The sequence below is a fragment of the Capra hircus genome (assembly GCF_001704415.2).
Source record: "Capra hircus breed San Clemente chromosome X unlocalized genomic scaffold, ASM170441v1, whole genome shotgun sequence".
Lineage (NCBI taxonomy): Eukaryota > Metazoa > Chordata > Mammalia > Artiodactyla > Bovidae > Capra > Capra hircus.
Genome location: NW_017189516.1, coordinates 22,980,718 through 23,083,091, shown reverse-complemented (window position 1 = coordinate 23,083,091; position 102,374 = coordinate 22,980,718). Strand labels below are relative to the sequence as shown.

Below are 102,374 nucleotides of genomic sequence, written 5' to 3'. Positions count from 1 at the left end.
GAGTAAGCTTAATAAATTTCAAAGTGCTGAAATATCTCAGAGCATATCCTCTCATAATAGTAGAAATATGTGGTATTGGGACTTCCCTGGTGGTCCAGTGGTTATGACTCTGTGTTCCCAATCCAGAGGGCCCAGGTTTGACCCCTGGTCAGCCAGGAGTTGGTGATGGACAGGGAGGCCTGGCATGCTGCAATTCATCGGGTCGCAAAGAGTTGGACACGCCTGAGCGACTGAACTGAACTGAGGGAACTAGATCTCACATGCAGCAACTAAAGATCCCACCTGCCACAATTAAGAGTTCACATGCCATGGAAGGTTAAGGCCAGAGGAAATAAGAAATGTATACAAAATAAAACTGTGCATGTTAACAATTAAAAAAAAAAATTCACATGCCACAACTAAAAGACCCCACGTGCCACAATGAAGACATGGACCAGCCAAATAAAGAAACAAGTAGGGACTTCCCTGGTGACTCAGTGGTAAAGAATCTGCCTGCCAACACAGGAGACATGGGTTCAATTTCTGATCCAGGAAGATCCCACATGCCATGGATCAATTGAGCCTGTGCTCTAGAACCCGGGAGCAGCAACTACTGAGCCCACATGCCCTAGAGCCTGTGCTCAGTAAGAGAAGCCATCACAATGAGAAGCCTTTCCACAAGTAAAGGGGAGCCCCTGCTCACTGCAACTAGAGAAAAGCCAGCACCGCAGTGAAAACCCACCACGTCCAAAAATAAATAAATAAAACTATTTTTAAAATGAAATACATATTAAAAAAGAAATATATGATATCATAACTAACAATATGATGACAAACATCTAGAACTTCTGGGAAATTAAATAGTACATCACTAAATAACAGATAGGTCAATGTAGAAATCAAGATAGAAATTAGAAAACTGAATGATAATGAGCATAGAGTATATCAAAACCAGGAGATACAGCCAAAGCTGTACTTTTATAAGCCTGGGTGCATATGTAGGGAAAAGAAAACCTTGAAGTTAAATAACCTCAGATATCATCTTAAGGAACTAAAAAATGAGGAATAAATAAAACCCAAGGCAGGACTTCCCTGGTGGCACAATGAATAAGAACTGGCCTGCCAATGCAGGGGACATGGGTTTGATCCCTGGTCAGTAGCCCCTGCTTGCCACAGCTAGAGAAAGCCTGCACACAGCAACAAAGACCCAGCACAGCCAAAAATAAATAAATTTAAAAATTTAAAAACATTTAAAAAATTAAAACTTAAAAAAATTGTCTATCTACTATTACTATTTTTGGCCATACCACAAGGCATGCAGGATCTCAGTTCCCTATCTAGGGATCAAACTCATGCCCCTGCACTGGAAGCATGTAATCTTAACCGGTGGACTGCCAGGGAAGTCCCGTGTAGTGATGTCTATTTTATTCCTGATATTTGTTATTAGTATATTCTCTCTTTATTCTTGATTAGTTCTTCTAGGTGTTTATCAATTTTTAAATAAGTTTTCTAATAACCAACTCTTGGTTATTAATATATATTTTTTATATATTTGTTTCCTATGTGTTTGTTTTCTGTACTTCCTTTTTTTCCCTTTTGCTATTGCTTTGGGTTTTTTTAAATTTTTATGTATTTATTTATTCATATTTTTTTATTTTTGGCCATGCTGGGTCTTTGTTGCTGCCCTCAAACTTTCTCTAGTTGTGGCAAGTGGGAGCTACTCTTCATTGCAGTGCATGGGCTTCTTAGCATGGTGGCTTCTCTTGTGGAGCACAGGCTCTAGGGGCGTGAGCTTCAGTAGTTCTGGCACATGGGCTCAGTGGTTGTGGTGCATGGGCTTAGCTGCTCCTTGGCATGTGAAATCTTACTGGACCAGGGATCAAACCCATGTTCCCTACATTGAAAGGCAGATTCTTAACCACTGGACCACCAGGGAAGTCCTAAGATATATATATATATATTATATGAACCATTTTTAAAGTCTTTATTGAATGTATTACAATACTGTTTCTGCTTTTTACGATTTGGTCTTTTGGCTGCAGGGCACATAGGACCTTAGCTCTCCAACCATGGATTGAACCCACACCCCCTGTGTTGGAAGGCAAAGTCTTAACCACTGAACCACCAGGGAAGTCCCAAATAAATTTTTTTTTTAAACAAGGATATCACTACAAGTCTTATAGACATTGCAAGTATTAAAACATGGGAATTGCCAACATCTGTTGGCTCATAGAAAAAGCAAGGGAATTCCAGAAAAATATCTACTTCTACTTCATTGACTATGCTAAAGCCTTTGAGTGTGTTATTACACAGATCACAACAAACTGCAGAAAATTCTTAAAGAGATAGGAATAACACACCACCTTATTTGCCTCCTGAGAAACCTGTACGCAGGTCAAGAAGCAACAATTAGAACTGGACATGGAACAACAGACTGGTTGTTGAACAACAGAAAGGTCCAAATTGGGAAAGGAGTACATCAAGGCTGTATATTGTCATCCTGCTTATTTAACTCCTATGCAGAGTACATCATGTGAAATGCAGGGCTGGATGAAGCACACGTGGGAATCAAGATTGACAGGAGAAATATCAATAACCTAAGATATTCAGATGATACCACCCTAATGGCAGAAAGTCAAAAGGAACTAAAGATCCTCTTGATAAAGGTTAAAGAGGAGAGTGAAAAAGCTGGTTTAAAACTTAACATTCAGAAAACTAAGATCATGGCATCCAGTCTCATCACTTTTTGGCAAATAGATGGGGGGAAAATGGAAACGGTGATAGACTTTATTTTCTTGGGCTCCAAAATCAATGGGGATGGTGACTGCAGCCATGAAATTAAAAGACATTTGCTCCTTGGAAGAAAAGCTATGACAAACCTAGACAGCATATTCAAAAGTAAAGACATCACTTTGCCAACAAAGTTCTGTATAGTCAAAGCTATGGTTTTGCCAGTAGTCATGTATGGATGTGAGAGTTGGACCATAAAGAAAGTTGAGTGCCAAAGAATTGATGCGTTTGAACTGTGGTGCTGGAGAAGACTCTTGATAGTTCCTTGGACTGCAAGGAGATCAAACCAGTCAATTCTAAAGGAAACCAATCCTGAATATTCACTGGCAGGACTGATGCTGAAGCTGAAAATCCAATACTTTGGCCACCTGATGTGAAGAGCTGACTCACTGGAAAAGACCTTGGTGCTGGGAAAGACTGAGGGTGGGAGAAGAAAAGGGGGTGACAGAAGATGAGATGGTTGGATGACATCACCGACTCAATAGACATGAGTTTCAGCAAGCTCTGGGAGATTGTGAAGGACAGGGAAGCCAGTCTGTGGGGTCACAACAGTCAGACATGACTGAGGGACTGAACAACAATGCCCTCCTGCACTGTTGGTGGGAATGTAAACTGATACTATTATGGAAAACAGTATGGAGATTCCTTAAAAAACCAGGAATAAATCTACCATATGACCCAGCAATCCCACTACTGGGCACACACTCTGAGAAAACCACAATTCTAAAAGACACATGTGCCCCAATGTTCATTGCAGCAATATTTACAATAGCCAGGACATGGAAGCAACCTAGATGTCCATTAACAGATGAATGGATAAAGAAATGTGGTACATATATACATCAGAATATAACTCAGCCATAAAAAAGAATGAATTTAAATCAGTTCTAGTGAAGTAGATGAACCTAGAGCCTCTTATACAGAGTGAAGTAAGTCAGAAAGAGAAAAAAAAAGTATTGTATATTAATAACATATGTGGAAAATTGCACTGATATGTAGAAAAATGGTACTAATGAACCCAGTAGAGAACGAACTAGTGGACACAGTGGGGGAAGGTGAGGGTGGGACAAACTGAGAAAGTAGCATTGACATATATGCACTATCATGTGTAAAACAGTGAGTAGGAAGTTGCTATATAACACAGGGAGCCTGTCCTGGCACTCTGTGATGACTTAGAGGGGTGGGATTGGGGAGGGGAGGGAGGACCAAGAGGGAGGGGATTTGTATATAATTATGACTGATTTTTTGTTGTTGTATAGCAGAATCCAACACAACACTGTAAAGCAATTTTCTACCAACTAAAAAATTTAAAAAACAAAAAACAGAGCTATGAACAATTTTATGCAAATAAATTTCACAATTTAGATGAAAATATGCAAATTCCTTGAGAAACAAAGCTCTCCAAATGAATACGAGAAGATATAGACAGTCATGTTTTGATCATGGTAAGCTGAAATAAAATGAGATAAGAAATATCCCTTCATTCTCTATTTTCTGTAAATAAGCATGTAGAATTGATATTTCCTCCTTAGAGGTTAGATAGCACTCACTGGTGAAGTCATCTGGGCCTGGAGTTTTTTGTAGGGGAATGTTGTTGAATCCAATTTCTTTAACAGTTATGGAACAATTAAGAATATCTATTTCTTCTAATGTCATTCTTAGTCATTTTATTTTCAGAGAACTTGCCCATTTTATGTAAGATATCAAATTGTTCAACTTGTTTATTATATTTACTTATTATCCTTCATATGTAAGATATGTAGTGATGTCCTAATTTTTATTCCTGGTGTTAATAATTTGAATTTTCACTTTTTTTCTCTTGATCAGTCCTGCTAGAAAATTTTCAATTCTACTGACCTTTGAAATGATTAGTAAAACTTCATGAAAAGAATGCACCTACATACTGTCATGTACTTCAGGTAGGAATGCAAAATAATATAAGACCTATGGAGAACAATTTGGCAGTATTCATTGAAATTACAAATGCACATATACCCTTTGACCCAGTAATTACATTTCTGGAAATGTGCAAAACAATGCATATATGATTATTCATTACAGCATTTTCATAATTAGAAACTGAAGACAACCCAAGAATAAATACATTATGGTACATACACACAAACGAATGCTCAGGAAGTATAAAAAAATGAAGTTCTCTATGTATTGATTTGTAAAGATTCCCAGGATATATGGTTAATAAAGCAAGATGCAAAACAATGTATCTAGTTAGTATGCTACATTTTGTGTAAGAAAGGTGGGGGTGATATCTAGTCATAATTGCTTGTACATGCATAAAGATATTCTGGACAGATACACAGTAAACTAACAAAGATGGTTACTGAAGAAAACCCAAGTTCTTTGGCCTGGAATACAAGTCCTTCTAGGAAATGCTTTGAAGCCAGATTGCCTGACACTTTGGTATAAGACTTTGGTCAAATTACTGTTTCTTCACCTCAACACAAGATAACAGTACCTATCCTCATAGGGTTATGAGGATTAAATGGATTAATGGAGTGTCTGGCACATAGTTAACATTCAATAAATCTTAGCTCAGTTATCATGATAATTTGCCTGACTCTAGCCTACCTTCTCATTCACGTCCTCAACAACTTCCTTACAACTGTGGCTAAAGGAATATCTCCAACAGATATTTAGTCCCTGTGCTTTCAAGCCTAGCTGCAAATTAGGATCACCTGGGAGACTTTTTTTTTCAATACTGAGGCCTGGCCCCTACTCCCATATAAATCAGAGTCTCTAGGGAAGGGGGTTAGTGGAGCCCAGGCACTGACATTTTTAAACAGAACCCCAGATGATTTTGATCATGCCTACCAGATTACTGATTCCCTCAATGCAACTGACACATGTCAGGCTCATTCCTGCCTCTGCACTTTTGCCCACATTATTCCCCCTCCCACTCCCACTCTGATTTGGGAAGCCTTCTCCATCCCACATCCATTTCTACTCATCTTCCAAGACCTAGTTTAGATACCCTGTCCTCCATAAGGACTTTGCTGTTTTCCACACACTCCTCTTTGATGATTCCCTGCTGCCTACAGGGTAAAGTTCTTCTCCAACAGATATTTAGTCCCTGTGCTTGTATCATTCCAAACTACTTATTCTTCTGCAGCCACACTTATGCCTGAGCCTCTGCACATTCTCTTCCAAACCCCCAGCCTCAACCATACCCTTAACCAACTACTACTCATCCTTCAAGACCCAGCTCATACAGCACTCCTATGAAGCCTACTCTGAGCCCCTCTGCTAGTCCCCCTAAGGTAGAGTTAGGTATTCTCTGCCCTCTATTCCCTCGCACTTTGGACTTATTTCTAACACTTAGCACATGGTGTTGTCATATATTTGTCTGGGTTGCCAGTTAGTCTGAGCTTCTGGAAGGCAAGGATTGTGATTTTTCCATCTCTCTAACTTCCCTATAGCACAGAACCTGCACAAAGGAAGTACTTAGAGAATATTTGACAAATTCTATTGCTCTGTCAGGGTTTACTGGTATTCATTCTGAAAATTGCTAGTCTCCCCTTCAAGTTAAAGCCCTGATAACTGAACAAAATAGTTTAAGGTTAGTATGAACAGCACTGAGGAAACTGGATTACCACCTTTCATTTTAGCCCATTTTTGTCCATAGCCCTTAGATCTAGGGCTAAGATCTCAATACCTTATTTATAAGCCAGGCTTTAAGGTCTAAGATCTTATTCAGGTTAACAAGCCAGCGTTTGAGTACCGCCCCCTCAACCAATTCACTGCCTGACAAATAGCTCTGCTTAGTCAATGGTCCTCACCTAGGCTATACATTCAAAATTCAGCTGGGGAGCTTTTTAACATCCTGCTGCTCAGGAGGCCTGGCAGGTCGGTTACTTAGGAATCTCTGGGGGTGGGCCTCAGACATCAGCGCTTCTTGAAGTTACCCAGGTGATCCCAAAGAGCCGTCAAGCCTGACAGTCACTGGTAGATTTAAATCCATACGGATCCTGCCCCTGGCTCTGCTCTTATTTTTTCCTCCGGACTCTACCCTTTCTTCATAACCTGTCTCCATGCTCCTCTTCTCTCACTCCCACTGGCTTGTTCTCCAGTCATTCACATTTATTGCCTTGATATGACCTGAATGGAAACTGAGTAGTGGAAACAGCACCGAGCTGGGAAAGCCTGCCTCGAGCCTGGGTCTCTGCCCCTTTGTGGTCTTCGCCCTTCATTCTGGATGTTTGTTTCCTCTTGAGTTGAATGGGGGATCATGCCACTTTTTCTGCCTTCTTAAGAGGCTTGTGTGAGGAGCACAGGAAATAACAGACCCTTCTTCGGAAGGAATGATGTTAAAGCTGAAACTCCAGTACTTTGGCCAACTCATGCGAAGAGTTGACTCATTGGAAAAGACTCTGATGCTGGGAGGGATTGGGGGCAGGAGGAGAAGGGGACGACAGAGGATAAGATGGCTGGATGGCATCACCAACTCAATGGACATGAGTTTGAGTGAACTCCGGGAGTTGGTGATAGACAGGGAGGCCTGGCGTACTGCAATTCATGGGGTTGCAAAGAGTCAGACACGACTGAGCGACTGAACTGAACTGAACTGAACTGAACTGAAAGTTCTTTGGGTGCTGGAGAGCCTGTGGAGATGTAGGGAGTATCTAGAGCTGCACAACCAGCATAAGGGTCATACAGTGTTAATACCACTCATGCAATACAAGACCATATCAGGAATTCCCTGGCAATCCAGTGGTTAGGACTCTGTGCTTTCACTGCAGGGGGGCATGGGTTCAATCCCTGGTTGGGGAACTAAGATCCCACATGCCACAAGGTAACTAAGCCCACGCACCACAACTAGAGAAAGCCCTCCTACCACAACAAAGAGCCGGAGCACTGCAATGAAGACCCAGTGCAGCCAAATACACACACACACACAACCTGGGGAGATTCCTGGTGGTTCAGGGTTTAGGATTCGTGCTTTCACTGCAATGGTCTGGATTCCATTCCTGGTTGGGAAACTGAGATCGCACAACCTGCACAGTGTGGCCAAAATAAAAAATAATAAAATAAAAACCAAATTTGAAGGTTTGACAAAATGTGAAGCATTTTGTCAGCACTATGACAAAATGTGAAGGTTTGATAAAAGTAGCAGTGTTTTATATTATTCTCTACTTTTCTGTACACTTGAAAAGAAGATGATAAAATAACTATACAAGAGAAAGACATAAACTTTTTTTGGCTGCACTAAGTCCTCTTTGCAGTGCATGGGCTCTTTGTTGCTGTGCATGGGCTTTCTCTAGTTACAGCGAGCGGGGGCTACTCTCTAGTTGCGGGCTTCTCATTGCAACAGCTTCTCTTGTTGCAGAGTACAGGCTCTAGGTGCACAGGCTTCAGTAGTAGCAGCTCTTAGGCTGTAGAGTGCAGGCTCAGTACTTGTGGCACATGGGCTTAGTTGTCCCAGGCCACGTGCAATCTTGGTTCTAGAACCAGGGATAGAATCTATGTTCCTGCACTGCAAGAGGGATTCTTAACCACAGGACCACAAGTTCCAAGATACACACACTTTTAAAGCAAAATAAATCAAAGGGATTTTTTATCATCATCTTGTCCTAGCTTAATTTTTTTGCCCGCCCTGGTATAGTGTCAGGAAATGATATATCTTGGAATTGACAGCTGCTTCAAATCCTTTTTGTAAGATAGAGATGTATAAATCAATAACAATAATTTTTTTTTAATTTGTCTGTTTCCTCTACCTGATTTTGGACATGTTGCTGAGGACATTTTTGCATGCACTCCACCAAGTAATGAATGCTCAGTATGTTCCCTTGAAGAAAACAAAAGGAATGGGAGACCCAGGAAGAGCCTGAAGGGGGAGAGGGAATAGGGGTTCCTTCACTTGGATGAAGTCACCCTCAGGTGTCAGTGGCTACCCAACTATCATCCTCTCCCTTGTTCAGTTGCTGCTGCAGTTTCTTGCAGAGGGGTTGAACAATTCCACTGTGCAGCCGCTAGGGGCTCTGTAATAAGGTAACAAAGTCACAGTTCACGGTGCTCTTTTTTAAAAAATTATGTATTTATTTATTTGACTGTGCCAGGTCCTAGTCGCAGCACACAGATCTTCGATCCTCGTTACTTTTTTTTACTGCGGGATCTATAGTTGTGGCATGTGAGCTCTTAGCTGTGGCATGTGGGATCTAGTTCCCTGACCAGGGATGGAATCCGGGCCCCTTGCAATGGGAGTGCCACTGGACCACCAAGGAAGTCCCTATAATGCTTTTTAAGACAGTTGCTCAGCTTTTACAACAACCTAAGAACTGATCTGCTACTTGGAAAACACGGGCCTGGCAAACAAGCTACAGTTCGCCCGTGTAGCACTTTCATTTGATTCAGACACGGGTGCCCTCCTGGGCAGAGGCAGCTCTTCTGGGTTCAGTGTGGCTAGCCTGTGGATTCTAGAAAAAGGCCCCTGAAACTTCCCTGGTGGTCAAGACTCCACGCTTCCGGTGCAGGAGGCTAGGGTTCAATCCCTGGTGGGGGAACTAAGATCCCACATTCTGCAAGGCAAAAAAGCAAAGAAAAAGCCCCCCTCTCTCCTGGCTGGCACAGCCTTGCACCAAGATCCACAGCACAGCTAGGTGAACATAGAAACGATTGACTTTAGGATCCCTCATCCTGAGAAAACTGTCTCTTCAGCAAGTGGTGTTGGGAAGTTGGGTAGCTACATGTAAATCAATGAAGCTATAATACACCTTCACATTATACACAAAAATAAACTCAAAATGGCTTAAAGACTTAAATATAAGACAAGACACCACAAAACTCCTAGAAGAGAATATAGGCAAAACAGTCTCTGACATAAATTATACCAAGGTTTCCTTAGGTCAGTCTCCCAAGGCAATAGAAATAAAAGCAAAAACAAACAAATGAGACCTAATCAAACTTATAAGCTTTTGCACAGCAAAGAAAGTCATAAACAAAACAAAAAGACATTCTATGAACTTGGAGAAAATATTTGCAAATGATGAGACTGACAAGGGCTTAATTTCCAAAATACACAAATAACCCAGTTGAAAAATGGGCAGAAGACCTAAATAGACATTTCTCCAAATAAGACACACATATGGCCAATTCAGTTCAGTTAAGCCACGCAGTCGTGTCCGACTCTTTGCGACCCCATGGACTGCAGCATGCCAGGCTTCACTGTCTATCACCAACTCCTGGGGCCTGCTCAAACTCATGTCCATTGAACCAACCATCTCATCCTCAGTCGTCCACTTCTCCTCCTGCCTTCAATTTTTCCCAGCATCAGGGTCTTTTTCAATGAGTCAGTTCTTCACGTCAGGTGGCCAAAGTATTGGAGCTTCAGCTTCAGCATCAGTCCTTCCAATGAATATTCAGGACTGATTTCCTTTAGGATTGACTGGTTTGATCTCCTTGCTGTCCAAGGGGCTCTTAAGAGTCTTCTCCAACACTCAGTTCAAAAGCATCAATTCTTCAGTTGCTCAGCTTTCTTTATAGTCCAACTCTCACATGCATACATGACTACTGGAAAAACCATAGCTTTGACTATATGGACCTTTGTCAGTAATGTCTCTGCTTTTTAGGCACATGAAAAGATGTTCAATATCACTAATAATTAGAGAAATGCAAATCAAAAGTACAATAAAGTACCATCTCATACCAGCTAGAATGGCCATTATTAAAAAGTCTACAAATAACAAATGGTGTAGTGAAAAGGCAGCCCTCTTACACTGTTGGTAGGAATGTAAATTGGTACAGCCACTATGGAATACAGTATACACACACACATATACACAATACACACACACTGGAATATTACTCAGCCATAAAAAAGAATGAAATCATGCCATTTGCAGCAACATGGATGGACCTAGAGATTATCATACAAAGCAAAGTAAGTCAGAAGGGAAAGACAAATACTATATGATATCATTTATATGTGGAATCTAAAATATGATATAAATCAATATATTTATGAAACAAAAACAGACTCACAGATATAGAGAGCAGATTTGTGGTTGCCAAGGGGAAGGTGGGTAGGGGAGGGAAGGAATGGGAGTTTGGAATTAGCAGATGCAAACTATTATACATAGGATGGATAAAAAAACAAGGTCCTACTATATAGGATGATATTTAATATCCTGTGATAAACCATAATGGAAAAGAGTATGAAAAGTATATACATATATACATATATATATATATAACTGAGTCACTTTGCTGTACAACAGGAACTAAATACAATATTGTAAATCAACTACACTTCAATAAAATTTTAAAATAAATAAAATGAGACAGTTAAAAAAATGATCCTCCATCCTCATCCTCTCAGCACAAGATGTCCTCTGTACAGGGAAAACTTTCATGACTTTATAGGGCAGTACTGCTGACACATAAAATAAGTACTTGTGATTTGGCTTGTGAGTATCCCCAAGATCTCAGACTTCAATTGTCCCACCCTCCCCTGCTTTCATGCACTGCTTTCACTGCAGGTTATCTGCATTCCCAAGACACTGGCCTTTACTCTGACCCTGGCTGAGAGGAGCCTGGCCCTGCCTCAGGGCTTTTCACTTGCTCTCACTGCCTTGCTCCTCCCACTTCTTTCTTTACTTCCCAAACCTTTGCAGATCAGGGTTTTCAGTTCACCAATACAGCCAATCCTTTCTCCAAGTCTCCCAGGCCTTCAGTACCCTCACTACCCCCTGAAAGTCTTATTTACAAGTTTATTGTTGATTCCACCTCCCTAGAGAACTGTGAAATCTCTTTGCAGGGAACACTCCATTCAAACATCACCACCCCTTCCACCCAAACCCTGTACTAAGGGACTTGCCCAAATTTTAGCTTGACTTCTAACAGCCTTCCCTGGTGGTTCAGATGGTAAAGTGTCTGCCTACAATGCAGGAGACCTGGGTTCAATTCCTGGAAAGGGAAGATCTCCTGGAGAAGGAAATGGCAACCTACTCCAGTATTCTTGCCTGGAAAATCCCATGGATGGTGGAACCTGGTAGGCTACATTACAGTCCATGGGGTCACAAAGAGTTGGACATGACTGAGCAACTTCACTTTCATTTCACTTTCTAACAGCCTAAGGCTGGGTGCCTGGATAACATAGCCTCCTTTTGAGTTCCTGTCTGAAAAAGTTCAGGGTTGTCAAAACAAGCTACCATATGTTCTAGCCAACATCTGACGACAGGCCGCTGATCTCTCTTACGGCATTTACTAAAAAGGGCTTACAATTGTGAATTCCCCTGTCTCTTTGAGATGTACTCTTTGGGACCCTATGGACTGTAGCCTGCCAAGTTCCTCTGTCCATGGGATTCTCCAGACAAGAATACTGGAGTGGGTTGCCATGCCCGCCTCCAGGGGAATCTTCCTGACCCAGGGATAGAACCTGAGTCTCTTATGCCTCCTGCATTGGCAGGCAGGTTCTTTACTACTGAAGCCCATATATACATATACATATATCTCCTAGGACTCAGAAACATCTTTCTCAAGGTCCTGAGAGCCAGTCCTTTGAAATATAATCAAGGAAGGATAGGGCTTCCATTTCCTTCCCAGTAACTATGAGAGGACAGAATAATCCTAACTTCAATAATTGCCAGCTAACAGACACAGCTGGCCTAATTGTAAGCCAATAGGGTAGGGGGCCTCCCCAGAAGAAAAGAACCAGATACAGCTTTTTGACATAAGAGAAGCCATTTTATCACACCAGTCAGAATGGCCACTATTAAAAAGTCTACAAATAACAAATTCTGGAAAGGGTGTGGAGAAAAGGGAACTCTCCTACACTGTTGGTGGGAATGTAAATTTGTGCAGCCACTATGGAAAATAGTATGGAGTTTTTTTAAAAAACTAAAAAGGTCTCTAACCTTCTCAAATGGCCTACTCTGTCAATAGAGTATTTATCTCCCTGAATAAATCTGCTTTCAGTCTAAAAACTAAAAAGAGTTGTCATATGATCCAGTAATTCCACTCCCAGACATATATTCAGAGAAACCAGCACTATTTACAATAGCCAAGACATGGAAGCAATCTAAATGTCCATCGACAGATGAATGGACAAAGATGTAGTAAATGTATACAATGTAATATTATTCAGTCATAAAAAAGAATGAAATAATGCCACTTGCATCAACATGGATGGACCTAGAGATTATCATATTAAGTGAAGTATATCAAGAAAGAGAAAGAAGGGAATTCTCTGCTGGACCAGTGGTTAGGACTCAGCACTTTCACCGCTGGAGCCCAGTTACTTGGTCTGGGAATGAAGATCCCAAAAGCCGCAAGGCATGCCAAAAAAAAAAAAGAGAGAGAGAGAGAAAGAGAAAGACAAATACCATATGATATCACTTATATGTGGAATCTAAAATATGACACAAATGAGCTTATCTACGAAACAGAAACAGACTCATAGACTTAGAAAACAGACTTATGGTTGCCAAGCGGGAGGAGAGGTAGGGGAAAGAAGGACTAGGAGTTTGGGATTAGTGAAAGCAACCTATTATACATAGGATGGGTAAACAACAAGGTCCTACTGTATGGCACAGAGAGCTACAGTCAATATTCTGTAGTAAATCATAATAGAAAAGAATATGCCATATATATAAATATAAATATAAAACTGAATAACTTTGCTGTACACCAGAAACTAACACAACATTGTAAATCAAATATACTTCAATTTTAAAAAGAGAGAGAGAAGCCATTTTAGGCCTAAGCCATTTCGTAAGCTAAGCCTGGCCACAATGATTGCCCTTGAACACATCTTAAGGAAACAAAAGAACAAACAACTGTTGTCAGGAAAAAGAAGTAACAGCAAAGATAATGAATCAGCTGTAAAGACTCAGTTCTGTTTCAAAGGTAAAGATTAGCCTGAAGCACTTTCTGGAGCTGTTTTGCAGAATTCAAACCTACCTCCAGCACTCAACCACCAGATCAACTGGAACCTAAGGGATGATGATGTTGACCTTTGCTGACCATCATGGCTTCAACTATAGCTTGGACTCTGACAGCCTTTGCCCCAGTTCTATGCTGAATTTTCCACTGCTCAAGCTCCCCCCACCCCAACCCTGCCATGGATATATATATACCATGCAATCTCCTAATAGAATATTTATGTACCCTCAGCTTAAAACTTCCCCAATTTTGCTGTTCAGGGAGACACTGCTTTGGGAAAAATCCCCACTGTTCTCCTTACTTGCTTCAAGTAATAATAAATCCTTCTTTCTCCCACTCTTTGCCTTGGTTATATCTTTTGGCTCGACACCCACCAGGAAGCAAACCCAGTTTTTGAGTAACATAATCGCTCTTACACTGACCAACTGTCTTTTTAAAATTTTTCACTTCCCTCACTCTACTTGAGCCCCTGCTTCTTGTTCCTCTCCCTCTCTCATTCTCCCTTTAAAACACCCTGCACAAAAAAATAAATAAATAAAACACCCTGCACAAATCGGAATGGAGCCCAGCTTTTTCCCCTACTGTCAGTACTTACTGAACAAAATCTGTTTTCACTGCTCTAGAGTCTCAGTTCAGTTCAGTCACTCAGCCATGTCCAACTCTTTGCGACCCCATGGACTGCAGCACGCCAAGCTTCCCTGTCCATCACCAACTTCCGGAGCTTGCTCAAAACTCATGTCTATCGAGTCGGTGATGCCATCCAACCATCTCATCCTCTGTCTAGCTTTGTTGTCTAGCTTTAAAGTCTAGCTTTGTTGATATTTTACACTCTCTATCTTCACCCTCCCTCAGAGGGAAGGGACCATGTTTATTTTGTTCACTGCTGAATCCTAAGTGCCTCCAAGAATGACTGGCACAACAAACATTTGCTGAATGAACAAATAAATGTTTGTTAAAATGCATATAGTAGGGGACTTCCCTGGTGATCCTGTGGTTAAGAATCTGCCTGCCAATGCAGGGCACACAGGTTCAATCCCTGTTCTGAGAAGATTCCACATGCCATGGGGCAAATAATCCCATGCACCGCAACTACTGAGCCTGTGCATTCTAGAGCCCACAAACCACAACAAAAGGAGCCACTGCAATGAGAAGTCCACACATGGCAACTAGAGAGTAGCCCCCGCTTGATACAACTAGAGAAAGTGCATAGCAACAAAGACCCAGCACGGCCATAAATAGATAAAATAAAAATGTTTTTTAAAAATGTATGTAGTAAAACGGCCCTGTTGGGCTGCTACCCCGCAGGCCTAAAAGGCTTGTGCATGCCCAGCTTCAAGACCGAAGAAAGAGCCCAGAGCCCAAGACAGAGACATCAGTGATTTAATGGATGGGGGATCTTACATGTCTGAAGCAAGGTCCTGGAGCGACACCTCACTGTGTGTTGTGGATGGCGGGCAGGACATGGCCGCAGTCTTCGCTCTGGGGAAGGGGAGACTGCCAGTTATAGGGGGAACTGACGTCAGGTTGGCTCATTGGTTACCAGAAACTAGCAGAGGAGCACGCCCCTCACTGCCCCACTGATAAGAACATTCGTCAGTAGCTGGGGCCTGGGGCAAGTATGTGGGAAAGTCAGTCACGTGAGTAGGTTACAGGTGAAGCAGGCACTGGTTCAGCAGGGGATGTACACAGAGCAAGAGAACAGCCATCTTGAGTGGTCCTTGACCATACAGACCCCAAGACTGGGAGATAAGAGGCCTAGATTTTAGTCTCATCATTTGTCTTGGTTAACTTGTTATGTGAGTCAAGTTACTTCATCAATTTGGTTCAACTACTATCTGTGTAATCTGGGGCAGCATATGGAACATCTCTTTGTCTCCGTATCCAAGCAATTCCTTCTGCACAAGATTATTGGGAAGACTGAAATGGTGTATGAGAAACACAGCAGTGTGAGAGTAGGTGCTCAGGAAATAAGTTCCAAGTTTGACCTTTTAGTTGGTCTCCCTTATCTGGTCTCTTACCCAGAGCCTGTAGGTTGTGCTCTTAGAGGAGTACAGACTCTGGAGCCAGACTGCCTTGAATGTGAAGTCCTGCTTTCCTCCTTACTAGAGAAGCACTCACATGCTTATCTGTAAACTGAGGGTGATTGTAATCCCTACCTCATAGGGTTGTCCTGAGGCCTAACAAAGTAAATATACTCAAAACAGCACCTTATGTAACATATACATGTTACATAATATGATTGGGCCGTCTTCATTCAGAAGAAGCATCAAGCTTCAAGAGCCCCAGTGCCTCTGTGACTTCACACCTGTAGCTGGAGCAGCCAAAGGCTCCCTTCGCTGTCCTTACAGGGGCCTGGGGGTCAGAAGTCAGTTAGTAACCCAGTCTCAGATTGGGCCAATTAGCACCTAATTCCGTCTTCACTGGGCCAATTCGTACCTCATTCAGTCTACACTACCTGTTCTGTAGTCTGAAGTCACTCTTCTGTGCCCCGCGCCTGCTCCGCTCGGCTTATCTGTGGAAGCAGCTGTTTTCCCAGGCCAGAGACGGCTCCAGAGCAATTTTTTCAATTGCTGTAATCCCACCCTGCTCCACAGACCCCCTTTTCAACTCAGAGTCCCCTGGAGTGTGGGTGAGCCCTTTGGAACTGACTGAAAGACTGAGGGTGGGGTCTGGCGTGGTTACTGTGCAAATTTAGCTTTTCTTCAGGGGTATGATATGGGGTCCAATGGACCTAAGATTGAGTCCTCTCTAGGCCTTGGAGATGTGAGGAGGGGATCGAGAGGGGTTTCCTTTGGGTCTAACACAGCCACCCCGTTCCGTTCTCTGGTTTTCTACCTCCCGCGGGCACCACAAACGGCAATCCGGAAGAAAGGAGGACCCACAAGCGCTTGTCTACCGTCGAGGACTCTGCGCCTGCCTAAACTGCCCCGGGTAGCCGCACCCCTCCTCTTCTCTCTGTGACCTGTTGCTGTCGCACGCCGCTTTGTCCACATCCCCTTACAGTCACTTCCTATGGGTCGGGCCGCACTCTTCCCCTCAATCGCAGCGGCCAGCGCCACAACTGACTCTCCCACCCGACTGGCAGAACAGAGCGAGCAGGTCGCGCATGCGCGGACCCCACCTCCACAGAGCACAGGGCGACCCCCTCGGAGGGCCTGGTGGGGGCGGAAGGAGCATGCGCAGATGCCGCGAACTGCTCCGGAAGGGAAAATGGGCTGAGTGGGTGGGTATTGGCAAAGCCAGACCTGTTCCTCTCTGCGCCCCTGCTGCCCTCCTTCTCCCTGAGTCTTATCTTCCCACACTCGGTCAGGACTATAGGACAGCCGCGTATTGGAATCTTAGTGTGAATCCTTCCGTTTAGCTAGCAACCCCTCTAAAAAAAAAAAGAAGACTGAGTTAATAAAAATCATATTTAATCTGTTGACTTGCAGGGTGCAGCCTGTATATCACTGTCCAGTCCTTGGTTCCAGAGCAGGCGACTCTTCTTCCTCACCTGGGAGTGGCAGAAATAAAAGGGGAACTTGACCCCTGCTGACCCCCTTTGCTGAACTCTTTGGGTTCCCTCCTTCTGAGCCCCTTTGCCAGTCTCTTCGAGGGCCTGAGCCATCTTTGGGTTCCCTGTGATGATGGATCAAGGTCTCCTCACTGTGTCCCACATCCCCACCAATGGGACAGTTTCACATGGTGCAAGTGGCCTAGGGTGGAGGGCACAAGTGCTACGCATGACAGTTACTACTGACAGACCACCTTTTATACTAGATATGATGCACTAGGATAGAGTGAGTATTCGACCCACTTCACTGAGGAGGAAACTGAGGCCAGAAGAGGAAGACAACTCGACCCAGATCACACAGCCACCCCTTCAGTAGGTGCATGATCAAGACTTATCATAGACAGTGCCTCTAAATCCTCACACTTGGAATAGGAACCCCCGCCCTGTGGGCCTCCCACTTCTGGGTGTTGTCCAGTCACACTGGCAAGAGTTTCACTGCCACTTCTGCCTCGCCTGGGCTGACTCATCTCCCGCACCCATCTGTTCTGTTCAGTCTTTCCCAACTCAACCCCGGTGGGCATGGAGGGGATTTGAGAGCCAGGGCTCCCCTCATAGCCCAGTAGGTAAGAATCTGCCTGCAATGCAGGAGACCTGGGATCGATTCCTGGGTTGGGAAAATCCCCTGGAGAAGGAAATGGCAACCCACTCCAGTATTCTTGTCTGGAAAATCCCATGGACAGAGGAGCCTGGAGGGCTACAGTCCATGGGGTCACAAGAGTCAGACAAGACTTGGTGACTAAACCACCAAAATTGTTGGAGAATTGTTGGAGAATTCTCCACCAAAATCATTGGAGAAACTAGACTAGATCCAGGGCTGGAAAGCTGGGAGGCCCTGAGAGGGCCAGCCCTGGGTTGGCCTCTGGCCAGGCGCTGGGCGGGGGTGCTTTGCACCTCCTGGAGGAGGGGTGATGAGGAGCCCCAAGGGAGAAGCATGCTTCTACCCGCATTACCTCCCTCCTCCCAGGCTCCTGCCCCCTGAGGGCGCCGGCTGTCACTCCCAGCTTCTTCGGCGCCAGCTGGCTCCTTGTTCTCAGCCTTCGTGCCTGCCTGCTCGCTTTCCTGCTTTCCTACCAGCTTGCCTGCTGGGTCGATATGTCAATCATGTGAAGACAAGGTGGATACAAGTGGAACTGAGGCAGTGTAATGATCACAAGACATTGATTCCACCAAATGATGCAGGTTTATTGGGATATCACATATGCATTCATTCACTCAACAAACTGTGTTCTTTGCTAGGCCCTGAATGGCAAATGAAGGATTCAGAGATCAGAATACAGCCCTGAACTCTCAGGGATCAGGGTAGGTATTGGTGCAGAGGTGGGCATAGAGAGCCATGGGAGCCTGAGGAGGAATATTTCAACATCAGGGTGGTTATCCGTGCGGTAGTGTTGCCATATTTAGAAAATAAAAAATAGAGAGCCCCACTCTGATATGAATTTCAGTTAAATAACAAATACTTTTCATTAGTGATATTGGGGGAGTATATAATTTCCTCAGTTCTGTCTCACCGCAGCAAAAATTTGAATCGATGGAAGGATCAGTGTTATAGCTCAGTTTTATTTGGCAAGCAAACTAAAATACATCCTTGAGGCATGAGGGTGGGCCAACTCAAAAGACACAAAGAGAAGAGAAGCCAGAAGTTCAATTTGGGCTCCTCTTTTTATATGTTTTTTCTCCTCCCCTTGAGCCTGTCCTATGTAAATTGGGCTAGCCAGGAGGGCTGTTTGTTTCACCTGAGGTTCTCACTCCAGTCCTCCAAACTTCCTTTGTTCTATTTTCACAGGCTTTTTCCTTTCTTTGTCTTTTAGCCACAGCCATTATGGACTCCTTTTTCCTATTTTAACTACCTAACAGGAATAAATGAGTTAACAACTACATAAGGAAAAGAAAAATATACTTAAAACTGTACCTGGCCTTTAGGAAGAGCTATGTAAATATTAGCTACTGTTACTCTTCAGAGTAGTGTCTCTTAGCCTTTTTTTATGCTAAGGACACTTCTGGCAATCTGGTGAAATCTAAAGAAACCCTTCCCAGAATAATGCATGCCTAAGATAAATAAAGATTACAAAAGAAATACAAATACTAAAATAAGAAAGATATCTGTAACATAGTTATATAAGTACGTCTTTATTAATATATTAAATATCAAACTCTATCAACAGGTTTAGTGACTAACAAAATTTCTAAATAGTTGATGTAATTTGAGAGACCTGAAACAACTATGATGCGCTATGAAAATCTGATTCCTATTGGTGACAAAACCACAGGTACTGCTAATACTACTGTAGTTTGTTAACCACATTTCCTATAATGACATGCTACATATCTGTTAGTGATAGTGAAAATAAAGATGCAACCTTCCCCCCCAAATCCATGGGCTCCTTAAATTCTCTCTGCTGCTGCTGCTGCTGCTGCTGCGTCGCTTCAATCATGTCCAATTCTGTGCGACCCCAGAGACGGAAGCCCACCAGGCTCCCCCGTCCCTGGGATTCTCCAGGCAAGAACACTGGAGTGGGTTGCCATTTCCTTCTCCAATGCATGAAAGTGAAAAGTGAAAGTGAAGTCGCTCAGTCGTGTCCGACTCCTAGCGACCCCATGGACTGCAGCCTACCAGGCTCCTCCATCCATGGGATTTTCCAGGCAAGAGTACTGGAGTGGGGTGCCATTGCCTTCTTTAAATTCTCTCTAGAGACTCTGAAAGGACCCTGGACCCTGGGTTAAGAACTATTGCGTTTAAAGTAAATGGAGCCATTAGTTGAACACTTCCTTTCTTGTCACCTCCAACCTTGTCTCTGCCCCTACTGTCTTTCCTCAGGTCTCAGAGAAAAGAAGTCTTATCTGGGGCTTGCCCTTCGCACTGGGCTCTTGGTCTCGACCTCTCCCACTTCTTTGGGGAATTGTGCCATTGAGTATCTCCTCTCTTTATTGTTTGAACCTCTGTCTCAAGATAATTAGAAAATAGGGAACAGAGTGAACTCAACTTTTGCACACAACAGATACTCATCAGTTAGGGTGCATGAGGGCCAGAGGTGAGCCAGGAGGCATGTCAGGGACACCAGAACCGGCAACATCCGGCATTACCCAGAGTTAAGGTTAGGGTTAGCTCTACCAGGAGGTGAGAGAAGAGCAAAGGTTTTTCTTTACTCCTGGGAGATAAAAACCACAGGATAACCCATTTAACCCTTGTGGGTGCCTGAAGTTATCCTGGCAAAGGCACTAGCTCTGACTCTGAGATGACATTGACAAATACAAAGGACCCCAGCAGATGAGTGGGGAGAGCAACTGAACATGTGCCTATAATTTGAGTGAGTTGGGGCACAATTCAAATGAATGGTTTAAATTCTGAAGGAGTGTGTGGGTTGTGAGAATGACTGTAGCGAACATCTGAGAGCATGCTGAGGATGCATGCTAACCAAGTGTTTATCATTTTTATAAATGGAACTGATGTCTAAATGAGCCTGTGTGATGCCAGCCTAAGGTCATGATGACTTTACCTTTGCCCAAATCAATGGCCATTGTTCAGCCTTTGTGTAATCAGAACTTTCTGACTGCACTCGACATGGTTGACTAACTCTCCCTCCTAGAAACTACCCCTTAGCTTTCATGACACCTCTTTTTCCTGGTTCCCCCTGCTTAGCTGTTTCTTCTTGGCCTTCTCCCTGAGTTCCTTTTTGGGGAGCCCATCTATCTCCTGGTATCAGTAGTGCCTCTCTGCTGAGGACTTTCCACTCTCTAGGCTCATTTTTTCCACTGAATTTCAGAATGAGACAGCTAATCATTTTCTGTCCCTCTACACCAGATGTTCCTTGAGTGAGTGAGTGAGTGAAGTTGCTCAGTCGTGTCCGACTCTTTGAGACCCTGTGGACTGTAGCCCACCAGGCTCCTCCGTCCATGGGATTCTCCAGGCAAGAATACTGGAGAGGGTTGCCATTTCCTTCTCCAGGGGAATCTTCCCAACCCAGGGATCGAACCTAGGTCTCCCGCATTGCAGGCAGACGCTTTAACCTCTGCACTTAGGCACCTCCAACACATATCCTAAACTAAACTTAGTCATTACCTCCAACATCTGTTCTATCTCAGTTCAGTCCCTGTTGTCTCTCTTAAAAGAAGCCTCCAAGAAGCCAGAAGGAACCTCTTCCTAAAGCTAAAATTTTAATATGTTACCCCCTCCTTGCTTTAAACCCTTTGACTGGTTCTCTCTCACTTCTAGGCCTCTCCATAAGTTGCTGCATTATAATTGTCTGACTTCAGCCTGTACAACACTACTTTTCAGCAACAACATGTGACTTTATAACTCCCCACAGTAGTGCTACCAGGTGAGATAAAAGATGCTCAGTAATGAAATTTGAATTTCAGATAAACAACAAATAAATTTTAGTATAAATATCTCCCAGGCAGTATTGGGGACATACTGATACTAATATTGTGGTTTCCCTGATGCCTCAGATGGTAAAGAATCTGCCTGCAGTGCAGGAGACCCAGGTTTGACTCCTGGATTGTGAATCTCCCCTGAAGAAGGGAACTGCTACCCACTCCAGCATTCTTGCCCGGAGAATCCCATAGACAGGGGAGCCTAATGGGTTACAGTCCATGGAGTCACAGAGTCGGAAACGACTGAGCAAGTAACACTTTCACTTCTTTTCACACTAATATTATTTGTTACTGTCAGGAGAGTGTGTAATTTCCTCAGTTCTGTCCTGCTACAGCAAAACTTTGAAGTGATAGACAGATCAGTGTTACAGCTCAGTTTTATTTGGCAAGCAAACTAAAATACATCCTTGAGGCATGAGGGTGGGCCAACCCAAAAGACACAAAGAGAAGAGAAGCCAGAAGTTCAATTTGGGCTCCTCTTTTTATATGTTTTTTCTCCTCCCCTTGAGCCTGTCCTATGTAAATTGGGCTAGCCAGGAGGGCTGTTTGTTTCACCTGAGGTTCTCACTCCAGTCCTCCAAACTTCCTTTGTTCTATTTTCACAGGCTTTTTCCTTTCTTTGTCTTTTAGCCACAGCCATTATGGACTCCTTTTTCCTATTCTAACTACCTAACATTCCCCCTTCAAGAGATGGGAGGCTCAATTCTTTGGGAATGGGGCATCAAGGTCTCTCTGGCTACTTCCTGCTGAATTGGGACAGCGAGAGGCATTGGGCCTCCCTCTCTTGCTAGTCTCAAGTCTCAGAGTCCTTATAGCGGTGTCCATCTAAGGGTGAGTGATATTTTCCATGGTCAGCTGTAGTTTTATATATCCTTGTCCAACTGGCACTGCATGTTGTAGCTTGTTGACCTGGGCAGAGACAAAACGGGTTAGACAATCAATAATACATGGAGCAATCATAAGCAGCATCAATATGGTGATAACAAGGATTAGTAGAGGCATTAGCCAACGCCAAATTCCCTCCTGTCAGGAGAAGGATCCCCCAAAGAGATATTGTAGCCACCCCAAGAACTCTCCAGCTCATTCTTTGAGATCCTGTAGGATCTGAATGTTTTTCTTGTGGACTCTGAAACTTTCTGTAACTTAGCTGGTGGTATTTACCCAGAAACAACACATCTCATTCAAGATGGCTTGAGTTCCTCTTTGTTCAGGGATCAGGAGATCTATCTCCTGTCTGTTTTGGAGTACAACCCCTGCCAAGCTGTGTTGGCTTTTTAGAGCTATCCTGAGAAATCTTACCCTCAGAAACTTAATTTTGGGGGTGTTCATTAGAATGGCACTCATTTGTAGTCCTGAATAGGTATCTGAGATCTCCCAGGGGCTCATACGTGTATTGAGTGTCCTCTTCTGTTTTCTTCCATGGCTTGACATTGTTCTGTAATCCTGCTCTATAAGCTGCCTGATCGGCTGTTTGGTTTCCTTGTGCCACTTCTGTGCTTCCTTTTTGGTGTCCTTTATAATAGGAGACTGAAACCTCAGTAGACTGAAACCTCAGTGGGCAAATGGACTGCCTCCAAGAGCCTAAGGATTTGATCACCATATTTGATTGGGGACCCTTGGGTGGTCAAGTGGACTCTTTCTTTCCAAATAGCAGCATGTGCATGTAGCACCAGAAAGGCATGCTTGGAGTCAGTATAAATGGCTACTCTTTTTCCTTTTCCCAGCTCTAAAGCTCAAGTCAGGGCTATGAGCTCAGCTAATTGGGCTGAAGTACCTGGTGACAGAGGCTTAGCCTCTATGGTCTCAAAATTGGAGACTACTGCATATCCGGCTCTTCTTTTTCCATCAAAGACAAAGCTGCTTCCATTAGTGTACCAGATTTCCTCAGGATTGGCCAGAAGATCTGATAACCCCTCTCGGGGTTTTGTCCAGTGGTCCAAGGTTTCTAGGCAAGAGTGAAAGGGGTAGGCAGGAGGGTAGCTGGGTTAAGAACCTCACAAGGCGATATAGTCAGGCCTGGATTTTCCATCAGCACTACTTGATATCTGAGGATCCTTTGATCAGACATCCATAAATGGCCTCTCCCATTCAGGAGTTGTTTCACTTGGTGGCTGGTAAAAATAGTTAGTTTGCCCCCAAGAGATAGTTTTAAAGCATTTTCTATCAGGACTGCAATAGCTGCAAGATTTTGAAGGCAGGGAAAGATCTCTTCCCAATAAGGGAGTAGGATACTCAGGGACCACCAAAAACTGGTGGGAAAATATTTGTCCATCCCAACAGCCAAGTGCTCAGGTGAATCTTTTTGTAATTGCTTTCCCTATAGCACCCAAAATGGTATAGGTTTGGGAGAAGAAGGCTCAGGAGAAGGAGGTCAGGACAGAGTAGGTAGCCCCTGTATCAACCAAGAAATTCTCGGACCTACCTGCCACATCCAGTTGCACCCTTGGCTCCAGCCCCATAATGGTTACCTGTGACAGGCAGGCTGGCTGGAGTGGGCCGCTTCAGTCCTGTTGAACCATCATGAGGGAAGGCTTGGCACTTGACCTTGAGGCTCTTGGGTCCTGAGGGCAGAGTGCTGCCCAGTGTCCCAATTGATGGCATTTGTAGCAAGCTGTTTTAGGAGACCTGTCATGGTTTGGACACTCTTTGGCCCAATGTCCTGCCTGTCTACAGATTGGGCATTTGCCTCGTGCCTTGTCCTTTAAGGACTCAGGGTTTGCCACAGGGTTTCCCTGGAGGGCAGCCAGCATCTGGGCATGCCTTGTCTCTTTCCTTTTCTCCCTCTCCTGGGCCTTGGCCTCCCTCTCCTGTTCTCTGTTATGACAGGTATTGGTGGCTGTCTGGACCATCTCATATAAAGAGGCAGCAGGGTCCTGCTGCTGTAGCTGTTGTAACCTTATCCTGATGTCTGATGCATATTGGGACAGGAATTTGTCCTGTAAAATCACCTGTCCCTCGTAAGAATCTAAGTCCAGATTGGTAAACTTTTGGAGGGCCTCTTTTAGACTTTCCAGAAAGGCAAAGGGGTTCTTGTTGGACTCCTGAGTTATTGCTGAGACCAGGCACAGTCCCACAACTAATAGGATTCCTTCTATTTCCATGGGTGGACTTCCTCAGGGGTGAGTCTTTCTGAAGCTTATCCTACCCAGTACCATTGCAACCTGAGAGCTGGGTGTCCCCGGGTCAGGATGCAGATCTCCAGGCAGGCCAAGGCATGACAGCCTCCTGAAGATTGAATCCCCAGGCAGGTCGAGGCATGTCGGCCTCCCGAGAATTGGGTCCCTGGGCAAGTTAAGGCATGTCGATCTCCTGGGACCCCTGGACTGGCGGATCCCCGAGCAGGTTGGGGTGTGACAACCTTCCAAGGACCAGATCCCTAGGCAGGTCAACGTAGGTCGACCTCCTGGGACCCACGGACTGGAGTTGGGTGTCCCCAAGGTCTCCAGCGTGACCAGTGCTGGGTAGGATTAAGGGGTTGTAATCTTAACTCATTGCCGGTTTGTCCACTGAGAATGGGAATAGATATCATGATGTAAAGCAATCCAAGCCTGTGCCCTGAGACTGGGAACCTGGCAAAACAGCCACAGGCCCTATCCTCTTATTGCTCTGAGGGAATGTAAGTCACTGATTTCCTCCCCTAGTCCTCCAAAAGAGCAATTAGGGTGTTTCCAATGGTAAACATTTCATTGTCATAGACCCACTTCAGGCAATAACAGAAGTAATGACAAAGGAGTGGGCTATCTGGTCCTGTTAAGGGCATTAGAGTATTTTAATAATAAACGGGGTGGAGTGATGTTGCTTACAAGGGAGCAGGGTCCTGGTTGTAGGAGTTACTAAGTGGCTTAAGAACAAATTGATAAGAGGCAATAGACCAGATGTTCTATAAAAGTGGAGTGAAGATTTGATCCGGGTGTGTGTTTGTAACTTTAGGAGAACATGGTAAGAGTTTGGGCCCAAACAGCCCCCAGAGCTAACTCCCAAGGTGGCAAACATTATCCCTGGAAGCCCAATTGCCCTTGAAGGGATGCCACCAATAGACGGACTTCTAGCAGGCATTGTGTGCCTGTCACCTGCCCTCACGGGTTCACTGAGAAACGTTGTTGCACATGTTGTAGGAAACATGGAAGATGAAGGCCTGAATATCTAGAGAGATTGGATATTATACAGTATTTCTCTCCCAAGGGCCCGCTATTTTCTGGTTGTCCCTCCAGAAGACTGTAGGGCAACATTGTGGGCCCAGGAAAAGAGCATGAAACAGGAGGGAAGAGGGCAGGGCACAACTTTTGAAAGAATAACATAGCCCAAGGGCATAACATAAACCAATTAAAATCAAAATGGATCCAAGATGACTAAACCTTGATCCTCAACTTGCAAGCTAAATGACACACCTAGAGGTGACAGGACAGTTCCAAGGCACTGTCAAGAGACCCAGGAGTGGGTAGGCCTCCAATTGTTGGAATGACCCACTTATTAGCGTATGAAATCACCCAGCTCATGGCCACCACACTTGCCCTCTGTGATGGCCCACACTCTTGTAGAGTGCTTCTCTCTGAACCCATACAAATCTACCTCTTACCTATTGCTGTATCTCTCATTGATTTTTTTTTCAATGAGACATCAAGAACCTGAGGTTCATTAGGTCCTGAAACCAGGCACCATGGGTTTTAGCTGGGCTCAAGTCCCAGTTGGATGCGACTGAGTGACTAAGCATAGGACAGAGTCCCTGCCACGTGGGTTTGAGTCCCAAATCTTAGGTAAACAGTTTCAAGCACAACTTTCAGAAATGGAAAGATGATGACCTGCCTAATACTTTGTAAGCAGTGGCACAGATGGAGAGAGGAGCTGGAGGATGGGAGGAAAAAGCAGTGGGGAAAATGTGCCAAGGAATCCCCTTCATAATCTGCCAGAAAATCTGCTAAATACCTGACCTGTGCCCACAATTTTCATTGGCCTGATCCTTGGCACAAAGGAGATTAAGGACAGAAGAACCCTCACCCACTTGGGCACCCACTAGGGCATAGCAGATGGTGCAACCTTTGGGACACACTGGGGAGTAGAGGAGCCCTTGCCAGAGTCCCTCAGTTGCACCCATTGCTGCTCGCCTGTTTGTGGGGGTTGGGGGGGGGTGCGGGTGTAGAGGAAACAAGAAAGGAGAGACTGTAAAGGAATTAAGATTTTGTTAGCCATATGTCCTTCCAGCCATAGGAGCGAGGACCTCCTACCTTAATCGGAGGTCTTCTGGAACCTGAGCTGTGTGACATTTCTGCCGAATTTGCTTTTGTTGTCCCAGTTTCCAGCACACTGGGCTTCTTGTCACTTCCACTGCTCTGGGCTTTCTTGAGTTCAGCTTCCACCGTGGGAGCTTTCACTGAGTTGGGCTTCTGCTGTGCTTGGGCTCCGCCTCGTGGGGGCTGAGCCGAGGTTGTTTCAGCCAGGTTAAATCTGAGAAACGGCACCATATTCCTAACAACCTTACAAAGGAGGTACTTTGATTTTATCCATTTCATGGAAGAGGAAAAAGAGGCACATTCAAGTAGCTTTCCCAAGGTCATCCAGTTAGCAAATGATGAAGCTGAGATTCAAACCCAGACCTCTGGTATCAGAGTCTGTGCTGAAAATTCAAGGAGTTGAATTAGTAGGATGCCAAGGGATAATGGGTTGAGGACACTGGTGGGAATGGGTAAAGAGAGAGGAGGAATGAGAGAGTGTCTACACTGTCCAGAAGAAAAGTAGGAAGAAGCTGCTGGGCTGGAGAAAATAGACAGGCCCACAGATCAACAGGGTTCAAGGATATAAAAGAAGTGGTGGAGAGAAGACCTGAGATGATTGGGAGAACATGGTCAGAGTCAGAGGCGGTTTGTAGATGTGGGGGAATCTTTCCAGGACATGACAAGGTTAACAGTGTGGTTTAGACAGAGGTGGTTAAAGTAGAAAGGAGGTGAAGGTCCTTGGAGCTGAGCATAATTCTTCATGAAAGAATCATGAAGCTGGCCTGCAAATTCTCCCAAGATTGACTGGTTTATTCCTTAATTCATATTGATAGTGTGTAGTACATGTCAGGCAGTGTTCTTAGCATGAGGTAGCCAAGAGGTAAAGGACAAGATCCTGCTGCCATGGGGTTTACCTTCCAGCATACGTAGAACACACAAACACTCACACAAACAAGGCCAGGTTAGACAAAACTTAAAATCCTTAAGGCACAATTCCACAGTGCCAAAAGTTTTGGGAAGTATCAGGCTGTTTTTTCATATTTTGGAGCCCAAACTCATTAGGTGACAAAACCTGACCTGAAATAGCATAAGGCTATTTGTAGTCTTGATTCATTCAATGTAAATTTTCATATTTTTGCCTCTAGAACTACTAATGTTTAATAATTAGCAACACTCCAGACTTTTCTCGGTAGTTATGTATAGAGTATATGCAATATATAGAATTATGTAATATAGGGTATGTGTCTTCAGAATTGAAAAAATTTCAAATTCCAAAGCATATCTAGTCCCAAGTTTGGAAAAAGATGGTGGACCTGTAATTACTATGCAGAGAATTCAAATATGCAATGTGTTGATTCAAAAAACTGGCCCCTGCACAGAAAGGGCAGGGAGAGACTGAAGAAAGAGGCAGACCATTCCAGATTGGTAGGTGGCAGATTTAATGAGCAAGGGAACTTCTAAGGTTTGTTCTGGGTGACCAAAAGACTAGTAATCTCCACACCCATCTGCCAGAATCTTAAAAGTTTATATAGAGGGGCTCATGGGATTCAGTTAGGTGGTATTCAGTCCAGATGGTCCCAACACCTTACTCTCTCAAGGCTATGTCCTTGAAACAGCTCTAACTGTAGGAACAGTGAGCATATTCCAGGGACAGAGGCAGGGTATGGAGTGTCCCAATGCCTGGGTCCAGCTCTGTGGTCAACCTGAGGTTACGTCCTCTTGATGACATCCTCCAACACAATGGAATGGCAACTAAGTGGCTCACAGCTTGAGAGGTGAGGGAGAGGAGGTGACATTGAAGCTTAGTTCTGAATGACCAAACAATAGCAACAACAGCAGCAACAAATACAGTCATGCAAAGATCAGGAGAGCATTCCAGGCAGAGAGAATAGTTAATTCAAAGATGAACACAGCTGGGGTGGGAAGATAAATTGGGAGATTGGGATTAATATATAAAAACTACTATACATAAAATAGCTTCCTTGGTGGCTCAACGGTGAAGAATCCACAGGCCAAGCAGGAGATGCAGGTTCAATCCCTGGGTCATAGATGCTGGGAGAAGGAAATGGCAACCCACTCCAATACTTACTCTTGCCTGAGAAATCCCACCGACAGAGGAGCCTAGTGGGCTCCAGTCCACGGGGTCGCAAAAGAGTTGGTCAGACCGAGTGACTAAACAACATCATGTATAAAATAGATAACCAATAAGAAACTACAGTATAGCACAGGAAACTCAATACTCTGTAATGGCCTATATGGGAAAAGAATCTAAAAAAGAGTGGATATATGTTTATATATAACTGATTCACTTTGCTGTACACCCACAACTAACACAATATTGAAAATACACTACACTTGAATAAAAATTAAAAACAAAAGAAAGAACACAAACAGGGCACTGCGGTTGGACCATATTTGGCTCCATTAAGAGTGATATCACTGAGGGATGGGGGCGCTTCATGTTGTCTGAAAGATTGTGAATCTGGTACTAAATCCTTTCATGGATATGGTGTAGTGACCATGAGTGTGGTAGTAAGTCAACATTTAGGAGGCCCAGAGGGAAGTCTTCCTGGGTGGGAACCCAGATAGGGAGATACTGAAAATAAAGGAAACACACAGCTCAATGAGGCTGAAAATGTAGACTAAGGTTATGGTCTGAAGACCTTGGTTTGGGGAGAAGTATATAAAGAAGTCAGATAAGGTAGGCTCAGAATTATAATTAGGATACTGGTGAAAAGATGTTTTAGGGTGTTCTGGGTCTTAAATGACAATCTCTGGTTGAGGTCCAATGTGAAATGTGTGATCTAGGCTTTGGGGTTTAAAATAGGTGGTTAGACATAGAGGACAGTACCAAAGGCTCAAAGATGTTTTTTGCTTCTCTGCTTATGCCTCTTTGGGTTTGTGTTTCTCAGCAGCTGTCTCAGAATGTCGTTTTCCAGTTTCTCTTGTTATGGCTTTCCACACCCGTATCTCTGAGAACCTGTCGGTCACCTCAACATATTTCTCTGTATGTGGCTCTCACAATCACCATCTTTGTATATCCATGCCTGGGTTCTAGAATCTGGTTCTTTGTCCCTTCCTTTGTCTGTGTCTGTACTGAAATTATTTCTTTTTCCAACTGAACTTTCCAACTTCCCTCTCAGAAGGCATGAACCTTTTATTATTCCTCTGATTATTTTATCATTCCTCTATTATCCCTAGTGCCCCGCACAGAGACTGGCATATAGGAGTCTCTCCGATATGTTTATACTTGAACCGAGGCTTTTTCTGAGTAAGGAACACATTCTCAATCTCCTGTCCCCCTCCCCCCAGCAGAGCTGCAGGCCTGACCAAAGGCCCGGGGGTGTGGTAGTGTTGCAACGCGGCTATTCGTTGTTTTTCCCCGGGTGTAGTGACTCTTTGCCGGGACCTTGCCCCGGCCGGCCTTGCCCCTGCGGCGGGTGACGTGACAGGCTGGCGCCCACTTGTTTGGCTGAGCGGCGGACCGCCCACCTCGCCGGCCCCGCCCCGCGGCTCCACCCCGGCCAATTAGCGAATGCCCGACAGTCCAGCCCGGTAGAGAGGCCTGAGCAAGATGGCAGCTGCGTGTCGGAGCGTGAAGGTAAACGGGTTTTCGCCCTTCTGCACCCGCTGGGACGGCGCAGCCGTAGAACCAGCGGGGAGAGATCAGTGCTGGGAGAAAGCATCACTCTTATCTAGGCCTGTTATTGCGACGGTGGGGCTCGGGAGGTGAAGGTCAACTCTCCGGGGCACGTGCATGTGGGGTGACTGGATGGCTGTCTGAGAATGAGACACCCAGAGGGTCCCATCGTTAACATGAGGAGGCACATCTGGGTCAAGTCGCGGCGGTGACCGGGAGCCTCCCTCGCAGAAGCCTGGAGAATGGGTGGGGGTGGTCCGCACAGTGTAGTTGTTGACCGAGCTCCTCTTCACAGGGTTTGGTTGCCTTAATAACCGGCGGAGCCTCAGGCCTAGGCTTGGCCACAGCGGAGCGACTGGTGGGGCAGGGGGCCACTGCTGTACTTTTGGACCTGCCCAACTCAGATGGGGAGGCCCAGGCCAAGAAGTTAGGGAAGAGCTGCGCCTTTGCCCCAGCCGACGTAAGTGGGGTTACCTCACCTCTCCCATGGGGTTCCTTTTATAAGAGTGCCTGTCTATGTGGGCAATGGACCCATCTCCTTTTCCCTTTTGGTCTGAGCTGTTTTCATATGCCTCTGGATAAAAAATTTCTAAAGCTGTGATTCACAACAGGGAGGAGGGTGGGGAGGTAGGTTGGGGATTAGCCATATCAGAATCTCCTCAAGGAGATATGTAGAGTTATTGTGCCCTGTAATTTTAATATTTACAAAGTCAAAAAATTTATCCTGAAACAAACTACAGAAAGTAAAGCTGGACAAAATCATATTAGCAAGTAGGGGTACCAAAAAGCTAGTTTATCTTCATATCAATAATTCTCACAACTTATCTGATCCACAGCAGTTAGGAATCTCCAGGGGTATGTAACTTTATCAAAAGAGGGTATAGATTTTAAAGATGTTTTGAAACACTGCTCTGTAATACCTAACATTTTCACCTTTGTCTCACTCTAGAGTTTTCTTTCCTTGGTCCCTCCCTTGCTTACACAATTCTGTTGTCACTCGAAGACTGGATTTGCCCTGCGCCCCCCACCCCCCGCAAGATTTAGTGGTATGTGTGTGATGGTAGATGAATACCTTCTCCACTTTTCCCTTTGAAGGTGACCTCAGAGAAGGATGTGCAAGCAGCCCTGACTCTAGCAAGAGAAAAGTTTGGCCGTGTGGATGTGGCAGTCAACTGTGCAGGCATTGCAGTGGCCAGCAAGACATATAACTTAAAGAAAAGCCAGGCCCATTCCTTGGAGGACTTTCAGCGAGTTATCAATGTAAGGCCTTAGAGGTTCTCCAGGGGTAGTAGTAAGAAGTATCTGACTGTGAGTGTCCCCACACCCACAAAAGGCTACCTCTGCTTCAAGTCCTATATCACGTCTCTTCTGGTCCTCCAGGTGAATCTCATGGGCACCTTCAATGTGATCCGCCTGGTGGCTGGTGAGATGGGCCAGAACGAACCAGACCAGGGAGGCCAACGTGGGGTCATCATCAACACGGCCAGCGTAGCTGCCTTTGAGGGCCAGGTGTGTGAGTAGGGACAAGGCTTGTACCCTGGTGACTTGTTGGGGGCCCTGCCCCCTATGACCTCCACTCCCTCTCCAGGTTGGACAAGCTGCATACTCTGCTTCCAAGGGGGGCATAGTTGCCATGACACTGCCCATTGCTCGGGATCTGGCTCCCATGGGTATCCGGGTGATGACCATTGCTCCAGGTAGACATACCCCTCCCCGCCACACCTGGGATTGGGTGGGATCTGTGGGCAATTGAGCAGGGAAGGTATCTACCATCTAAACAGCAGCAGCCTTCTATCTCTGGACATAGGGAAGCACCACAAGTAAAGTTACGGTGAGGAGGGACCAGGTAAATATAAAAGTGAGGGTGGGTCTCTGATTTTGGCTGTCTTATCTAGGCCTATTTGGCACCCCGCTGTTGACCACCCTCCCAGATAAAGTGCGCAACTTCCTGGCCAGCCAGGTGCCCTTCCCCAACCGACTTGGTGACCCTGCCGAGTATGCTCATCTGATACAGGCCATCATCGAGAACTCATTCCTCAATGGAGAAGTCATCCGGCTGGATGGGGCCATCCGCATGCAGCCTTGAAGGGGGAAGACAGAGAGAACAAAGGTTCCTCTGTCCCTCCCCCTCCTGGAGTGCTCTTCTCCAGTTTGGAAGGAAGCCCAGTAGCCATTTTGTAAACTCTGCCTATCAGTCACCCTGTGTGCCTAATAAAGTCTCTGTTTCTCATGGAGGAGTGAGCAGCACTGTGTGCTGGGGGAGCTGGCATGGGGAAGAAATGTGAATGGGTGAAGACTGACAGGGTTGGATGCTCAGAACCCATGGTTGGGGTGGGAATGGCAGTACCTTACACTTTTTGTGTCCTATTACAACATGTAACCTTGATTTTAATGAATAACTTTATTACCCAGGGTCAGAGGTGGGGTACTGGCTCAGCTCTCTTCCACTGGGAAATGGATTGGGGAGGGGGGTGGTCTGCAGCATTTTTTTCTCTGACTGTTAGCTTCTGTGAGCTTGATGGTGAAGGTGGGAGAGGACAATCCTGAGCTCAGCGGCTGTTGGTATTAAATTGCAGATGATATTGGGCTGTAGGTTGATTGGTATAGATTAATGAATTCAGATAATTCTGCCTGTGAAAGAAATCCAGTGGCCTCAGCTAATGGGCTTTCCCTGGTCCTTGCCATCCCTCCCTACCCTCCCTTGGCATTCATCCTTGCTGCTACCCCCTAGAACTCACTGGGCTTTTTGCTCCTTAGCCAGCTGCTGGTTGAAGGAGCCCAGTCCCCTCCGAAATTCAGCACACAGCTCCTTTTCCTGCTCTTCTAGCTCCATTGCTGCCTGGGCCAAGTTTATGGCCTGGCTTTCCCATTTGGCATCCAGTGCTTGTTCAGCTTGGCGCTGTGCTTCCTTTTCATGGTGGTGTGTCTCCTGTACTTTCTTGATGGTGGCTCTCTGCTCTGGAGTCATGCCCTTCCAGCAATAGGGCAGGACCCTGTGGGGAGCCACGGGGTTTTGGGCAACCTGCGGGTTCTCAGCCAGTAGGTCACTTGTGATCTGGTTCTGGACCTCCACGAGGTTCGCCTCCTGTTGTCGCTGATGCTCACGGCGCTGCCGCTCAGCCAGCTTAGCTGCCTGGTGGGGCCCCCAAATGTGAGTGTTTGGATGCCCAACCTCAGGGAGCTCTCAGTCACAGGGGGAGGGGGAGACATGGCCCTACTCTCCCCGATCTAAGGGAGAGAAGGAAGAGATACTGCATGGCCTTTGAGTGACTTAAGGTGGAGGAAGGGGTGGAATGGGCAGGGAACTCCTCTGCCCTCTGGAAGCCCGTAGACTGAGACACTGGGGAAGGGAGGGCAGTGTTCTGTTTTCAGATCATCCTGAGCCTGGAGGTGGGGAAGGGGACCTCTTGCCCTAAGAGGGCCCTAGGGTGAAGAGGGAAGTCCGCAGGTAGATGAGAGGGCTGGTTTGATCGGTAGATTGGGGAAGCCTGATGCCCTGGATGGCTCTTATGCTGTACATACCTGAGCTTTGTTGGCATTGGCCGTGGCAGCCATCATGGCTATGCGGCAGGACTCCTCCAGCTTGGCCAGTTGGGCGGCCCGCATGTCCACAGCTAGGCGTAGCTGGTCATCGAGCATGTCTACACAAAGAAATATGGCCAGGGCACTGTCATTCAGCCATTTGTTCAGCAAGCTTTGTGAATGCATGTTTATGCATGTGCAAGCTATGTCGATGTATGGGAGTGGGGTAATGTCCTCATTATAGGGTTGTGTGGACACAGCTACTCTTTGGGGCTAGGGATAATAAAAGTGACAGCCACAAGGTTTTCTCAGGTGCCTCACTGAAAGATGCTTCTAATGGACCTGGGTCTCAATGCCAGCTCTGTTGCTTCGGAGCTGTGTGACCTGGGGAAATTATTTCATCTCTGAGCTTCAGACTAAGGGCTAGGCTGCAGGTACAGCATGAGCAAAAGTATTGAAAGTGCTTCAGTCCAGCTACAGTGGTCTCCGTGCTGTTACTAGAACATGCCAGACATTTCTGCCTTAGGGATTTGTAATAAATGATACTCTTGTCTCATGTTGTTTTCCTTCCTTAGGTCTTTGCTCACTTTGCTCCTCAGTGAGGCCTTCTGTCTTTCCTACCTAAAATTACCACCTGCCTGACCCCAACATTTATCCTCCACCTCTGATTTATTTTTCTCCCTAGCATTTATCACCATCCAATATACCTTACATTTTACTTAATTGTTTTTGTCTATTGCCTGTCTCTCTACTCACTACAAGGTAACCTTTGTAAAAGCAGGAACGTTTGTCTGTTTTATCCACTGCCATACACTAGCACCTATATCAGAGCCTGGTACATAGTGGGTCCTCAGTAAATATCAAATAAGGAAGTGAAGAAACAGCGTGATCTGTATCTTAAATTATAAGTAGTCTGCTCTTGCTGGAGCATAAAATGCAAGTGACTAGGGAGCTCTACAGGGGCCAGACTAAGGACTGGAAACTTGACCCTGAAGGTGATGGCGAATATGGAAGGATTTTAACTAAGGGGGTGACGTGGTTAGATTTGCATTTTAGAAGGCTCCTTTTGGTGCCAGTATAGAAGACAGTGAGGCTGGTGGGAGACAGTGGAGGTAGGGAAGCCATCTTGGAGGCTATGGCAGTAGGCCGGCTGAGAGGGCTGAAACCAGGCCAGTGATGGAAAGGATGCAGGGGAAATATATGGAGGTTTCATCAGCAGAATTTGATGGATTGGATTAGGGAGTAAGAGAGAGCAAAAGACTTGGATGCTTCCCAGGGTCCTGGCTGGGATGACTCCGTGCATGATGTGGCCACCTCTGGAACTAGAGGATACAGAATGCAGAGCAGGTTAGGGAGCACTGATGAATTCTCTTTAGGAAGCTGAATTGGAGGTGGTCAGCAGCCACCTGGATATCTGACTGCAGGAAAAGAGTCCTCAGCATAGAGATGGTGATGTGGTAGCCGAAACCAGAATGAGGGTCGAGGGCACCTGAGGCAAGTATGCAGGGTAAGGAGAGCGGTGTACCAAGGACAAAGTCTCTAGAAGGAAGAGGAATCCACAAAGTGTGGACAGAAGAGGAATGATCGGAGAGCTATAGCAGAATATGCTGTCACAGAAGCCAAGGAAGAGAGAGGTTTAAGAAGGAAGATGTGATAAGAGTCAAGTGTAGCAAGAAAGTCCAAGTAAAGGAGAAAAGACTGAACAGAGCCTCTTGTACCTGATAACACAAAGGGCATTGATGATTTTTGTAAGAGTAGTGTCAGTGCAGGTGTGTGGGGAGAAATAAGATCTCAGGAGTTGAAGTGTGACTGAAAAGTTAGGAAGGAATGACAGCTAGTAGAGACAGATTTTTCAAAAAGTATGGCTGTAAAGGAAAAGAGCTAGCTCATAACATCTAGAGGAATCAGAATGGAGAGAGGCTTTTGTTTTATTCTTAAGGAGGGTTATACAGAGACTTCCCTGTTGGTCCAGTGGTTAAGAATCCTGCCAGTTCAGGGGACACGGGTTCAATCCCTGGTCTGGGAAGATTCCACATGCCTCGGGGCAACTGGGCCCATGTGCCAAAACTACTGAAGCTGTGCACCCTAGAGCCCATGCTCCACAACAAAAAAAAAGTCCTTGTGCAGCAACAAAGACCCAGCACAGCCAAAAAGAAATAAAAATTTTAAAAAGTTTTTGTAAAAAAGGGTTAGACATAAACATGTTTATAGCCTTCACAGAATATGGCCAGTGGAAAGTGTTGAGAACCTCAGGGCCAGGGCGTACCTGAGGGAGCACAGCCTGCATGGGGGGCAGGGGGAATGGGGTCCAGAGCATAGGTTGAAGGCTTGGCTCTGGAGAGGCACAGGGACAGACTTCGGAGACTGGATGGCAGGGGAAGGGAGGATAGGGGTGCCGGGTTTCATTTTGGTCTTCATAGCAACTCAAAGAGGAAAGGTCACTCCATGTTTCCAGATGAGGTCCAGAGGTGAAGTAAAATGCCTAAGGTTACACAGCCAGTACTTAGTAAGTTAGAATCCAAATATCTCAAGGAATCAGCTCGTGCTCCTTTCATGACACTACACAGACTCTCCCCCAGCATTCTGCTGTTCTGTTGCCTAACGCTACCTTCTTGTACACCTGCCTGCTGTCACTAGGTAGCTGGCCCCTGGTGCCACTGCAGCTACTTTTTGGTGATTTGGTAATCACCAAATACTCCTAATTTCTCAATCTAATAGGTTTCTTTTCCTATCTGAACTTCTCTGAGGCCATTTGACATTATTGACGACTCCCTCTCTGAAACCTCCCTTGGCCTCTGAGTCCCCATTTTCTCAATGGTGACAGAGCAAGTATGGTGTAGCAATCAAGAGTGCGGGCTCTGGAGCCAACCTGCCACCTGAGTTCACTTCCCCCCTCCATGACCCACTAGCTCTATAACTTTGGGCAACTTACTTAATATCTCTGTTCTTCAGTTCTTTCAGTTTCCTCCACAGAAAATAGGGATATCACTAGTACTTGCCTCATAGGGTTGTTGAAGATGAAATAAGTTAATATATGGTAGAAAGCTTGGCACAGTACTTACTTAAGTACTCAATAAAGGTTAACTCTTCCTCTTGCTGCCCACTCTGCCTAGAATGGCCTTTTCTCATTCTCACTCTCTACCTTGCCAAAATTGTACCCAGCTTTCTAAAATTTGGTTCCTGACAGCTGGCCTGTGCCAACCCCCTACCATCCCTCCCTTCCCCTGTGAGAACTGACCCTCCCATCTTGATGTTCCCTCTGTGTCCTATGGGCTTCCCTCAAAGCTCAGTTGATAAAGAATCCGGCTACAATGCAGGAGACCCCGGTTCAATTCCTGGGTTGGGAAGATCCTCTGGAGAAGGGATAGACTACCCACTCCAGTATTCTTGGACTTCCTTTGTGGCTCAGCTGGTAAAGAATCTGCCTGCAATGTGGGAGACCTGGGTTCGATCCCTGGGTTGAGGAAGATCCCTGGACAAGGGAAAGGCTACCCACTCCAGTATTCTGGCTTGGAGAATTCCATGGACTGTATAGTCCATGAGGTTGCAAAGAGTCAGACATGACTGAGTGATATCCTGTATATATTTCTATCACAGTACCTATCATAGTACCTAACCCAGTGTTAAAGCATAGATATTTGCTGGCAAATAACTTGTGCATGTATTTTTTCCTTTTACTCTAAACTGATTTTCTGGAAGTCCTGGTTCTGTGGGTTTCTGGAGGGCAGGGTGCCTGTCTTGTTTATTTTGGTCTTCAGTTGTTCATTCAATGATGATTTTGTTGAACTCCTGACACTGGCAGGCAATGTACTAGGTACCTGGGATATAGAGGTGGAAACGAGAGATGTGGTTCATCTTCAGTGAGCTGACATTTGGGGGAGAAAGACATTCCACAAATACCTCTATGGTAAGTGGTATAACAAAACAGGGTGCTACAACAGGGGTGGTTTTAAACGTGAGTGGTGTGAGTAGGTAAGAGATGGTCCTTGCCCTTACTCTAATGGAAGAGGGGAACATGGCCACAGATGTCAGAGTAATAGTAGCTACTGGTTATTGTAGCTACTATCGTACTGATGCTTGTGCTTTATTACAGCATCTCATTTCATTCTCACATGAGCTGTGTGGTATGGATGATTTCCTCATTTTAAAGATAAGCAAACTGAAGCACAGAGAGGAGGGTTCATTTCCCCAAACTAGCTAGTAAGTGGCAGGACCATTAGGTTTGTCTCTACTCTGCTGTCTTCAGGTAATGGAGTGCCAGGCTGATCAGGGATCAATGGCTACACTGTCAGTTGATGAAGGAGATTGGGACCTTTCAGTATCAGCCCTTACATGAAACTGGACCTGCCCACACAGTTCTGGTCTTCAGCTCAGGATGGCTTTCCACCAGGCCTCAGGTCACAGCCTGGAGGGCCTCGCTGCTTACCTGTATAGTTCTCATCAACTCTGGCTTGCTGTTGCTCTTGTAGCTGCCTCTCCAGGCTGTATTGGAACTGCTCCTGCTGCATTCTCAGACATGCGGCCCTCTCCAGATCTTCCCCAGAGAAGCACTGCAGGCTGGCTTGGCCATAGTAGGGAGCATTGTCACCAAGATAAGCTGGAAACTCCCTCCAGAGTTGGTTTGAATCCCAGAAGTCAAATTCACGCCTGTTCCTGAGTTGCTGCCTCTGTTCTCTAAAGTTTTGGACTTTCTTGGCCAGCCGACGTGTCCGTTCTGCCTCTTCCTTCTCTAGCATCTGAGCCACCAGATCATATTGCACCTGGTTGGTACCTGGGGGTGGTGGATAGGGGTATGGAGAAGGCCCCACAGGAGAGACAGCCTACTCAGCACAGCCACTGCTCCCAAAGGCCCATCTGGTTTGTCTTACCACACCCCCCAGACTTCAGGCTGCACTCCAGAGCAGAACTGCCCTGCCTTAGCCCACTCAGATCCTTGCTTTTCCCCCTTGGCTGGCCTCCAGCCTTGGGCTTTTTACCATAAGCTGCCTTCTTGCTTCGTTCTGTTGCCTCCTGAAGTTTTCGTTCTTCCACCTGGTTGTTCAGGGCTTCAACATCCACCTGATCCCAAAGAAATAGGCTAAATCAAGGTAGGAGCCCAGCAGTGGGCCTCGAATGCTCTAACACAGACTGCTCAGAATTTATCTGCCTCAAAATCCTCCTATAGGATCCACAGTATCTACTGGATAATGTCCCACCATCTCACCATGGTTTGTAGGTCCCTCAGTGGTCTAGCCTCTGCCTCCAGCCTCTTCTCACCCTCTTCCCTTTTCCCACCCTGAGGAGCTCTGCTTACAGTTCTCTACATATCTTACACTGTTTCATATTGATGGCCTTTGCTCCAGCAGCTCCCTCCACTTGGAACACTCTTTCTTCCTCTTTTTACCCAAACTCCTATTCATCCCTTAAGACCAGCTGAGCCTTCCCTGATCCCTCTAGCAGGTGCTACTCCCATAGCACCTAGGACCCACTATCATTACCTTGAACTTTGCCTCTATTGATTGTCTCCTAGGCTGTGAGCTTGCTAAGGGCAGAGACTGGGCCTTAGTCAGCTTTGTGTTCCTAATGCCTAACCCAGTGCTTGGCACAGAACAGGCCTTGAAACATTTGCCAACTAGATCTCAAGTCACACCACTCATCCACCCACCTAGCAATCTATTTTTTTTCTTAAACTATCAATATTTTCTCTTTATTTTGACTATAATTCATTTAAAACATTTCAAAATAGTGCAAAAGGGAGTACAGCTTAGGGAAGAGTAAGTGTCCCTCCCATCAGTTACCAGTTTCTTATGTAGCCTTCCAGAGAGTTTTGGCATATGCATGCAATACCAAATATTCTTTATAGACTTCTTTTGGCTCCATTTACTTGTCTCTTGAAAACCAGGCCACTTGGCCTAGAGTTGACTGGAGAAGAGTCTGCTGTCACTGGCTCCTCTTCCCCTGCACCTCTAGGCCTCTTTCTCAGGCCCTCACCACACGTTGGGGTGGGTGCCTTTTTCCCTTCCTCCTTCCTTTATAACCCTGCAGTCTGCTCAAATCAGGGAGGGGCTGTGATGGGCACCGCTATGTTCCTCTCCTGGTGTAAGAGTGAGGTGACCCCTGGTCCAGAGAAAGTCCCCACTGCCCACTCACCCCCATGACTCTGGTCCGCACATTGAAGAAACGACTCTGTCGCTCCTTTTCTTGATTTCTAGCTTCGGTGGGTGCCACCTCCTTGGGATCTGGTGGCAGATCTACCTGATACATCTGGAGCAAGGGTGAGTTGGATGGCCAATTAGTGCTAACCATCATACTTGACTATACCCCCACCCCCCATTCCTTTCTCCCCACAGTATCTTACCAGCTATTGATTTCTACTGATTTTACTTCCTGACATATTTCATATCTGTGTTCTCCATCTCTGCTGTCGCAACCCTAATTGAGGCCTCACAAGCTGGTGCCAGATAATGTTCCCAGGAACCTCACTGGGCTCCCTTGCTCCAGTGTTAGGCTCTCTACTGCTTTTCTGCCTTGGCTACCAAAGGGATTTTTCTGAAAGCAAATCTGACCATGGCACACTGCAGCTTAAAACCTTTGAAAGCATCTATAAAGCAAGGGGGCTTCCCAGGTGACTCGGTGGTAAAGAATCTGCCTGCCAGTGCAGGAGATGCAGGAGGGAAGATCCCCTGGAGGAGGAAATGGCAGCCCGAGCCAGTATTCTTGCCTGGAGAATCCAATGGATGGTGGAGCCTGGTGGGCTACAATGAGTTGAACACGACTGAGCATGCACGCATGGCATAAACCAAATTGTTCCCCAATGTTTTTGTTTTATGAGTCTTCATGATCTGATTCCTGCTCACCTTTCCAAGTCTCAAACTGATTTACAACATCCCTTTTGCATTAGGCTCTATTTAGTTTTTTCTGTTTCAGTAAATGCCACCACCATTCCCCCTTTATTTTTACTTATGCTCTAGTCAAATTAAAGGCTTAAATTTGCCTGTATTCCTTTGTATTTTGGGAAGCCCAGCCAAAGCCACAGCCAAAATCTCTTGCTAACATTAATCTGATCATGTCTTACACCTGCTTAAAATCCTCCACTGGCTTCCTACCACACTTAGAATTAGATCCATACCCCTTACTGTGGTTCAAGATCTGGTTCCTGCACACCTCTCCAGTTCATCTCATGCCCCCCTCTTCCTTGTTTACTGTTCTCCAGGTACGCTGGCTTCCTATCAAGTCCTCCAACACTACAACTGTTCCCACCTCAGGGCCTTTGTACATTGCGTTCCTTTGTTTGGAATACCATACATCAACTCCTACAGCTAGTTCCAACCTCACTCGTTCACTGTCTAACCATTTTGTAACTAAAATATTTGATGCACACAGGGGAATTATTTATAAGCCATATGTAACTTAGGAAAAGGAAGCATGATAAAAGAGACCCATGAACCAACTCCCTAGTTAAGAAATAGAACACGATTAATACTATTTAAGTGTCTTATGTCTGTTCTTCCTCATCCTTACCCTAAGAATAACCACTATCCAAAATGTCACCATCCCTTAGTAATATGCACTAATATACCATATGTGTGTGTATGATTCCCTGAACATTTTAAAACATTTTGTCTTGAAACTTGATGGAGTATCACACAGTATGCATTCTTCTGCATCTTGTTTTTTTCACCCATGTTCATTTATCAATTAACAAATATTCATGAAGTGCCTACTGACAGACAATCCCTTAAGCGTTTGAGAGACATCAAGGAGCAAAAGTGACAAAAATCTGAGTCCTTGTGAAAGTTACTTTCTAGTGGGGACAGACAAGACTAGAGAGAGTACATTAAATAGTTTGTAAGAAGATGATTAGTGCTTTGGGAAAAAATATAGAGCAGGATAAGGGGGATTGGAAGTGCTAAAGAAATGGGGAGAGTGTTGCAATTTTAAATATGGAAGTCAGGGGAGGCATAACTGGGAAAGAAATAGTTGAAGAAGGTGAGGGAGTCTCCTATACAGATAACTAGGAGGAGAGCACTGCAGGCAGAGGGAACAAGTGCAGAGGCCTTAAGGTGGACAAAAGAGGCACACACACATTCAAGAGGACAGCAGGGAGGCAAGTGTGTGAATGAAAGAGGAGTGGGAAATAACATTAGATTGGGTGGGGAGATGCAGAGCATGTAGGACTTCACAGACCATTGTAAAGGCTGCAGCTTCTACTCAGAGAAATGGGCAGCCATTGGAGGATTTTGAGCAGTGGGAGTAATGTGTCCTGTCTTTGATTTGTAAAGGATTGCTCTGGCTGCTGTGTTAAGAATAGACTGGAGAGGATGGGAAGGGAGGCTAGAGGCAGGGAGACCAGACAGGAGGCTATTGCAGTTGTCCAGGCAAGAGATGATGATCACGCCAGGTTAGTAGCAGCAGATGTAGGGAGAAGTGGTCAGATTCTGGATATATTTTGAAGGCAGAGCCAGCAGGACTTCCTGATGGATTGGGTGTGCTGTGAGGAAGCAGTGTTAAGAATGACTTCAAGGATTTGGGCTGGGGCAGTCAGATGCATTGCTATCAACTAAATAGTCTGTATGGAGAGAACAGAATAGGATGAGAATCTGGAGATCAGTTTTGGAGGTGTTGAGTTTGAGAGGTCCATACCCATTGATAGATACAGATAGTATGGAAAATTTTGTTATTTTTCAAAAAGATATGCTATTGGGAATTTCCTTGCTGTCCAGTGGTTAGAACTCTGCACTTCCACTTCAGGGGGCATAGGTTTGATCCCTGGTGGGGAACTAAGATCTCACAAAGCCCCCCAAAAGTTTTCTTTGGTATCCATCCTTACAGGATTCTATATTCTTATCATATTGCCCTCACGATTAGCCGCATAATCTGCTTTGCCCTCTGGAAAGTGAGAACTGACAGTGCCATTCCTAGGCAGAACTAAGAGCCATTAAGTGATAGCCATCTTCTCTCTTTACTGCTGTGGGACCAGCAATGTCCCAGGTGAGGGCTGTCCCTTCAGTCTTGGTCCTGGAGTGAAGACAGAGCAGAGATGTAGCCAACCCACAATGGACAAGAAGTGGAGTGAGAAACCTGTCTTTATGAGCTGCTGAGACTTAGAAACATTTTTTAAGAGTTTATTTGGGCAGAAAACAAATTGGGTACTGCCAAACCAGAGTGGTTAAGAGTTTAAGGAAAGATGTTTAAAGAGATGGAAAACAAGGAAATTATTTGATTGGCTATAGCTGAAGTGCTTGTTTTATTTGAGAATGCCTAGTTGACTGTGTTTGGATTGGTTGTTCTTAGGGATTTTTTTTTCTTTTTTTAAAAAAAATTTTTATTTTTATTTTTATTTTTTTTTTAATTTTAAAATCTTTAATTCTTACATGCGTTCCCAAACATGAACCCCCCTCCCACCTCCCTCCCCATAACATCTATCTGGGTCAGTTTTTAAAGGTTACTTCCCATTCACAGTACAAAGTGTTGGTTTTATTCCCCCTGATATACAATACATAGCTGAGCCTATCTTACACCCAATAGTTTGTACCTCCCACTCTCTTACCCCCATAGTACCCCTTCCCCATCACTGGTAACCACTAGTTTGTATCTGTAAGTCTGCTCCTTTTATATTATCTTCACTAGTTTGTTGTATGTGTTAGCTTCCACATACAGCCGGTGAGATTTTGAGGTTGTTTGTAACCTCAGCATAATTCAGCCCTTCCTGACTGATACAAGGAATTTAAAACTATGAGGCAGTAAGTAAGAGATATCTTAAGGTAGGGAGAGGAGGAGCCAGTACTAGAGGCTGAGTGGCAAGTGAGGTGAAGTGCAGTGTGAAAGTTCCTCAGTTGCTTCAGGCTCTGAGAGGTGGAATGGGCTTAAAAACTGGAGTTCCCTGTCTGACAAGCTGAGTGAAGAAAGTGCTTTTGGGAGGAGAGAGTGAGCAACTGATGATGGGTTAAATAGATGAGGTCTGAGAGCTGACTGATTTGAAGGGGAGGGTTGCTTCTGACCTTGATGAGAACATTTTTGGTATGGCAACCCACTCCAGTACTCTTGCCTGGAGAACTTCATGGATGCAGGAGCCTGGTGGGCTGCAGTCCATGGGGTCGCTAAGAGTCGGACACGACTGAGCGACTTCACTTTCACTTTCTGACTGAAGTGGGTTCAAGAGAGACTAGGACTCTGCAGCACGAACAATCCAGTTTAGTTAATTGCCAAAAAAGAGGAATTTGTAGATTAAGAGAGAGATATATACAGCTGCAAGAGTGTCCCTAGTATATGCCTAGACGTGGAAGTGCTGGATCATAGGGCATCAGCCTATTTAAACTTTACAAGATAATGTTGTTTTCCAAGAAGACTGCACCAATGTATACTTTCACTATAGTGTATATAAACTCTAGCTACCCCACATCCTCAGCAACACTTGATGTACAGACTTTATAATTTTTGCCAACTTGTGGGTATAAAGTTATAATTATCTATTTTAATTGGCATTTTCCTTATTGCTGATGAGTCTGCAACATCTTTTCATGTGTGTTTTGGGCATTTTTTGTTTCTCTTCTGTGAAGTGCCCATTCATATCTTTTGTTCATTAAAAAATGTTTGTCCTCTTCTTATTAATTTTAGGAGTTTCTTGTGTATTCTGCACACCAATCATTTCTTAGTTTACCTGTGGGAAACATCTTCAATTTGTGGCTTGTGTTTTCACTTTGTTATTATTTTATAATAATTTATGTTAATGATCGATACATACAAAGGAAAATGGTTAACACATATAAGTTATGAAGTACAACAACAAAATGAACACCTGCAAACCCTCCACAGAACCCAGATTGATACTTTAGAAGCTTTTTGTATGCACTTATCATCTTTTCACTTTATGTTATAATTTGGAGGAATTTGAATGCAGTCAAATTTACCAATCTTTTCCTTTAAGTTCAGAAGTTTTTATCATTTAAGAAATCCCCTGAGGTGATAAAGATATTCTCCTATATATCCTAAAATTTCTAAAGTTTTGCTTTTCTCATTTAAGTTTTTAATCTATTTGGGAATTGCCTTTTGTATATGGTGTGAGAAGTAGGGATCCAATTTGATTTTCTCTCCAAAAAGCTACATTTCATCTTAAATGGAAGTTATTGTTGTTATTTAGTTGCTAAGTCCTGTCCAACTGTTTTGCCACCCCAAGGTGTAGCCCACCAGGCTCTTCCATTCGTGGGATTTCTAGTTCCTGTCCATTATGAGATTGCTGTCTTTGGTCATTTTATCCCCTCAGCCTGATCACACCAGTATCTCCCAACTGAACTTCATTTACTTGATTGCATCAACCAGGCTTTCTCACTTTTCTGGACTTGTCCTAAGACTCTTCCCAGCCTCCAGACATCGTTTAAAAAATAGTTACAGGAATGGCTGTAGCAGCCACCAGACCCTTTCCATGTCTAAGTCTAAGCACTGACGCCAGCTTGCTTATATTCCATCTGTCACCACAATATAAGGTCAAACTGAAGGGGAAGATTCTACAGCTTCTTGAACTGCTAACATTATGGCTTAATAAAGAGCAGGTAATAAGGTAAGGGGGGATGATGGGATGAAGCAGAGGGATAGAAAAGATGGGAAACAGGGGAAAGGGACAGAAAGGTCAGGGGCAGAGGGGGAAAAGAGGAAGGAGGAAAACCGGGTGGTTGATAGGGGTGGAGGACAGAGCAGAGAAAAGGAAGGGAGGCAAGGGACTGGGCAGAGGGGGGATGGAGAGGAGGGAATGGGATGGGAGTGAGGCATGAAAAGACAGAGATGAAGAGGGGGAAGGGAAGAAGGATAAGAGGTGGAGAGCACAGGCTTAGGGACCCTGACTCCCAGGGGTTCACACAAAATACCTTTTTCATCAAGGAGTCCCAATTGTGAAGCTCCCAGGTTAGGTCCAAGACTATAGTGGCAGTCTCTGAACTCTGCTTGGAGAAGAAGGAGGGAGGCGGGGCGGGGGGGCGGGTAGGGGTAGTACCTCTGGCCACAGTTTTCCCCAGCCCTTATCCCCGTCGCTCCAGAGTTCCCTCGACTCCATTCACACCTCATCCCCCTTAACACCCTATCCCATGTATAACTCCACCCCACTCCAATTCCAACCTCAGCAAGATTTGAGCTCCTCTAACACGGAATCCTCCTGCTGGCCCCTCCTTCCTCCCCTCCCTGGGGTCTTTCCAATTCCCGACCCTTTTCTTGTCTGAACCTTCCCGCCGGCCAGGCAAAAGCTGCAGCCGAGCTCCCACCTTACTCTTGCCCTGGAGGGCATAACCCTCCTGTGACTTCTGACTTGTCTCAGCAAGGATCGGCCTCGTCAGCCAGCTTTCCGGGATCCTCAAAGCTGCAGACACCTCAGTGCACTGCTTGCCTCCTCAACTACGAGGTCGCCTGTAGCGGCGGTTTGAAATTGCCACGCGACAAGAAAAGGGGGCGGGGCCCGAACGCCAGTCGTAACCTCGCGCCTTGGCAACCGATCAACAAAACCGCCACATCCGTCCGAATGCCCCGCCCCTTGGTTCCATCCTGCGCCGGAAGTCGAAAATCCCGTTCTGCATGGACTTATTCTCGCGAGGTTTGCTGTCCGCCCGGCCTGCACTGCGGTGTTTCCCGCGCGGGCTATCCCAGTTGGCGGGCGAACGGCGCGGCCTTTCTTAGCGCCGGCGGCGCTGCCGCAGTCATGGGGTTCCTGAAGCTGATTGAGATCGAGAACTTTAAATCGTACAAGGGTCGGCAGATTATCGGACCATTTCAGAGGTTCACCGCCATCATTGGACCCAATGGCTCTGGTGAGATAAGCCCGGCTGCGGCCCTGCGCACGTCCCAGCCTGGACCCCCATCCGCAGCAGAGTAGTACAACCCAGGCTTTGCAACCTAGGAGGTTCCTTGCCCTTCTAAGTGTTCGACCCTGACCCGCTTTTCCCGCTTGGGTGCTCTGATTCGAACCTCTTCCCCAGATGTCACTTGCCCGCTCTTTGCGTGACCCCCGTCCCGGCCTGAGTGGTACGGGCCGAGCTGTACGTTACCCCGCCCACTGCCCCCTGCCTCCAGAAGTGGCGCGTCCGGAGCATGCTTCCAGTCGCGGGCCACGCAATTCCTCGCCGGCGCAGCTGCATCCGGCCCCCACACATTGTTTTAACCACCGGGAAGCTCGTGGCCCTCTCCTGGCCTCTGGGCCAAATGGTATACTTCTGCTTCATCCCAGCGCCTCCTCCCTCCTCGCGTTGGTACACTCCAATTCCTTTTTTTTTTTTTTTTTCTTTCTTTCTTTTTTTTTTTTTTTTAAACTCTTCTCTGGAGGCGGCACTTTTGAATTTCGAACTCCGTGCTCCAGTCTCGGTAGTGCTTGGGGTCTTGAACTCCCCCATCCTCAACTGAGAAGTGGGGATGCCTCGAATTCGCCCCTTTCCTACCACTGAAACCGTCGAAAGTCAGGAGTCTTTAGCTTGTCAAATTTATTAAATGTTTACTGCTTTATAAGGATTTGTTCAATCAAGGTGCTGTGGAAACAGCGGAGAATAGAATAAGCCACGCTTTCAGGGAACTTATATTTCGAGGGGAAAGACGATAATAAAGGAGAAAATAAGTTATTTTTCGGCTGTAATAAGTGCTGTACAGGAAATTAGATTGATGTAATAAAGTGATGATGTGATAAGTGACTCGGATGCCTCTTTAGGAAGAGTGGTCATTAGTTAACAATATTGTATATTTCAAAATTGCTAAGAGTAGATCTTTAAAAAGTCACAAAAAATATTAACTGTGAGGTGATGGATGTTAACTTACTGGGGCAGCCATTTTGCAATATATACAAATACGGAGTCACATAGTACACATGAAACTAATACAGTGTTGTATGTCAGTTCAGTTCAGTCGCTCAGTCGCTGTTGACTCTTTGCAACCCCATGGACTGCAGCGCGCCAGGCTTACCTGTCCATCATCAACTCCCTGAGCTTGCTCAAACTCATGTCCATCAAGTCGGTGATGCCATCCAACCATCTCATCCTCTGTCGTCCCCTTCTCCTGCCTTCAGTCTTTCCCAGCGTCAGGGTCTTTTCCAGTGAGTCAGCTCTTCGTATCAGGTGGCCAAAGTATTGGAGTTTCAGCATCAGCATCAGTCCTTCCAATGAATATTCAGGACTGATCTCCTTTCGGATTGACTGGTTTGATCTCCTTGCAGTCCAAGGGACTCTCAAGAGGCTTCAACACTACAGTTCAAAAGCATCATCAATTCTTCAGTGCTCAGCTTTCTTTATGGTCCGATTCTCATATCCATACACTAGTAACAGAAAACATAGCTTTGACAACACGTCGGCAAATAATGTCTATACTTTTTAATATGCTGTCTAGGTTGGTCATAGCTTTACTTCCAAGGAGCAAGCATGTTTTAATTTCATCCTGCAGTCACCATCTGCAGTGATTTTGGAGCCCCCCAAAATAAAGTCTGCCACTGTTTCCATTGTTTCCCCATCTATTTGCCATGAAGTGATGGGACCAGATGCCATGATCTTCATTTTTTGAATGTTGAGTTTTAAGCCAACTTTTTCCACTTTTCTCTTTCACTTTCATCAAGAGGCTCTTCAGTTCTTTGTTTTCGCCCATAAAGGTGGTGTCATCTGTGTATCTAAGGTTATTGACATGTCTCTGAGCAGTCTTGATTCTAGCTTGTGTTTCATTCAGCCCGGTATTTTGCATGATGTACTCTGCATATAAGTTGAATAAGCATGGTGACAGTATACAGCCTTGACATACTCCTTTCCCAATTTGGAACCAGTCCGTTGTTCCGTTTCTGGTTCTGTTGCTTCTTGACCTGCATACAGATTTTTCGGGAGGCAGTAAGGTGGTCTGGTATTCCTATCTCTTGAAGAATTTTCCACAGTTTGTTGGGATTCACACAGTCAATGGCTTTGGCATAGTCAGTGAAGCAGAAGTAGATATTTTTCTGGAAGTCTCTTGCTTTTCCTATGATCCAACAGATGTTGGCAATTTGATCTCTGGTTCCTTTTGCCTTTTCTAAATCCAGCTTGAACATCTGAAAGTTCTTGGTAAATGTACTGTTGAAGCCTAGCTTGGAGAATTTTGAGCATTACTTTACTAGCGTGTGAGATGAGTGCAGTTGCGCGGTAGTTTGAACATTCTTTGGCATTGCCTTTCTTTGGGATTGGAATGAAAGCTGACCTTTTTCCGGTCCTGTGGCCCCTGCTGAGTTTTCCAAATTTGCTGGCATGTTGAGTGCATCACTTTAACAGCATCATCTTTTAGGATTTGAAATAGCTCAACTGTTATATCTTATTAAAACTGGGGGGAAAAGGAAAAAGGAAGAAAGGGTAGTCAGGTAAAGTCTCTATTTCATATCTAAATTCCCTGTCTAAATTATACACCAAGGATTCCTCCTGTCTGCCCACATTAGCTATCTATTTGGAATCCTGCTGTGTTCCTCCACCTCAGAGGTGTTCTAGCTAAATCACTTCCTAGCCTGAGGGACTGCCCTTGCTGAAGTAGCTCTAACTGATGACCTTCCCTGGAGACTTGCCTAGATTTCGCTCTCAATTAAGCAAGGTTTCTCTATAGCAGCGCTATTGACATTTCCAGTGAGATAATTCTTTGCTTTGGAGTCCATCCTGTGCATTGTAGGATATTTAGTGGCTTCCTTAGCTTTTACCCACTAGGTGACAGTAGCACCACCCCCCATGACTCAGGTATGACGATCAAAAATGTCTCTAGACATTACCAAGTGTCCCCTGGGGGGAGAGGCAAAACCATTCCACTTCCCCCATCTTCTTAGATGGCTAATGCTTGGGGTTTCATTGCAGTTGTTTAGGGTTTTGTTTGGTGGCCCCCGTGGAAAGAGCCAGGATGCACCTTTTGGCATTCAGTCCCCTCAACATGGGTAAATTTGTATGCGCAAGTGTTCCAAAAAAACCCCTTGGTCTGACTGGCCCTCCCTTGCCTGTTCTTTAGTGTGCAACTCACAAGATTTGCCTTGATTCCCTTCAGTGAATTTCTGCTCTAGACACCTGGTACATGTTAATTTTTATTCTGTCGTGAATTCATGGTATATATTTTGATATCTTCATCACTGGCCTGTGGAGTTCCCCAAAGAAGACATTCCTTGAAACATTGTATCATTGTTCAGATCATAATGCATGTTATAAAAATGTTTACAATATTGAATGGTTGCAGGTAGGGAGGCCTTTGATTATGTGATGTTCTTGTCATCCTTGGAGAGCATGGGAGAAGCCCAAAGGTTGTAAATGGGTTGCCTAAAAGACTGACTCCTCATCTGCATGTTGTGCTAGTCCTGCTGTGTTGAGGGAAACCAAGCTAAGAGTCCAGACCTGGTTTGGATAGAATAGGATTGCCATTTATTAAGCCCGCACTGTGACAAGTATCAGTACTTTACTTATTGGGACATTTTGCATTTAAATTCTCACAGTGACCCTAGGAGGGAGGTACCGTTATCTTTGTTTTATAGATGAGAATACTGAGGCACAACAGGTTGTGATCATCTGCACACTTAATTCTCAGAGCCAGGATCACAACCTGTGCCTGTCACACCTGTGCTACTGCCACTCCCACAGAGAACTATGTGCTTACCCATTGAGTCATGTTTTTAAGATTTTCCAGGTGAGGGAAAGGAAAGTCAGCTAAATGTTAGTTGCTCAGTCATGTCTAACTCTTTGCGACCCCATGGACTGTAGCCTGCCAGGCTCCTCTGTCCATAGACTTTTCAGGCAAGAATACTGGAGTAGATTGCCATTCCCTTTTACAAGGGATCTTCCCGACCCAGGGATCAAACCCGGGTCTCCTGCATTGCAGGCGGATTCTTTACCGAATCTGCCACCGAGCAAGCTCAGTAATCCCTTATATTCTGGAATGGTCCTCTCCAAAAGACATTGACTTTTTAAAAAGACCAAACTAGTTGTCTTGTAGAACATTCCACATTCTGTGTTTGCCTTAAGGTTTCCTCATGCTGTCATGTACCATGATTCTCTAGATGCTGTATTTCTTATAAACTGGAGGGTAGGTCTAAAGGTCTGTTTAGATTCAGGTTGAATATTTTTGGAAAGATACTTCATAGTGATGCTGTGTACTTCATGTATCACTAAAAAGACATGCCTTTTTAAAAATGTTAAAATACACATAATGTAAAATTTACCATCTTCACCATTTCTGAGTATACAATTCACTAGTGTTAAATAATTCCAGTTGAGCTATTTCAAATCCTGAAAGATAATGCTGTGAAAATGCTGCACTCAACATGCCAGCAAATTTGGAAAACTCATCAGTGGCCACAGGACTGGAAAAGGTCAGTTTTCATTCCAATCCCAAAGAAAGGCAATGCCAAAGAATGCTCAAACTACCGCCCAATTGCACTCATCTCACACGCTAGTAAAGCAAAGCTCAAAATTCTCCAAGCCAGGCTTCAGCAGTACATGAACCGTGAACTCCCTGATGTTCAAGCTGGTTTTAGAAAAGGCAGAGGAACCAGAGATCAAATTGCCAACATCCGCTGGATCATTGAAAAAGCAAGAGAGTTCCAGAAAAACATCTATTTCTGCTTTATTGACTATGCCAAAGCCTTTGACTGTGTGGATCACAATACACTGTGGAAAATTCTGAGAGAGATGGGAATACCAGACCACCTGACCTGCCTCTTGAGAAACCTATATGCAGATCAGGAAGCAAGAGTTAGAACTGGACATGAAACAACAGACTGGTTCCAAATAGGAAAAGGAGTACATCAAGGCTGTATATTGTCACCCTGCTTATTTAACTTCTATGCAGAGTACATCATGAGAAACGCTGGACTGGAAGAAGCACAAGCTGGAATCAAGATTGCTGAGAGAAAGGTCAATAACCTCAGATATGCAGATGACAACACCTTTATGGCAGAAAGTGAAGAGGAACTAAAGAGCCTCTTGATGAAAGTGAATGAGGAGAGTGACAAATTTGGCTTTAAAGAGCCTCTTGATGAAAGTGAAAGGGGAGAGTGACAAATTTGGCTTAAAGCTCAACATTCAGAAAACGAAGATCATGGCATCTGGTCCCATCACTTCATGGGAAATAGATGGGGAAACAGTGGAAACAGTGTCAGACTTTATTTTTCTGGGCTCCAAAATCACTACATATGGTGATTGCAGCCATGAAATTAAAAGACGCTTACTCCTTGAAAGGAAGGTTATGACCAACTTAGATAGCATATTCAAAAGCAGAGATATTACTTTGCCAACAAAGGTCCGTCTAGTCAAGGCTATGGTTTTTCCAGTGGTCATGTATGGATGTGAGAGTTGGGCTATAAAGAAGGCTGAGCGCCAAAGAATTGGTGCTTTTGAACTGTGGTGTTGGAGAAGACTCTTGAGAGTCCCTTGGACTGCAAGGAGATCCAACCAGTCCATCCTCAAGGAGATCAGTCCTGGGTGTTCATTGGAAGGACTGGTGCTAAAGCTGAAACTCCCAATACTTTGGCCACCTCGTGTGAAGAGTTGACTCATTGGAAAAGACTGATGCTGGGAGGTATTGGGGGCAGGAGAAGATGGGGATGACAGAGGATGAGATGGCTGGATGGCATCACCGACTCGATGGACATGAGTTTGAGTGAACTCCGGGAGTTGGTGATGGACAGGGAGGCCTGGTGTGCTGCAATTCATGGGGTCACAAAGAGTCAGACATGATTGAGCGACTGAACTGAACTGAAATATATTCACATTTTTGTGCAACCAGTCTTCTGAACTTTTTTATCTTGCAAAAGACTATACTTGTCAAACAACAGCTCTGCATTTTCCTCCTTCCCTCATCCCCTGTGTTTTTGTTGTTTGTTTTTAAACTTGGTTGAGATTGAACTATGTTGAGTTTTGTATCATGCTTGTTTTTCCTGTTTGTGGGTATCTTCCTATGTCATCAAAGGTTGTAGAGGACTTCCCTGGCAGTCCAGTGGTTAGGACCCTGCACTTCCAATGCAGGGAATGTGGGTTCAGTTCCTGGTTGGGGAACTTAAATCCTACATGCCTTGCAGTAAGGCCAAAAAAAAAAAAAGTTGTAGAATGATCTATTTTGTGAATATATCATTTCCTTAAATGGGGCTCTAGTTTTTGGCTATTGTGAGTAGTAACTTCAAAGGAGCTATTTTTCTAAGCCTTTGATCTAGGGCTTTGGTCAGGCCCAGTCTTTACAGGGGCAAAACAGTATTTTGTCCTCCTGACAGTCTAAGCACTGAGTGATTAGAGGACATTTCTGTTCTCAGTGTTTCTTTTATTCCTTTCCCCCTCCCATTATTTCCCCTCCTCTACTTTGTCATGTTCTCCTTTAGGTAAGTCAAATCTCATGGATGCCATCAGCTTTGTGTTGGGTGAGAAAACCAGCAACCTGCGGGTAAAGACCCTAAGGGACCTGATCCACGGAGCTCCTGTGGGCAAACCAGCAGCCAACCGAGCCTTTGTCAGCATGGTCTACTCTGAAGAGGGTGCTGAGGACCGCACGTTTGCCCGTGTCATTGTTGGTGGGTGAGGCTGGCCAGAAGGTTCTCCTTGGATCCACAGGGGTGGCTAGACTAGTTTGTTGGGGTAAGAGGGAGGCCTGACCCTTGGCTAACTCATGCATTGCCTTGTAGGAGGTTCCTCTGAGTACAAGATCAACAACAAAGTGGTCCAGCTACATGAGTACAGTGAGGAATTAGAAAAGTTGGGCATACTTATCAAAGCTCGTAACTTCCTCGTCTTCCAGGTGGGCTTTTTTTTTTTTTTTTTTTTTTTTTTTACTGTGTTGGGTGTTTGTTGCTGTTTGGGCTTTTCTCTTATTGGGCAAGTGGGACCTACTGTGTGTGTGCCTGTGTGGTGTGCAGGCTTCTCATTGTGGTGGCTTCTCTTCGGGTGGGCACTTTAAACAGTTGTTGGCTATGTACTTTTTTTCCTATCCCCACTGGACTTGCTCCATCTCTGGCTTCTTCATCTCTCTCTGAACTAATGTAACAGCTTCCTCACTGGGCTTCCTGACTGCAGTCTGACCCCCTCCTGTTCATCCCCTAAAATTCATCTTATGAGAGCACAAATATTCCTTCCTCTTAAAACATTTCAGTGATTTCTCATTGCCTTCTGATGGCAGTTCTCAAATTGTAGTCTCCAGATTGGCATCAACTGGGGACATGTTAGAATTGCACATTCTTAGGCCTTACCCCAGACCGATAAGGGCAGAGACAGTGGGGTGAGGCCCAACAGTGTGTGTTTTTCCAAGAGCTGCAGGTTATTATGATTTACACTAAAATTTGAGAACCATTGCCTTAGCATGAAATTCAACTCCTGTCATTCATGAGACAGCCCTGCTTTGGCTCTTGCTCACCTCACTGCCCTCATCTGCCAATACTTTTCTAGCCCTGCACTCCAGCCTAATTAAACTTTTTACAGTTCCCCACATTTGCCTGCTTTCTTTGGCCTGCAGACTTTGCAATACTAATTTTCCTCTATGTGGAATAACCTCGTCTCTCTTAACTTTTTTGTTTAGTTTTTTCCCCATCTTTCAGACACAGTTGTCACCTTTGGGAAACCTTCTCACATAGATACTCCTAGCAGTCATCTACCCTCAAGCTTCATTTAGTTCTTTTTATGTACTCCTGCTGTCACTGCACATAATACATGGTGTTATCTCTGCTTCTATTTCTTCTGTTCCCCATGTACATTAAAAGGCAGGGGATGTCCTCAAAGCTCAGTGGCGAAATGTGGCACCCAGTGTGGGGAAGGGATCAGTGAACGTTTTCTGAATGATGGAGTGGGTAGGGGAACTGAACTGAGTAAGGTCTAAGTGGGGAGAGTGTTTTGACCTTTACTAGGGTGCTGTGGAATCTATTGCCATGAAGAACCCCAAAGAGAGGACAGCTCTTTTTGAAGAGATCAGTCGCTCTGGGGAGCTGGCCCAGGAATATGACAAGCGAAAAAAGGAAATGGTAAAAGCTGAAGAGGACACACAGTTTAATTACCATCGCAAAAAAAACATTGCAGCTGAACGGAAGGAGGCCAAACAAGAAAAAGAAGAGGTAGGTGGCCAGGTTGCCTCTGGGATCTGAGAGGCCAGGATGAAGCCAGTGCCTCACTGATGCACCCCTGTCTCCACACCTCTATTTGCACAGGCTGACCGCTACCAGCGCCTGAAGGATGAGGTGGTGCGAGCTCAGGTACAGTTGCAGCTTTTCAAACTTTATCATAACGAAGTGGAAATCGAGAAGCTCAACAAAGAACTGGCCTCTAAGAACAAGGAAATAGAGAAGGACAAGAAGCGGATGGACAAGGTAGAGGATGAGCTGAAGGAGAAGAAGAAGGAGCTGGGCAAAATGATGCGGGAACAACAGCAGATTGAGAAGGAGATCAAGTAAGTGGCAGGACTGAGCCTGCAACTTGTGGAAAGCATCTTCCCCTTGACTTGGCTTTCGCTAGAATCAGGCACATTTCTTGACTTGCATGTTAGACAGATAGTATTTAAGTACTCAGACTCCATGTAGATAGGTACTCGGAAAAGGAGAACTTAAAAAGGGTGGTGGCTTTGCCAAAAAGAAGTGATGGGAAGCCACTCGTGACTAATAGTCCCTTCCTTGAAGAGGAAAACTGGAGCTTCAAGGTCAAAGAACAGAAATTTGAAAAGGTTAGATCAGATGGGGAACAGTTATGTGAACACAGGGTACTCTTGGGAGTTGTTACCGAGAGGTCTGGCCTGGCTAAGGTTGAGGCAGGGGTGGTAGCTTTACCTTCTAGAGTGGCTGGAATGCCAGGCTGAAGCCATCACAGGATCTGTGGGGCATCGGCCCTGTTCTTTTAGGCACTTCCCTGAGGCTTGGAAGGGAAGCGCCTAATCCCCCTTTGGATTAAAAAGCCTTGGAACCCTCCCTTCTCCTACTGAGCTAATTGGTTCCCCCTCCCCTCTGGTGAAAGGGAGAAGGACTCAGAGCTGAACCAGAAGAGGCCTCAGTACATCAAGGCCAAGGAAAATACTTCCCACAAAATCAAGAAGCTGGAAGCAGCCAAAAAGTCACTACAGAATGCTCAGAAGCATTATAAGAAGCGTAAAGGTGACATGGATGAGCTGGAAAAGGAGATGCTGTCAGTGGAGAAAGCTCGGCAGGAGTTTGAGGAACGGATGGAAGAGGAAAGTCAGAGTCAGGGCAGAGATTTGACTTTGGAGGAGAATCAGGTAAGCTCTGAGGGGTGCGGGGATGGGCAAATAGATTGCGAGGCTGACAGGACTCATTTGGTCACCCCTGTCCCTGACACAGGTGAAGAAATATCACCGGTTGAAAGAAGAAGCCAGCAAGAGAGCAGCTACCCTGGCCCAGGAGCTGGAGAAGTTTAATCGAGACCAGAAGGCCGACCAGGACCGGCTGGATCTGGAAGAACGGAAGAAAGTAGAGACAGAGGTGGGCATGCCTTACAAGATTAGGGGTGATGGTCCAGAGAAAAGGAAGTAACAATAGTCTTAACAGTAATGACCATAGTTAACATCTAGCATGGGGCTTCCCTGGTGGCTCAGTGGTAAAGAATCTGCCTGCCAATGCAGGAGACACAGGTTTGGTCCCTGGGAACATTCTCCTGGAGAAGGAAATGGCAACCCATTCTAGTATTTTTGCCTGGGAAATTCCATGGACAGAGGAGCCTGGCGGGCTACAGTCCATGGGATCTCAAAAGAGCTGGACATAGCGACTAAACAACAAAAGGCAAGCTCTTACTGTGTGCTAGGCACTGTTTTTACATATATGCAGTCATCTTTTAAAATATTTATTTATTTGTCTGTTTTGTTTTTGGCTGTCTTGGTTTTTAGTTGCTGCTTGCAGGCTTTCTCTAGTTGCAGTGCTCAGACTTCTCATTGCAGTGGCTTCTCTTTTTGTGGCGCACAGGCTCTAGGGCCCACGGGCTTCAATAACTGTGGCTCTTGGGCTCCAGAAAGCTGGCTCAGTAGTTGTGGAACATAGGCTTAGTTGCTCTGCAGCATGTGGGATCTTCTGGACCAGGGATCGAACCTCTGTCCCCTGCATTGGCAGGTGAATTCTTAACCATGGGACTACCAGGGAGGTCCCTGCCTAAGGTTATTAACTCGCGGAACTGGGATATGAACCTGGGCAGTGTAGCCCACACTTTTTTTTTTTTTTTTTGGCTGCACCTTGTGGCATGTGGAATCTTAGTTCTCTGACCAGGGGTTGAATCTGCACCCCCTGCAGTAGGATAGAGTCCTAGCCACTGGACCACCAGGGAAGTCCCGGAAGCCCACACTTTCAAGTATATTTCACTTACCGCCTTCCTAATAACAATCATAGTAAAATAATAGGAATGATGGAAAGTTGTTATAATATTCCAAGAGCCTACAATGTTCCAGGCATTGTGGTGCTGCTGCTGCTGCTGCTAAGTCACTTCAGTCATGTCCGACTGTGTGCGACCCCATAGACGGCAGCCCACAAGGCTCCACCGTCCCTGGGATTCTCCAGGCAAGAATACTGAAGTGGGTTGCCATTTCCTTCTCCAATGCATGAAAGTGAAAAGTGAAAGTGAAGTCATTCAGTCGTGTCCAACTCTTAGCAACCCCATGGACTGCAGCCCACCAGGCTCCTCCGTCCATGGGATTTTCCAGGCAAGAGTGCTGGAGTGGGTTGCCATTGCCTTCTCCGGGCGTTGTGCTAAGCAGTTTTAAATGTTTAAAAGAAGGTATTAGGCATTAATTAATAGCTAGGGGCTTCCCAGGTATGCTAGTAGTGAAGAATCCACCTGCCAATTCAGGAGATAAGCATTCAATCCCTGGGTCGGAAAGATCCTCTGGAGTAGGAAATGGCAACGCATTCCAGTATTCTTGCCTGGCAAATTCCATGAACAGGAGCCTGGTACACTAGAGTCCATGGGGCCGCAAAGAGTAGGACATGACTGAGCAATTGAGTGCACACACACATAGAATTAGTGGCTAATACATGTTAAGCACTTAATGTGTATTCTATGAAGTGGAAGTTACCTGCATTTTATAGATGATAAAGCAGAAGTGCAGAAAGGCCCAGAAAGCTTTACTTTGTCTTGGTTTGAGCCTGCCTGCTTGGTGAGGAAGATGTTCCGGGCTGGGTAGAACACCTGTGAGAGGGTCTCATAGGACCCATGGTGGCCCTGTCAGTTAGCAGAGGCACACTGAACACTGTTTATATATCTGATTTTTAATAGGCCTCTTATACTAGTGACAGATTGTCTGTGATTGTTAGGCTGTTAGAATGATTAGGCATATGGGGGATGAGCCAGGACTCTATGGTCTTGGCCTTAACTTGCTCAGCCTATGGTGATATAGTGTTTTTGTCTCTCTCCCAGGCCAAGATCAAGCAAAAGCTGCGGGAGATTGAAGAGAATCAGAAACGGATTGAGAAACTAGAGGAATACATCACAACCAGCAAGTATGTGGCTTTGTAACATTCCCTCTTACCTCCAGGCCTGTTCTTGTGAACCCTACCTGTCCTGCCCCTCCCCAGGAAGGACCCTCATCATCCCTCTCGGCCAGGAATATTTTCTGGCCAGCCAGGGTAACCCCAGTATTTCCTCACTTTGTAGGCAGTCTCTAGAGGAGCAGAAGAAACTAGAGGGGGAGCTGACAGAGGAGGTGGAGATGGCCAAGCGGCGTATTGATGAGATTAATAAGGAGCTGAACCAGGTAATGGAGCAGCTGGGGGATGCCCGCATCGACCGCCAAGAGAGCAGCCGCCAACAGCGAAAGGCAGAAATTATGGAAAGCATCAAGCGCCTGTACCCTGGTTCTGTGGTAAGAGTGGAAAGGGAATTCATTTCCTGACCACTGTCTTTCATACTCACTGTCAGATAATTTTCCCAGCAGCCCCGTGAGGACAGATTGCTAATTCCGTTTTCACACCTGGGGAAAACAGGGTCAGAGAGGGTGAATGACTTGCTCAAAACAGCATAGCTTATATGTATAAGAACTGCAATTCAAACCCAACTTGTTCTTACTCTTAACCTTGTGTTCTTTTCATTGCACCAGTTGTATCTTTCTGAAAGTTTTGTCTTGCTTGTGTCCACTCCTTTATGGGAGGTGGAGAAAGTGAAGAGGCCTTTGGGAAAGGGAAGGGGCTGCAGGGCAGGAATTAGTTCCCAGGATGTATCAATAGCTCTGTGCAGGCGTCAGTGTGAGCTCCTTAAGCATATAACAGTCAGCTCATTTACTAGGTTCTTTTGGCCTCTTGAATGAAATCCTGAGTTTCCAGATTCCCTGAATATTATCCCTCTATTGCTGTAATTCCATCCCTGGGTTCAACTTAATTGGGTTCTACAAATATTTCTTGATCATTTCCGTAGATCAGGGGTCCCCAACCTCCAGGATCTAATGCCTGATGATCTGAGGTGGAGCTGATGTAATAATAATAGAAATAAAATGCACAATAAATGTAATGTGGGATGATTCAAGCGCGTTGCATTTATTGTGCTCTTTATTTGTGGAACCAAATTAAGTTGCATAATGCCTGTGGTGCCAGTGGTCTGTGAAATGGTAAAAGTGAGGTTTAGAAAGATGATTCTGGATTCAGACATGACTGCCTGAAGTTGTTGTTGCTTTGGGGCCAGTGAAGTGAAGTCGCTCAGTCATGTCCGACTCTTCGCGACCCCATGGACTGTAGCCTACCAGGCTCCTCTGTCCATGGGATTTTCCAGGCAATAGTCCTGGAGTGAATTGCCATTTCCTTCTCCAGGGGATCTTCCCAACCCAGGGATCAAACCCGGGTCTCCCTCTTTGTAGACAGACGCTTTACCATCTGAGCCACCAGGGAAGTCCAGAGTAGGCCTTTTTCCCATAGTTTGGGAGCTGTGCTCCTGATAGAGATTCTGACCTGCTATCCCCCTTCTAAGCTGGGAGTTAGGGTTCCTGAGCCAGCTCTCAAAAACTTCATGCTTCATTCACTCTTCTGACTTTCCTTAGTACGGCCGCCTCATTGACCTCTGCCAGCCCACACAAAAGAAGTATCAGATTGCAGTAACCAAGGTTTTGGGCAAGAACATGGATGCTATAATTGTGGACTCAGAGAAGACAGGCCGGGACTGCATTCAGTATATCAAGGAGCAGCGTGGGGAGCCTGAGACCTTCTTGCCTCTTGATTACCTGGAGGTGAGGCTGGTGGTGATGGGGTCAGGGCAGTGTGAGAGGGCTGCTCCTCCTAGCCCTCCATGTTCAGCCACTTAACTAAGCTTTTTCTCACAGGTAAAACCTACAGATGAGAAACTCCGGGAGCTGAAGGGGGCAAAGCTGGTGATTGATGTGATTCGCTATGAGCCACCTCACATCAAAAAGGCCCTGCAGTATGCTTGTGGCAATGCCCTTGTCTGTGACAATGTGGAGGATGCCCGCCGCATTGCCTTTGGAGGCCACCAGCGCCACAAGGTATGGATTCCCTTGCCACATTGTAACTGGATAGGCTTAGTATTGGTGATTCCTTTGTTCAGCTTCTCTCCCCTCCTCTCTTTTCCCTGCTGTATTTAGACAGTGGCACTGGATGGGACCCTGTTCCAGAAGTCAGGGGTGATCTCTGGCGGGGCCAGTGACCTGAAGGCCAAGGCCCGACGCTGGGATGAGAAAGCAGTAGACAAGTTGAAAGAGAAAAAGGAGCGGTTGACAGAAGAGCTGAAGGTAAGCCACAGGCAGGGCTGTCCCTAGGAATGGGAGTCCTAAGCCCAGGCCAGCCGGCCACCTTCTTACCACCTAGCCTTTCCCTCTTGTCCACTTCAGGAGCAGATGAAGGCAAAGCGAAAAGAGGCAGAACTACGTCAGGTGCAGTCTCAGGCCCACGGACTGCAGATGCGGCTCAAGTACTCACAGAGTGACCTAGAACAGACCAAGACACGGCATCTGGCCCTTAATCTGCAGGTGGGACCTGGCTTTCAGCCCTGTTCACCAATGGCCATCCTCATATTCCTGCTCTACGCTCAGTTCTAGGGGTGGGGAAGTTGTCCCTCTTCCCTCTCTCCTCCCAGTCTGTTCCTGGAAACCAGGAATAGATGGCATAGACAGTCAGGGGTTTAGGACTTGGCTCTATGATATTAGGCAAGTTACTAAACCTCTCAGTGTTCAAATCCTTTGATCATTTTTATATTGGTTTGTAAGAGTTTTTTGAAAAATATATTCCAGAAATGTCTTTTTCAAATGCATGTATTACAGATACTCAAAGAACATTCTGTTTGTTTGTTTTTGTAAACCTCTCAGTGTCCATTTTTTCATCTTAATCTGTAAATAGTCTGTAGAAGGATAGGGTCCTTGCACAGATTGAATGAGTTAATACATGTGAAGTATTTAGACTGATTGCTTGTACCAAGTGAATGTTCAATAAATGTTAGGTGCTATTAACCTAATTCATTCATTCAGCAAATATTTGAGTTTCTCCTGAGTTTTGAAAGTGAGCTACAGATATTTCAGTCCCTGTGAGTGGAGGTACTTTTCTAGCTATATTAATGTGTTTGATTATGGGTGCTTCCCCAGACCACTCTGGAGGTGTTATATAATATGTAGTATGTATGTCATTTTTCTAAAATCAAAAAGTCTAAATTCCAGGACACACCTGGCCCCAGGGGTTACAGATGAGGAAAGTGTAGACCTGTAAATAACAATGTTTATTGTGTGCCCAGCCTTTTGGATTGAACCTGACAGACTGGAGGCCAGGGAAGGAAGCCATATGATGGTTCAAGTGAGAGATGATGCAGCCTTGAGCGGAGTAGTGCTAAGTCAGGTTCTCAGTGTGTGGAGAGTTAGCCCTTTTTGTCCATGGGACTGGTACACACAGGGTGGCTCTTTTTTTCTAAGGATCCTGGTCTCTTTTGTCTTCTCAATTCCATTTCTTACAGGAAAAGTCCAAGCTGGAAAGTGAGCTAGCCAACTTTGGGCCTCGAATCAATGATATCAAGAGGATCATCCAGAGCCGAGAGAGGGAAATGAAAGACTTAAAGGAGAAGATGAACCAGGTTGGTAGAGGATGTACCTGCCCAACACGGGCAGGAATAGGATTAGAAGCAGCATTCTGACCCAAAGGGCCTTTTCTCTCCCTTGCTTCTCTCCTTAGGTAGAGGATGAGGTATTTGAGGAGTTTTGTCGGGAGATTGGTGTGCGCAATATCCGGGAGTTTGAAGAAGAGAAGGTGAAGCGGCAGAATGAAATCGCTAAGAAGCGGTAGGTGGAAGTCTGGGTGGAAGGGGGAGATTGAGGTATCCTTGAGCCCCTAGCCTGACATCTGGGGAGTCAAATACCATCATAAGGTAAGGAGCAGCTTTTAGAATGATGGACATTTATTGTAGTCACCTTTAAAGAACAGGGACATCAGGGAAGCACGTGTCACAGTATAGGGATTAAGAGTGCCAGTTTTAAACATGGTTTACCTGGATTAAAATCCCAGCTCCAAGGTTCATTTGTCTTGGATAATGACCTCTCTAAGCCCCAGTTTCCTTATGTGTCAGATAGGATAATAATGATACCTATCTCATAGATTGTCAGGTAGATCAGAGGTTGGGCTTAATCCTTATAAAGTATTTAGCATAATACTTAGCACCTACTAAGAGCAGTAGATAATAGGCCACAGCAGTGAAAGCCTAACCACTAGAACCACCCAGGGAACTCCCAATAGATACTAGCTTTTATTATTGTCATTATCCTAATAGGTGATGAGTGAGAGGAGGGCCAAAGTTCTAGGTTGGAAGAATAGTAAGAACAAAGCAAGTTTCTCTTTTCTTTCCCACTTTAGTTATTCATTTGTTCAACCTTGTGCCAAGTTGTCCTGTGCTAGGTATTGGAAACAGTGGGGAGATGAGGGTAAGATAGATGAACATGACAGTCTCTCTGAAGGAGGTCACCCCTTGAATCCTGGGCTTCAGTCAGCCCATCACCCATATTGTAACAGTTCATTGGTCTCCTACCCCCAAGCCAGGTTCAAGGGATGTAGAATTGAATCAGAGACTGTTCCTGTCCTGAGGGAGTTTTGGGGTAGTGGAGGGGATAAACAAGTAGATTAGCAATTTCAGAATAATGCTGTACTTTAGGTAGATAGAAAGTACAGAGGAAAATGTTCAAGGAACTGTAGATCAACAAGAAGAAAAAAAAAAACCTACTAGAGACTCAGTAGAAGAATGGATAGGATGTAGTCATATCTAGCATTTCATGGAAAGAGAAGCTCGAATGGCTAATAACCATGAGTTGATGTTCGGTCTCAATCCTAATCAGATAAAGGCAAATTAAAACAACTTAGCATTTGGTGAAAATAAGTCTACATGAGTCCTTTGACTTAGCAAAGCCACTCCTTGGGTCTGTATCCCAAAGAGTTTTGGCCATCAGGTCTCAAAGAGACAGATTCAGAGTTGTTCATCTTGGCGTACTTTGTGATAGTGGGACATTGATAGCGATGTAGACAGCTGTCACTGCAGAGAAATGCAAGTCAAATGTGATGACTGTACAGACTATGGATACTCTGTTCAGACAGGAACTAGATTTACAGGCAGTAACAAGGATAAATTTATAACACTGTACATTTGTGTAAATTTAAAAGCAACATTTTACAAGCATATGCATTTTAAGGTTATATACATATGTATGTATCTACCTATCTGTATATAATGTACATCACTTCAGTGTATTTGCTCACTGTAGGGAACATAATAGGAGTAGAAATCTGATTGAACCCAAGGAGACAAGGGAAAGGTCTTATACAGACAGTGATCATGAAAGTTACATGAACTCTGGGGTATGATTAACTCAACTGCATCCAAAAGGGAGGAACCCAACAAAGTATAATAGAAACGAAGAACCTATTCGCAATCCTCAGGAAAGGTTTTACAGAACAAGGAGTGATGAACTGGAGACCTATAGAGTGATTTAGCCACCCAGGCAGTACGCAGAATGGAATTCCAAGCAGTGAGAACAGCATGCTCAGAGGTGTGAGAGAGCATGCTTTGTTCTATAAACTAAGTATTGAATGTCTGGAGCAGAAAAATGGGGTCAGGAGGAAGGTGGGGGTGTTGGAGAGGTCAGCAGGGGCCAGATCACAGAAGGCTTTATGAGTCATTCTTAAGAGATTGAACTTAAAATTGCATAGCTCAAAATTATAGAGTTAATTACATTCTATTTGGATTATAGTGACTAATAGGTTTAAGCTGCTAGCAAGACAGCTGGCAACATCTGTCATACCATATTGGGGGGTGGAGGGGCAGTTGGAAGTTAGCCCTGCCTTGTCCTGCTAATGTCTGTGTATGCTAGTTGCATACTTTTTTAGTTGCTAAAGAGTTAGGGAGGAGGGAACTACCAGGGATCTGTTTTCTCCATTTTTTTTTTTTTTTACTATCCAGTCTCTGCCCTCATAGAAGTTCTGGGATCTTGGGGCAGAGGTATGTGCAGGGGTTTGGGGACAGTTGGAAAGAGTCAAAGCCCATGAACTGAATACAGTCAGTCAACCTGGAGATGGTGATGATAACTAAAATTTATCGAGTACTTACTGTGTACCAGGCAAGGTTCTAAAAACTTTATACATATTAATTCCCAATAACTGAGGTAAGTACTATTGTTATTTCCATTTTTCAGTTGAGAAAACAGATAAAGAGATATAATTAACTTATCTGAGATTCACTACCAGTAAATGGCAGAGTTTGGATACCAGTCCTCTTATCCTACCACATTATATTGTAAGGATGCCATAGGAGAAGAATCCCAGGTTTTGGTGTTTATGGACTGGGATCTGATCTCACATTTGCTAGCTTTATGGCCTTGGGCAAAGTCTTTTACCTCTTGGCGAAAGTTTCCTTTTTTGTAAGATTAGGATAATAGTGCCTACTTGTAGAGCTATTCGTTAGAGGATTAGAGGTAATGTATGTAAACTACACAGAAGCTTAATAAATAGAAATTAACAAAGCTAGTGGATTCAGGTGGACCTTTTTATATCTGCTTCTAGGAACTTGTCAGGGGAGGGCTCCAGTGTTTAAAGAAAAATTTAATAGAGTTTGGCCCAGTCTCCTCTGCCTTGTGCCATACCTACAAAGCTAGGCCAGGGAACTTAGTTCTGTAACTTGAGGGCACAGTTTTATATGGATCTGTGTGGATGAGCTCAGTGGTGACTTATATTCAGCAGTAACTGAGTCCCTGTGCCTTAGGCCTAGTTCTCCTTTCTTCCCACAGTTTGGAATTTGAGAATCAGAAGACTCGTTTGGGTATCCAGTTGGATTTTGAAAAGAACCAGCTGAAGGAGGACCAGGATAAAGTACACATGTGGGAGCAGACAGTGAAAAAAGATGAAAATGAGATAGAAAAGCTCAAGAAGGTAAGAAAGGAGAACATGAAAAACTAAAAACTAGGAGAAAAAATTAGAAGAGGTAATATCCATAATTTATAAAGCCCTCCTCTAAAGAAGAAAAACACCAAGACCTAAATAGGGAGAAAAATGAGTGGCATCAACAGTTCAAGGAGAGATTCAGATAACCCATAAATACATATCCATAATTGAGCCTTAGTAGAACTCAAAGGAATGCAAATTAAAACAATAATTACATGTAATTTGTTTCTTATCACATCACCCAAGTTTTAAAAAAAAAAAAAGGATACCAGCATGTTATGTTGCACAAGACCAGCATTCTTAGGCCATATGGCAGCATCCATTGAGAGTCTTCAGAATACATTTCTCCTAACTCACTAATACCTGAGGAGATCCAAAGTGCTGGCATAGCTTTGTGCACACAGGTTGATAATTAGTGACAAATATTTATAGTTCCATATAGGAAACTGTCCCATGTCTCCTGGGAATTAGGATTGAAGCAAATTATGCTACATTCATGTAAGTATTTGTGTAGTTTAATAGTTTCAAATTTTAGTGATATACTGACCTCTTTTAAAGATTTATGTTAGCTTAAAATATCCTTAATGTTAAATATGTACAAACGTACCACTTAACCAAAAAGCCAGGACAAACTTCCAAATTAATTTTATAATTAACCACATGAACTCAGTGAGCAGGTGTTGGTGTTTTGCTGAAACTGAGTTCCTATTCACAGTGTGCCTGACTGCCATGGCTCAGTTTCTTTGAGTCAAGCATGCCTGTTCCAGCGGTTATTTGACAACTCATTTACTCACACTCCTTCTTTTTAAATTCCTGTGGAGCATTTTTTTTTTTTTTTTAAATTTCTTTGGCTGCAGGTCTTCATTAGGGCATGCAGGATCTTTAGTTGTGGCACTTGGGATCTAGTTCCCTGGCCAGGAATCAAACCCAGGCCCCCTGCTATTGGGAGTGTAGAGTCAACCATTAGACCACCAGGGAATTCCCTAAATTGCTGTGAAACGTTAGTTCCTTGCAACATCCCTACATGAGGTGATTTGATTCTCACTTGGCTTAAGTACATCATTTTATGTCTGCCTTTGTTGGTTGTTGGTTGTATGGTTTGTTTGTTTTTTTTCCCTCCATTAAACCCTGATGACTGAAGTAGTCTTCTTTGGTGTCACTGCAATCTCAATGCAAATAGAGATTGGGAAGTAAAATTCTGGGGCAGAAATAGGTAGACATGTAGATGATCAAGAATCATCTATTTCTTTTTGACTTTTTATTTTGAAATAATTTTAAATTTAGCAGAAAGTTGCAAAAATAGTACTAAGAACTCCCATCTACTTGTCACCAAGATCATCAGCCATTATTTGCCATATTAGCATTTGTACTCTCTGTATGCATATTATTTCTTATGCATTGCAGATATATCCCCTTCTGTGACTTTCAGATCAAAATGAAAACGTTCTCCTTAAAAATCAGAACATAATAAGTAAGATTATAATCCCCATTGACTGGCCACTCTCAATCCTAGTCCTTTTACTCTTCCTAGGGCCAGTGTCATATAGAGTGTATTCTTCCAGACTTTATAGGCGTTCATTACATTCTTATATGTGTGAAAAGTGAAAGTCCCTCAGTCATGTAATTACATTCTTATATGTGTGAAAAGTGAAAGTGAAAGTTGCTCAGTCATGTCTGACTATTTGTCCCCCATGGACTATACAGTCCATGGAATTCTCCAGGCCAGAATACTGGAGTGGTAACCCTTCCCTTCTCCAGCGACCTTCCCAACCCAGGGATTGAACCCAGGTCTCCTGCAATGCAGGCAGATTCTTTACCAGCTGAGCCACAAGGGAAGTCCTCTTATATGTGTACTCACGGAAAACATATAGTATTATGCTTTTTAAAAACATTGATATTGTTGGTTGTGACAATAATGTTGATGTGAAAAAGATGCTTAAATAACATTAAGTCAGAATATAGACTTTTAATTATAATTTAGCCTCAACTATATAGACTTGTCCGTAAGTAATATTGGGAGGTGATAGGCTAAATGTTAATTGGTTACCTCTGCCTTGTTGGGTTTCAAGTAATTTCTTTTTTTCCTCCTACTTCATACTTTTTTATACTTTGAACATTTCTACAACAGGCAGTTTGTATATTGGGGTTGGGGGGAGGTCAACAAAATAATTTGGAAAAAGGTAAAGGAAGCCAGAGGAGTTATGGGGGTTTGTAAAAGCAGAGCTCATCGAAGATAGATTCCAACAAACCACCTGGTAGAAAGGGTGGGCACAGAGGGAGAAGATTCCATTCCATTCTAGTGGGAATGGAGAGAAAGCCTTCACTTCTTGTCCTGTTCCCCCTGCTGGGCCCAGGAGGAGCAAAGACATATGAAGATCATAGATGAGACCATGGCGCAGCTACAAGACCTGAAGAACCAGCACCTGGCCAAGAAGTCAGAGGTGAATGACAAGAACCACGAGATGGAGGAGATTCGTAAGAAACTGGGGGGCGCCAACAAGTGAGTGGGTGCAGGTCTGGGCTTGGGGGAAGTACGTATTATGGGCAGCTTGCTGGATTTGGATCTCACCTATCTCCCTGGATCTTCTTAGGGAAATGACCCATTTGCAGAAGGAAGTGACAGCCATTGAGACCAAGCTTGAACAGAAGCGCAGTGACCGCCACAACCTGCTACAGGCCTGCAAGATGCAGGACATCAAGTTGCCACTGTCTAAGGGCACCATGGATGATATCAGTCAGGAAGAGGTGAGTATCATGGCTGGTGGTGGGTGTGGGCTGTGAACAACATAACCAGGGATGGAGGATGATGGTGGCCAAGGAGGGCAGGTGAGAGAGAGAAGGATGGTGGGTGAGGGTGGTGAGTGACAAAAGGAGGGATGCAGAGGAGATGAGGCAGGGTGAGGCTGTGAAGACAGGTGAGGTGAAAGGTAATAGCCTTGATGTGAGAGGGCAGTTTGGGGGTAGGGTGTTTGTTAGTAGGTGGAGAAGAAGGTAAGCCAGTAGAAGAGGAAATCATTCATTAACCTCAGGGACCTGAGCTAAGATAGTTCCAGCAGATTATGGATATTGGTTGTTGTTCAGTCACTCAGTCATGTCCAACTCTTTGTGACCCTATGGACTGCAGCATGCCAGGCTTCACTGTCCTTTACTATCTCCCAGAGTTTGCTCAAATTCATGTCTGTGAAGTTGGTGGTGCTATCTAACCATCTCATCCCAAGAGCAAAGGAAGATGAAAGCTGAGGGTCCTGAGGGATGGTAACTTAGCTCCAGTGAGAGAGGCCGGTCATGAGAGGGTTGGGTAAGGGACAGCAGCAACCCAAAGGTGATGAAGCATAGTTATGGGGAAGGGAAAGACACAAGCCAATAGAAGAGCCAAGGCATTTTATCCCCCAGAAGTGAGGCTTGATGGCAAGGGGGCAGGACTGTTAACTGAGAGGAGGTCTGCACTTGTCTTTGACCTAAACATGTATCTCAGTCCTACATGTGTTTCTCCCTCCTTTCTTCCCAAATAGCATTTCCATTTGATTCAGCAAAATCTTCTGAACGCTGGCAGTGTGCCGGGCATCATGGTAGCACATGATATAACTACTTCTAATCCTAAGCACAGCCTTGCCAGGCAGGCATGGTCCCATGTTACAGATGAGGGTTTGTGTGTTTAAATGAGGATTTGAGCAACAGCATGTCTTGCCCAGGGTCACACCATTAGTCAGTGTGTGTGAAGTCGCTCAGTCGTGTCCGACTCTTTGCGACCCCATGGACTGTAGCCTACCAGGCTCCTCTGTCCATGGCATTTTCCAGGCAAGAGTACTGGAGTGGGATGCCATTTCCTTCTCCAGAGGATATTCCCCACCCAGGGATCAAACCCCAGTCTCCCTCATTGTAGGCAGACGCTTTACCGTCTGAGTCATCAGGGAAGTCATTAGTCAGTGGTAGAGCCCAATTTTGAACTCAGGTCTTTCTGCCATCAAAACTGCTCTTCCTTTTACCACAAGTGCTTTCTATCGAGGTGCTTCTCAAAGGCATCAAAGGCTGCCAAGAAGGCCCCCTCTCCAGCCCCCTCTAGAGGTGTACTCTTATGGCCAGTCAGCTGCATTTGACTCTCCCTCTCACTATTGCAGGGTAGCTCCCAAGGGGAGGATTCAGTGAGTGGCTCCCAACGGACTTCCAATATCTATGCACGAGAGGCTCTCATCGAGATTGACTACGGTGACCTGTGTGAGGATCTGAAGGTGAGGTTCAGCCTTGGGGGGTGGGGTCATCCTCCCAGCTGTCCAGAGAGAGGGTCAACCCATCTGGGGGCCCTGTGGAGACGGACCATGTCTGGAAGGAGGGGCAAACTGCAAGGGAGTGAAGTTGTGATCTAGGTTCTCCCCTCATGTACACACAGACACAGGCACATCTTCTACCCCCGACTCCCAGCTGCCCCTGTCCCTGCCTGTTACCAGTCTTCGCCTTCCACCTGTGTATGCATCTCAGCCTAGATACATGGAGAACAAGCTCCTGTACAGTGAACAGATAAACTTTGGGGGTTCCTCAGGGCTCTGTCCCGGGCATCCTTTCCTTATGTGGGGTTCTCATCCTTCATATTTCCTCTCCCAGGATTTCAGTTGCTATCTCTATGCTAGGTCCCACAGGTACCTCAAACTCCAGCCTTCCTCCCCAAATCTGCCTCTTCAATGTCCTTGACTCTCTCTCACTTTGCATATTTAATAAATTAGCAAGCCCTGTCGATTCTACCTTCCAAATATCTACTGAATTCTACTTTTCTCTGTTTGTACTGTAACCTAGTGCAGGCTGCTTTCACCTCTCACATGGACCACTACAGGAGCCCCCTGAATAATCTCTGATGCTTTCCAAGCTATCATTATAGCCAGGGAAACTTGATATTTTTTAAAAGCTTTTTATTAAGGAAACTTTCAAACAGATAAATGGAAGTAGAGAGAAGAGAATGATATAATAAACCCCAGTACCAGTCATTTAGCTTCAATAATTAGCAGCATATGGTCAATCCTGTTTTTTATACCCTTCCCCCTCCTAATTGGCAAATTTAAAATCAAATTCTAGGTATTTCATTCATATACCTCAGTATATATCTCTGGCAGGATTCTTTTTTAAAAAATGTAGCCACAATATCATACCAAAAAATTAGCACTGACTCTGCAATGTCACCTAATAGTCAATAAATGTTTAGATTTCCATGAATGTCCCATAACTATCTTTTTAAAAAAAGTTTGTGTTTTTAAATCAGGATTCAAGTGAGGTCCATGTGTTAAAATTGGTCTCTTATGGTCTATAACATTTTCTTATCCCTTTTTATTTTTTTCTTCCTCTTTATGATAGAAAGTGGGTCATTCAGTTCAGTTCAGTCACTCAGTCGTGTCCGAGTCTTTGCAACCCCATGAACCACAGTACGTCAGGCCTCCTAGCCATCGCCAGCTGCCAGAGTCTACCCAAACCCATGTCCATTGAGTCAGTGATGCCATCTAACCATCTCATCCTCTGTTGTCCCCTTCTCCTCCTGCCCTAAATCTTTCCCAGCATCAGGGTCTTTTCAAATGAGTCAGCTCTTCGCATCAGGTGGCCAAAGTATTGGAATTTCAGCTTCAACATCAGTCCTACCAATGAACACCCAGGACTGATCTCCTTTAGGATGGACTGGTTGGATCTCCTTGCAGTCCACGGGACTCTAAGAGTCTTCTCCAACACCACAGTTCAAAAGCATCAATTCTTTGGCGCTAAGCTTTCTTTATAGTCCAACTTTCACATCCATACATGACTACCGGAAAAACCATAGCCTTGACTAGACGAACCTTTGTGGACAAAGTAATGTCTCTGCTTTTCAATATGCCGTCTAGGTTGGTCATAACTTTTCTTCCAAGGAGTAAGCGTCTTTTAAATTCATGGCTGCAGTCACCATCTGCAGTAATTTTGGGGCCCAAAAAAACAAAGTGGGTCGTTGGTCTTGTACAATTTTCTATTCTCTGAATTTGACTGACTGTGTCCCATGGTGTTATTTATCATGTTCTTCCATCCCTGTGTTTCCTATAAACTGATTGGTATATCTATGGTTTGATTGGGTTCAGATTTATTTTTTATTTTTGGCAAGAATAGGTGGTGCTCGGTACTTGTAAACTTCCTTTTGCATCACATCAGTAGACACTGAATATCAGTTCTGTCTTTGTAGTGATAAGATTTGATGAATACATGACATTACCTATGAAATACTAAGCTTTTATATCCACCAATTATATGAAACACTGATGCCAGAGGAACATGTTAAATAAAGCACAGGGATACAGTTAGCTAAATCCAGACTGTGGGAAACTCAAAAGGACAAAAGGCCTGGTTTCTTCCATAAATAAATGGGAAGAAAGAAATAAACAAAAAGGGAGAACTTTTATAAACTTATGAGACAAATAAACCAGTTAAAATTTGTCACCCTCCCTTGAATCTACTGCAAAGAAAAGAGAGGCAGGGGAATTTATAGATTAAATGAGAATTAAGAGACATGCAACCAAGTGTAATGTGGGCACCTTATTTGGAACCTGCTTTGAAAAACCTGTAAAAAAATTTTTCACATAGCATGATCAGGATGATTTGAACTGTCGGATAGTTTATGATGGATGTTCAGGAATTGCTGTTAGTATTTCTAGGTGATAATGGTATTGTGGTAAAAAACATTCGTAGTTTTACAACAGTGGTTCTCAACGGGTGGGGTAGATTTTGCCTCCCCAGGGGACATTTGGTAATGTCTGGAGGTACTCTTTTCACACCCACTTGTCACAACTAGAACAAGGGTTACTACCAGTATCTAGTGGATAGACACCAGGGATGCTGCTAAACATCCTACAGTATACAAGGGGCACTACCCACAACAACAAATCATCTGGCCCAAAATATTAGTGCTGAGATTCAGAATCCCTGTTTTATAAATACATACTGAAATTATTTATGGATGAAATGTCTGGAAATAATTGAATATAGTAAGGAATTAGGTGTAGATGGCAGTGTATTGGCCATGAGTTGATAATTATTGAAGCTGATAATAGGTACGTGATGGTTCATTTCATCATTATCTGCATTTTTGTGAATGTTTCAAGATTTACATAATGTAAAGTTTAAAAAGAAAAAACAATCATGATCACCAGGTTAAGGTGTTGTTAGCCCCATCAATTTTATAAGGGAATTTTATCAAGTTCCCTATCAGCCTTTCACAGCAGGTTTTAGCAGTCATTAACAAATGATCATTGCCTGTATCTATTAAGGGCTGCAAAATGGTAATTTTCTGATTTTTTCATTCCTCCTATGTTTATTAATTGGATTTCTAAAAAGAACTTTCTCACATCAACTGTTTAGTTCCTTTGAAATACAGTTAGTACAGAAAAGGTAGAATAAATACTTAATTCCTTGCCTTTATTTCTCAGCTTTTAGAGTGGTTGCCCTTATAACCTTTAAAGATGACCAGTAAGGTTTCTAATTTATATTTTTTATGAACTTAAGTGCTTAAATGTGTTTTGGTATTTTTCAGTCTATTTGGAGTCATTTTTCTTTCTGATACTCGTATTATCCCATTCTTGGCCATTGGGAGCCACTTCACGTTGATTTTTGCTGATCTTATTTTTAGATTTTTATTACAGAAAACTTCATATGCATGAGTAAAATAGTACCATGCTGCCTCATGGCCATCACCGGTTTCAGCAGTTATCAACTCATGGCCCAACTTGTTTCATGTGCACCCCGACACACACCATCCTCTCCGCCCTCCCCACCCCCAGGATATTTAAAAGTAAATTCTGGATACCATGTCATTTCATTTGTATTGTAAATATTTCAGAATGTACCTCTATAAGAGAAAATTCTTTAAAATATTTAGAATTATCATACCAAAAACCCAATAGCTTACATTGTTATATATTATTATATAATTCCTTAATATTAATATTATGATCAGTATTCACATTTCCCGGATTGTTATACACACACACACACACACTCTTTGCTTGTTTGAATTGAGAGTCAAATAAAATGAAAGAAACAGATAATTGATTTAGTGATTGGTTGATGTCTCATTTAATCCAAAAGTTCCTCCTGTCTATTTTTATTTTTCTCTACAATATTTATTGTTGTTGAAGAAATTTGCTTATTTTTCCTGAAGGATTTTCTATGTTCTATAATGTTGATTATGCCCTGTGGTTTTTAAAATATTGCCCCAGAACAAAGCAAAAAAATGAGTTCTGCTAGACCCTGTAGTTCCTGTAAGTGGGTAGTTAGATGTTGATCAGTGCTGTTAAATACAGATATAGTATGACTCACGTGTAACTTTTAAAAAGTGAAATTAATTTTAATACTGTATTTTGTTTAACCCAGTATATCCAAAAGAATTAACATTTCAATGGTAAACATTATAAAATTTATTGATGAGATATTTGACCAGCTCTCTGTACTGAGTTTTCAAAATTCATTATCTGTTTTACACTTCTAGCATATCTCCATTTGGATTCTAAATTTTCTTCAAAAATACTTGATCTGTATTTAGATATCCTAAAGTTTACAATTGAAAACGGAGAACCACATACCCAAGTTGTTCCAAATATACTTAGTTTAGTAGTCACTGAATTGTCAGTTTTTAAATTTAAATTATCTAACATTCAGTAAAATAAAAACTTTAGTTCCTCAGTCACGCTAGCTGCATTTTTCATGTTCAGTAGTGATGTGTGGCTTATGGCCAGTATATTGGATAGCTCAAATCTAAAGGTTTGATTAGATTCAAGTTTTGGGGTTTATTTGGTCAAGACTGCTTCAAATGAGGTTGTTACTTCCATCAAGAGGTTTATAACATTTGGTCAGTGGCTCTTTTTGTGTAGCTTGCAGCCATGATGATTATTGCTTAGACCCATTATATAATTTGTCAAGGGTTGCAAAATGGTCATCTTAGTCTATCATTTCTTTATTAGCTAGAACACTGTAAAGAGATTTTCTCTCATCAATTATTTGGTTACCCTGGGGTATTTTGTATAGGAAAGGCAGGATATATGTGCTGGATTCTTTCTCTTTATCAGTTTATAATGAGTTGGTTCTTTGTCATTCTCAAGATATGGCCACCGAGTTGTTTTCATGTTGTTATGAACTTTTAGATTTAAACATTTGATGTGTTGCACTCTTATGATTATTATCCTCATTGTATGAAGTCGTTGGCATCTTTGGCCCATGGGGACTCATTCAAATTGGCTTCTGAATAATTTTGACACAACTCTTGCACTCTCTGATATATTCCTTGATTTCTGGTGTGTCCATCCAGGCTCATCCTTTACATTTTCCACCCTAGATATGGAATTAGCCATTTCTCTGAAAAGCTCTGACTTCTTTCTCAGTTCAATTCAGTTCAGTCGCTCAGTCGTGTCCAACTCTTTGCGACCCAATGGACTGCAGCACTCCAGGCCTCCCTGTCCATGGCCAACTCCTGGAGTTTACTCAAACTCATGTTCGTTGAGTCAGTGATGCCATCCAACCATCACATCCTCTGTCGTCCCCTTCTCCTCCCGCCTTCAATCTTTCCCAGCATCAGGGTCTTTGCCAGTGAGTCAGTTCTTCCCATCAGGTGGCCAAAGTATTGGAGTTTCAGATTCAACATCAGTCCTTCCAATGAATATTCAGGACTGATTTCCTTTAGGATGGACTGGTTGGATCTCCTTGCAGTCCAAGGGATTCTCAAGTTTCTTCTCCAACACCATAGTTCAAAAGCATCAATTCTTTGGCACTCAGCTTTCTTTATAGTCCAACTCTCACATCCATACATGACTACTGGAAAAACCATAGCCTTGACTAGATGGACCTTTGTTGGCAAAGTAATGTCTCTGCTTTTTAACATGCTATCTAGGACTTCCCTGGTGGCTCAGATGGTAGAGCATCTGTCTACAATGTGGGGAGACCCGGGTTCGATCCCTGGATCGGGAAGATCCCCTAGAGAAGGAAATGGCAGCCCACTCCAGTACTCTTGCCTGGAAAATCCCATGGATGGAGGAGCCTGGTGGGCTGCAGTCCATGGGGTCACAAAGAGTTGAACACGACTGAGCGACTCCACTTTCTTTCTAGGTTAGTCATAACTTTCCTTCCAGGGAGCAAACATCTTTTAATTTCATGGCTGCAGTCACCATCTGCAGTGATTTTGGAGCCCAGAAAAATAAAAATCAGCCACTGTTTCCACTGTTTCTCCATCTGTTTGCCATGAAGTGATGGGACTGGATGCTATGATCTGTTCTTCCTAACCTTGTATTTCCTATAAATTGGAAGTTTGAACTGTTTTAGAGGCTTGATACGTTTGTGTTAAGTAATTTTTTTGCAAGAACATTTCACTGCATACTATCCCCCAGCCCCATCCCTGCCTCCGGCTGTGCTGAGTGATTTGCAGAATCTTAGTTCCCTGACCAGGGATTGAACCTGGGCCACGCCAGTGAAAGTGCTGAGTCCTAATCACTAGACCACCAGGAAATTGCCTACTGTGTACTTTATATTGCTGGAGGCACGTGTCAGTGTCCTGCTATGCATGATGCTAAGTTTGAGCCTCAGTTAAGGTATCTATTGCCAGATTTCTCAATACTAAGCATACACTTTTACCATTGTAAGTAATAAGGAATCTTTAGGGTGACTTTTTGGCATCTTGTGAATATCTTGTTCCCCTAATATTTCTTTTTTAACCCAGTGGCTTTCACATTTTGATTCATCTTAATTTTGTTTTATAATTATGTAAATTCGTCATTTGATTCTAAATCCAGAAGTATAATACAAAGTATGTGAAGAGAAGTTTAGTTTTCTTTTCTTGTCTAACTTCATTTCCCTCTATGTGTGACCATTTTAGTTTTTGGATTATCGTTTTGTTGTTGTATGTTTAAAATACAAACATACTTATATGCAAATATATTCACATTCTCTCTCTTAGATAAAAGATAGCATTCTGTTGTGTACCTTTCATATTTTATTTCTACTGAATCCATGAATCACTCCATAGCAATATATATAGAGAGGGATGTTCAAAAAGGCTTTTCTTCAAAAATGTGTGTGTGTGTGTGTGTGTGTGTGTGTGTGTGTGTGTGTGTGTGTCCATCCTTCCTGTGCTTGAAGTCATTCGGTGGCACCTCACCTACGATAAAGCCCAAATTTCTTACAAGGCATAAAAGACACTTTTATCATTGGGCTTCTTCATGTGCCTCCAGCCTTGCCTCTGTCTAGTGTACATGCACGCACATACACACACACACACATACACACAACAGTTGCTACTGTTGCCATGTTGAATTGCCCTTTATTTGGCACTTATTTTTTTTTCCCTGCACCGCTTGGTTTGCAGAATCTTAATTCCCTGATCAGGTATTGAACCCAGGCTCCAGCAATGAAAACACCAAATCCTAACCACTGGACCACCAGGGAATTCCTGTTTGGTTTTTGAAGTTCATTAAAGTTGGTTACTCTTTTGAATTGCTTTCATTTCCTTGAACGAACCATGGATAAACCCTGGCTTTGCATGTGATATGTGCATAGAAGACTATTCTTTCTCTCCATTCTCACCATTCATCCTATAGGCCTGAGCTTAAAAATATTCCTGAAAGCCTTCCCTAGCCCGTATCTGAGTAAGTGCACTTGTGTGCTGACCCATCACCATCTGTTTGTGATTGTTTGGTTATTCACTATATGAGATTGTTTACTTATATACATTCCTCTGTTACTCCATGAGCTCTATGAGTACAGGAGCCCAGGCTCACGAGATAAGAGGGGCCAGTGCCTGGTGTTGGAAGGCATTTAGTAATATTTATTGACTAAAAGTGACAGAAAGGCACAAGCCCAGATATGCATTGCAGTATCCATAAGACTTAAAACCAAGTTCAAGTGGAATTTGCTCAGGTGTAGTGATCTGAGCAGAAAATATGCATTGTCGTATTCATTGTACAGCTGTAGATGAGCCTGTGTGGGAGCCTGTAGGTCACCCTGAGATGGTGCTCGCTCATGACCTTGGCTGAGAGCCGGAGAGGGGCACCATCAGCTGAGAGATGGAGAGGCTGACAGGGCCTGGGGGAAGGGCTTTATTATTGTTCAGATGCTCGGTTGTGTCCGACTCCTTTGTGTCCCCACGGATTGCAGCACACCAGGCTTCCTTGTCCTTCACCATCTCCCGGAGCTTGTTCAAACTCACACCCAGTGAGTCAGTGATGCCATCTTGTCCTCTGTCATCCCCTTCTCCTCCTGCCTTCTATTTTTCCCAGCATCAGGATTTTTTCCAATAAGTCAGCTCTTCACATCAGGTGGCCAAATTATGGGAGCCTCAGCTTCAGCATCAGTCTTTCCAGTGAATGCTCAGAGTTAATTTTCTTTAGCATTGACTGGTTTGGTCTCCTTGCAGTCCAAAGGGGAAGGGCTACAGATGAGGAAAGTGACGTGAGCCTGTAATTTCTAGGGACAGTGGGAAATGGTTACTTTGGTCAGGATCTGATGAGAGCAGCAGGGTTGGGAAAAAGAACCTGCCTTCTGCATGGGAGCAGGCCCCCACTGGATCAGGTATCTCTGTAGGGGCCTGGCCCTTCTTAATGCTGCTGGGCCTGGGCTTTGCAGGATGCCCAGGCTGAGGAGGAAATCAAGCAGGAGATGAACACGCTGCAGCAGAAGCTGAATGAGCAGCAGAGTGTGCTCCAGCGTATTGCTGCCCCCAACATGAAGGCCATGGAAAAGCTGGAAAGTGTCCGAGACAAGTTCCAAGAGACCTCAGACGGTAAGAGTTTCTTCTTTTACTCAGGCCTAAGATGAAGGCAGGAGTCTGGAGGTATGGCAGGGGCCTATTGTACATACCAACAGCTCCTGTTCTTACATGCTTTCTTACTCAAAACTCCCAAGAGCCCTAAGTAGTAGGGAATTATTACATCTGCTTTAGAGTAGAGAACTGCTGAGGTTTAGAGAAAGAATGACCTGCCTAAGGTCACACAGCATGTGACCAGCCCACTGGACACAGGTGATTGTGGAATTGTCTTCCTGGGCCCCTCCCCAGGCATTCCTCTCCCTGTGGGATGTCCCTGCTCTGTGTATAGTCACTTGTTTTCGCCAGAGTATGGATCTCAGCCTTGGCAGAGCCTGGGTACTGAGAGGTCACCTGTCTTTCTCTTGTGGTAGAATTTGAGGCAGCCCGAAAGCGAGCCAAGAAGGCCAAGCAGGCATTTGAACAGATCAAGAAGGAACGCTTTGACCGCTTCAATGCCTGTTTTGAATCGGTGGCCACCAACATTGATGAGATCTACAAGGCCCTGTCTCGTAACAGCAGTGCTCAGGTAGGCTGGAGCCCCTTGCCCAAATGACCCTTACCCATCCTCATTTGACCGTCCCTCTAGGCTTCCTGTCCTCATTCCCATCTAGACCTGACCCATCTCCTTTCCCCCTAGGCGTTCCTGGGCCCTGAGAACCCTGAGGAGCCCTACTTGGATGGCATAAACTACAACTGTGTGGCTCCTGGCAAACGCTTCCGACCCATGGACAACTTGTCAGGGGGCGAGAAAACAGTTGCAGCTCTGGCCCTGCTCTTTGCCATCCACAGGTAAGGCTGTGCCCCCTGCAGGGCAGTTGGTGGAGACTGTGCTGAGGCCACCAGAGGCTCTGGGGTCCAAGGATATGCATAGATCTGCAGAGGTGAAGATGATCTGGTGGACTCTGGATTGCATCTGTTTCCCTACCTGCTGCAGCATATCTGTCCTTGGTTTCCTGGACTTATCTTCCCAATCCACCGTCATCCATTCTGCATGCCCTCCCCTGCATGTATTCAGTCCCACCTCCAAGCTTTTGCTCACATGGTTGCTGGCTCATAAGCCCTTTCTTTTCATGCAAATCTAGCTTGACCGTCACCTACCACCCCTTCACATTGCATTCTCCTCCTCCTGTTCCTCTAGGAAGCCTGCTTCAACCACTGTGGCATACCCTGACCTCCCCTTCCTAAATGCCAACGGTCCTTGAATCTGACTGCCCCCTACAACTTAGTGCTTGATTGTACAGTGTCAGTCAGTGAGCATTTCTTGATGGCTGCTCTTTACCATCCTGTTGGGGGATTAGGGACACAGATGAGTCAGACATGGTTTCTGTCCTCGAGGAGCTCATGGTCTAGTGGAAGCCAGATGTGTAAACAGTGAGCTAAATGTTATAACTGGGTGAGCGTGTGTGCTGTTGGATGCACAGAGGAGAGCCACCAACCCAGTCTGGGAGGGTGTGGGTGGCCAAGAAAGGCTTTCAAGGGCTGGTGACACTTGAGTAGGAAATGCAAAGGATAAGTAGAAGTTAGCCAGGGAGACCAGTAGGCATTCCAAGGCAGAGGGTACAACATGCACAGAGACAGGGAGACATGGTGTGAGTGGGTAGGTGGGGTTCAACCTCCAGGTAGCTTGGTCAGTATGACCAGAGCCTAGGACAGCTTTATCTCCTCAACCAACCTGGACACTCCAGAGAGGACCATGTCTTTTGGTTCTGCGGGATCCTGGAGCGCAGAGATGGATGCAAAGGAGGGTTCGGTTGGTATACTGGCCTTTAGGGACTCAGGCAACATTCACACCTGGGGTTTTTAGTCTCTGAAGAAACGGAAGGGGGTGCCAGCCTGTGTGATGGGCCCTAGGGCTGTCATGCCCTACCTCTGCTCCCATCAGTATCAGCTTACCTACTGGTTCCCTCCCAGCTACAAGCCAGCCCCTTTCTTCGTCCTGGATGAGATCGATGCTGCCCTGGATAACACCAACATTGGCAAGGTGGGTGCAAGGAAAGTGGGGCCCGGGAAAGAGGCCCCCAAGTCGGGGCTGGGTTTCAGGGAACAACTCCTGAGTGTGCCCTAGCCGTTCCTGCCGCCTGTTCTCTGTGCCCGGGAGGCTGGGCCGAGGGTCATCCACACTGTACTAGTCAGTAGCCTCCTCTCAGCCTCTCTTCCCTCAACCCTCCACCCCCTACCCTACCCCACCTCCCTCTGGTTCTGACTGTATAAGCCAGGGAGTGTTAGGGCTTCAGCCAGCCCTACTAAATGCTTGGTGGCCCCTCCCACAGGTGGCAAATTACATCAAGGAGCAGTCAACTTGCAACTTCCAGGCCATCGTCATTTCTCTCAAGGAGGAGTTCTACACCAAGGCTGAGAGCCTCATTGGAGTCTACCCTGAGGTAGGGCGGGCCTGGCTCAGGAGCCAGCCCCCACTCCCTGCCTGACTCCCCAGGGCAGGAAGGGAAGGCTGCAGTGGAGGGGCATGGGGGGTGGGGGAGCATAGGGACTCAGTTCATGAACAGCCTTGTTGGAGCCCTGTCCTGGAGGCTTACCAGCCCAGCTGGGCAGGGCCATTGGATTTGGTGACAGGTAGAAAGGCAGGGCAGAGGCACCCAGACAGAGAAAAGGACAAAAGTACAGAAATAGGCAGGTAGAGAAGGCACATGGGACTGAGCAAATCTTCTCACACCCAGAGAACCAGAGCCTGGGCTTTGGGCAGGTATGTAGGGAGGAGGGTTTGAAGCTCCCCAGTCCTAGGGCACTAGACCCCTCTTAATTCTCTCCTTACAATTTTATTTTTCTTTTTCTCCCTCCTCCTTCAGCAAGGGGACTGTGTGATCAGCAAAGTCCTGACCTTCGACCTCACCAAGTACCCAGATGCCAACCCCAACCCCAATGAGCAGTAGCAGTAGTTCTGCCCTCCTACCCAGTCTGGATCCTTAAGCTGCCCCTCTCCCAATCTCTGGATATTTGGTTCCCAACCTTCCCCTACTTCCTGTCCCTGTTTGGTGTAATCATGGGATTTAGGCACTGCTATCAAGCACGAAGAGGAACAGAGGTGATGTTAGTTCTGGAGCAAAAATTCCTGAGTTTCAGGGAGCATCCTGGCCTCTGGAAGGAGGTGGTGAGCTGAGCTGAACTGAGCTGAACAGGGCCATCTGTCCATCCCCCTTCCCTCCCTTCCAGACCTTCTCCCATCATCCATAATCATGGGTCCTCTGGGCCCCCTTGCATTTTGCTTATGTGTGAGTATGTATGTGTGTGTATATATGTCTGCATGTGTGCATGTGGGTGTGCTTGCAAAATAATAAAGATAATAGAGACCCATTTTAGAAGGAGCCTAGGCTGAATTTGATTCCAAGAGAGCTTAGTATGACAGCACCCCGGAGCTGGGCAGAAGTATTCCGGACCTCATAGGATTCAGGCAGTTACGTGAAACTGCCCTCATTCATGTTTTCATTCATTTTGTGTGTTAATCAGACACATACTGAACACCTATTTGTCAGACTGTATGCTAGGAATACAGAACTGAGTCAGACATGATCTCTACCCTCCTACTAGGAAGATGCTAGTTCATGAGTTCCCATGGTTAGGTGAATCAGGTATAGGTGCTTTGAATTTGAAAAGAGGACGATCACCTCCAGGCTTTCCGGAGGTCACTTTTGAACTGGACCTTAAGTTGGTAGGATTTGGTTGGGTACTAAGAGCAGAGCCTGGGCTCTGGGGACAATTCTAGTCCCATTTTTTATTACTTTCTAGTTTGATGCTGGGCAAGTCATTTGACCTTTCTGTGCCTCAGTTTCCTCATTTATAAAATGGGGCTAACAGTATTTACCTACCTCATAGGATTTAGTGATGTCAAACTCCTCACTGGAGGCCTTATCCTTGCTTAGAGCCCAGTAGGTGCCAACACCTCAGAATACAAGTCTTCACATGCCTAACGCCTGAGGGTTTCTGATCCCAATTGTTAAGGACAGAAGGAGCCTCCAGATTTGGGAGATGGTGAATGCTCTGGTTATTGGAGAAGTTCCAGGGCATTGATGGGGTTTACCTGGTAAGTGGAGGGCCTAAGGAACCCTGTAGCTTAAATCACATAGAACTGAGTGCCTAAATCTCAACCTGGGTTGTGAGGAGGTAGGGGAGAGGTAGCCTGGGCCACATCCTGGCTAAATGTGTGTGATGTTCCTTTTGGGAAATAACTGTTAGTTGCAGAGGCAGCTCAGTGTGCTGCCATGAGATCAGTCTTTGCTACTTCACATATACCATCAGACCATCACCTTGTCCTGATCTGTATACTACATTTTTGTTTTTTAAAAGTTTAATCAATTGTAATTACCGAAGTAATGAGTGAATTTTCTTTTTAAGAAATTAGATTGTTGCAAACAATAGTAGTCATTCAACTACCATTCTCCCGTCCCATCTAAATTGCTGTAATGTCTGTTGTACATCCATCTTAACTTTAAGACTTTTACATGTGAATTCATTGAATATATTGTGTTTAATGCAGATGATATATTGACTCATTCTGCAGTTTTCTTTCTTTGCTCAGCTATATTTTTGAGATTTATGCATGTTGCTAAATGTAGAAGCAGTTCATCCTCTGTAATTGTTAGGTGGATTGCCATTATGTGACTCTACCACATTTTATTTACCCATTTCTCATGTGATAGACTGTTTTCTGTTTTTGCTTTTATAGGATGCTAAGCAGGAGCATTTGTGTGTGTGTGTGTGAAAACTTACCTAGGGTAGATTCCTAGAAATTGAATTGCAGAGTCATAGGCTATTTATACTTTTGTTTTTAATAGATACTGCCAAATTGCCCTCCTGTACTACTTACCCAGTATTTTTCTTGAGGTTGTCTTAGGTCTAATATTGTTATCTACTTTAGTTTCATCCTAAGTAGCGATAACCGTGAAACAATGGGTTTGATGTGCTAAGTATGTATTTTCTAATACATATGAAAAGGGACAACTATCAAGACAAAATAAATTTATCTGTGTTCAACCAAAGAAATCACATACCACTTGTGGTGTGTGTGCCATAATTTGGGAAATGCTGGCATATGTGGAAAAGCACAATTTGGGAGTCACCCTGATTCAAATCCTATCTGTAGAAACTTGAGCCCGTTATTTCACCTCCCTGAGCCTCGGTTTCCTCACAAAGGAAAGGAGGTAATATACACCTACCTTGCAGCCATGTAAGGAAGATGAAATATATCTAAAGCAATTTGGCTGACATCTAGATCATCACAGGCTTTTAAAGGTAGTAATTGCTATTCTTCCCACTTTACAGATGAGGAGACTGAGGCCCAGGAAGGTGAAGTAACCCAGCTACCAGGTAGCAGTGAAGGTTTGAACCCAGGCCCTCCAATTCAGTCTTGTGTTTTCTCATTGTGAGGGTGGTTATCAACCTTGGCTGTTCACTGGAATCACCTGTGAAGCTTTTTCTTTTTCTTTTTTTCTGTCTGCACTGTGTGGCTTGCAGGATCTCAGTTCCCCAACCAGGGATTGAACCTGGGCCGTGGTAGTGAAAGCCCAGAATCCTGACCACTAGGCCACCAGTGAACTCCCTCTTTTTCCTTTTTAAGAATCAAAGCAATATATATACCAGTTAGAAAATAAAATAATACAGAAGGGCTTATAATGAAAAGCAGCAGTTCCTTGCTGCACTCCCATGTCCAAAGGATGTGGAGCTCCTTGCTCTGGTCCCACACCTGGAAATCTAATTTAGTAGGTGTGGATGATAATCTGGGTAACTGCCTCAGGCTAAGGCCCTGGTACATGGGAACAAAAGTGCTACAAAGGATTTAAATCCTGAGGCTCAGAGAGGTGAGATGACTTGTCTTGAGATCCCAGTGGTTCCATTGCAGAGTCTAGACTTCAACTAGGATCTCCTCTGTTTGCCCAGTGCTTTCTCTTGTGTCACAGTGCCTCCTATCATCACAAGGCAACACATGCTCAGTGCAGGCTGTGCCCAGAAGAGAGCGGACACTCGTGTGTTTCCAAGAGCCAGCTGGACCTGAGTGAAATCCCTAGGGCTAGTTGGGGGACACTGGGTTGACTCCCTTATGTTCTGGACCTAGTGGCCTTAGTCTGGGGACACAAACATGAACCAAATCTTTATCCTGTCCTTAAGGAGTTCAGTGTCTAGTTGGGGAGGCAATTCATAAACCAATGTGATCAGCGCTGTGACAGGAGCATGGATATAGGAAGGGCATCTGGCTTAGGTAGAGGTTCAGGGGAGACATCCTCTAGTCTAGGGGTGAAACCTGAGCTGAGTCTCAAAGGGCTGGTAGGAATTAGCCAGTTGAGTTGGAAGGGATTTCCAGGTAGTGGGAACAGTATGCACAAGACCTGTGGTCAAGAAACAGCCCACCAGTTCAGAAATACTGAGCCATAAGGTTTCCTGGGCTGGGGAAAAGTAGCAAGAAGTGAAGGTGGAGAGGTAGTCAGGAACCAGATTTGAAGAGAGTCGTAAGAGCCTGGCTATAGAACAGACTTACCTCATAGAACAGTTTGGTTCCCTCACTGGCTGTATACCAGAAACACATGGTGCATCCTGGATGACATCCCCCTACCACCACCTAAAAATTCAGTTTCCATAACTGGGTAGGGGCCTCAGGATCTGGAGAGCTTATAAATGTGAGGATGTAACTAGGGTGCAGCCAGGTTTGGGAACTGTGGGTTGGAGACAGCAGAGGAGACTAGATAAGAAACAAGCCCCTTTCTGGCTAGCCAGTGTGAAAGCAGATTAGGTTAGATGCTCAAACTATATGCTTCCTTAGTTTCCCAGTTCAATTCTCACACTTTTATATTTGCCTGTTTTATCTCTCCAAATAAGCTATAAGCCCCATGGGGGTGGGGCTATCTTGCTACTAGTATACACCCAGCAAAAAGCACAGTGCCTGACCCCAAATAGACATCCAAAAAATAGTTTTTGAATGAATGAATGCATGTGTGAAGGAGAAAGTGGAGACATATTAGTTAGGGAACTATTGAAAATACTAGTCTACTGAAGGGCAAGGGCAGTGGGACTGGATTGGAGATGATAAGGTGTGAGCCATTAAAGGAAGAGGTGAAGCAGACTTGGTGACTGATTATTGGATGTGAAGTGTGACTGGGAGGATAGAATGGATGCTTGTTAATAGCCAAGATTCCTACTCTGTCCCAATCATTCTCTTTCATCATCTATCTGAATCAGAATCTCCCTCCAGCCTCCTCAGCAATTGAAATTCCTCAAGTTAAGTAAGCATTCTGTGTGTGCTGTGTGGTCTCCCCCTCCTCCCCAGCCATTGATTCATTCACTGAGTTCAATAAATCTTGGCTAAGCACCTCCTGTGCCCTTCCAAGGTGGGACTCTTGACTCCCTCTTCCCTACCTCAGATGTTTTTGAGGGCTTCCCCAGATAAGACTTACATCCCTTATACAGTAACCTAAAGGGAGATACTCAACAACACCAGACCTGTAAGGGAACCTACAGACTTCGTCCAGTCCCCTAAGAAGAAACTTGCCTAAGGCCCCACTACTAGGAAATGTAGGAGCCAGAACTGGAACCTAAGTTCCCTTTCCACATTGCCCCTAGAGCCTTGATTTCTCCCATTGCAGATCAGAACAGGCAGAAAAGGCCAAGGAGAAGGTTGGCTTTTGAAAGTCACTGGTACTGGACAGGCGAACAAGAAGCTTGCCAGTTACACTGCTCCCTTTTGGAAGCCCTCAGCAGACCTGCCATGCCCACAGTCCCTTTTAAGGGGTTTCTTAAGCATGAGTTGCCATGCTCTGTACCATGTGACCTCACAATCCTGGCCACAGATGACAAAGTTGGGATAGTATCTTACTCATGGACAGCCAGTCTCTAAGCTGGATGATGGCCTATTAGGTAGACTGATGTAAGAACTCTACCTCCTAGCCATGGCCTGTATGAGATGGCAAATGTATGAAACAATCAGATCCTTTTTCAGGGAGGCTGAAAGTGAGGCATTCAGAAGAAATGAACAATTAGAATTTAGCAAGGCAGACGTGGTGGATGAAGAATGTCAGAAACTGAAAAGCAAAAACAAGGAGAAAGCTGCAAAAACCATGAGGCATGTGAGAATGTGGGGCCACAGGTAGCAGAAGCCATGAAGCAGCAAGACAATGGGCCAAAAGGACACAGAAGCCATGAAGCAATAGGAGCCACGATGTAGCAGTAGCCTAGAGGAACAGAAACCATGAGACAAAACCCTGAATCTGTGAGATCCATGAAGCAGCAGAAGGCTTGAACAGACAAGATCCATGAGGCAGCAGAAGAAATGAGACTGCAAGAGCCCCAAGGTAGCTGCAACCTTGTGGCAGTGAGGCAGCAAGAATCAAAGAGGCAGGATAGACCAGGCAAGCAGAAATTACAGCACAGAGAAGCCCCCGATTAATTGAAGCTGAAGCTGCAGGAGCCAGGAGGCCCAGAAGCTGTGCCCTGAAGGCCACTGGCTGGCGTGGAGGGGAGCAGAGAGAAGGTAGTCAGTAGCAGTAGGAGGAGTATAAACACTGCCAGAAAGAAGTTGAGTCACCATTTTGAGAAGCACTAGAGAAGGGAGCAACAGATGCCTGCAGCTGAGGGGGTGACAAGATAAGCCAGGCTCTAGCGCTGCTTTGGATCATAAACCATTTTCAAGTTTCTGTTCTGTGAGGCTGCCTGTGTAGCTGTTTTTGTCTTCCTTATTTCCCTGTGAATGCTTCAATAAATCTCCATCACTAAGCTGAGTGTGTCTGTTCCTTATAATCTAAAAAAGGTTAACACTGGTGTGTACTTTAGATGGGTGGAGAATAGGGCAGAAGATCTTACAGGTAGGTTTGAACCAAGACACAGGTGGAAATTCATTCTTCTCTCACACCCTCCTGGCACAGGAACTTTTCATTCACTTACTCATTGGCTGCTTTTCCTCATCCAGTCATTCATTTATTCATTACTTCTGGATAACTCATTCATTCACTTATCATTCATGCAGTAGTATAAGCATTTGCTCATTAGTTCTTTCCAGTATTCACTTAGTCATCACTTTGCCATCCATTCATTCAGCAAGCATATATTGAGCTCCTGCAGCATGTCAAGCCCTGTGCTTGGTTCTGGAGATAAAATATATTCCCTATACTCCAGGAATTCAGTTTACCTGAGGGCTCAGATAATTAAGCAGATATGTGCATCAACTGTGACAAAAGAACTGACAAGTGTAGATGAGGCAGAGTAGAGAACGTGACCATTAGGTGGTTCTTCCTGGGGTGGGGTGGGGGTGGGGTGGGATGGAGGGTATTTTCAGGAGAGCCTTAATAGAGAAGGGAGCACTTGAAGGAAGAATTTCTGTTTACCATGTAGAAAAGGAGGAAAGAATATTGCCAACGAAAGAATTGCTTAAGAAAGATACATAGTGTGAAAGCACATGGGTTTTGGGGGGACCAGTGGAAGAAGTGGAAGCCAGGCAATCACACTTAGCTTTCATTCTATGGGCAATAGGAAACCGAAGAAGGGTTTGAAGCAGAGAAGTGACAGATCGGTATTTTAGGAAGATGACTCTAATAGCTGGTATGAAGGATGGTTGGGGGCATGAAACATTGACATAAATAACATATGAGTAGAGAACATGCATGTGTCATAGAGGCATGAATGAATACTCAGGAGTTAGTGAGAAGGGAGAAAGTTCTGCCAGTGGACTAAGGAAGACTTTGGAGGAGGTGGAATTTGAGCTAAGCTTTGAACAATAGGGAAGATTCCAACTAATGGAGATAAGGAGTAATATTTCCAAGCAAGTATGGCAAGTCTGGGTTAATGAATATTCCAGTTTGACTGCAATAAAGCTACCTTTAAGGGGAGAGGTAGGAAAGGAGACTGTAAGGTTTCTCAAAGATTTTTATATTCTGTTACCATTAGGTCTGCCAGGAACAAGGGGATTTGGGGGGAGGGAGTAAGTGGTGGGCAGGAATGTCCTTTTTCTGTTTTTAAAAATTAATTTTAAATATGTGTTCATTTTAAAAGAGAAGTAATGCATATACAATGTTCAGAAAACAAATCAATAAACCAGTACCAAAAAAGTACTGACACACATGTGCCCCCATCCCTACTCTACCATCTTGTTATTAGCATCCACTTTTAGTTATTTCTTCTGATTGTTATTTCCATATCTAAATAGTATTCCATGTGATGTGTCTTTCATGTCCTGCTATGACAGATAAGGATTTAGATAATTTACACCAAGTTCAACTCTTGTCCTTCCTGCTTCTAATATGATTTAGTTTCTCTGTTAAATAACTTTTCTGAGGGGTTTCCCTGCATGATAGCACAGTTGGTAAAGAATCTGCCTGCAATGCAGGAGACCTCGGTTCAATTCCTGGGTCAGGAAGATACCCTGGAGAAGGGATGGGCTACCCACTCCAGTATTCTTGATCTTTCCTTGTGGCTCAGCTGGTAAAGAATCCACCTGCAATGTGGGAGCCCTGGGTTTGAGCCCTGGGTTGGGAAGATCTCCTGGAGAAGGGAATGGCTACCCACTCCAGTATTCTGGCTTGGAGAATTCCATGGGCTGTATAGTCCATGGGGTCACAAAGAGTTGGACATCTACCATCTTGTTATTAGCATCCACTTTTCATTATTTCTTCTGATTGTTATCCCTACTTCTAAATAATAAGCTATATGATGTGTCTTTTATATCCTGCTATGACAGATGAGGATTTAGATAATTTACACTAAGTTCGACTCTTGTCCTTCCTGTTTTTAATATGATTTAGTTTCTCTATTAGATAACTTTTCTGAATTTAAGCAACACTGTGATTCCTTGTTCCATGAGTGAGAGACCATTTTTCTGAACCAGAACTTTGTTAGATGAGAATACCTTTCCTATTTGCCTTCTTCCCCGCTGTTCAACCTCTCAACTTCTGTCATCTGGTCTTTTATATATCAAAGTTGGTAACATTGAATTCTATTCTGTAATCAGATTAAGGCTTTTTCTGTGTGTGTTGTCTTTAGTTTGATCCTAGAAGTTTAAAAGCAATAAACAGTTATTAACATGACTGTAAATATTGTTCATTGCAGAGCCAATCGATGTACTTTTATAATTTTTTCCTTGTAGCAATTTTTCGTTTTTTTGGAAGTTTCTAATTCTGTTTCTCTTTTACTATTTTACTTTTTTCATATTTTCCATTTTTTTTTTCAAAAATCTCTATTGCATTAGGTACATCAAGTCTACCGCCCCCCAAACAAAAAAGACCCTCTTCTTGGAACCCTCCATCCCTTTCTCAAATCTGGACTAGTTGTTCTCCAGGCCTGATGCATGACTGTCATTTTGGAACTTTCCTTTGCAGCTTTCCTTGGTTATATGACTTTACTGGTGGTTCCCATTGTTTTGATGGTATACATCCTCAAGTAACTTCTCAGAAAGGTTGTATAAGAGATAGACTTCCTGGATACTGTATTCCATTCTTATGCTTGGATACAAAGTTTCATTTCTTGTGGGCTTTTTTTGTTTGCTTGCTTGATTGATTGTGGTTTTGTGGCTGTACCTTGAGGCATTCGCAGGATGTTAGGATATTAGTTCCCTGACCACGGATTGAACTCATGCTCCCTGCAGTGAAAGCACAGAGTCTTAACCACTGGATCGCCAGGGATGTCCCCTAAAGTTTGAGATTCAAAACCATTTTCCCACAGAACTTTGAAGTTTCATTGCTCTTATGTAAATATTAACACATTTATTTGTTCTGTCTTTCTGGGACCTCAAAGACATGAATGTTAGATTTTTTTCTTATAGTGTCACAGGTCCCTGAGCTCTGTTCACTTTTTTCCTAGTCTATTTTCTCTCTTTTTCTAGACTGGGTAATTTCTGTTGTTCTATATTCCAGTTAACTGATTATCTCCTCTGTCCCCTCCATTTTTGCCATCCATCCATTTTGTTTGGGTTATTGTATTTTTCAGTTCTACAATTTCCATTTGATTCTTCTTTATATCTTCTATTTCTTTACTGACAATTTGTATTTTTTCACTTGTTTTAAGCATATTCCTTATTGTCCATTAAAGCATTTTTATGATGGGGCTCCGTAAAAACCCTTGTCAGATGATTTTTAACATATCTGTCATCATGGTGTTGAGTCTATTGAGTGTCTTCTCATTCAAATTGAGGTTTTCTTGGTTCTTGGTATGATGAGTGATTTTCAGTTGAAACCTGGGGATTTGGGGTATTGGGTTAAATATGAGGATTACTTAAATATCTTGTTTTACCTTGCCTCCTCAGACACTGTTCCAGCAGTGAAAGAGGAGACACTGACTTGTTACTATCAGTTGGACATGGAAGTCCAGTATCCCCACTCAGTGTCTGTTCATACCCCAGAGAGAGGGTTTCCTCATTACTCTTAGATGAGGGTGGAAGTTCTGGCTCCCCACTCAGCCTTCCCAAACACTACCCCAGTGAGGAGGGGAAGAGTTACTCTTTATAGCCAGCAAAGGTAGAAGCCTAAGCTCCCTACTTGGCCTTTGCTGGTGGGACTACAGTTTTTCCTGTGGTGTTTGGCTGGAGTAGAATGGTTATTATCTAATTACCATCTTATCCAGCACCAAGTCTAGGATATGTGAGGTAAAAAGGAAACTGAAAGAAATCACCACCACGTTGCTCCTCTGCTACTGAGGCCCTCAGCAGGTTTGCCTTCTCTCCACTTCTCAGTCTTATGTTTATATATAATGTCCCAGGATTTTAGCTGTACTTGGGGAGAGGAATAGGGAAAAGTACTTCTACTCCATTACTCCCCTCTTTAAATAGTAAGTTTTTGAAAACTGTGTGTGGTGTTTTAAAATTTCCTAATTATGTGTTTAAGTTTGGGGATTTGTCATTCATTGCATTGGTCATTGGATAGACCTCTTCATTTTGAAATTCTTTAATTCTGGAAAATTCTCATATTCTTTGATAAAATTATTTGGTACGTTTCTCTTTTCTGTTTTTGTTGTTCTCTCCTGGAACTCATTAAAGTGGAATGTTAGACTTTCTGAATTGATCTTTTGTATTTTTATCTGTTCCATCTACTGCTGCCACACCTCCTACCTCCTTCCCTCTCCCCTTCCTAGTTTTCTCTCTCCCTTTGTTTTTGTTTACTTTCTGGAAGAAGATTTAACTTTATTTTCCAACTCTTCTCTTGCATTTCTTTTCTTCCCTTCTTCTTCCTTCCTTCTTTTCTTTCCCTCTTTCTTCCTTCTTGCATTGGGTCTTTGTTGTCCCACGTGGGCTTCCTCTAGTTGTTGTAGGTGGGGGCTGCTCTCTAGTTGTGATGCACAGGCTTCTCTAGGCACATGGGTTCAGTAGTTGTGGTTCACTGGGTCTAGAGCACAGGCTTGGCAATTTTGGCGCACAGGCTTGGTTGCTACGCAGCATGTGGAATCTTCCCGGACTAGGGATGGAATCTGTGACCCCTGCATTGGCAGGCAGATTCTTAACCACTGGACCACCAGGAAAGCCCTGCATTTCTCTTCATTTTACCAATCATATTTTACAATTTCCAAATATCCATTCATGTTATCTTTCCTTATATCATCCTGTACTTGTTTAATGGATCTACTATTATCTTGAATCTCTCTTAGAGTAATAGAGGTATTTTTATATATCATTGTGTTCTTTGAAATATTTATTTCCTTTGGGATTTGTTTTTCCCCCATTTGCTTATTGTGGTCTCTTTCAATGTGTAATCTTTTCTCAGATCCCTGGTAATGTATAGTGGTTTGCTCATATTTAAGAACACAGCAATAAAATTGGATTCAAAGCTCTGTGTATGGGGTACAGGGCTAGGTGACTGGTGGCTTACCTTTAGAATGATTGGAAAATAGCTGACTACTATGCTGCACCAAAACATAAAGATCTTTCTCTGAGCTTGTTCAGTTGCCTTAGAGATGAAATGTCTGGTTTTGCCTAATGGGTAGATGCCTGGCTACTGTGAATTGTACACAGAGGGTTGGGTTAACAGTTCAGTATACAGCTTCCCAATTTATCACCCTGTTTTCAGACCAACATCTCACTCATACTCTATATCATACCTGGCTTTGTTAAGACCCAAGACACTCCAGGCTACTCCACAGAAAGATCAACTCCTCCTCAGTGGCATCACCTCCATGCATACTCCAGGCTGTGGCTTCCTCTGCCATGCTTCATCAGTCATCAATCCTCCATTTTCTTCCTATCTTCCAGACATTTGGAATCTCTTTTGCTGATGGACCTGCTCCTGACGGACATTCTCTTCATCATTGTGTTTTTATACTTTTTTTTTTATTCCTTTACTATTATTTTAGCAAGGTTTCAGGTGGGAATGGAGATAAACATGTGGTAAGTCTGCCATCTTGTCCTAGAAATCTACTAGTCTACTTATAACTGTTTATTTTTTACTTTTCTGATAATAATCTTCATATCTTTGAATAATATACAATTTTTTTCTATTTATCAACTTACCACTTTTAGACATTATCTGTTATTTCCTGCTGCTATTACCACCTACTGCTCTCCTCCCATGCCCCCAATATAAGACATGTCATTAATTATATGTCCTCTATTTCTTACCTTTGTACCTTTAAATAATAGATTTATATTCCCTCTTTCAATCTCTCAACTTCTCTCATTTATGTTTTTATATTAACAAGATTAATAATATTTATATTCTGTTCGATAACCAAAATTAAATCATCCATACTTTGCTAACAGGTCATTCTAAAAGGTTTAAAGTCAATAAAGTGTTTATGTTGTTATGATTATGTAAATGTTGTTCCTAATGCTCCAGTGTCCTAGGATTACGTTTCTTTTCTTATACAGTTTTTGTTTTTTCCTGGAGTTTCTAATTGCCTTTCTTTTTTCCTTGCGTTGTCTGACTTTATCTCCTTCTTAAGTTGTTCCAAATTCTTAAGGAAAGTGTAAAATCATTTGAATCCCCTTTTTCCCCAGATACCTTCCTCCTGGAGCCCTCCGTCTTCCTGCTCCAATTTGGACTGGTTGCTCTGTAGGCCTGCAGCACAACTGTCATCCTGGGACGTCCCTTCATTACTCTTCTGGGTTGGACCCAATCTTTCCTGGACCTTATATCTTCCTCTTTGTTAGTTTACTCCTTTGTAGTGGCCTTTGTAGTTGTTCTCCACCATCCATTCCTCTCCTCCCCCATTGTATTAACAGCTGTGCAATTTGAGTGGAATTGACCCCATTGCCAGCTCTAGGTATAGAGCTTTATGATATAAACCAATCTGAGTAATCTCCCACGTTATCACAGTGATGATTGGTTCAGAGATGATCCAATCACTGAAGCTTTTTGTTCAGATTTTGAGGGAAGACATAGCTGTCTTCCCTTGGACAAAGAAGTATGTAGTCTGATTGCTGTTAGCCACCTTTTGAGCATGTGGAAGGCTTACCTGAGAATGGAGCTGACAAATGGAGAAGGCAGTGCCAAGAGAATTACAGAGAAATGGATCCATATTCCTGATCATACCGGGCCTGAAGTCTTCCCTGCCTATGGACTTGTCAGTTAAGTGAGCCAATAAATTGCATTTATTATTTAAGCCAGTTTGAGTTGGGTTTTATATTGCTTGCACATGAAAGCATTATAACTTATGTTGTTGCTGTCTCCCTTTAGAGAAGGAATGTGCATTTTTTGCTTATATGAGGCACTATATTGTGAAAGCATATTTTTAGAGTAAATCTGAGATGAAAGATATATGCTGGATAACCAAAGGAGTGAACTCTATTGGCTGCCTAGTATTTAAATCTTCATCCTGTTTGGAGGGATTCCTCTTCGTGTGAGTCTCAATGAGAGACAGACCTCCACTTCCTCTGTGGAAACCAAAGGTAGTTATACTTCCTTTCCCTGCCCACCAGGCGGCAAGGACCGAATATTCTATTCATAGCTTTGAATCCAGTGTGAACAACACAAAGGAGACAGGAATATATAATATTAACAAGTGGATGACATATTAGGAGAATATGCTTGCAATATGTAAAACTGACAAAAGATTAATAACTAGAAAAAGAAGATAGTAAATCCAAGAGGAAAATGGGAAAAGGAAATGAGTAATTAACAGAAGGAAAAACTTGAATTAACACAAGGGGAAACTTGAATACATTAAGAGATTTTCAACTCTGCAAATAGAGAAATGAAAATTAAAATAACATTGAGAAATCACTACAAGAATGGCAACATGGAGAAAGTCAGATATCATCAAAGCATTGATGATAAGAGGAAAAGGAAACTGGGTGGAGTGTAAAATGGTACAGGTGTTCCAGAGAATAGTTTGGCAGTATCTCCTGTAGAGTATATGTATACCCTACAACCCAGCAGTTGCACTCCTGGGTATATATTCCAGAGAATACTTAACATAGGTCATTAGGGAAATATAGTTGAGGTGGTTTATTGCAGCATTGTTTATGCTCACTTGCTTGCTTAGTCACTCAGTCATGTCCAATTCCTTGCAACCCATGGACTGTAGTTTGCCAGGCTTCTCTGTCCATGGGATTTCCCAGGCAGAAATACTGGAGTGGGTTGCCATTTCCTTCTCCAGGGGATCTTCCTGACCCAGGGATCGAACTACATCTCTTGTGTCTCCTGCATTGCAGGAGGACCCTTTACCACCAAGCCATTGAGGAAACCAGCATTGTTTATGATAGTGAAGAATTGAAAGCAATCCAGGTGACCATCACCATGGGACTGGATAAGCAAACTGTGATATATTCATAGGATGGAATAAACAATAAAAAGAAAATAGTTGAATTTACATGTAGCCACGTAAGTCTCTAAAACTTAGTGTTGAGTGGTAAAGATAAAAAAGAGAATGAGGTTTATAGCACAAATTTACCATTTGTATAAAACAATAATATCATGGATGTGCACATATGTAAGTAGATCTATGGAAGATGAATTGGAAGTGTGTATGCATGGCATACATTAGAGTCACTGAGCTGGGCAGGAGAGTGGGGGAAGGGGTGGAAACTGACAGGGAAAAATAATGCTATAATCAAATCAAGCAAAAGTGGGGCCTTGAATGGACTGATGAAAATAATATGCCATGGACTGAAGAACATGATTAACACAATCCTAAAGTTGACAACAAATAAATGAGAACAGACAGATGATTAGAGTTTGTCTTCAGTGGCATGTGATGATAGGATGATGTCCAGGGGTCAGAGCAGCGGGGCTTGCAGTGCCCATAGCATTTGGATCCAGTTGTCCCCACAGTGTGGCCGTAGCTGTGGCTTCTGCCCGATTCTCCAGACTTCTGTGAGCTACAAAATGACCTGGCAATAAGTCCCTCTTCTGCTTAAGTTAACTAGAGGCAGCTTCTGTCACTTGCACTCAACAATCCTGACTGATACATCACATATTTTCTTGGAAGACATTCTCAAGTAACTTCCTAAGAAGGTAAATTTTGTGGTCTTGGCATATCTTAAAATGTAGCGTTATTTTACCTTTATATTTGAATGATAGTTTGTCTTTAGAATTCTATATTAAAAAACAGTTTGCCTCTGAATTTTTTAAGTACTGCTTTTAGCATGTAGTGTTACTAATTGGAAGTCGGGTTCTCAATTTTTGTTGACGACTTGTTTTCCCTAACTCTGGAAGCTTATGTTTTTTTCCTTCATACTTTTTTTTTTGAAAACACTTTTATACAAAACATTACAAAAATATTCTTTAACATTAATTTTAGAATCTATACATACTAATACAAATGCTCTAGTTTATTCATATGAATTGCCACACAGCATTCCACAGACATTCAGGTTGTTTATAGTTTTTACTACTATAAATAATGTTGCAGTAAGCGTCCTTGTATATGACTCTTCATATACATGGAAAATTCACTAGGAAACATACTTAGAAGTGGGATTTCTGGGCTGCAGAGTATGCATAGCCTCTGTTTTACTTTGTGTGTGTATGTATGTGGTAACAACACAACATGAGATCAACCCTCTTGATAAATTTTGAAGTATATATTATTGTATTATACACTGTAAGTACAGTGTTGTATAACCACATCTCTAGAGCTTATTTCTCTTACTTGACTGAAACTTTTATGCCCATTGATTAATAATTCTGTTTACCCCCATCCCACCAGTCCCTGAAAACTATCATTCCACTCTTTGTTTTTTATTCGAGTATTTCTGATACTCAAATAAGTAGAATTGTGCAATATTTGTTTTTCTGTGATAGCTTATTTCACTTAGAATAATGTTCTCAAGGTTCATCCATGCTGTCACATATTTCAGATTTACTTTTTTAAGGTTGAATAGTATTCACTGTATGTATATGCAACATTTTCTTTATTGGCTTATCTGTCAATGGACATTTAGGTTGTTTCCATATCTTGGCTATTGTGAATAGTGCTACAGTGAACGCTGGAGTGCCAATATTTATTCAAGACGTTGACTGAAATTCTTTGGATAAATATCCAGTAATGAGATTGGCGGATCATATAATAATTCTATTTTGAAAATTTTGAGGACTGTCCTTACTGTTTCCCATAGCAGCTATACCATTTTGCATTCCCATCAGCAGTGTGCATGAGTTCCAATTTCTCCAACAACATTTGTTCCCTTTGATTTTGTTTTGTTTTTGATAATTTGGATGTGCTGCTTCTTCTGGTTTTTGGAACTGTTTGAGATATATTGACTTGTTTTTTAAATATTGGTAGAAATCATCATTGGAGCCATGTTCTATGTTTTCTTTGTTGGGAGGTTTTTGATTACTGATTCAGTCTTCTCAGTAGTTACAGATCTGTTCAGAATTTCTATTTCTTCAAGATCTAATTTTGGTAGGTTATATGTTTCTGGGAATTTATTCATTTCTTCTACGTTAAGCTATTTTTTGGCATATAATTGCTTATAATTGTCTTTTGATCTTTTTTTGTAAATTTATTTATTTTAATTGGAGGCTAATTACTTTACAGTACTGCAGTGGTTTTTGCCATACATTGACATGAATCAGCCATGGGTGTACATGTGTCCCCCATCCTGAACCCCCCTCCCACCTCCCTCCCACCTCCCTCCCCATCCCATCCCTCAGGGTCATCCTAGTGCACCGTCCCTGAGCACCCTGTCTCATGCATCAAACCTGGACTGGCAATCTGTTTCACATATGATAATATACATGTTTCAATGCTATCTCTCAAATCATCCCACCCTCACCTTCTCCCACAGAACCCAAAATTCTTTACATCTATGTCTCTTTTGCTGTCTCACGTATAGGGTCATCGTTAGTGTTTTGAAATATTACAATGATGACCCCCAAAGTGTGTATTTTCCCCCACCTGTTTTACTGGGCACCTGGTGGTTGGGCCTTTTCAACCTGAAGACTCATATGCCCCCTCCTCCAAGAAACCAGTTTTATTTCTTTGCAAATTTTCTCTCATCTATTTTCCCTGTTCCCTTCCTATATGTCCTGTTAGTAGGATTTAAGACCTCCTGGGTCATTTTCTTTTCTTTTTTTTTTTTAAATTTTTTCTCATATTTTCCATGTCTTTCCTTTTTTGTTCTGCATTCTGGGACATTTTCCTGACTTTATCTTCTATTGAACTTTTTCATTTTAGGCAGTCATTTAAAAGTTCTAAGTACTCTTTCTTAGTCTCCAAAGATGCTTTTTTCATAGTATCTTTTTTTTTTTAATGGATGCAATATCTTCTCTGTATGTGTGCTTAATAGAACTTTATCGGAATCTTGGGAATAACAGATGATAATTACCAGGCCAGAAAGGAAAACTAAATGGATACCAGATATTACCTCTCCAAAAGAATGTCACCTATGCCCCTCAGGAGGGAGCCACTTATTGGATGTCCCTACCTGATACCACATATGGGAAAGATTATCCACCAACTGGATGATGTTTGGCCGTATGCTCCCTACCTAGAGTCCAGATCTCCAGCTCTCACCTTGACATCAGAGAGAGGAGGTCACTGTTCTGTTCCCCACTCCAAGGTCAACCGTACTTCCTGTGCCAGCACAGCACTCCCCATATCCTTTTTCTTTCTGGAACATTCTCACACCTACTTCCTGCAGTGGTGACCTGATCCGTGTGGCCTGTCCAAGGCAATCACAGTAGTCAGCAGCACATTTCACAGGGTGGGTTTTTAAAGTTAAATAACAATATATGTAGTAGAAATAATCGAGCCTAGTTCCTTTTTACCATCTTTCTTCCAACAGGAGCCAACAGCAATCCAAGCCTGAACAGTTCTTGATGGTTCATACTACGTATCTTCTGTGAGCAAAGGCTATGCACACACATCTCTCAGGAACAAATAATAATTCTCATGGATAGTCCAGTCGAAGCCCATGAATAGGATTAAAAAAAAGAACTCAGTAGAAGCATAACACTGTTAGTTCAGTTCAGTTCAGTCGCTCAGTCGTGTCCGACTCTTTGTTAAAGTACACCCAAATTACATCACTGGTCAGAACACTTAAGATTTATATCGCAGTAGATAACATTTGCTGAGTGCTTACTCAGTACCAGGCTCTTGAATTACCTTCATTTCATAAAGAAGGAGAGTGAGTTTCCCAGGTGTCTATTGCACAGGGTCACAAAGCTAATAAATGGCACACAGGAAATTGCACCAGGACTGTCTAACCACAGTCAACCCATGTAACTGCTACGTAGTGCTGTAGTGGTTTCCAACAGCCACATTCAGGTTAATAGTGATGGAACAATTTTCTGTCAGATCAGTGGGTGGATACCCAAGATACCTTAGTCCAATAAAGAGCCAATTCTGGCTCGTTAGCTTCTAAGGCTAATTGATGTTCTTTTCTCTCTGGAGACAGAAAGCAACTACCAGCTTTTATTTCTCAAATGTTTTTGTTTTGTAGAAACCATAACATTTTATTTCTAAATTTTTATTTTCATCAAAGTAATATTAATACTTTACATAGTTAAAAAATAAACTAATGCTAAAGATCTCATAAAAAACCCCAGCAATATCCTGTCCCACTCCTTCCTACTTCAAATCCTGCTCCTTAGAGGTAACTGCTTCATTTTACCAGTCTTTGGCTTTTCCTTCTGGCATTTACTACCCCAAACCCCTCTTCTCTCTTGTCATCTCCCATTCAGAGGATGAAGAGGCAGATAATTTTTTAGCCTCCCCTGCAGCTAGAGAGATGGCCATGTGTCCCAGTTATGGCCATGGCATATTTGCTGGTGGCCTTTTGAAAGGCTCTTGTTTTCCTGAGACACACAATGTCCCCTTCTTTTTTCTGCCTTGAATGTAATTGTGCTGCTTGAAGCTGTGACAGCAATCTTGTGATCATGAAGGGATGAACATGAGAATTTAGACACCACACAGTAAGGAAGATAAAGTTAGAAAGAACCTGGATCCTTGAGGGCATCATTGAGCAGCTGAACCCTGGCATGGCACTTCTGTTAATAATAAGTTAACTTCTTTAAAAATAAATAAATAGGAACTTTTCTGGTGGTCCAGTGGCTAAGACTCTGCGCTCCCAATGCAGGGGGCCCTGGCCCAGGAACTAGATTCCACATGTCCCAACTAAGAGTTCACATGCCATAGCTAAAGATCCCACATGCTACGCTAAGATGTGGCAGAGCCAAATAAATAAGTGAAAATGCTACAAATAAATAATGTATTTGTTTAAGCCACTATAAGTTGGGTTTTTTGTTACTTGTAGCTGAAAGGATTTTTAACTGAATGACCACCATGTTTCTAAGGAAGGTACTTATGCTACTATTTTTTAAAATTTTAACTGGAGAATAATTGCTTTATAGTGTTATGTTGATTTCTGCCATACAACAACTCAAATCAGCCATAATTACACATATATCCCCTCCCTTTTGAGCCTTCCTCCCACACCCCCATCCTTCCCCTCTAGGTCATCACAGAACACCAGGCTAGGCTCCTTGTTTTATATATTAACGTAACTTCCTGCTGCTGCTGCTGCTAAGTCACTTTAGTCATGTCCGACTCTGTGCGACCCCATAGACGGCAGCCCACCAGGCTCCCCCGTCCCTGGAATTCTCCAGGCAGGAACACTGGAGTGGGTTGCCATTTCCTTCTCCAATGCATGAAAGCGAAAAGTAAAAGTGAAGTTGCTCAGTCGTGTCCGACTTTTGGCGACCCTATGGACTGTAGCCTACCAGGCTCCTCTGTCCATGGGATTTTCCAGGCAAGAGTACTGGAGTGGGGTGCCATTGCCTTCTCTGCTAGCTATCTATTTTACACACAATTATGTATATATTTCAATGCTATTCTCTTAATTTCTCCTACTGTCTCCTTCCCCCACTGTGTCCACAAGTCTGTTCTCTATGTCTGTGTCTCCATTGTTGCCCTGCAGATAGGTTCATCTGTATGATATTTCTAGATTCTATCTATATGCATTAATATATGGTATTTGTATTTCTGAGTTACTTCACTCAGGCTCTATACTATAGACAGGCTGTTACTATAACAGGCGCTAGGTTCATCCAACTCAGTTCAACTGATTCTAATTTGTTCCTTTTTATGGCTGAGTAGTAATCCATTGTGTGTATGTACCACAACTTGTTTATCCGTTCATCTGTTGATGGGCATTTAGGTTGCTTCCATGTCCTGGCTATTGTAAATAGAGCTGCAATGAACATCAGGATACATGTGTCTTCTTCAATTGTGGTTTTATCAGGGTATTTGCCCAGTAGTGGGATTGCTGGGTCACATGGTAGTTTTATTCCTAGATTTTTAAGAAATCTCCATACTGTTCTCCATAGTGGTTGTATCAACTTACATTCCCACCAACAGTGCAACAGGGTTCCCTTTTCTCCACACCCTCTCCAGCACTTGTTTGTAGATTTTTGATGATGGCCATTCCAACTGGTGTGAGGTGATACCTCATTGTAGTTTTGATTTCATTTCTCTAATAATATGCTACAATTTCTTAGCAATTTGAGACATTACCTCTTGACATCGCGTTATGGTGGAAAAGGATTTTATCCCTCTCCACACATACATTCATACTTTTCCTCCCTTCCAATGTGTTTGTATCCCGATTCCTAGTAAATCCATAGTTGCTACAGAGCCAAGAAATGTACTATAATTACCTGGATTATTTTGGCCTTTTTTGTGTTCCTGTATTTAATTGCTTAGGTTTTTGTTCACTTGAAAAGCTCCCAGCCTTAATATTTGCTACATCAGTTCATTCATAAATCTATTAGCATATTTACCTAAACCTCTCAGCCCATAGATTTAAGATGAAACCAATAAAACATTGATTGGTTGGGAGCTCATGGAAGGGGTAGGGTTTTGTCAAGTTTGCTATTAAATTTCTCCTTAAGGTGCCCCGGTGGGGACCAGCACAACCTATGTTGTGAAAGTAGGAGTCCATAAAGTGGAGGCTTTGCTCTGGGACTGTTTGATTTCTTTGGGGGACTCTGTGTATTCTGCTTGAGAATACATGTTTGGCTCTTGTGCTTTCTACCCACGAGCACAGAGAAGGTGAGAGGGAGGGTAGGGGAGTCAACCATTCCAACACATACTTTCAATTCTCCCCTTAATGGGGGGCTCTGCACCTCACTTGCACTGTCAGGATAACTTTTCTGTACCAGAGTCTCACCAGAATTTTGCAAGATAGACCAACGTTCTCTTCATGGATGCCCCCACCACGTGTGGATTTTGCTTCACCTCTGCCTGCCCTGCTTTCTCACTATCACTCTTCCAGCCCCTTTCTGCTTGCCAGAAACTTGTTACAGTCTCTCCTTGATTGATGGAAAATTCTCCAGTTTTCTTTGGAGATGTGGGTTTATACACTTGATTCCTTTACTCTTATTTTATGAGTTCTCAGGAGTTAGAGGAGACAAATGTGTTCCACCTTCTTGAATAGAAGTTAGAATCTGAATCTGTAAACTGTCTCAGATTATCTGAATATGCCCCAAGTGTGTAGACCAACATTTGTGAACCACTGGCAATGAAAAAAGCCTGGGTTTGGAAATCTGGTGGATTTGAGTTTGACTTCTGACTCGCTGACCTCCTTACTCAAGTCATATTTGTGAGCCTCAATTTTCTCCTCTATAAAACAGGAATAATAATGTTTATCTGATAGAATTCTGGGAAGATTTTCTTAGCTACAGTATGTAAAGCATCCAACACAGGGATTGGTTGGCAGGCAGTAGGTGCTCAATGGTGCAAAATGGGAGTGACCCCCTTTTAATGGGAGCAAGTGGGAAATGTGATTGGAAGGATTTGAATCAGGTTCCAGGAAGGCCTCAAGATGCCAGGACTTAACCGCATGACACTGAGGAGCCTTGGCAGGCTCGTGAGCAGGTGAGTAATTTGATCCCAAAGAATTCATCAGTTTGTTCCCTCGGTCTGATGTGGAGAGAGAGGAAGAAGCCATTGATTGGCCCAGCAGTTCTTGGGTTAAAATCTCTGTCTGCATCTGAGTTATT

The 102,374-nt window shown here is 43.9% G+C and overlaps 3 protein-coding genes across 8 annotated transcripts; 2 read left to right on the top strand and 1 right to left on the bottom strand.

Annotated features, from left to right (window-relative positions):
* The first annotated feature begins 30,284 nt into the window (after positions 1 to 30,284).
* HSD17B10 (hydroxysteroid 17-beta dehydrogenase 10) lies at positions 30,285 to 32,673 on the top strand. The gene is made up of 6 exons (XM_005700869.3): positions 30,285 to 30,400; positions 30,735 to 30,899; positions 31,535 to 31,699; positions 31,820 to 31,948; positions 32,028 to 32,136; positions 32,335 to 32,673. The coding sequence occupies exons 1-6, from the start codon at positions 30,374 to 30,376 to the stop codon at positions 32,523 to 32,525; spliced, it is 786 nt and encodes a 261-aa protein (XP_005700926.1). The 5' UTR covers positions 30,285 to 30,373; the 3' UTR covers positions 32,526 to 32,673.
* Positions 32,582 to 46,429, bottom strand: RIBC1 (RIB43A domain with coiled-coils 1). 5 transcript variants are annotated; one of them, XM_018043906.1, is made up of 8 exons: positions 46,192 to 46,429; positions 45,802 to 45,873; positions 40,091 to 40,204; positions 38,938 to 39,019; positions 38,388 to 38,732; positions 33,962 to 34,080; positions 33,178 to 33,572; positions 32,582 to 33,026 (listed from the first exon to the last, which is right to left on the bottom strand). In XM_018043906.1, exons 2-8 carry the CDS (start codon positions 45,808 to 45,810, stop codon positions 33,005 to 33,007), a joined length of 1,086 nt encoding a protein of 361 aa, XP_017899395.1. In that variant the 5' UTR covers positions 45,811 to 45,873; positions 46,192 to 46,429; the 3' UTR covers positions 32,582 to 33,004. The 5 variants fall into 5 exon arrangements, with proteins under 5 accessions (XP_017899395.1, XP_013832000.1, XP_017899393.1 ...); XM_013976546.2 differs by lacking the exons at positions 45,802 to 45,873; positions 46,192 to 46,429 and having other exon boundaries at positions 32,582 to 33,070; positions 40,091 to 43,255; XM_018043904.1 differs by lacking the exons at positions 45,802 to 45,873; positions 46,192 to 46,429 and having other exon boundaries at positions 40,091 to 43,255.
* A 104-nt stretch (positions 46,430 to 46,533) lies between these two features.
* Positions 46,534 to 93,535, top strand: SMC1A (structural maintenance of chromosomes 1A). Of its 2 annotated transcripts, XM_013976542.2 has the most exons (26): positions 46,534 to 46,731; positions 53,250 to 53,438; positions 53,550 to 53,662; positions 54,762 to 54,965; positions 55,059 to 55,297; positions 55,855 to 56,113; positions 56,196 to 56,336; positions 58,255 to 58,337; positions 58,492 to 58,699; positions 59,864 to 60,049; positions 60,143 to 60,322; positions 60,422 to 60,568; positions 60,668 to 60,805; positions 61,777 to 61,893; positions 61,992 to 62,098; positions 65,084 to 65,225; positions 67,592 to 67,737; positions 67,829 to 67,982; positions 69,356 to 69,466; positions 77,838 to 77,994; positions 78,390 to 78,544; positions 78,656 to 78,807; positions 79,930 to 79,999; positions 80,289 to 80,399; positions 92,183 to 92,317; positions 92,927 to 93,535. In XM_013976542.2, exons 1-26 carry the CDS (start codon positions 46,623 to 46,625, stop codon positions 93,077 to 93,079), a joined length of 3,906 nt encoding a protein of 1,301 aa, XP_013831996.1. In that variant the 5' UTR covers positions 46,534 to 46,622; the 3' UTR covers positions 93,080 to 93,535. The 2 variants fall into 2 exon arrangements, with proteins under 2 accessions (XP_013831996.1, XP_005700925.2); XM_005700868.3 differs by lacking the exons at positions 92,183 to 92,317; positions 92,927 to 93,535 and adding an exon at positions 80,823 to 86,731 and having other exon boundaries at positions 46,535 to 46,731.
* The last annotated feature ends 8,839 nt before the right edge of the window (positions 93,536 to 102,374 follow it).

What these genes read in the sequence shown, in the direction of transcription:
- HSD17B10 (XM_005700869.3), top strand. Translation starts at nt 30,374, where the DNA reads ATGGCAGCTGCGTGTCGGAGCGTGAAG. An exon ending in TAGCTGCCTTTGAGGGCCAG is followed by an intron (nt 31,949 to 32,027) that starts GTGTGTGAGTAG and finishes CTCCCTCTCCAG; the next exon opens with GTTGGACAAGCTGCATACTC. An exon ending in GGTGATGACCATTGCTCCAG is followed by an intron (nt 32,137 to 32,334) that starts GTAGACATACCC and finishes TGTCTTATCTAG; the next exon opens with GCCTATTTGGCACCCCGCTG.
- RIBC1 (XM_013976546.2), bottom strand. Translation starts at nt 40,249, where the DNA reads ATGATGGTTAGCACTAATTGGCCATCCAACTCACCCTTGCTCCAGATG. An exon ending in TGCGGACCAGAGTCATGGGG is followed by an intron (nt 39,020 to 40,090) that starts GTGAGTGGGCAG and finishes CTTTGGGATCAG; the next exon opens with GTGGATGTTGAAGCCCTGAA. An exon ending in AAGCAAGAAGGCAGCTTATG is followed by an intron (nt 38,733 to 38,937) that starts GTAAAAAGCCCA and finishes CACCACCCCCAG; the next exon opens with GTACCAACCAGGTGCAATAT.
- SMC1A (XM_013976542.2), top strand. Translation starts at nt 46,623, where the DNA reads ATGGGGTTCCTGAAGCTGATTGAGATCGAGAACTTTAAATCGTACAAG. An exon ending in TGCCTCTTGATTACCTGGAG is followed by an intron (nt 60,050 to 60,142) that starts GTGAGGCTGGTG and finishes TTTTTCTCACAG; the next exon opens with GTAAAACCTACAGATGAGAA. An exon ending in ATAACACCAACATTGGCAAG is followed by an intron (nt 80,000 to 80,288) that starts GTGGGTGCAAGG and finishes CCCCTCCCACAG; the next exon opens with GTGGCAAATTACATCAAGGA.